The sequence below is a fragment of the Lampris incognitus genome, chromosome 6, assembly GCF_029633865.1.
Source record: "Lampris incognitus isolate fLamInc1 chromosome 6, fLamInc1.hap2, whole genome shotgun sequence".
NCBI classification, from domain to species: Eukaryota; Metazoa; Chordata; class Actinopteri; order Lampriformes; family Lampridae; genus Lampris; species Lampris incognitus.
The window spans coordinates 19396536-19540714 of NC_079216.1; the positions used below are offsets into that span (position 1 = coordinate 19396536).

Consider the following 144179-nt stretch of genomic DNA (forward strand, 5'->3'; position numbering starts at 1 on the left):
TTGCTGTGTGTGGGCGAAGCGATGGTCTTCCTGTGTGAGTTTGGTAGCTTCCAGTGTTATAGAACAGTAACCCCCGAACAGTGTCGGGCAGACAGTATATGAGCAATCAACAGGTTTGCATCAGGGTGTTGTGAGTTAAATCCCTCAGCGCTGTCGGGGCGGGGGGGGGGAGTTGCAAACACCAACCTGATTATTCTGGGGGGGGGGGGGGGGGCGCACGACTCAAAAAGGTTGAGAACCACTGCCCTAGGTCATACCAACCCTAATGCTAAACTGTGCGTCAGTGTTGCCTCTAAGTGGAGTCCGTGTACGAGGTCTACTGTTTCTACTGTTCTACTGACTAAATAAGCCCCGCTGTAGACCAACAATGACCGCCAGCCAGCTCATGGCTCATCAGTGCATGGTAAAGACTGCATGGTCAATCCTTGCTGTCTGGGTACTTGACCTGCAGGGGCGTGGCTCGCTTTAATGGGAGGAGCTACGGTCGTTGGCCACATCCTGCAGCCTTCGCAGCAGGGCGGAGTGGTTGTCTGGACACACCCTCTTGGGCGAGAGCTCCTCCTCCTCAAGGGGCATGCTGCGCTTCTTGGTGGGCGTCTCCCCGGTGCGGATCATGCTGTTGATCTCCTGGAGACGCTGGGAGGTCAGAGGTCAAGCGTTAGCGGATGATGGGGGAGGCCTGTGTGTGTGTGTGTGTGTGTGTGTGTGTGTGTGCGTGTGCGTGTGTGTGTCTTACATCAGGCGGGCTGCTGCAGATGTAGTAGAAGATTTTGTGGTGCTGAGAGGTGGTGGTTGGGCTCCCAGTCTTGTGCGGGGAGATGTAGATGGAGTGTTTACTGGACAACAGGACCCGGCGGGGAGAGCCCCTCCTTAGGCTGGGGTACGGACACAAAGGAGGAGACTCCATCTGCAACACACACACACACAGCTAAATATAGGTAGACAAAGAAAGGAACGCACAAATTTGCACATTTATGCAGTATAACACGTAGACACAAAATCACACACACATGCAAACACAAACAATTGTTGCACGTTATTATTTTTTTACTTTTTTTTTTTAACCCCCTTTTCTCCACAATTACCGTATCTGGCCAATTACCCCACTCTCCAGCTCCATCCTGGTCACTGCTCCACCTCCTCTGCTGATCCGGGGAGGGCTGCAGACTACCACATGCCTCCTCCGATACATGTGGCGTCTCCAGCCGCTTCTTTTCACCTGACAGTGAGGAGTTTCACCAGGGGGACATAGCGCATGGGAGGATCACGCTATTCCCCCCAGTTCCCCCTCCCCCCCGATCAGGCGCCCCGACCGACCACAGGAGGCGACCAGGACACATACCCACATCCGGCTTCCCACCCGTAAACACAGCCAATTATGTCTATAGGGACGCCCAACCAAGCTGGAGGCAACACAGGGATTTGAACCGGCGATCCCCGTGTTGGTAGGCAACGGAATAGACCGCTATGCTACCTGGATGCCCCGTTATACAATATTTTTAAGCTCTCATCCGAAGTTTGTTTTAAGTGCCGCATGCTTTTGTGTGTGGTATGAGCGGCCTCGGTGGAAGCAGAAGCCTGACCTGGGGAGAGCCCGTGCCGTGTCTCCCCACCAACTGACTGGACAAATGACAACGGCAACATGAATCCAAATGCAACAAATGGATTAATGGAGATCAAAACCAGTGCTCACGCCAGCGGAGGGCGAACTCGGTGAGTAGCGCAGAGCGAACGGCCGCATCTGCTTAATGTAGACCTGGTTGTAGAAATGGATGAGGTCTCCCCGCTCCTGCTCGCTGTCGCCGGGTAAGGAGGAGGAAGGGGTTTTGGTAGGCGTGGAGGGTGTGCTGCTGGGCTGAGGGGCCGGCAGGGTGCTGCTGGAGCGCATGGCCACAGGGCTGTGGTCTCCACCCGCTGGGGGGTAGAAGAAGAAGATGGGGGGGGGTTAAAGTGAGATGGTTGGAGGCCAGTAAAGATATGTTTGGAGAGTGGTGGCTTATATAGGTACGAGGGAGGTGCTTCGATGGTAAAGTGATGACACTTGAACTCTTTCAGTCCCATTACAAGTCACCTGAACACCAGGAAGGTTCTGTTTCTGACCCCTAGGGGAGCAGGGTCAGAAACAGAACCCCCCGCTGTTAACCCTCGTTCACACAAACAGTCAACTGATGTTCTTCATAGCTTTTTCCTACCCTGCTCTTGGCTGGTGGTGGTGGGAGAGCTCTGTCTGTTGGCCTCACTGCCGCCTGACTGATGCCTTCTTCTTGTGGAGATAAGTACACTCCTGTAAACCTGAGGGACACACAGACACATGGTGCACTGTATCACTGTGGTAACACACATGCACACAACCGAATCACTTTCGAGACCCATCACGTGTCCCTGCTGACACATTCGCTGTGGTAACACAGACGCACAACATAGTGTGTAACTAATTTAACATACATGTACAGCATCAGCTACACAGTTAGGCGTCAACCTCAGTGGTACATGGTAATAATGGTCTAGCCACCAGAACAGTGGCTATTGCTAACTATGCTAAGGCTAACAGATATGAATTAGGAAGGTCTTGGTGTGTACTTGTCAGGTACTTACAGTGCTGCTGGCCTGAGGCTGGGTACGGTAACATTTCATAATGTTCTGGAAGGACTTGTCCTCTTTGGTCACCTGTAGCACACAATAAACAAACACTTATCCTCATCAGAGTTATTCACAAGCAGCAGGGATGCTCAAACACATGAAGACACACCTGCAGACAAACAGGACGACAGACAGATTCACAGACAGGTAAACAAAAATACAGACAGGTAAAGAGACAGAGAGGGGTGGGTAGACAGACAGACAGTTAGGCAAGACAGGTATTGAGACAGATGGCCAGTCAGAGTGACAGACAGACAGTAAGGCAGGTAGAAAGACAGATAGAGGAAGGAACAGACAGACAGGTGGATAGACAGAGAGCGAGAGAGAGAGAGACATAAAGACAGCTAGCGAAAAGGACAGACATAAACGGTCTGGCTGGCTGACAGATGAGACATACAGATAGATAGACAGACAGGCAGAAAGCTCAGGAGAGATGAACAAACTGACAAGCAGAAAGACAGAGAAGACATAGAGACAGACCGACTGGCTGAATGGCAGACAGACAGACAGAGAGAGAGAGAGGGAGACACATAAACAACAATCTTTCAACACACACACACCTTGGTCATGACGTAGACGGCGCACATGAGCAGCTGGTCGAGGTGACGGTCCCTCATCAGGTCGGTGCAGTGAACCAGGGAGTACTCGAAACACGTCCAGATCTTCCTCCGCAGCTCCGACGAGATGTCCAGCTTGGCACACAGGTCCCTCAGACGCACGCTGGCCACGTGGTACACCTGCCCAGGACGAGACCGGGTGAGATATCCTTCACTGATTCAACAGGTTCGGATGTGTTCAGATGCCGACAGGTTGGAGTCTCACCTTTCTGAAGAACAGAGAGAGGGAGCCTTTTCTCAGTGGACTATTAAGCTGCTTGCTGACTGGCTTGGTGATGGCTGACTGGGCTGTGAGGGTGCCAGTCAGAGTCTGAGCTGAGATGGGCTGCAGCGTGGCTCCGCCTTGTCCGGTCACGCTCACTTGGACTGGGATAAAAGTGATACCTCCACTTTCATTGGCTATTCCTGCAAGCATGACAGGGCATGAGGCAGATCATACCCGAGAATAGAGGACTGTCAAGGGAAAGCCTGAAATGTGCTCCTCATCACCAGTGGCGATGGGGAGCACATCACTGTTATGGAGAAGGGAAAATGACAGAGACAATGATATAACTTCCTCCTCCATTTACATCATAATTTGTAACACCTGCCACAGCATTCTTTGTCAGCAGGAAGTCAATTACACTACGATCAAACCCTTCTGGCCCATATGGAGGCCTGTCCCTCATAACCAAAACTAGTCCACAGCCAAATCAGTTTAGAGCAGATGAAACCAGGCACACACATAATCTCACCTTGCACAGGTATGGTGACCGTCTGGCCATTGTTGGCGGTAACAGTGGCAGTTGCCATGGTGACCACCGTCTGTCCGGCTGGGATGGAGGCGACCAAGTTGGCCTGGCCACTCCGGGCCAGGGTGGGGACTATAGGGCTGACAGAGTTGCTGGTGGGGGTGACACAATGGTCAGGGCTGCTGGTGTTGTCCACTGGGTCGACGAAGAGGCGCCGCCGAGCTGGACCAGTAGGCGGAGAACTGTAGCGATCCAAAAGGGTAGTGGGAGAGGGGGACACGCCTTGGGGAAGAGAGGATGATGTGTAGAAAAGATTGGCCAACTCATCTGTCATTTGGATAGTACTGAGTTGCTGATGTTTGGGGATTTAAGTAATTCTGATTTTTGGAAGGATTAGATAAAAAAGAAATAATATACATTCCATATAAAATGCTAAATATCCATTCTAAGAAATATTATTACCGCTTCTCTCAGGATTGTATGAAAAATGACTGGCTGTTGTTAATTTGTGATATTGTAGATATTCCAGAATACAATTCCAAATCATTCAGAACATTGAGACTTATTGGTTGATCTCTTCCGCTTCTCATGTGGGAAGATGGCGGCGCAAACTTATGTTTGCGGCAGCCTCGCCCAGTGCCATCCATACAGTGTCTTTAGCCGCATTTGTGTCTTCCTTTGACAGCTGGGAGAGCTGGCGCTGGATTGGCGGGCGGTCTGACAGGACGCGGAAGCGGGGCAGGCTAAACTAGACCATGCAAACCGGTAGTTCCGATAACACCGAGGGTGGTCTGGCGGTGGCCTCGCCTAGTGCTGACTGTGTTTTTGGTGTCGTCGTGTGGAGTGCGGGGAGGTGTGTTGAAGGTGTCAGGCTGGGAGAGCTGGCGGGACCGGTTGGGGGAGCCTGGTCTGCTGCGTCCGGTGGGCCCAGGGACCACGGCCCTGCTTGGAGTTGTGCCCGAGGTGGAAACACCGAGGGCAGTCTGACAGGACGCGGAAGCTGGGCAGGCTAAGCTAACTGCTAGCCCATGCAGACCGGCAGTTACGACAGTCATCCTGGCGTTCGCTGTCTTGGACAGTAAACATTTTTTTTTTGGATATGTTGGATATATGTGTTTTTGTACTTTTTTTGCAGTTTGGATACGTGTTTTTGTCTTTGTGTTGCACTGCTTTGGGCTGGGGTAAACGATATTCCATTTCATTTCACGTGCGCAGGTGTATGGAATGAAATGACAAATAAAAAATGTTCCTGACTCATGATTAAAGACAGCTCATCATCTTGGAGCAAAAAGCAAACCTACTGACCAACAATTGGAAGAAACTCACACACACACACACAAACACAAACACAAACACACAGACACGCGCCTACCTTTGTCTGCACTGTTGGTGATGAGGTCAGGCCCGTGGCTGACGGGTGTGTTGGGGGCGCTGCCTGTACCATCATTCTCCTCCAGATACTGGGGAGGCATCACCTGTAACACACATGTCCACATGACAACACAGTCCCCACCATCCTGACGGAGACAGGCCTCTCTTGACATTGCTGTGGCTTGAAACAAGCCTTCAAAATAAGACAGCAGAATCTTGGGGATCCGAACCCCTTCTCCATTCCAGGTGTGGTTCGGAAGTGGGAGGAAATGTTCAGGGCCCTGAGGTGAACATGTTCTCTGGTGCAGTGTACGATCTCTTCTATATGTCTTACAACACATGTGGCAAGATCTCAAAACCACTAGTTTTTTTTGTTTTTTTAGATTCCCCCCCACCCTTTTCTCCCCAGTTGTATCTGACCAATTACTCCACTCTTCCGAGCCATCCCAGTCGCTGCTCCACCCCCTCTGCAAATCAGGGGAGGGCTGCGGACCACCACATGCCTCCTCCAATACTCCACAAATAATCATAGTCACACAATACAGTATTGTGTGACTATGACTAGTGTATTTGAGAGACTATTGTATTTATGTGATTTGTGATTATTTATGAGATTATTGTGATTTTAACAACTATATTGTGGTTCTTTTTTTATGGTTGTTTGTTTTAATTTGTCGAGTCTGGTGTAGAGGATTTGTATCCTGTGCCATAAAATTTTTCACTGGAAGCTCAACTCATCATGTCAGCGTTACGTGAAACACTCAAGCCAAATAAGCCCCACAGGGCATGACCACTAACTCTGCCTTGCCCTTCCCACTGAACTGTACAAGATCAGTGGGCTGTGTGGTGGTATAGGAGGAGGCTGCTGGGGAGACGCACCTCCTGGCAGGTGGGGACATGGTCCTTGGTCCCACAGAGACTTTCCCAGAGAGGGGAGTTGCTGGTCCAGGCCAGGCTCTCCAGCACCTGCTCCTCCACCTGGTTCAGGTGTTTCACTACCTCCCGGAACAGACCCTGCTCTGCCCGTACCAGGACCTCAATCACCTGCACATACACACACACACACACACACACACACACACACACACACACACACACACACACACACACACACACACACACACATTGTAAATAATGAAGTTTTATTTAGTATTATATACCGTGTGGAGTTAATTAGATATACTTGCACTGATTATATGTAACTGCACTGATTTTGACTGTACCATGGAGGAGTAAAATGGTTTAAATGTGCTGATACGTGTACTGAGTAATTAAATAAAGTTTTCTGTAACATGTAGAAATAATAAATTCTTTAGTAATATAATATTAATAAGTCGTAATAATGTATTAATGTCTTCTGTACCTTGTAGAAGTGGTAGGCGGGGAGCTGGAAGATCTGGATCACAGTGGGGAAGTCTCCTGGAGGCCGGTAGGAGAAGATGACGATCTCCAGACAACACACCAGCAGGGACCGGTGAAACATGTCCTGCTCTAGAATACCCTAACACACACACACACACACACACACACACACACACACACACACACACACACACACACACACACACACACACATTCGGATATACTATGTAATTGACTCTAACTTTGATAGAAGTCCAATACAATTATAATATGATAACAATACTACACATATATATTGAATTAATATATAAATTATGATACATAATTTAATCATTTCTGTCATGCCAAAGCATGGACCACAGTGGGCCCTGTGTATGCAGGTTTTCAATCCGATTTGAAGATGGGCTCACAAATGTAATCAGTTGGAGTTTAATTAGAATGAAAACAAGCATACACGTGACTCTTAATAATACATAATTTAGTCTCCTTAATGATTATATCCACTCCAAAATATCCTATATGTCATACTGCATAGAAATTTATAAATGGAGAGAATTGTGTTTGGCTCACTGAAAGGTCGGAATTGCCCAGTATCTTCTTCTCTCGTTCAATAATGGCCTCAAGAATCTTGTAGTACAGCGCCTCCGCCAGGCGAAAATACTTCGCCACCATGTCTACCAAAGCAGCGAAGAGGGGGAAAAGTTACGTATGTTTGAAGGGAAGCGTACGCCAACATTAGATTTTCTGTTTACACCACAAAGAAATTTGAATCCTAACACTTTGTCTCTTCTGCTCATCTTTCACTGCAGCCCTGTGCACTGTTTTGTGTGTGTGCAAATGTGTATGTACCTCTTCCTATCCCCCTGTTCTCCTCTCCGTGGTCCTCGTAGTGCTGACTGAACTGGTGGAACATTTCTGTGAGTCTACAGGAGATGGCCTCGCTGGGGTCTCTGGCACATGCACTGGAAGCAGAAGTCACACAGACACAGTCCCTGTCATCTAACCTCACCAAATTTAACACTTTAGACTCTAAATTATGCACCGTTACTACTCCAGGCAGTTGTGTCTTGATACATAATAATCCAGGTAAGAAAATCCAAGAAGGTTGAATCATGAGTGATAAAATGTATCTGTCAATAAACATTTTATCCAGAGGAACTGATTCAACCTTCTTTGAGATCAAAGTAGTTGTGTTCCAAGTCATTTTATATGTCAAGGGCCTTTCAGGCATGCATGTAATTTCCAGGATACATGGCAACGACTAATTTGTCAAAATGATGCTGGTTGCTATAGAAATGCTCAAGGTGACATGGAGGTTATTTAGCAGTCATGCTTTCTCAAGTGTTTCATTTTAAATCGTACCGATGAGCATGTCTATGAAACAACATTCAGCCAGCATGTTACTTGGTAACCCTATGGCTATGTTACATTTTCTTATGAGTGATGGAAGGTCCAGTTCACACTGGCATGTGCTGCCATGGCTACATGGTGTAAAGCTCACCCTCCCTTGGTTTTGGAGTGTACGAAAGAGGGAAGAGTACCTCAGTGCTACCATGGCCACACTCCCAGCAGGGGCCCAACCGCCTGCAGACCCCTCCTTGGGGACCCAGGCCCCACCAGGCCTTCACCCAAGACAACACAGCCATGCCGGACCAGCCCAGTGCACCCAGCAACCAAGACCAGCCGCCTGGACACGCCCCCAGCCAACAGGACCTGCCCCCCCCCCCCCCCCAGCTGGCTAGACCTGCTCGCCAACCCCGGCCAACTGGACCTGCCCACCGTCTCCAGCCAACTGGACCTGCTCACTGACTCCAGCCAACTGGACTCCAGCCAACTGGACCAGCTGGTTGGCCCCAGCCAGCCAGCGCACACAGAGCCGTCCAGCTGCCCCAGGAGCCCAGTCTACAGGGCCCCAGCTATGCAGACACCCCCAGAAGACCACAGAACTTCATGGGTACCGGTATGGGTGAAATCAAAGAACTACTGCAGTACATCTGTACCAAACTCATATAATATCAATACAAACAAACAGGTGCGTACCTATGGTGGGCTTGGATGGGCCGGGGCCCGCCCATTTGACACATAGGCCCGACCAATCAGCAAGCTTCATTTTTTGTTAAATCTAAAATTAAATTGCCTGACTTTAACCTTCAACACTAACTCAATAAAATAACAATAATATAATTTAGCTAAAATGTTGGAAAAACAAACAAACAAACACAGAAACAAAAAAACATGTTTACTGTTACTGGGAAACCGGACATGACATCACTTTACGTGGCCGCTCTGAACAGTATGCATGCTGTTCAGAGCGGCCACGTACAGGAAATTCCACAGCATGTATGGAATGAAGCAGAGATCAAGCTGCAGACTAAAGATGGTAGCACCACCGCAGTGTACCATCGGATGGATGTGGTATGGGCTTTTCTATCGCAAATAAAGGTGCCAGGATCTGCTATTAATCGATTTGGTTGCCTATCGCAACTAGCACGCTTGTTGCTTGTGATTCCTCACAGCGATGCGGATGAAGAGAGCCTTTTCAGTCTAGTCCGTAAAAACAAAACTGACTGCAGAGCCAGCCTTGACATGGACAGAACACTCATCTCAGTGATTACGCTCAAGGTCAACAACAGGGACCCCCTGTTTTAAATTCACACCCGATCGAGAACTTCTAAAAAAGGCTAAGAAGGTGACCTGGGAATCTAATAACGCAATAAGCGCGACCACAGCGACAGCATCCACTTCAGCATCCACGCAGCCCCCCTTATTATAGATAATGTGAGTAACTCAGCTTTATTACTCTGCTGCTATAGCTTATTTACTCGGCCATTGTACGTTGTGCAGCACGAAGGACACCTTGCGGTCATATGCTGGTACTGCGTGTTGTGGTTGTACTGTGTGCGTGCTGTGTCTATGATGCAGTTTTCTCTGAATGTACGGACTGTTTTTATTGTCTAAATGTTTGTGTAGAATATGTTAATAAAATAAATAAATAAATAAATAAATACATAATAATAATTGTATTCTTCATTTTTTGTTAATAAAATAAACAAATAAAGAGGTCCAAAGCACAGCCAAGATTAGCGTAAATGATACCTATGAAATTATGTTGTAAATTTAAGTTAGTGAAAAAAGTAAACACAACTCAAGCTAGGGACATCTGGGTAGCATGACGGTCTATCCCGTTGCCTACCACACGGGGATCGGCGGTTCGAATCCCCATGTTACCTCTGGCTTGGTTGGGCGTCCCTACAGACACAATTGGCCATGTTTGCGGGTGGGAAGCTGGATGTGGGTGTGTGTCCTGGTCGCTGCACTAGTGTCTCCTCTGGTCGGTCGGGGCGCCTGTTCGGGGGGGAGGAGGAACTGGGGGGAATGGCGTGATCCTCCCATGCACTACGTCCCCTGGCAAAACTCCTCACTGTCAGGTGAAAAGAAGCGGCTGGCGACTCCACATGTATCGGGAGGAGGCATGTGGTAGTCTGCAGCCCTCCCCGGAGCAGTAACCGGAACAGCTCGGAAGAATGGGGTAATTGGCCAAGTACAATTGGGAGAAAAAGGGGGGAAAAATCCAGAAAAAAAAACCCAAACCACAACTCAAGCTAGTCCTGACATGGCATTAGGAGTCCACACTCCGGATGTGCAGGCTGGTACCTGAGTATTTCAGCGAGACTGGTGCTGGGTCCGTGTTTGACCCCCATCAGCAGACTGTGGAGGCGCCCGACACTCTGCATGGCGGTGGAGACCGGAGATGCCAGGCTGTTGTCCTGCACATACTTCCTGCCCGTCAGAGGAGTGGACACCTTCAGGGCCGAGGCCTGCCATAGAGGAGGGGGATGGGGGTGAGTTGGGCTAGGGTTAGTCTATGTGTCATTTATTTGGTGCCTAAACCAGTTGGGTTTGTTGCTTCCAACTCAAAACAAAATGAGGTTGTGTTTAACAGCAAGGATACTCTAACAACATTCAATTTAAAATTGAGACAATACATCTGCTTCTCTAGCCTTCATTGGTGGGGTTTTTTTGGGCCCCGCCCCCAATTGTATCTGGCCTATTACCCCACTCTTCCAAGCCATCCTGGTAGCTGCTCCACCCCCTCTGCCAATCCGGCAAGGGCTGCAGACTACCACATGCCTCCTCCGATACATGTGAAGTCGCCAGCCGCTTCTTTTCACCTGACAGTCAGGAGTTTCACCAGGGCGATATAGCATGTGGGAGGATCACACTATTCCCCCCAGTTCCTCCTCCCCCCTGAACAGGCGTCCCGACCGACCAGAGGAGGTGCTAGTACAGCGACCAGGACACATACCCACATCCGGCTTCCAACCCGCAGACACTGCCAGTTGTGTCTGAAGGGACGCCCGACCAAGCCAGAGGTAACACGGGGATTCGAACTGGCGATCCCTGTGTTGGTAGGCAATGGAATAGGCAGCCATGCCACCTGGATGCCCTATATAGGTTCAGATTTAACTGAAAACTCATATCCACTGTGATGTACAGTGTCCTGGACCTGCTTCACTGTCTGTTTCTGCAATTTTCCTTCATGCATATGTATATCGTTTCCTGTCCATTTGCTGACAAATATTTGTAAATGTTGGCGTGTTCCATGATGAGTGCAGTGGTCTGTTTATAGATAGACATCAGTGGGTGTTTTAAAATTCTCTTACAGTGAGGTTACTGTGCAGCCTGTAGGCTGACGTGTCCTGGTTCTCTGACCCCTCACACAGGCAGGGCCCTAGGGTACCGATGTCCTCGTTGGCCCCCTCCCCAGTGAAGATCCTCTCATCCAGGCTGCCAGTCGCCAGGATGTGCTCCTCATACGCACGGCTCAGAGAGGCACTGGAGAGACAGTAGAGCAGAGTACATGGAGCTGAGTGCTGTGGAGCAGCGCAGATGAGCAGGGCACGGCGGTACACTACTAGAGAAACCCATGTTGCAGACAAGAAAGCGTAGCAATAGACAGCCACTCACAAAAGAAAAGAGTTGAGAGAAGGAAGGTGGATATAGCAGCATGGACACTTACAAACTGTCTCCAAAGTTCATAGGATCCAGGAAGCCAGTCAGACTGTCCTCTTTTCCTTTGAAAATCTGTAAGAGATGAAACACTGAGATGTTAGCTTCTTACTTCTGTACTTTTGATTTTTTGATACTAGATACTTTCAGAAGTTATTATAGATAGATACTTTGGTAATCTTAGCTACATAAGTGGATAAGTGGTCTCACACACACACACACACACACACACACACACACACACACACACACACACACACACACACACACACACACACACACACACACATACGTATATATATGTATGTATAGCGGAGTATCAATATATATTGATATTCCACTCCTCATTAGTTGAGCACTTCTATCAATGTATATAAGAGCGGAATATCAATATATATATGTGTGTGTGTGTGTGTGTGTGTGTGTGTGTGTGTGTGTGTGTGTGTGTGTGTGTGTGTATATATATGTGTGTGTATGTATATATATGTATGTATGTGTGTGTATATATATATATATGTGTGTGTGTATATATATATTTCTTATATATAAGATATTGATATTCTTATATATAATATATATAAGAGCAGACTATCAATATATATTATTCTTATATATTCTTATATATAAGATATTTATATTCTTATATATAATATATATAAGCGCAGAATATCAATATATATTATTCTTATAAACTTAGCAAAAAAAGTAAGGAAATGTGTGTTTGGTAGATTATGTCTTTGTTGTAACAATGCTTCTTGGCAATAAATCTTGTATCAAGCACCTGATTGTCAGCACCTGGGGTACCAGAAGCTCAAAACAAGGGTCAATAGCAACAGCAAAATAAGTTGTTTGGCATTGGCAGAGAAGATTTGGCAAATTTTTCATGGGCACAACCCACATACTCAGCTCTGCTGCTCATCCCACAAATGCATGTTCCTTACAAATGTGGCACCATTTAAAAGGGAAATAAACAGGCTTTCCGAAGGTATACGATTTATTGCCAAGAAGCATCGTTACAACAAAGAAATAATCTACCAAACACACATTTCCTTACTTTTTGTGCAAAGTATATATATTGATATTCTTATATATATAATATTATTATATATAAGAACATCAATATATATAAGAGCGGAATATCAATATATATATTGATATTCCTCATTAGTTGAGCACTTCTATCAACACCATTGACGGTTTCAGAAAAAAAAGTTATATATATATATATATATATATATATATATATATATATACATAGAAAAAACAAAGTGTGTGTGTGTGTATACATATATATATATATAGTTTAAATATACACACACACAATTTGTTTTTTTATTTTAAACATTATGCCCTTGTGTCATTCAACATTCCACAGAGACAGATTCCTAATATGTGCAATGTTAAAACTTAACACATAAAAACTGAAAAACACACACAAACCACAAACCACCATGTCTCCAAAACACACCAGAGAGTATCTTGCACATTGTCACAGTAGTGTACCCAGAGTTAAAATAATTCATGGTGTGTGTGTGTGTGTGTGTGTGTGTGTGTGTGTGTGTGTGTGTGTGTGTGTGTGTGTGTGTGTGTGTGTGTGTGTGTGTGTGAGGGGTTGGGAGAGAGAAAGTGTGTGATCGTGTGTGTTTCTGTGGGTTTATGGGCGGTAGTGAAAAAGAGATGTAGTGTGGTTACAGATGTGTGTATGCGTGTAGGTCTTTATATGTACATGCTTTATGTGTTACTTTAACTGTCCCCATGTGGTTTAAAAGATCTCCCATGAATTTGATTAAATTATGTTTATGGCTGTGTGTCGACCTGTGTCTGTGTGCTTTTGTGTATCTGATCTGTGTATTTGAGAGTGTGCTGTAAATGAGTGGTTGGGTTTGTGTTAGGTGTTATTGCACACACACAGACACACTTATATGCAACGGTGTGTGGTGAGTATACATGAGTGTATATGTGCACATGTTTTGTGTGTGTGTGTATTGTATGAAAGACAGTGTAGTGTGTAGAATATAACACAACATAACGTTATATTAGCAGAATCGAATAAAGTTGAACTTTATTGTCTGACCAAGGCTTGAATTCTTTTCTTTGTGTCTTTGTGTCTTTGTGTATTTGTGTGTATGTGTGCACCCTCTTATGGAAGAGTCGCTTGATAAAAGGCTTCCAAAAGTGCTCCTTGACTCCCTTTGCCTCCAGGACCAGACCGTCATGGAGTTCACACAGCTGCTCAATGAAGCAGTAGGGGCCTGGGGCCAGCTTGAAGTCCTTACTACTGAAGTCTTCTGGCAGGCCTGGGGAAGGGGAGAAAGATACGACTCTAAATGGAGGGAACACAACCAGAACTTTCCACCCATTAAGCCATCATATTATATTTATTTCCCTACATGCACCACCCAAGTTTTGTTTTTGTTTTTGTTTTGTTTTTTATCATGGAACACATTGAGAGGTCTACAGGGTAGATGATATCTGGAGAACTTCAACCTTCAGCCAGCAGGGGTACAAAGCAGGATAGATGGACGACCACATGATGAGTGGGCACAGTGCTTTCCTTCCTCATCAGGTTATACAATGGGATGTTTACTCAAGGAGGTGAAGGAGGGGGCACTGGGCCTGTGGTCCACCCATGCACAGGAAACAGGAGGTGTTAACAGGAACACAGTGTGTAGCACTGGTCTGTCATGAGACCAAGGTGTACTGAGTTTGGTGCAAAAACAAAATATACAGATCGGTTTTACTTGTCTGATCACAGAAAGGACTGGCTGGGTTTCTTACACATGTTTTATGAGTATTCAAAGATGCATTTGCACAAGTAATTTATGCAAATGCAATGAAGGATAGAGTTGCATATCTTGCTGAATAGTGGATATCTCAGGTCAGGTCAAGTCAATTTTATTTGTATAGCCCAATATCACAAATTACAAATTTGCCTCAGGGGGCTTTACAGCAACACAACCAACTGTCCTTAGACCCTCGCATCGGATAAGGAACAACTCCCTAAAAAACCCTTTAACAGGGAGAAAAAAACAGGAAGAAACCTCAGGGACAGCAACAGAAAAGGGATCTCTCTCCCAAGATGGACAATGTGCAATGTGTTTACACAATTTACAGAATCCAACACTGAAAGAGGTCCAGTTTTGGCTGATTATAGATGCATTTAGATGATAATAATAATAATAATAATAATATAAACTTTACTTGTGTAGCACTTTTTTTTAACAAGGCTTTAAAGTGCTTCACAATTATGATAGTTCAACATCAAGATAAAACAAAACGAAACAAAACAAAGGTAAAACAAAAGAAGAATTAGTTAAAAGCATCAGACAATTTAAAATAAAAGCATCAGACAATTAAAAAAGTATACAAAATGTTAACAAAATCTCATCTCATCTCATCATCAGCTGCTTCTCCGGGGTCGGGTCGCGTCGGCAGCAAGCTAAGTAGGGCACTCCAGATGTCCCTTTCCTCAGCAACACCCTCCAGCTCCTCCTGGAGGATCCCAAGGCGTTCCCAGGCCAGATTGGGCATGTAGTCCCTCCAGTGAGTTCTGGGTCTACCCCAGGGTCTCCTCCCAGTTGGATGTGCCTGGAAAACCTCCAAAGGAAGGCGCCTAGGAGGCATCCTAATCAGATGCCCGAACCACCTCAACTGGCTCCTTTCGATGCGAAGGAGCAGTTGCTGTACTCCAAGGTCCCTTTGGATGTCCGAGCTCCTCACCCTATCTCTAAGGCTGAGCCCAGACACCCTACGGAGGAAACTCATTTCAGCCACTTGTATCTGCGATCTCACCCTTTTGGTCATTACCCAAAGCTCATGACCATAGGTGAGGTTTGGAACAAAGACTGACTGGTAAATTGAGAGCTTTGCCTTCCAGCTCAGCTCTCCCCTCACCACAACGGTTCGGTACAACATCCTCATTACTGCTGATACTGCACCAATCCGCCTGTCAATCTCCCACTCCATCCTACCCTCACTTGTGAACAAGACTCCGAGATACTTGAACTCCTTCACTTGAGGCAACAACTCATCCCCAACCTGGAGGGAGCAATTCACCATTTTCCGGTAGAGAATCATGGCCTCAGACTTGGAAGTGCTGACTCTCATCTAGGCCATTTCACACTCAGCTGCAAACTGCCCCAGTGTGCGCCGGAGGTCGCATTCTGATGAAGCCAACAAAACCACATCATCTACGAAAAGCAGAGACGCAATTCTGAGGTTCCCAAAATGGATGTACTCCTCACCTTGGCTGCGCCTTGAGATCCTGTCCATAAATATCACAAACATCGGAGTCAAGGGACAACTTTGGCGGAGTCCGACACCCACTGAAAACGTGTTTGACTTGGTGCCAAGAATGCGGACACAGCTCTCACTTTGGTTATACAAGGACCGGATGGCTTGTAGCAACTGCCCTGGTACCCCATACTCCTGCAGTACCCCCCACAGAGTACCCTGGGGTACACGGTCGTAAGTCTTCTCCAAGTCCACAAAAGACATGTAGACTGGCTGGTCAAACTCCCATGCTTCCCTCAGCACTTCCGCAAGGGTAAAGAGTTGGTCTGTTGTTCCACAGCCAGGATGGAATCCGCATTGTTCCTCCTGGATCCGAGGCTCAACAACCGGTTGAAGCCTCCTTTCCAGCACCCAAGAGTAGACTTTCCCAGGGAGGCTGAGCAATGTGATGCCCCGATAATTGGAGCACACCCTCCGGTCCCCTTTTTTAAATATGGGAACCACTATCCCAGTCTACTACTCCACAGGAACTGTCCCTGACCTCCATGCGACACTGAAGAGGCGTGTCAGCCAAGACAGCCCAACAATGTCCACAGCCATCAGCATCTCATGGCGAATCTCATCTACACCCGGCACCTTGCCACTGAGGAGCTTCTTAACTACCTCAGAGACCTTTGCCAGGGATATGGGTGGGGCTTCCTCCGAGTCTTCAGACTCTACCTTCTCCACTGAGGACATGTTAGCCAAGTTAAGGGGTTCCTCAAAGTGTTCTTTCCACTGCTCGACAACATCCCCAGTCCAGGTCAACAATTTCCTTCCCTGGCTGAACACAGCCTGAGTCAAGCCCTGCTTCCCCTACCTGAGTTGCTGGATGGTTTGCCAGAACTTCCTTGAGGCCAACCAAAAAGTCCTCCTCCCACACCAGAGTTTTTGCTTCCACAACTGCCAAAGCTACAGCCCTTCTGGCCGCCTGGTATCTGTCTGCTGCTTCAGGGGACCCCTGGGCCAACCAAGCTTGAAAGGCCTCCTTCTTCAGCCTGATGGCTTCCCTCACCGCCGTTGTCCACCAGTGGGTTCTTAGGTTGCCACCTCGACAGGCACCGATGTCCTTATGATCACAGCTCCTACCTGCTGTATCTGCAATAGAGGCTTTGAACATGGTCCACTCAGACTCCATGTCCCCAGCCTCCCTCAGGATACACAAGAACTTCTTCCGGAGGTGGGAATTGAAGACCTCACAGACAGGGGCCTCCGCCAGACATTCCCAGTTCACCCTCACTACACGTTTGTGTTTGCCAGGTCTATCTGGCAGCCTTCCCTGCCATCTGATCCAACTCACCACCAAGTAGTGATCAGTTGACAGCTCTGCTCCTCTCTTCACCTGAGTGTCCAAAACATACGGCCACATAACTGATGATATGACCACAAAGTCTACCATCGATCTTCGGCCTAAGGTGTTCTGGTACCAAGTACACTTATGAACTACCTTATGTTCGAACATGAGGTTTATTATGGCCAATCCATGACTCAATGCACCACTCGGGTTCCGATCAGGGAAGCAGTTCCTCTCAATCACGCCCCTCCAGGTTTCTCCATCGTTGCCCACGTGAGTGTTGAAGTCCCCCAGCAGAACTATAGAGTCCCCAGGCAGAACCCTATCCAGACACCAACCAGAGACTCCAAGAAGGCCGGATATGCCAAACTGCTATTCGGTGCATAAGCACACAAAACAGTCAGAGCCTTCCCCCCAGCGACTCGCAGTTGTATAGAGACGACCCTCTCATTCCCCGAGGAGAACTCCAACATGGCAGTGCTCAACTGGGGGCTTGTGAGTATCCCCACACCCGCCCAGTGCGTGTCATCTTGGCCAACTCTGGAAAAGTAAAGAGTCCAGTCCCTCTCCAGGAATTTGGTACCAGAGCCCCATGGTATGTGTGGAGGTGAGCCCAACTATATCTAGTCGGTACTGCTCCACCTCCCGCACCAGCTCAGGCTCCTTCCTGCTAGAGAGGTGACATTCCACATCACAAGGACCAATCTGCAAAGCCAGAAGTCGGCACGCCCAGGTCCCCACCTTTGCCTGCTGCCCGGCCTGGACTGCATCCTACCCCAATGCTCATCCCTGCGTGTGGTGGGTCCACAGAGTGTGTTAACAAAATGTCCATACTAAAATCTAGACATTAAAGGTCCTTCTTGTAAAAAGTTGAATTTTTTTTTTTTAATTTCAAAAAATGTTTTATTCGCCCCCTTTGCTTGCATAGAATGGAAGTGAATGGGAGGTGAATATTCATCGATGTTAATTTCGTGCATGTGTGACCATAGCCTAACATAGAACCCCCCCTCCACAGAAAATAGTAAAATAAGTTGATAAAAAAAATGCTCTTCCAAGATACAGAATTTTTTTTGTACTTACATTGAAGTGCACCAAAAATTTAAGGGATGTCAGCAATATGAATCAATGAAAGAATAAAAACAAAAGAAAAAGGGAAATATACATATGTCTATGAACACATTAGGCTGTTCTTGATAAATAAGACAGAAATGGTTGCCAGATCTGAGAGGAACACTGTATCTTATCCTCTACATGTGTAATATGCTGGTCATTTCTCCTTGCCAGGCTTTAAAAAAGAGCATATCTACTTCTTTCTAGAGGGCTAAAATATTATTTTTTGCAACAACCATACCATATTGTGTTGTCTTTTGTTGATGCTGAGTTAGAGGTGATAAATGTTGGGTCCCGCCCAGAATGGCACAATATGGGTCTGGCATTATGACATAGGCCATGTAATATTTTACATGGCTCAAATCTTTATCATTACATTCCATGTTTTTCCTTGACTGTGAGAAGATGGATGGAGCCCAGGGTCAACTCAGTCAGGAAAAAAAAAAAACTCTCTCAGAGGTGAATCAACACTAAAATGAATTGTTCAAAACAAGTAGGTTGTAAATTTCAAACCACTTGTCCTGGGGTTTATGTTGCCAACTTCTCCAAAGTGCCCATGCAATCATAAATTGAAAAAAAAAAGTGGGTGCACACCTCCTCCTAAATCGTATAATTTATTAACACGCTAGAGAAATCCAGCAAAATCCACACAAATAACTGCACTGCCCTGTCCCACTTATAATGCCAAGTTTGACACATCTTCCCATTTCTTTATATATATATACATATATATATATATATATATATACACACACACACATATATACATATATATTAAAAAAATATATTTTTTGTATTTTTCCCCCCCAGTTGCATCCGGCCAATTACCCCACTATCCCGAGCCATCCTGGTCACTGCTTCACCCCCTCTGCCGATCCGGGGAGGGCTGCAGACTACCACATGCCTCCTCCGATACATGTGGAGTCCCCAACCCCTTCTTTTCACCTGACAGTGAGGAGTTTCACCAGGGGGACGTAGCCTGTGGGAGGATCACACTATTCCCCCCAGTTCCCACTCCCCCCTGAACAGGTGCCCCAACCAACCAGAGGAGGCACTAGTGCAGCGACCAGGACACATACCCACATCCGGCCTCCCACCTGCAGACACGGCCAATTGTGTCTGTAGGGATGCCCGACCAAGCCGGAGCTAACAGGGAGATTCGAACTGGCGAGCCCTGTGTTGGTAAGCAGCGGAATAGACCGCTACACTACTCGGACACCCACATCTTCCCATTTCTACTTCTGTCTAGGATGAATTCCTTTCATTAAGATTTATGCTGATAAACTACTATCATCGTTGAGCCGTGTATTAAGTTGGTTACCTTTGAAGGTTGGGTTCAGCAGGTCCTTCCTGGCGTTGCACAAGAGAGCATTGGTGAAGACTAGGTCAAGGGCACAGAGCAGCAGATGGTATGAGTTGACCAGGTCATCGCTGATCATAGGGAAGTTACCTATGTGGGTGAGGGTAAGGTGAGAGGGTGGAGAAAGGGAACCAGTGCAAAGGGGAGATGAGGAAAAAGAAAGAAAGAAATATTTATACTTATCACCTACACTCACCACGTGATGGAGATCTTGATCTTAAGTTGGTGCAGCACGAGAACATATAAACCCTACCGCTCAGTGCGGGCAGGCACCGACTTGTCTCATTACAGTGGCCTGCCAACACATCAGGTTCACACTACAAGGTGTGTGTGTGTGTGTGTTTTTATATGGTATGTGTGTATACTTATATTAGTAATGAAAGGGTTTAAAGGAGTAGCCCAAGGGTTAGAAAAGCAGGCTCAAGCCACAAAGGCTTAAATCCCATGACTGGCTGAGAGAATATGGGAGTTTTCAAATCAGTGAGTAACTTTCTCCTCTCTGTCTATGACTGCTGCTGATGTGCTTTTGAGCAAGGAACTTACCCTCCAGCTGCCCCAGTGAGTAAGTGTACATTATTATGAGCAAGAAACAGAGTGTTGCTTAAACAGAGCACGCATACTCAGTGAGAACCTTCTAGAGTATTGAATACTTAAATAGAAAAAAAAATGATGCCAGGCTAATGCTAACAAGCCTCTGCATGCCCTTTTGTTAGGCCTATTATAAGTCTCTCTCTCCCTCTCGCTCTGTCTCTGTCTCTCCCTCTCTGTCTCTCTCTCTCATCCCTGTTGGCACCTTACTGTCTGCCAGAAGTGCCAGCCTGTCAGCTCAGTTTAGCAAGCAACCTTTAAAACCCTCCGCATAAGAAATAGATGTGACTGAGTGATAGAGGTTGTTTGTTTGTTTCGGTCTGATCTGTACATTCTCACTGCCCGTTTATTCTTTCTGCCACGTCTGAGGCATTTTCGATAATACCAGCATCGACCTTGTAGTCAGACTCAGCACCACCATTCAAAAGTAATGTAAAACTAGAAACAAGCATGTACTCAGCTTGAGCTTATAATGTAAAATACCTGCAACAAGCCTACGGTACGCCCTACCAGTCAGAAGTACCGTAATACTAGCATAAAGCTTGTAGTCAGCTTCACCACTCAAAGTTAATACTAGCTTAAAAACTTGTGGGTAAACCATTCTGCACTAATATGACACTAACATCAAACCAACAGTAGGGTGAACCAGTAAGAGGTAATAAACCACTGGTGTCCAGCTCCATGATTCAGAAGTGTTATATATCAACATTAGAGTCAATACCATTGCAGCTGTTTCACAGTGGTTGAAGGGTGTACTCCAAAGTGTTCCTTCTCTTCCCTCTCACACTACTACTCCTCTCTTACCAGGAAATAAACTGATGAGCCAAAACATTATGACCGCCTGTCTAATATGCTGTTGGTCCTCCTTGTACCAAAACAGCGCCGACCCGCTGAGGCATGTAGTCTACAAGACCCCTGAAGGTGTCCTGTGGTATCTGGCACCTAAACATTAACAGCAGATACTTCCAAGTCGTGTAAGTTGCGAGGTTCACAGTGGATTGGACCTGTTGGTGCAGCACGTATCACAGATGCTCAATGGTATTGAAATCTGGAGAATTAGGAGGCCAGGGCAACAACACTTCATCATGTTCCTCAAACTATTCCTGAACAATGTGTGCAGTGTGGCAGGGTGCATTATCCTGCTGAAAGAGGCCACTGCCATCAGGAAATACCACTGCCTTGTCTGCAAAGATGTTTACGTACACTACCGTTCAAAAGTTTGGGATCACCCAAACAATTTTGTGTTTTCCATGAAAAGTCACACTTATTCACCACCATATGTTGTGAAATGAACAGAAAATAGAGTCAAGACATTGACAAGGTTAGAAATAATGATTTGTATTTGAAATAAGATTTTTTTTACATCAAACTTTGCTTTCGTCAAAGAATCCTCCATTTGCAGCAATTACAGCATTGCAGACCTTTGACATTCTAGCTGTTAATTTGTTGAGGTAATCTGGAGAAATTGCACCCCACGCTTCCAGAAGCAGCTCCCACAAGTTGGATTGGTTGGATGGGCACTTCTTTGAGCAGATTGAGTTTCTGGAGCATCACATTTGTGGGGTCAATTAAACGCTCAAAATGGCCAGAAAAAGAGAACTTTCATCTGAAACTCGACAGTCTATTCTTGTTCTTAGAAATGAAGGCTATTCCATGCGAGAAATTGCTAAGAAATTGAAGATTTCCTACACCGGTGTGTACTACTCCCTTCAGAGGACAGCACAAACAGGCTCTAACCAGAGTAGAAAAAGAAGTGGGAGGCCGCGTTGCACAACTGAGCAAGAAGATAAGTACATTAGAGTCTCTAGTTTGAGAAACAGACGCCTCACAGGTCCCCAACTGGCATCTTCATTAAATAGTACCTGTTAGAGCCTGTTTGTGCTGTCCTCTGAAGGGAGTAGTACACACCGGTGTAGGAAATCTTCAATTTCTTAGCAATTTCTCTCATGGAATAGCCTTCATTTCTAAGAACAAGAATAGACTGTCGAGTTTCAGATGAAAGTTCTCTTTTTCTGGCCATTTTGAGCGTTTAATTGACCCCACAAATGTGATGCTCCAGAAACTCAATCTGCTCAAAGAAGTGCCCATCCAACCAATCCAACTTGTGGGAGCTGCTTCTGGAAGCGTGGGGTGCAATTTCTCCAGATTACCTCAACAAATTAACAGCTAGAATGCCAAAGGTCTGCAATGCTGTAATTGCTGCAAATGGAGGATTCTTTGACGAAAGCAAAGTTTGATGTAAAAAAAATCTTATTTCAAATACAAATCATTATTTCTAACCTTGTCGATGTCTTGACTCTATTTTCTATTCATTTCACAACATATGGTGGTGAATAAGTGTGACTTTTCATGGAAAACACAAAATTGTTTGGGTGATCCCAAACTTTTGAACGGTAGTGTAGTTACGTATATTGTGGCATGTGTAAATTTGACACAACATATGTGTCAAATTGGCCACATGAATGGCCAGACTCATGGTTTCCAGGCAGAACATTGCCTAGGGCATCACACTCCCTCCACCAGCTTTTCATCTCCCCACAGTGCATCCTGGTGCCATCACTTCCCCAGATAAATGGCACACACATACACGGCTGAAGTATAATTCAATACCGTTTAACATATTTCTGTTCTTCATACTGAGGTAACTTCTGCAATATCTCTCTTGCTTACAGACAGTGCATACTGCATATGTCATCACCTGCTGACACATATTGTACCACAGACATACTGAAGTTATGGATTTGTGTGATAACAAAAACAATGCAGAAAATTTGCTGGTCACAGATTATCCTCCACACTGTCCACATCTATTGGCCAGGTATTTCAGCTAGTGATCCTTTGGTGACAAGCCTCCATTCTAAAATGTTGTGCCACTGATGAAGGCTTCCTGTTATGTCTCGTTCTGGTGTGACACAGAACAAACCCTGGGCGGTTGGTTACCTTTAGCATGGACGAAGAGAATCCAGCAGAAGTTGAAGACCTCAGACACAGTGCATGGATGTCTTCTACAAAGTTAAAATGAATGGGAAGAAAAGTCGGCCTCAGTCATGGACTTCCAAACACTTACAGCTACAAGTCTGAAGACCGTCATTTAACTTATTGACACCTATGGAGTCTTTATGGCCTGTTATTGATGGCAGAGTAATAGGGAACTGTTAAGCAACATTTCCATAGTAAGCCACAGTATATTGGAAATTTTCATCAGCTATCAGCCAATCAGATAGATCACAACAATCAATGACATAATTCACCTACACACAGACAAATATACTACAAAACTGAAAGATATACAACCGTTTCATGCATTGTAAGTAATACTGGATAGTAGTGACAGCTAAACGCCGCCAATACAACGTGTTAGTTGAGGTGTGAAGTTGAGCACATTGTGGTGAGGTCCAAGTTGAACGCGTGCTGTATGTAAACCGACTCATACCTCTGTTTGCGGCTGCGGTGAACCCGGGGTGGCTCCTCTGAGGGGGCCTTGAAGATGGCTTTGAAGATGGGCACGTACTTCTTGAAGATGACGGCCGACACGGTGAAATTCCTCTCCAGCTTCTCAGTGCTTTGGCGGAAGTCCTGGGGCAGGTTGGCCATGTCCTGCCACTTTTTCATCTTACTGAAAAACTCAATCAGGCTGAAGGGAAACAAGAGTGTAGAGAACTGACAACAGCCGCAAGCCACCTGTAAACTAAAACACCAGTGAGGTTGTATGTGTTGTGGGCACGTCACATACACACATCCAAAATACTGATCAAGTGCTTTATCTGAAATGAATGAGCCAGACAGCTAAAAGTGGAGAGGAGCCAGCCAAAAACTGGATTGTTCCATTCTTGGCTGGTTTATTCAGCTATATTTTGACTTCAGCTGGTCACCATCAGGCATGTACCGGTGTCAATATCTTGATATGCTTGATATATTGGAGGTGAAGTTGAATTTTTGCATAATAAACCTCTCATGGTGCACGAAACTTGTGCATTGGTAATGGTATATTTGATATTTATGGTAACACCGTGAGAGACACTTTGACATACACTAACAACTGCTAAGGGTGCTTTTTTTTTTTGGATTGAATTTTCCCTCCTTTTTCTCCCCAGTTGTACCCGGCCAATTACCCCACTCTTCCGAGCCATCCCAGTTGCTGCTCCACCCCCTTTGCCGATCCGAGGAGTGCTGCAGACTACCACGTGCCTCCTCTGATACATGTGGAGTCTCCAGCCCCTTCTTTTCACCTGACAGTGAGGAGTTTCACAAGGGGGATGTAGCGCATGGGAGGATCACGCTATTCCACCCAGTTCCCCATCCCCCCCGAACAGGCGCCCTGACCGACCAGAGAAGGCGCTAGTGCAGCAACCAGGACACATACCAACATCCGGCTTCTCACCCGCAGACACAGCCAATTGTGTCTGTTGGGATTCCCGACCAAGCCGGAGGCAACACGTGGATTTGAACCAGCGATCCCTGTGTTGGCAGGCAACGGAATGGACCGCTATACCATCCGGATGGCAGAAGAGGTGTTTTTCTTACCTAAATCTATATGTGGGCGGTAAAATTGTGTGTTTGTGTCAGAATCAAGCGAAACCTGTGTTTAGTCGATTTCAAAGTTGAATCTTGTCTCAAAGGACAAGTGTCACATGTCACCAGAATTGGTCAAAATAGTGACTTTATCCCTGAAAACAGGGCGTCCTCCTTTATTTCATAGACTTCAAGCGTGAGGAAGAGTTTGTCTTCAGTGAACCAATAAGCCAACACTTAAAACACCACATGGATGCCAACAACTTCATTTTGAACCTACATCAGAACAATAACTACAATAAAGAGGTTGTATGGTCAAGAAGACACTTGGTGTTGTGTGTCCAGATGCACCGTGGGTCTACCTCTGCTCTGAGCAGCGTAGGATTCTGGTCAATGACACGTAGTTCCCCTCCGCTGTGCCCTTGCCAACAGTTGGCACTGAAGACCTACAGGCCACATAGAGAGCACATGCCAGCCAGTGCAGCTCACTACCCTGTGAGAGAGAGAGAGAGAGAGAGAGAGAGAGAGAGAGAGAGAGAGAGAGAGAGAGAGAGAGAGAGAGAGAGAGAGAGAGAGAGAGAGAGAGAGAGAGAGAGAGAGCGAGAGCGAGAGCGAGAGAGAGAGAGAGAGAGAGAGAGAGAGAGAGAGAGAGTGCTGTTAACATTTATATGGACTGTGCTCTGGTGATACAAATGTGTTGTGTTGATTTGTTTGTTTTCAACTCATGAATTGAGTTGCAGAGACAAAGAGAGAAAGTGAGGAATTAAAATGATTGGGTGAAAAACAAAGATCCCACATAAACACAACATCCTCACATGGACACAAAGACAACGGTATGCAAACACACACAGTACAAATAGATACCTGAGTTTAGTATGCAATGTTATATTCTGCTGATCCGGGGAGGGCTGCAGACTACCACATGCCTCCTCCGATACATGTGGAGTCGCCAGCCGCTTCTTTTCACCTGCCAGTGAGAAGTTTCACCAGGGGGACGTAGCGCATGGGAGGATCACACTATTCCCCCCAGCCCCCCACCCCCACCCCAAACAGGCACCCTGGCCAACCAGAGGAGGCGATAGTGCAGTGACCAGAACACAGACCCACATCCGGCTTCCCACCCGGAAACACGGCCAATTGTGTCCATAGGGATGCCCAACCAAGCTGGAGGTAACATGGGGATTCGAACTGGCGATCCTCATGTTGGTAGGCAATGGAATAGACGCTACACTACCCGGACGCCCTATGTGGTGTATTTTAACGTGTACTGCATGTGCTTGTTTGCAGTCAAGTCGCTAGCTTATAAATAAGTATTTGTATTCTGAACTGAGAAAGAATTCCATGGATTGCCATTTTTATTGCAATCACTACTGCCATAGTAGGCTACATCTATGATTGTATTGCTGAATACAATATTGAATTGCTGAGTGGGATAAGCGGTTTGGATAATGGCTTGATGGCTGGATGCTTTGGCAGTATTTACAAAAAGAAAAATTTCTCGCCAATAAAGCAACTTTGACAGAAAGATCAGGGAGTGAGCTGGGCAGGCGGGTAATGCAGTTTAAAGAAGACTAAGGCACCCCTAACGGATGGCTACTGTGTACCCTGCACGGCCATATGTCCGGCTTTTAGTGTGGTTTCTTTATTTACACATGTAAAAAAAAAAGATACAATATGTAATTTGAAAAAGAATGTGCAGGAGAACTGCCTAAAAACCCTCAAGGTCTTGAAAAGTGACATTCTCCAGGCCGCATACTACAAGAAACAACCATAGCAATGCGGGATGCACAATTTGTATGTATAAATCAGTAATCCCACACAACAAGAGACGGAGACATGGTTCAGCACAGCAGCCGACAACAACGTTGACACCCATGTTACAGCATTACAATGAATCAGTCAGTCACAAGACACACACACACACACACACACACACACACACACACACACACACACACACACACACACACACACACACACACACACACACACACACACATCCATGATACATACAAGTATACACAAACAGTATCATTAACAGACTAAGATCATACACTCATATGATATGGCTTAGAGTTTTCATAAGACAAGAAAGATAAAGGAGAAAATAAACACAAATAATATATTTTAAAAAAAAGAAAAACAAGCGATATTCATAATAGGCCTTTTCAGCTCTCTCTCCGGCATCCGGCACAACGTCTGGACGGACGCCTATTTGTCCTTTTGGTGGCACTGAATAAAAATCGTGCGGGCTCGTAAATCCACTCTCAGAGTACCAGAGCGCCCTTCGTTACATGGCCTCTTATTGGCTAGCGTGAGGGAAGTCTGCGTTTTGATTGGCTAATAGTGCGGCGCGGACGTTCTGAAAGTGTCCAAAGGAGTTGAATCAAGTGCAACTGGACTTGGTATATATCCGTGAAGACGTTTCGCCTCTCATCCAAGAGGCTTCCTTAGTTCGTGCCTTTCTGACTAGACTTGGTCTAGTCAGAAACGTCTTCACGGATATATACCAAGTCCAGTTGCGCTTGACTCAACTCCTTTGGATAACCATGACCTGGATGAATGAGAAGATTCACAGACATGTTCTGAAAGTGTAATCGCAGTTATTTTCAACGTCAACGTGATTATTTGGCAGTTTATTGGCTGATGTCAAATCAATGATCGATTATCTCCGCGGGTTAATGTGTAAACGTTCACATTAATTTGTAAACGCTGACCGTAAAAGTCAGTCAAAATGCAGAAACGAAAGTCTGTATACAATCATGACGAACAGCGCCGAAGATGAATTCCGTGCGTTTTGCAAAGCTTTGCCGAGCTGACGTTGATGTGAGACGCAAAGGGAAGGGAGCTATTGAACGGCATGCAACAGCGCGTGAAAACAAGTATGATAGCTGGTCAAATATCAGCCTTCCCCATCCTCACCCGCCGCCTAGGGAGAATCCGAATCCGAATACTTTATTCATCCCCGAGGCCACCAAATTGGGTCGGAGTGAGTGAGAGATGGGGTGTAAGAGAAAATGAGAGAGCGCTACAGTGACAGAGAGGGGAAATGGTGTGAGAGGCGGGGGGGGGGGAGAGACTTTTTATAGACAGGTAAAACTACCATCTGACAGTTTATCATCACTCGGAGCAAGTGGTGTCTGCGCCATGTTGGAAATCCTTCCCTCTAGTGGTCTGTGATTATACCAACACAATTATTTGCAATAATATCCGTGTCAAAACATTCGCTGTGGTACGTATTTACACGTTTGTTTATATATATATATATATATATATATATATATATATATATATAAGCATATATTTGACAACTCTTAAGATGCGTCAAAAAGATTTATGCGTATTGACCCAAATTCTTTTTGTGCGTAACTATAAGCGGTCAGTTTACATGACTATAACACCAACCTAACAGTAATTCCAGCTCGTAAGTGAGAAAGCGTTTGGGAGGCAAGGAAGAAACGAAAAGCGTAGATCCACGCTAACTACATATTAGTGCACGCCAGAGCCGGTTGAAGCAGCGGATGCACAACACAGTGAAAACACGGACACTTATCTACCTCCAGTGTGAAATTTCGGCTTATGTTTTCGTAGCTCTTCCATGCCTCGCTGCTCGCGTCCTCGTCCATATTCAGGGCTCGGCAGAGATCTTCAAATGCCGTTCTTGCTTTCTGCAGAAAGTCGTCCTCATCGCTCATTTTGACTGTTCAAAAACAAGCAAGACAGCCGCGGTTTACGAACGAAATGACGACGCCCACAAAGAAAAGAGACTAACTTTGCGCGGCTGGTTTCAAACCATTCACGTAAAAATGTTATTATCGTGTTATTAGGTATACGGTCCTGTACGGTGTAGCCATTTAAATGTCCTTTGAGTGACAGCTACGACGTGGCGCAGCACATCTCCGCTGAAGACGTCGGCTCGGTAGTTCCAACGTACCTTTCGCTGCGTGTTTTCTTTGAGAATTCCGAAACGTACGTACCAGTTGACCACGCCTACCAAATTTGCATTGTAGCGTATGAATGGGTGGGCCGAGAGCCTTTCAAACACAAACGTCACTTCCGGTAGTTTGTTTGTTTTTATGCCCTCGTCCCGCAGCCCGCAAGATTCCTCCCGCTTAGGGCGATAAAACCGATAAAACATGTTAAATCCGTCAAAGAAGCCGATTTACGAAGCGTGACGCGTCAAGTCGACACAGCATAGCGTCACATTTAAACTTAGGGAGATTGTCACGCCATGGTAGAGAAAATAAATGTTTTGATTAAAGTTTTGAGTCAACATGCCAAATCATGAGATATTGCTTGATGAGACCCCCCCCATTTTTACTCTATTTACAAACTAGAGCAGTTTCTCCGTCCATCGCCATAACTAAGATCAAGACTGTCAAAATGGCGGACTACATATTATAGCCTACCACATATTTTTTTGAGTTTCCTGTGTAGACTTTGTCTCAGAACAGAAACATAAAAATGCATTCCACCTAAAATGTATAAATGTTTTCACATCTTGCACATAGATTCAAGTTATCTCTCCGCTGCAGAAATGACATGGGAAGAACATTTGTGTCACACTCCATCCACTGTAGCTATTATGAGAATTCAGGGAATAGCATGAACACATCAAAGATGTGATCCACAATTCATTGGTGCTTCAACTGCATTTGATGGTGTGTTATCCCACTGACGACTGTTTTCCAAAAACAATTCATTCACCCAATGGCTTATTTACCCAGAGTAGGTAAGGCCCTGGGCAGACAGCCCCCATGTCAGCCTTCTCAATTCACCAGAGGCACTTTCACTTTCAACCAGTCAAGTACAAAGAGGCTCTTTACATTTGGCTTAAACCAAACCTAAAGTAGCTTTACACCTGCCTTAAATGACCTGCGACTGTTAAAACTGGCCGGTGTTTGACAGGTGGCTTATCTGTCAACCTCAGGTACAGTGGATCTTACAAAAATGGTTTAATATTTTCACCGTTCCCTTGTAAATGGAAGAGGCTGACAGAAGAAATAAAAAATCCACATCACTGTATTTTTAAAATTACACCAACAATGTTTTTACATAAAATCTGTCTAATGGTAAAAATATATCACACACAGTAGTGGTAATGTACAAAATGCAGGACAGGACAGCTTTGAATATTGTCAAAGTTATTAATTGATCAAATACATTCTCAGCATGACAGTGTATTTTAACACTGCACTACCTTGACAAATGACAGCATATTAAGGCTCATGTATTCGCCACAGCAATGACACATTTTCACTTGTTTTGCCTTCTGGATGGTGTTAACTTCCCACCGTATTCATCGATAGAGGAGGTTCTCAAGTATCAAGTCTTTAAATTGTGCATCCTTCCACAGTGCTCACAGTTTCTGCATGTTGAATGTGTATGTACAGTGACACTGACGGTCAAGCACCAAGAGCGTGCCGGTTTTTTTTTTTCAGTTAATCTCGATACCAGCTGATTTCTAGTCACTCCCTTCTCCGGTTGAGGTTTGCTAATTAAGTATATAGTGACTGGATAGAATGATGCAAAGCATAGACATGGCCAACTATACAGCACAGCTGAAATCCACCTGTCTACTGTCAAATGTTTTGACTGTGCTGTTTTGCTCTGTCTCCTTGGACTTGCCATTCCACTGATTACTTAAGCACCATGAGTTTTTCCATCCATCCATTATCCAAACTGCTTATCCTGATCTCAGGGTCGCAGGGATGCTGGAGCCTACCCCAACAGTCATTGGGCGGCAGGCGGGGAGACTCCCTGGACAGGCCGCCAGCCCGTCACAGACCATGAATTTTCATACTCAATATTTAACATTAATATATTAAATATAATTTATTTCATATTTAATATTTTCATATTCAAACATTCAATAGAATATTGACCCACTTTACCTTCCACAACATCTGATTGGCTTCAAACCAGATGTTTCATTTGAAAGAAACTGAACTACTGAATCTGGTTCATCTTAAAAAAATGACTGAAAGTATCCATCAGATATACATGTGTTCCATGTTTTTATATGATAAAACATCAGGCAACATTCCAAGTGAAGTCCTTAAGTGAAGTTTTATATGATTGTGAACCTATGTATTACCACATCCAACACATTTATTGCTTATTTACTGTACTGTGCAGCGCAATGTGCTGTATTAAAACAACTGTGATTCTGTGCTGCCTTTACGTTGCTGGTTGGAGTGAAGAGATGGAGGTGTGGTCATGGGTGTGGTCCTCTATGATGGACCGCAGAGCCTCCAGTCCTTCCACAGACACGATCAGACTGCCCACTACTACGCTGCTGTCCTCTACATCCACCACTACACAAGTCGAGAGAGAGAGGGAGAGAGAGAGAGGGAGAGAGAGAGAGAGAGAGAGAGAGAGAGAGAGAGAGAGAGAGAGAGAGAGAGAGAGAGAGAGAGAGAGAGAGAGAGAGAGAGAGAGAGAGAGAGAGAAAGAGAGAGTGAGAGAAGGCTTCTACAAAGAACAAGCTTATAGGCCTAAAGATAAATGTTTGTGTGCTTTTGTGTGTATTTGCTAACCATTTAGGCTGGTCTCAATCAAGTCCTGCTGTTTCTCTATGATTTCAGAGATCCTGAGATAGGCCATGCCCACATCCTCACATTCTCTCTCTTGCTCTTCTTCCTCTGGTGGCTCGCTCACCAAAGTGAACCGGATACTGTCCAATCACAACAGGTTAGTTAGTGTTAAAGAGTTCCTGTTAAATAAACAAGCGCTTTAAACAAATAGGTTTGTCAAAAAGTGCACTACATAGAGCCAGAAACACAAAATGTTACGATTCTTAAAGATATGGGGACAGACCTTGTATGTATATAATCCAGGTAAGAAAATCACAGAAAGGGTAATCAGTTCAGCTGGACACAACATTTATTGAGAGAAACATTTCATCACTCATCTAAGTGACCTCTTCAGCCTCAACTGACTGCAGGTATCCCCACCCTTATAAACAACACAGTGGCATAACGACCGAAAACAACGATCGGTTTCATATGCAAATTGCCATGACCATTAACTAGCGTTTCAATGACAACGTGTACCATTCACCGAGGATTGGGGAATAGTTGCAACAGCAGCATTGTAAAATGGAGACAGTGTATTCTTAACCCCCCTCGATTCAGGGATGGTCATTCCCTCTTCACAGATGGCTTATTTGACTCCCCGGTCAAACCAGCATTCTTCCCTATCAAGGATGTGCACATCCTCATCTCTGAAGGAGTGGCCATTGGCCTGTAGATTCCCTAATCCACTGTGAATAGTACACATGGCCATTGTAACTTTAGTTAATGGTTACTGCAATCTGCATATGAATCAGGAATCAGGAATACTTTGTTGTTTCATTTCATGAAACAACATATCGTTTCCCCCAGCCCACAGCAGTGCAACACAAAGACAAAAACACATATCCAAAACCTACAAGAACTCCAAGAACACATACTAACACATATATCTAAACTAACACATATATCCAAACTAAAAAAAAAAGAACAAAAAAACTAACAAAAAAAAAATCAATGTCCAAGGGAACGAACGCCAGGATGACTGTCAGAACTGCCAGTCTGCATGGGCAGTTAGCTTAGCCTGCCCCACTTCTGCATCCTGTCAGACCGCCCTCGGTGCTTCCTCCTCGGGTGCAGTTCCAGGAAGGGCTGTGGTCCTTCGGCCCACCGGACACAGCAGAACAGGCTCACCCAGCCGATCCAACACCAACTCTAACAGCTAGACACCCTCGACATACCTCCCCGCACTCCACACGACGACATCAAAAACACCACAGTCAACATCAGGCGAGGCCGCCGCCAGACCGCCCTCAGTGTTATCAGAACTGCTGGTCTGCCTGGGCTAGCAGTTAGCTTAGCCTGCCCCGCTTCCACGTCCTGTCAGACCACCCTCGGTGTTACCTCCTTGGTTGCAGCTCCAGGCAGGGCTGTGGTCCCTGGGCCAACAAGATGCAGCAGACCAACCTCTCCCTGCCACTCCAGCACCAGCTCTCCCAGCCATCAAACGAAGACAAAACTGAAATGCAGACGTGGACAAAGACACTGCATAGACGGTACTGGGTGAGGCTGCCGCCAACGTGAATTCACGCCGCCATCTTCTCACACCGGTACTGGGTGAGGCCACTGCAAACATGAATTTGCGCTGCCATCTTCCCACACCGGTACTGGGTGAGGCCACTGCAAACATGAATTTGCGCTGCCATCTTCCCACAGCGGAAGCGGAAATGCTTAGGAAACCAATCGTTTTTGGTTGTTATGCCACTGTATTATTTATCATACAAAAACCAACAAAGACCTCAATGGTGGAACTGGTGGAAGATGTCTCCAGGTCACAACAGCAGTGAAGGCAGATGAAGGCTGCAACAGAGGGTGGTCCCCAATCGTCTTGGTTCTTGGTGCCACTGTACTCTGGCCACTCCCTGCCAAGGACCGTGTGGTGGCTTCAGGTGCATCAGCCTCTCCATGTAAAAAGCTGTCCACACAAGCATCCTCCCCGAGTCGGCCTCTACACTCACCTGAGGACCCAGAGGGACCCAGAGGGAGGACAGTCGCCTTGACCCCGAGTGACCCCGAGTGCCAATGATGATGATTATTTATAAGGGTGTGGACACCTGAAATTAGTTGAGACTGAAGAGGTCACTTAAGATGAGTTACAAAATGTTTCTCTCAATAAACGTGTCCAGATGAACCGATTCAACTTTCTGTGACAGAATGTAGATACTTCCTCAGCTGAAGTTCTTCAAGTCATTACTGCCTACTTACTGAGGTAACATGTGGCTTTATCTTGTTTATACCACAACAGCATCTTATTATCATAGAGGGTCTTCCTCTTTCACTGTGGGTATGTTTGTGTGTATGTGTGTGTGTGTGCACCTGTGAGTGCTTGCACACTTGTGATTGGATATAGGAACACAACAACTCAACAGCAGGGCTGCAGGAACAGGAATTACCTGGGTTAATGGTAAAAATAACTAGGCATCCATGAAACACACACACACACACGCATTTTAAAGCTGATGAAATCAAAATAAGAACACATTATGGGCAGTCAGGTCCATCGTCTGCCAAAACTGGCTTGTCTTCACAGATTTCACGGTACCTTTCAATCTGAGGATTGTGTCCCTCCAGGACTCCCTTCAACAACTCCCGCCTCGCTCTGTTGTTTTCCACATCTACATGAATTACTGGGAAGATAGGACAAGTCAGATCTCATAGTCAGCACACATACTTGCAAGTTCATACGAGGCCACACAGGGCAATTTGTCCTTAACACATTATTTAGGAAGTACTTTAAAAGTTCTTTCAATAATGTTAACTTTAATGTTTGTATCTTTGGGCTTTTTTCCCTCTCTTTTATTGTACCGAGAAACCCAAGAAGTCACAAGATGGTCTCTCTCTAATCACAGGTCCTCCTAGGTGATCATAACCAGGAAGTGCGTCTCTGTACCCTTACCGTTGCTGTAGTTGTAGTGGATGCTCTGTCCCGGCAGGGGCTTAGGCAGGGACAGGGGCGTCTCCTCTGAGGGCAGGTCCAGGAGTGAATACTCCACAAAAAGACGCACAATGCTGTGGTCCTGGGCCACATGTGACTCAGGCCTCAGGCTCAAGGACACGATCTCCACACGAATCCGCTCTGACACCTGAAGAGATAGTTGGATCTTTATTTAGTCAGATGCATGGATTGTGCTATTTATTTAATTCCATTTGATCTCATTCATTAACATTTGAACAAGAGCAGAGAAGAGGAAGAAAGGTCATCATCTGCATGCTCTGTGATATTTGTATAGTGGTTAATATCCCCTTTTCAAGGACCACACCAAAGCCTGCCTGGTCCTGGGACCAGAACTTTCTCTCCTGTGTCTTCCCATGCTTCTCAGCTTTCTTACTGTCTCAGGAGAAAAGCGCTATGAGAAGATGTCTACCTGCCCACCTTGTTTTTCAAGAAAACTGTGACTAACTTTGTAGGTGAGATGCAGTAGAAAACATCAAGCAGAACTTGCAGAAAGACATCATTGAAAAAAACAAAAACAAAAAAACAAGCAAATAAGTAAATAAATAAATAAGTTGATTGGGGCAACTCCGGCAACAAATGTCAATAAGGAGTTCTATTCAAAACTTATCTCACATGTCCCACAAGTGGACTGGTCAAAGATTTTAGTATGTAATCATGACAACACAAGGCTACGGAGGCTCTGAAGGACAGGGGGGAGGGGGATTGAGAAGGAGGATCTTTTTTTTTGAGGGGTTATCTCATTTGATTGACTCAGTCTCTCATTTGAACAAGTTAGTATCTCATTTGATTGACTTAGTATCTCGTTTGATTGACTTAGTATCTCGTTTGAATGACTTAGTATCTCATTTGAATTAATTAGTATCTCATTTGATTGACTTAGTATCTCGTTTGAACAACTTAATATCTCATTTGAATGACTTGAAAATTACTAAAAAAAAACTTACTCACGGTTACATATGCATATGAAACCAGCATATGGTTGACTGCAGGTATCCCCAACCTTATCAACAACACAGCTGTATAACAACCCTGCAGTCAGCTGAGACCGATGAAGTCACTATGATGAGTGATAAAATATTTATCCCACTAAACTTTGGGTCCAGATGAACTGATTCAAATTTCTGGGATCACATCCTGATGTGTAATGACAGTGATTGGTTTATGAAACCAGCGATTAGTTTCATATGTAAATGAAACCAGCATATAATGCATATGCATATGAAACCAGAGATCGCCCATCACATATGAAACTAGCGACAGATCGCCAGTTTTAGTTGATGACTACTGCCATCCAAAGAAGCTGGCTGATGCTCCTCTGCCTGTTGCCCCTCTCGCTCTCCTCATCCTCTCTTCAATCTTTAAGAGCTCTTCATCTATATAATCTGGCTCAAATAAATACGGGTGGTCATTGAATTCAAATGCCTCATCCACATTGCTGAAATCAGCTAAATATTCAGCCATGACTTTGGAAATAAATTATTGCTAGCAGTTTCTCCATGTCTCGGGCTGCTACCTCAAATTAATGGTCAGCTCTAATAAGATTCGGCGTGACCTCTTTTGTAAACATCCGAAACCATTCCCCGCACAAATACTAGCAGTAGTAAAAGGGCTGTTAGAACAGAGACCGTAAGAAGTGAAATGTAAAGAAAAAGGTCCATCTCTGTAGGGATCTTTTCCATAATGTTGTCAGACACTTATAATAACAATCTAAGTGAGTTTTTTGGTAATTTTCAAGTAAGTAATTCAAACGAGATATTTAGTCATTTAAACGAGACACTAAGTCATTCAAATGAGATAAGTTGTTCAAATGAGAAACACCCCCCCCCAAAAAAATCCACCTCAATCTACCCCCCCCCCATGTCCTTCAGAGTCTCCGTAACTCACAGCCACACCCTTATTTCATTTTTTCCCTATTGCTTTCCACATATGAGTTTTGTTATATTTTCAAACGTTCTCATCCTTGGTTGAGTTTTGATGTCACCTATGTATCTATGTATCACCATAATGTTAGTTTTTTCTAGTGGTGTTTTGCACCTCCTCTGCCATCTGAAGACAGATTTGGAGCTCCCAGGCACAAGCCTGCTGTCTGGCTGGCTGTGGTGGCAATTGGTGATTGCATAATAATACGGTAATTACTAAGTTGTAACTGATTTAATGCCATCATCTGCACAAAGACACCGAAATAGTATGTGTGATCCATTTAACACTGACCTTGCTCAGAAACACTTGGTGCTAATTTAGGAGCCCTGGCACAGCTTGAATCAACACTCATTAGGGTAGGCACTCAAGAACAGCATCATGCTTGTGCACAGTGCCAGAATTGATCTGATCGCCAACAAAAACAATAACAACTTGCAAAAACGCCACCACAGAAAAAAACAAAATTCAACTTTATTTTCCAGGGCCGTAGATGAACTCCCAGACGCTCCCTGGCTCGTCTTCATGCATTTACTGCAGCAAAACCACAATCCCAGCAACCTTGATACATTCTCTTTATTCTTCCCTTGTGCAACAACTACACCTGTCTCCAAGCTTCTCCCCAAAGATGGGAGGTAAGAAGGGGGCTGCTGATTTTCCGCACTCTCAGTTCACCAACCTTCCTCCCTGCGGAGGGCTGAACAGGAACAATGCAGTCGTCGCTGTCGGACTGAGTCAAATCACTCTGATCGGCCTCCCCCACTGGGAACTCCTTGACATCTGGAATGAGACGAGCGAGACAGGAGAGGGACAGGAGATAAGTGTTAGAATTTGAGCTGAAAACTTATTAAAAGCAGAAAGCAATGAAGACGGGAAGACTTTTTGTGTAGACAGAACAGAGTGATAGAACTGCAATTGGCAAAGGGCTCTGCTTTAAAGCGGATTTGTACAAAAAGTGTACTTTTTCAGTGGGAAAATTACAGTAAATAATAAAAAGATTATTTTTATTATTTACTGTTGTGTGAAGCTCTAGAAATATAAAGCTTCACACAACTGATGAAAATGATGTAAGGCTTCCCTCAGCAAGGTCATCATTAACATTTATGAAGTCGGCCAGCCTGGTGTTAAAATTATTGGCAGCAGTATTCAATATTTATGGCTGTTCTGGTGGAAAAACATTGTGAAGGGGAAAACAAAAACAAATAACAAAAAAAAAACATTATTCATTTGCGCTTTAAGAAAGTGAAACAAGTGTAAAAACAGGTTTTGTTTGCCTGCCAACCCAACAGAGATTTCTGTGGATGCTGGTCAGTTTGACGTGTGATCATGAAAGTGAATTGGTCCGGCACCAGCTTGCTTGCCACACTACAAGCCCAGACACAGGAAGAGTACAACAAGTGGTTTGTAAACAGGGAGTGGGGGAAAAAACACTACAGAGAAAACTGACAGGAACACTTCAACCTAGATAAATGAATACTGCCTGTAAATATACTGGACGTCCAGGCAACAACCTACTGGAAATCAATTTTCCCACAATGTTTCTCAAGAAAACTGAAAAGTTCCAATCAATGGATTGTATTTTCTGACCTTCTTGAATAATTTCCTCAGAAATTTCAGAATCGTCAGAGTAGGACTGCGAGCTCTCTGGTATCAACTGTCCCTCAGAGAAGTGAGACTCCTCTTCCTCATCCTCTTCCTTTGTCACTAATGGAGGTGCTGGGGTTTTTTGTGAAGCCACCTGTCAAAAAGAGATATCTACTATGTTGAACAAAATGCTCATTGTGACAAAATTATTGCTGGCTGGAAAATTAAAATCCTTCGCAGTACAAATAATATTGCATATTTTTAAAATTTATTTATTTTATTTAATCTTTAATTAACCAAGAGAGTCTCATTGAGATTAAGAATCTCCTTTTCAAGGGAGACCTGGCCAAAACAGGCAGCAGCATAAAACACCAGTAACAAACAGAAAATGCAAAAGGAGAGGGAAAAAAAAACATCATAGAGAACTCACATTTTAAAAGAGAAATTTCTAGGAGTCAGCTGCATAACCAGATAAATTAAAAACATTGAATCTGCCTCTAATTCTTCCATTTTGGATTTAAAAGCATTTAAGGAGATTAATTCGTTGAGTTACAAGTCATTCTGAAACATATTCCATACAGTGCAGAATACACAAATGCCCTTTTTCCAATTTTCGTACAGGCATTTGGGACAGAGAATATAAAGAAGTCCTGAGAATGCAAAGAGCACTGTCTAGCACTTTTTTGCGTGATAAAGACACATAGGTAGTGTAGAAGGAAAGACGTCGTTTTTTTTACATTACAAGAAAAACTTATTTGAAAATAAAAACCCAGTTTTAGCCTCAGCCTTTTTCCCCAGGTACTGCAAATGTGGCTTAAAAGTGAGAGAGTAATCAATCAAAATAACCAGGTATTTATAAGAGTTAACCTCCTCTGTCTCACTTCCCTAAAGAGTGACCACTGAAGGGATATTTTGTAGCCAATTCCTACAGTTGGTAAACAACATAGTAAGCTTGGTCTTCTAAATGGAACTGCATTGAGAACTGGTTTCAGCTGAAGAAGGGTATTTTAAACAACAATAAAAGCACTTTGCAAGTATTCAATGGCCTGTACAAGAGTTCTCTTACAGCAGTATAAAACAGCGTCATCAGCATGAAAATGAAAATTAGCATCTGACGCATTTTGACCTAGATTATTTATATAAATAGTGAATAAAAATGGACTTAATACAGGGCCCTGAGGTACACCCTTGTAGACGGACACAATATCAGAACATAGACCATCATATCTAATGCACTGAGACCTATTAGTAAGGTGGTTTGAGAACCAAGACTGCTTGCTCCGAGAGTCCAGAGTTTAAAACATGATCAACTGTGTCGAAAACTTTGGACAGATCAATAGAATGATGCACAATGTTTCTTCTTGTCAAGTGCAACAGAAATGTAATTTACCACCTTCAGTGCAGCTGTGTTAGTGGTTTGGACATGTTGCAGAGGAGAGATGCTGGGTATATTGGAAGGATACTGAATATGGAGCTGCCAGGGAAGAGGAAAAGAGGAAGGCCAAAGAGGAGGTTTATGGAAGTGGTGATGGAGGACAGCAGGTGGCTGGCGTGACAGAAGATGCAGAAAACAGGAAGAGATGGAAACAGATGATCTGCTGTGGCGACCCCTAACAGAAGCGGCCGAAAGTAGTAGTAGTAGTAGTACAGTAGTGCTATCTTATTTCTAAAGCCTGACTGATATCTTGATATAATGGCATTGGTGTATAAAAACTCCTTTAGTTGATCACTCACAAGAGCTTCAAGAATTTTAGCCAGTACGGATAATTTAGATATTGGCCTATAGTTATTTAAAGTAGTTGGGTCTCCCTTTAAATAAAGGGAGAACAAAAACATATTTCCATATCCTTGATATTTTCTGATTTTCCACTGTAAGGTTAAAAAGATAAACAAGAGGCTCTGCTCCAAAATCAGCTGTCAAATTCAAAAAGTAAGGATCAGGCAAATCAGTTCCTGAGGGTTTTCTAGGATCTAAAGCTTTTAGGGCTTTATTAACTTCCAGCACAGAGAAAGGTATGAAATTAAAAGACTGACCAGTATACACTGGAATACACAGTTTCACACAGGCAGAACAAGCAGAGTCAAACAGAGAGCCATAAGATATAAAACGCTCATTAAAACAATACGTCTCCATTTTGTCATGAACAGCAACAGAATCCTTCATAACAAATGTAGGTACAGTTTGAGAGTTATTGCTCACAGAGAGGGCTTTTATGGTCTTCCAAAATCTCCTAGGGTCATTTAGATTTTTAGTGGTGACAGAGAAATAATATTCTGATTTGGCTTTCTTGATTATAGAGGAGCATTTGTTTCTTAGTTGTCTAAAAACAAGCAAAACAGTGGTAGAACCTGCCTTAGCCCAAGCCAAGTTATGCTCATGAATAGTATCTGCTAATTCAGAGGAAAACCAAGGGTTATCACGTCCCTTTACTCTGTATCTCCTGAATGGGGCATCTGTATTTATGATTTGCGTAAAAACCATCATTAAAGAATGTCCAGGCTGTCTCCACATCAGAGATCAGCTCTATTTTTCTACTCCAACTAAAATGAAACAAATCATGATAAAACCCTTGTTCATTAAAATGTATAACATTAAAAGTACTAACATTTGACGAAATATACTCATTTGCTTTTTTTGTAATATTAAAAGAAAGACACTAAGAAAAGGACACATTATGGTTTGGAATGAAACTTTTCATTAATGATTAGTGTGAACGTCTGAGTTTACCTTTATTAAAGATGGCAGCTTAGAGCAGTCTTTCCTCTCTGGAGGCACAATGGGGCTTGGCAAATTTCTATGCTGAGCCTATAAGAGGAAGACACAGTCATTAAGCCTGATTTGTTGGTTGTTGTTGTTTTGTTTAATCACTGATTCAATTCACCAATCATGATTTCTGAATTCTTGGCTGGAATCAAGAAACTGCTCAGGTGCTGCACTTTTCATTAAAAACAAAAATTTCAACATGCACACATTACTTTGTGTGATTACTTTTTTGGATTTCTTGTATTTAGATTTATTTGGCACAGGACATATACCTTAAAGCTGCAATCTGCGACATCTCTTTTCTTTTCTTTTTTTGCCCCCCCCCCTTTTCTCCCCAATTGTACTTGGCCAATTACCCTATTTCCCGAGCTGTCGCTGCTCCACCCCCTTGGCCGATCCAGGGAGGGCTGCAGACTACCACATGCCGCCTCTGATACATGTGGAGTGGCCGCCAGCCACTTCCTTTCACCTGACAGTGAGGAGTTTTGCCAGGAGGACGTAGCGCGTGGGAGAATCACGCTATTCCTCCCAGTTCCCCCTCCGCCCAAACAGGCACCCCGAGCGACCAGGGCACATACCCACACCCGGCTTCCCACCCATAGACACAGCCAATTGTGTCTGTAGGGACGCCCAACCAAGCCGGAGATTCAAGCCAGAGACCAACACGGGGATTCGACCCGGCAATCCCCATGTTGGTAGGCAACGGAATAGACTGTTACACTACCCAGACCCCCAATCTGTGACATTTCTCCATTTGAAATGTGATGATGATGATGTGGTGATTATCTTGGACAGACAATATCACATCAGAACAATGTTCCTATATAAGTGGATGTAGGAGGAACAGAGAAATAGACCTGTTGCAACTGATTAATGCACTACATACAAAGTGTTGCAGCCAGTATCACTTGTGTGCCGTTGGCTCATCAGTAAAAACTTCCACCTTTGTAAAAATTGCATCCTCAGACCAAAGCTAACTGTATTGCAAAATTCATTGAAATATATTGTAAGTTAACGCTGTTCTACAGTAATACTGATTTTTTTTGTCCAACAGAAGTGTCACCACATTGGCATCGCATTTCAAACTTTTTTCCCCTGCTGGAGTTGTTTTTCTAACATGTACGTGTTTGCAGCCATACCAGTGTTTGTCTTACCTGGCCAAAAATGTTCAAAAGATGAATATGGAAACTAGAGAGTGTCTCCAACTATGGTAAAGATGCCAATTAGTATTATGTAACCTGACTCCATAGTCTAGATCAGTGGTTCTCAACCTTTTTGGGGTCCTGGACCCCCTGCGTATTTTTGATCTACCCTGAGGACCCCTCCACCTGATCTTGGGGGAGGGGGGTTGCAATTTGATAGAAACAGTAGAAACTGCATTTTAAATTGCATTATAGCATTTATTCACTCTTTGGGGCAAAAATAAGAGCTTTCAGTTGTAACTTAGATATAGTTAACAAAACAGAATTCTTATGCAGTAACTTTCAGATATATGTAACAAAACAGAATGTGTATTCAGTAACTTTCAGATATATGTAACAACAGAATTTTTATGCAGTAACTTTTAACAATGCAAACGGGAGCGAGATCTCTTATTAAAATACAATAAATTACACTTGTGAAACAGATGTAATTAGAGAAAAAAGTCCTGTTACCCTTTATAGTTTAGGTAGATAAAGGTCTCAGTCACATTTGAGTAAAATAATCCTATTTCTATAAATGTCATAGGATATTTTTTTAAAGATATTTTATTTTCACGGACCCCTTGCAATTACACCACGGACCACTAGGGGTCCGCGGACCCCGGTTGAGAAACACTGGTCTAGATGGATAAAATAATAGAGAAAAGTTGTGGCTTTAAATGGCTGAGCCACCAGCAAATCCCCTAACCTCTCACTGGCCAGTTTTCTTGGAATACTCACCTGTTCATCTGGAGTGGTGATATCCAGGAATGTAACTTTTTTAGGAATTGGTCTCTCCTTTATCTGGCTCCTCTGCCTGGGCTTTGGCAGTGGTGCCTGATGGAAGCAATATGGTCAGACAAGTGATTGTGGAGAATATGTTTTCTTCTTAATGTGTCGTGGGAATAACATTATCCAAACAGGAGAATATGATTACGAAGAAAAGGTGCACTTTACCTTGGAGGCAGCATCAACAGGGGAGGAGGTGGACTCATGAGAAAGTTCCTCAGGTTTCTTCTCTTCTTTTGAGCTCTCCTTAACTCTATCTTCTCTATCTTTCTCCCTCTGTTTTTCCACGGTGTGCTGTTTCTCCTCATGTGTGGGAGCTAACCTGACTGGCTTCTCTTTGGGGATGAACTTTGCCTGTTCTACAGTCATGGTGGAGTCTGGCGGAGGTAGGTACATATACCTCCACTTGAGTGTGACTTCAATATGGCCAGCAGGATGTCCAGTGGGGTCTGCCAGCTCAAACACACCTTAAGAACAAATGAGAGGGCAGATTCACTATGGTCAAGACAAAGAAAAAAAACCTGTTTTGGGAATAAGTAGTTTTTAAAGTTTATGTCATTTAATTTGTGGGCTATGCAGAATTATATCAGCGTGATTGATTGCATTATGCATGACCTAAATGATTCCATTCCATTTAAAGTATTTTGTACCCTGTAGTAGCTGGAGAAAATATGGCAAGGGTATTGAGCTTTTATTATAATTTTCTGAAAATAAATGTTTTTTTTTTACAAACTTTGTTTATCTATTTTCAAATCACAAATTGAGAGGAGTGTTCAGGTACTTGTGAATGACAGTGTCCCGTTAGAGTATTACAGTAGAAGAAATGACAAGATACAACACATAGAAACTACAAAGACAACACTAACACAAGCATTCAGCTTGGTACTATTTCAGATATTCCAATAGCATTATAACCTCACTCTTCAGGGCAGGAAAAAAAAAGAAGTAAAATAAAATGAAATGATCTCAATCAGGGACAACTGGGAAGCTGAGTTTCTCAGCATAAGCCAAGAATGGACCCCACATCTTTTTGAAGTTCTTAGAAGAGCATCTCTATGTACACCGGATTTTTTCAAGTTGTAAATTATTGAAAATATCTTTTACCCACAGAGAATGAGAAGGTGGTGCTGATGACTTCCATCTCATTAGTATCAGACGTCTAGCCAATAATGTTACAAAAGCAATCATATCTGCTTGAAGCTTAGGTAAAGGCAAGGATACCGAACAAAGCAGTAACGGCATTAGGCTCGATAGGTGTCCCAGTTATCTCCGAAAGAGAATTGAAAATTGCAGTCCAGTAGGCATGCAGAGATGTATACGACCAAAACATATGTGCATGGTTTGCAGGTGTTTGATAACATTTATCACAAGAGGGGTCAATAGTGTTATAAATCTTGGACAGTCTAACTTTGGTCCAATGAGTGCGGTGAACCACTTTACATTGGATCAATCCATGTCTAGCGCAGACAGACGAGGTATGCACACATTTAAGAATACTCCCCCAAAGCTCCTCCGAGATCTCCTCCCCCAAAGAGCCTTCACAAAGTTCAGAGAGGTTGAAGATAAGGCTTGGATTGCACTGTTAAGATATTAATTCATACCTCTCATCACAGGGACCTGAGTGAGAAAAGCATCTAGGGGGGTGTCATCAGGCAAATTAGGGAACTGGGCGTATTTATTACAAACTAAACTACGAATTTGCAGGTATCTGAAAAAATGTTTAAGAAGAGAGAACAGTTCTACCAACTGTTGAAAAGATGAAAATATATTATCAACATATACAGTAAGTCCTTGTGTTGCTTAATTCCAAGGTTGGACCATATGGAAAATGCACCATCTGAAATAGAGGGAGGAAAAGCATGATTTGCAACTAGGGGAGCAGAGGTAGAAAAAGTTTGTAAACCAAAGTGACGTTTAAACTGGTTCCAAATCCGTAAGGTAGTTTTGACAATTATATTCTTAGCGTAAGGGGAGAAGGGGCAGTTGATGGGGGAGTGTACAAGAGCGGTCAGTGACACAGGTTTAGAGGAAAAAGACTCCATAGCCAACCAGGCAGGAGGGGGGTGGAATGTATCAGATCTGAGCCAATACTGTAGAATTCTAAGGTTAGTAGCCCAGTAATAGAAGCTAAAGTTTGGCAAGGCCATTCCTCCAACAGGCTTTGGTCTCTGTAAAAAGTCTTTATGTATTCTCGGGGCTTTTTGTTCCAAATGAGCTCTAAAATTAGGCTATAAATTTTCCGAAAAAAACTTTGCGGGAGGAAAATAGGTATACATTGAAATAGGTAAGAGAACTTTGGGAGAGTATTCATCTTTACAGAGTTGATCCTTGCAGCTAAATTTAGTGGGAGCAGTGACCAGCGTTCAAAATCTTGTTGCATACACCCTAAACAAGGTGTAAAATTGGTCTTAAAAAGATTTTCAAACTTGCTTGTAACTTGAATTCCAAGATATGCGAAACTATACCGTGATATTTTAAATGGGAAATTATGTAATGGGTAGCTACGAGCGGTTGCGTTCAGAGGAAACAGTTCACTTGAAAGTAAATGTTGAGGGAGTCATAAATTTAATGACTTCGGACTTGGGACAAAAAAAGACCGACTTGAACAGCTGTGACTCTGGACTTATTTGAGTCTTGTGATAAAATTACTGGTCCTCATCCCAGTTTTGACCAATGGAAGGAAATAAGTGTAAAAAGTATGGGTTTGGTGTGGTTAAGTTTAAGGCTACGATCCGTGAGGGTGGTTGTCCCTTCTGGTGGGTGGAGTTGAATGTGTGAGGAGTCGGAGGTTTTCATGAGTCTGCCCCAAGACCCCTCTCCCACCAAGTGTCACTCCAAACCAAGGGACAATCGCAGCTGTGGATAACACTTCCTGTAAAGGGGTAGTGTTTCAAAATAATCACAAAAAGTTGAATCAGTTCATATCTTTATGCATGCTCAATAATCCAGGTAAGGAAATCAGAGTAGAAAAACAATTAGTAACTATGGGAAACCTTTGCTACGACGTGCACTTGAAGCAGGAAGTGAATGTTGTGAACGCCTCACTCAGCTGCATTGGTGCTCCGTCCTTTGGTGTTTAAGCTCCTACAATATACAGTATAAGAAAGTGCCTGCAAGCCATATTAATCTTTTAAATTGCAACTGTGTTTTTGTACACTGTAGAAAATTCCAGTTTCAATGTGATAACTGTACTCTTTTGGGTTGCGGCATGTCCTATAAATTATAATGGAGGGTGAAAGTGTCCTGTTAGCCTCACTCAAGCATAATAACCACTCAATATGAACAACTGAAGGCTTTATTTTGATTTCATACCCCCCCTTTTTCTCCCCAATTGTATCTGGCCAATTACCCCACTCTTCCGAAACATCCCGGTCGCTGCTCCACCCCCTCTGTCGATCCAGGGAGGGCTGCAGACTACCACATGCTTCCTCTGACACATGTGGAGTCGTCAGCCGCTTCTTTTCACCTGACAGTGAGTAGTTTCAGCAGGGGGATGTAGCGTGTGGGAGGATCACGCTATCCCCCCCAGTTCCCCCCCTGAACATGCGCCCCAACCGACCAGAGGAGGCGCTAGTGCAGCGACCAGGACACATACCCACATCCGGCTTCCCACCAGTAGACATGGCCAGTTGTGTCTGTAGGGACGCCCGACCAAGCCGGAGGTAACACAGGGATTTGAACCAGTGATCCTCATGTTGGTAGGCAACAGAATACACCACTACACTACCTGGATGCCATTTCATACCCGGTTTTGACAGCTGATATAGTTTCCAAAGTTTTGTAGGGCAAAGTTGACTACATGTGATGGTATTGGCACACTTTCCATAGACAGGATTTACAAAGGGTTGCATAATAAAATGATTAATCAGCCCTCCGTGATTTGGGATGAGCTTCAGTACTGCAGAAGCTTTACATGAATGTGCAAATGGAGGCAGAGTGGCAAGGGATAGGGTGTAAGGGGTGGTTTGGGATTAAACCATTTGCTCAGTAAGAGTAACAACCATGTTGCCAAAAACCATAAATCATGATTCCATAGTTGTAGAGGGATTTCAGTATTTATTTGAATTTGTAAATCATTTTACAAAATAAAAAACAATCATGAATATTTTCACTCTTCCAGGAAAAAGAAAACTCTGTTGGCTCAGGAAATTGAAATGAAATGAAATTTGATCAAAACACACTGTTTAGGACTTGAAAATTAAGGTTAAGGACTTTTGACTTGACTTGACCTGATCAGTGTATCTTGTACCTTGACGCGAGACTTAACCATCTTTACTTGGGACTTGACTTGGACTTTTGAGTCAAGAGTCGAAACGTGTTACTTGCAAATCAATGACCTGGTCCCCCTTGTTGATTTCATGCAACCAAGTTGATCATCAACTGCTCACTCCATGAAGAGATAATTATAAGGGAGGAGGAAAGAAACAATGGAAGGAAGGAAGGATGGAAAAGAGGACGGATAAACATACAGATAGATTGCCTTCAATAAAATCAACAATCCAAAACAGAAACAGAACAAGGCAGGAGGAACAAGTGGGGAAAATGCTTGATTATAAGTATAAAATTAAGGATCACAGAATTTTGGAGCTGTGAACCAAACTCATGTGCCACAGTTATGCTGCAGAGCAACACAAGAAACAATTATGCTCACCGGTGATCCCCTTGTCGTGGGCCAGCGAGAGTAGAGGCACCCTGGCCTTGCCCAGGTAAGTGTCCATCCGTTCCTCCTTGAAGTCAAACACATAAAGCTGCAGGGCCTCGGACTTAAGGTATCGATCCAGGTCGGCGTCAATAGTAACCGCATAAGGCACATGATCGTGGAAAGTGGGGTCGCAGCAATCATGAACGATGCAGGTATCGTGGTCGGGGAAGTCAAAGAATTTGTATACTACATAGGGACTGGGCTGCTGGGAGGCCTGAGATGGCAGTCTGCTGCAGCACTGGATGGTGATGCTGAGTATGTTGGAGCTGCTGTCGGGTGACGTCAGCTGAGGTGTCACATCAGATAAAAACAGAAGGGTTTAATGTTTGAGTCATTTAATGTGAGAAATAATTGATTATAATTGTTTTAAAATAGCCACATCATGTTTAGCATGTTTTTGACAATGAGAAAAAATTGCTTGCCTTTCTTATATCTTTGACTAGCGCTTCATGGTCACACAGTCGATAGACACTTTACGATCACAGTAAAATTGTTGCATCTATTGTCAGGGCACTGTAGCTCTGATGCTGACCTGGGTAGCTTCACTGTCTGAGAATTTTACCTTATTTATTCAAGCTTCGTGCACTGTTAAGACACTGGAAAAGCACATGGGCTGCATACCTTACAAAGAAAAATGTAATGGAAAATGATGTAATATGGCTTTTCCCTCTACTGTGCACATACCTGCTCCTCCTCCACCAGCACAGAACTGATGTAGCGCAAGGCCTTCACCCTCTCTTTGAACAGACCGATAGTCTGTTGCATTGGTACCCTCAGTCTCATCCAGTAGTCCACAGAACCAAAGGACTGCATCTCACCAGATACACCTGAGAAGGAAGCGCAAACTGTAGATTTATTCCTGGACAGCCTTACAAAGGTGCGAGGAAAAGCTGTTTCTTTAAAATCAAAAGAGAAAAATACACATTAAAGTTGCTAGAGAAGGTTGTAAGTGTAACCTTGTATTTTATTTGCCAAAAATGTTTAACTGCAAAAAAGAGTATTCCATGGCTTTCTTACATGTTAGTAAGCTACGTGGTCCTCCCATTTAGACTGGTTGGCAATAGTGTGAACAAAGACCAAAGCACAGTTACAGACAAAATCCTCTAGTGAGAATAATATAGCTGCCAAATTCAGAAGATGAGAACTTGCAGCGGCTACAGTTTACAAAGGATGAGGCAGGCCTTTTAAGGTTAGCAACAACTTAAATGGGTTGGCTGAAAGAAAGAAAAAAAAAGAGATGGAACATGGACGAGCTGATTACTTTTGAAATATATGAAGACAAAAGGTAAAAAAGATGCTGTTGAGATACATCTTTTTGCTCTGTTTTTGCATGGAAAAAGACCCCCTCCTTAACAGATGGATAGAATATCTGCAGAAATTGTAGACAGTGTTATTTCAATAAGTTGAATAAACTGCCACTGGAAACAGTTCCTAATCAACCTTGTTAAGTATTCTAATATCGGTTTAATAACTTTATGCAGCCTATTTATATTTAGCCGAAGATTAAAATGAAATCTTAAATTCAGGTTTAACGTTTGTTTAGAAGTAATCCAGCCTTAAAACGTGACGCAATTAACAGATAAACCTTCATTTAAAGTGGTAAAAGTTTTAATCCTTATATACCGACTGGCTGCAGATGTCCCCACCCTTATCAACAATAGATATAAACAACAACAATAGAATATAAACAACAATTATAAACAACAATGGTGGTGCAGTGGTTAGCACTGTCGCCTCACAGCAAGAAGGTCCTGGGTTTGAACCCCGGGGTTATCCAACCTTGGGGGTCATCCCAGGTCGTCCTGTGTGTGGAGTTTGCATGTTCTCCCCGTGTCTGTGATGGGTTTTCTCCGGGTGCTCTGGTTTCCCCCAAAAAAATCTAGCTGCAAACAATAAAACCTTAAACTTGAATCAAAACAATTCTACTCACCAATCAGCTGCACTGTCCCATGGACCTTGCTGTCTTGCTCCAGGAGCTGCTGCAGTTGAAGCTGCCCAGCTGCCAGTGTACGGAAGTCCAACCCCATTGCCAGATGCATCTCCAATGTGACCGAACATGTATGGAGGTATTCCAGGAAGAAGTCATCCATACGAATCACATACTGAGACGTAAAACTATAGTCTGGCCTCTCGCCCATGATCACTGGAGTGGAGTGCAGCTCAAAGTCATAGAAGCCGTAGGTGCAGAATGTGGAGGGCTCACGGTCACCGAGAGCCTCCAGGGCGGACGGAAAGAAGGTGGCACTGCCAATATGGATTTCGAGAAGGTTTTCCCCACGTTCAAGGTGAACCGTTTCATCAAACTCATCAGCCATGTCCTCATCTGTGATGTCAGGTTTGAAGACATAGGCTTTGGTGCCGTAAGCAATATCTTTGAGTTGAGCTAGAGAGGAGCAACATGGAAAGAGGACCTTACATTTAAAAGGAAATCAAAGACTATGAAAATGAAGACTGCACTTCACACCCAAAAAGTTATAGCATTATAGCACCTAGAACATTTTCAAATTGTTGGTTTCCCAAAGTTTGAAGGGCAGTGAAGGAAACCCTGAGAATCACTGAAGTACAACTACACAGTATTTGTAAAGTTTAGACAGGGTAAGCCTTGTGGAAAGTTTGGACAGTGACCTTCGAGTTTCTTGATTTTTGCTGCCCTGGTGTCAAGTAGCTTTGCCATGCGATCCAACTTCAGCTGGTACTCAGCTTTATCGCCATCCATCTTCCGTGTCACAGCTTCAAGCTCCGCCTAATGACCAAGAGTAGAAAACAGATTAATTTTAAGTATTCCACACCCGCATTTACATTTTGGGCATGTAGGTGACAGTCTTATCCAAATCAACTTGCAAAGAATATCACCAGGCTCAGTCAGTGTCTTTCTTGCTGAAAGACACTTTGACAGGACAAAAGCATGTTGATAGTCAAATTGGTTGTTGCCGACATCATTTGGTTTCAGTGTGGTCTGTCTAACCACTCCATGTGGACAACCAGCCAGTCATAGACAAAGCTGAATGATTAATTAATCATGTAATAGTTAGTTCTGTAATGACCTAAAAGATCCAAATCTTATTTTTTTGAAGTCCAACTGAAATTTGAAATCTCCTCACTTTCAATGCAAAAAAAGATATAAATCAAAGTGCTGTTGTAGTTATTGTCTCATCTCATCATCAGCCACTTCTTTGGGGTCGGGTCACGGTGGCAGCAAGCTAAGTAGGGCACTCCAGACGTTCCTTCTCCCCAGCAACACCCTCCAGCTCCTCCTGGGGGATCCCAAGGCGTTCCCAGGCCAGATTGGACATGTAGTCCCTCCAGTGAGTTCTGGGTTTACTCCGGGGTCTCCTCCCAGTTGGACATGCCTGGAAAACCTCCAAAGGAAGGCCCCCAGGAGACATCCTAATCAGATGCCCGAACCACCTCAACTGGCTCTACTCTGAGCTCCCTCCGGATGTCTGAGCTTCTCACCCTATCTCTAAGGCTGAGCCCAGACACCCTACAGAGGAAACTCATTTCAGCCGCTTGTATCTGCGATCTCACCCTTTCAGTCACTACCCAAAGCTCATGACCATAGGTGAGGACTGGAATGAAGATTGACTGGTAAATTGAGAGCTTTGCCTTCCAGCTCAGCTCCATCTTCGCCACAACAGTCCAGTACAACATCCGCATTACTGCTGAAGCTGCACCAATCCGCCTGTCAATCTCCCACTCCATCCTACCCTCACTCATGAACAAGACCCTGAGATACTTGAACTCCTTCACTGGAGGCAACAGCTCATTCCCAACCTGAAGGGAGCAATCCACCATTTTCCAGTACAGAACCATGGCCTCAGACTTGGAGGTGCTGACTCTCATCCCGGCCATTTCACACTCAGCTGCAAACCGCCCCAGTGCACAATGAAGGTCGCATTCTGATGAAGCCGACAAAGCCACATCATCTGTGAAGAGCAGAGATGCAATTCTGAGGTTCCCAAAACAGACACACTCCTCACCTTGGCTGCGCCTTGAGATCCTGTCCATGAATATCACAAACAGAATCGGAAACAAGGGACAACCTTGGCGGAGTCTGACATCTACCAAAAACATGTTTGACTTTGTGCCAAGAATGGGGACACAGCTCTCACTTTGGTGATACAAGGACCGGATGGCTTGTAGCAACTGCTCTGGTACTCCATTCTGCCGCAGTACCCCCCACAGAGTGCCCCGGGTTACACAGTCGTAAGCCTTCTCCAAGTCCACAAAACATACGTGGACTGGCTGGTCAAACTCCCATGCCTCCCTCAGCACTTCCGCAAGAGTAAAGAGTTGGTCCGTTGTTCCACGGCCAGGACGGAATCCGCATTGTTCCTCCTGGATCCAAGGTTCGACAATTGGTCATAGCCTCGTTTCCAGCACCCTAGAGTAGACTTTCCCAGGGAGGCTGAGCAATGTGATGCCCCGATAATTGGAGCACACCCTCTAGTTAGTTATTGTGACTATTTTTATTTTCAGAAAGAAGGAAAAGCATATTTTTGGAGATGTATGCTCCAATGGCATCTAGCCCTCATGCTGCTGAGTGGGCTTTACTATGATGTCATTTGAGTGGCAGCTGAAAGCTTGTTTTGCTGGGAGACACTGTCAGCTTCCCTGGTCATACAGCTACAAATGATGTTACAAGGCAATAGATAGCACTTTTTATAATCCAACACTTATCTGGCTCTTAACATGGAAAACTGAACTGTCTGTCTGGCTAAATGTCTGTCTGTCAAATTACACCTTTCAACATCTTCTTGGACGAATTATGAGATATGTTAGTATATTTGTATACCGCTCAGACAGCGATGGCACCCAAAACGTTTTCAACTTTAGTCCTCACTACTACACCCAGCTACACAACAGCTAAAGTTGGACACTGTGGCTAGCTGAAGTTGGTGCAGTACACACATAAGGTTGTGCTGTGTTGTTGATGGCTTATCCTGTCTAAGGGGCTGACCCTGGAAAAAAATGTCTTTGAAATAAAATGTGGTTACTGGCTAGTCTTCATCTATGCAGATGGATAACCAAATCCCCAGCTACCAGTAGAAGCTGAGATAGGTGGCTCCCTCATGAGAACAAAACATTTAAATGCAAATTTTTTCCTCCAAGATCATGATTTTTTTCCCCCAAGAGGACACAACAGACCACATAGAGCAGATATTTTTGTTGTAAAAAAAGGAAAGAAAAAAAAGCGTTTTAATTTCGGTTGGACTTTGAATTACATATTTGTGTATGTATGACCAGGGTGGGAAAAGCACAAGCCAAATAATGGGATATTTTCATTATGACCAGCCATTCTGCATACTAACCACTATGACAGAGTTGGTTTTCTGCACTAAAAATCCGTTTGCTGATTTTTAAGCGTTTTGGACGAAGTTTGGAAAAAAACAAGCTTCCCGTTCTGCAGGTGGTATCCTCTACCTTGTAATCTTTGCTGATCTTGTGCTCGATGATGAGCATGTTTCTGGTCTTCTCCAGCTCCTGGATGGTCTCAGCATGTGCGGCTCGAAGCTCCCTGACAGAACGTTCTGTATTGCCCTGTGCTTCATCCTCCAACTCTTCCAGGAAGCCCAACTCACCGCTCCTCTGGGATTTACGTACCTGAGAGAGAGAGGAGAAGATCTGGATGTTGATAAGAGAAATGTTAATGCCATTTGTGTTTTTATACGATACCCTTTAGAGGACAGCGTCAAGAAATTTTGGGGGCAGAGAGCGAGAGAAATGGACAGTGTACAAGAAAAGTCAAAAGTTAGCCTTGAAAATAAGAACCCAGAGGATTTTCTAACCTATCTTACTAATGCCTAGTGACACTCTTCAGTCATGGTGCACAACCTAAAGTAGCTTATTGCATCTGTAAATACAGTGGCACCATGTCATTGTAATAAGATGTTTACTTCATGTTTATTTCTAATCAACAGTTAAAAAAAATCAAATAATATTTTCACTATTTGTCAAGTACTTAAGATTAAGTATTGGAATGAGTAATGATCTATAACTGGGCAGGTTTACTGGTGATTTAAATAGCTTCAAATGTGACTTGTCTTTGCTCTCTCTCTCTCTCCTTCTCTCTCTCTCTCTCTCTCTCTCTCTCTCTCTCTCTCTCTCTCTCTCTCTCTTTCTCTCTCTCTCTCTCTCTCTCACACACACACACACACACACACACACACAGACTGGGCAAAGTAATATTACTAATGTGTCCAGTAACTCACAAAGCAACTAAATGCCGAACCTCCACCCACATTTACCTTGATAAGCATCAGTGCCTCAGAGAGTTCTGACATGTCTAGCTCAGTCTCCTAGATGAACACAATACGAAAGCAAAGAATCAGTGTGTGAGCAACAGGAATATGTGTTGGATAGGGAAATGTCAAATAAAATACCCAAGAGAAGCTATTATCAGCGTTTGGCCTAACTTGGGTGGAATGTGAAACCCTGCCAGCAGCTGCTGTGACTGGTACGTGTTCTTCCACTAAGCCTTGGCTGTTACCAAAGCAGGTTGGTCTATGTCCTAAAAAGCATTTTTGCAGGTGAAATAGTAAAATTAGCTCTTTAATTTGAAAAAACAAAACAAAACAACAAAAAAAAAAAACAAAAAAAAAAACAAAAAACAAAAAAACAACTACCACTGCAGCCAGTAGATAACAGAGTTAGATTCATGCCCTGGGCCTGACCTTAGTGAAGAACTTCATACGGTCATTTAGCTCATCTAGCTGCTGTTTCTGCTCCAGGAACTGGATGTGCAGCTGTTTCTTCTCTTGCGTCAAATTCTCATTTATATCTGAAAAAAAAAATCAACAACAACCAGCCAGCCAAACAAATGACTGACACATAGGGTTTCTCCATTCCAAAATTCATCAATTTTGGGTTTGAAGATTACTGAACATTATTTAATATAAGGTGCCGTTTGCTCTATGTCTCAAGATTATTCTTCTCAAATTTCACAATAAAACAACTGTCAGTGGGTCTACAATACTAACATAGTAGTTTATATTATTTCCCTGTTTCTGACATTTTCTTTGATTCAAACTTTTCAAGAGCTGTAACTAATCAAATTCATGTTTCAGACGCCTTTAGTCTTCATGGACTTGTATAGGAAAATTGTGAAAACAATCCTGCATTTTAAAACAAAAGGCACATACGCAGTACCAGCAGACCCAGTGGTACCTCTCTCAGCCTTAATTTTGTCCAGGATTTCATTCTTGTCGGTGAGGTCAGCCTTCAGAGCCATCTCTAGCTGGGCAATCTGTAGCTTCAGCTGCTGCTCCTGCACACGCCATTTTTGTTCCCGAGAGACATCAAACGCACTGCAAACAAATGGGGCGAAAAAAGGTCAACATTCACAGTTGCTTCAGAAAGTTCGCTTAAAAACATCCATTTTGTTTCTCGTTTGATGATCCAAATTGGAACCAAGTTTAAAACAGATGCCTTAAGGTGGACTATGAGTCCGTCCACCTTAAGGCATCTGTTTTAAACAACAACTCATATAATGAACGCCCATCTGACGCCACCACTGCAGTTCTACATTACAGTCTGCGAAATACTCAATCTAATTTACAAATACACAACTCCTGATAAAAAGAAAACACAAAAAGCAAACTCAACTATACCAACTAGGGATGTCCCGATTCGATCTCAAGGATCGGGATCGGTACAGAGCCAGGCATTTTAAGAGATCGTATTGACTCGGATTGAGCAGAAAATAAATCCGATCTTTTGTTTCGTATCGTAGTAACTTTTGGACGACAGGCTGACGCTACTCAAAGCGACGTTGTTGTTTTTTGTTCCACAAAAGGACAAGTGATTGTTCGGTATTATGTCACTGGTTGATCGCGATAATCGCAGTTTGTTAATAAGCACACACAAAACATGTGGGGGTCACAAATTAATAACACTTTAATCAGAGAGGACACCAGAATGCCTTTAGCCTATTCTTTATTAGAGGTCGGGTAGCAGTGGCGTTAAAGTTACTACGATACTGATATAATATTATGCAGCAACAATTCCTGAAAGGGAGTAATTTTTTCTGTATTAAGTAGTTGGCTGATGGCGATCACCACTACTTGTTAATAAGGGCACACAAAACGTGTGGAAAAGTGTATTCAATCACAAAAAAACAAACACGGTTAGCGTCGGAGGCGGTCAAAGATCTCAAATCCTCAATTCATTTTAATAGCGAGTAGGCTCGTGGGCGTGCCTAGCGCAAGCATGGACGCCTGGCCAATCCTAGCGCAAGCATGGACGCCTGGCCAATCCGAGCGCTTGAATGCTACACAGGGCGTGTCTTGCCCAGAAAAGCAGTGAGTTTCATAATAACGCGGCATGACCAGGACGCAGCTAAAATGTCTGAAGTGTGGCGTTATTTTACAACAGAAACCCAAAATAGCCCAACAGCCACTTGCAATGCAAGCATTTCGCGGGGCGGTTTTTATAGAGCTGCGTATAATACCACTAACTTGATTAGGCACCTAAAAAAACACGAAACGGAATTTAACGAGTTGACTCAGCTAACCAAGGCGAAGGCTGCACTGAAGCAACTCACACTGGAGGGTACTTTTAAAAAGAGGAATTTCCTCCCGGCAGAGACAAGGCCAAAAATATAACTGAAAAAGTAGCTGAATTCATCGCTTTGGATGACCAGCCCATCGCTGTGGTAGGGGACACTGGTTTTCTCCGTCTTTTGCAGCTGTTGGTCCACGTTATGTCCTACCTGCCCTCCCGACACTACGTGTCATGCACTCATTTTGAGTGTTCTAGTTTCAGTACAATGCTGCACTAAGGAATTGATTGTTGTGATTGAATGTCAAACTTAAGCTACCATTTTGAAGTGGAATTGTGACTATTTGCACTAAGTGGAATAAGCTATATATTTTAGTTTGTTTACAATTACTTGGTTATTTTGTTAAAGAACAAATTAAACCAATGCTGCACTACAAGTGGACTTGTGATAAGAGGCATATTTATACGGTTTATTTGAAAATAAATAAAAACCCATTAAGGAACAGCTTGGATGCAGGCATTTTCTTTCTTAATGCATTGCAGAGCTATTCAATTGTCAAGCATATACATTGGATTGGTTATTCTAGGAAAATGTATCGGATTGGATCGGTATCGGCAGATAGCAATATTAAATGATCAGAATCGGATCGTGGCCCAAAAAACTTGATCGGGACATCCCTAATACCAACTAAATATTAAGGACGATGTATCAGAATCCAGACTGCTCACCTGTTGACCAGTTTATCACAACTCTCCTTCAGAAGGTCCCTCTCCTTCATCAGATCATTAATTTGCTCTTGCATCTGTGCAACAGAGGAGATGTAGAACAAAACAGCTACTTTTCAATCAGAAGGACTATTAAAAGCCAAATGTACTATTGGTGGAGGGCATTTGAAATTCTCTAGAGAAAATGTCAAAATTCAATGCCCCTGTCAGCCAGAGGCCAAGATCAATGATTGTGGACACTTTGTCCCTCAGAAATGTATTGTCTGAATACAATATATAAAAAGTGACAGTGGAAGACAGCTAAATATGAGTTCTTTTTTTGGGGGAGATTCCCTCCCCCCTTTTCTCCCCACTTGTATCCGGCCAATTACACCACTCTTCCGATCTGTCCTGGTTGCTGCTCCACCCCCTCTGCCGATCTGGGGAGGGCTGCGGACTACCACATGCCTCCTTCGAAACATGTGGAGTCACCAGCTGCTTCTTTTCACCTGACAGTGAGGAGTTTCACCAGGGGGGGATGTAGCACGTGGGAGGATCACGCTATTCCCCCCAGTTCCCCCTCGAACAGGCACCCGACTGACCAGAGGAGGCAGCGACCAGAACACATACTCACATCTGGCTTCCCACTCGCAGCCAGTTGGTGTCTGTGGGGATGCCTGACCAAGCCGGAGGTAACATGGGGATTCAAACTAGCCATCCCCTTGTTGGTAGGCAATGGAATAGACCGCTACTCTACTTGGACACCCAGCTAAATATTAGTTTGCATGTATTTCAACACTGTGAAAACGTCATTTACACATGTCAACAGCAAAGAAGTATTTGCATTATAAATTATAATGGACTTGAAGAGCTCCACAAATCTCATTTTCCATGCATGTCTATCTCCAAGAATATACTTAGAATATAATTCAAACTCAGAAAAAAAGTCATCGCTGAGTTAAAAAGATCTCACAAAAGGAGGTATCAGTTGTGACTTGAGAAATTAAAGCAGCAGTAGATAACCTTTTTGCTCTAACTTGTGTAATAGCTATAGAATAATGACACCATCGACATTTAGATTGGTTCCCTATAAGCCTCGCTTTCATTATGCAATTCTGTCTGCCACCAGGTATGATCTCACAGGAAAATGAAGGCTCGATTTACGGCACAAAGGAAGTGCACCAACCATTGCGCAACCAAAATAGGGAGAGGATAGCACTTTTGTTTTCCCTGGTAGCTATTGGTAGCTACCCCCAGTAGTGGAAATGACGAGCAGTGGAACAACCGAAGTGACAGTGGAAACTACCCGGCAAGATGGAGGAGGCAAAGAAGGTGAAAAGGGAGAGAGATGGAAACAGAGGTAAAAACAAAAGTGAACCTCAAACGATCATTCACTCGATGGAGCAAGCTCCAGTGTTGTATCAAACTCTGTTTCCCTGTAGAGATGTTTCCCCCTCACCAGACGAAAGCGTTCGCTTGGAAACAGGTTAGCTATAGGCTACGGTTAGGTTAAAGTAAGCATTAAGTCAAGCTTAGGGTTAGGTTGAAATCAGGTTAAGGTTAGGTTTAGGTTGAGGTTAGGTCCCAGTGCTGTATCGAACTCTGGCTCGGGGGAAACAGAGTTTGATACAACACCCGAGACTTGAGAAGGTTCCAAACCGACTTTCAGTCGGCATTCTTTCTACTGGATCAGTAAGTAACACAACCAGCCTATTTATTAATACTACAGGATATTTTACTCTGCCTTTATCATAGCACTGAGATCGGGGTTGTGAGTTCAAATTGGGATTCATACAGTTGTTTCTTGCTTTGGACACTAGCCAGGCTGCTAATAAACGGAAAGCAATGATCTGGTTGTCTTTGCGAGAGTGGTGCACACAATAGAAATACTTGGAAATGCTGGGGAGGGGGGTTGAAAAGTTGTCTACAGCTGCTTTAATGTGGTGTGCTGTAAGATCTGTGAGTGGTTTTTTTTTTTTTGGTTAAATACAAACTGCAGTTCCTGTGGACAAAGCTACGTCTGTACTATACAATGAATAATCTCTACCTAATAATGCTGCATGTTTGTGTGTGTGTGTGTGTGTGTGTGTGTGTGTGTGTGGTGGTAGAGGGGGCTTTTATGGGAACAATGAAAGCTTTCCTCTGATATGCAACGTGATTTTGAAGGTCCAGGGCTTTAGCACAACAGGATATGTTGTATAGTGTGATTGAAATTTGAACTAAAAATTACAACCCCAATTCCAAAAAAAAAGTTGGGAAAGTATGGAAAATGCTAATAAAGACAAAAAGGTGTGACTTGTAAATTTACTTCGACTTGTATTCAGGTAAAAACAGTATAAAGACAAGGAATTTCATGTTTTACCTTATCAACTGCATTGTTTTTTGAAAATATGCATTTATTTTATTCTGAAATTGATGCCTGCAACACATTCCAAAAAAGTAAGGACAGGGACAAATAACGATGCGATAAGTTGAAATAAGAAGGTGATGTGAACTTGATGATGTGAACAGGTGAGACGATCATGTTATATTATATAAGGAGCCTCCAAAAAAAGGCCTAGTCCTTCAAGGGTAAGGAGGCTTGCCAATTTGCCAACAGATGCGTCAGCAAATAATCCGGCACTTTGAGATCAATGTTCCCCAAAGACAAATCAGTAGGATTTTGGACATTTCACGCTCTAAAGTGAAAAATATAATTAACAGATTCAAGGAATCCAGTCAAACCTCTATGTATAAAGGGCAAGGCCGAAAGCCACTTCTGGATGTGTGTGATCCCCGACCGCTCAGACGTCACTGTCTTAAAAACCGTCATGTGTCTGTAATGGATATCATGACATGGGCCTGGGAACACTTCGTTAAACCTTTGTCAGTCAACACCATTCGCCGCTGCATCCACAGATGCAAGTTAAGTCTTTACTATGCAAAGCAGAAGCTATACATCACCAATGTCCAGAAGCACCGCCGACTTCTCTGCGCTCTGTCTCACCTGACATGGGAAGTAGCACAGTGGAAATGTGTTTTGTGGTTTGACGAGTCAACATTTCAGACAGTTTATGGAAAGAACAGCCGTCATGTTCTCCGGATAAAGAGGAAAAAAAACATCCAAGCTGTTATCAGTGTCAGGTCCAAAAGCCAGCATCTGTCATGGTATGGGGTGTGTCAGTGCCCATGGCATGGGTAACTTGCCGTCTTTTCCAGGGACATCCCTACTTTTTTATAGCAGGACAATGCCACACTACATACTAACCAGATTACAAGTGCATGCATGGCTGTGTAAGCAGAGTGTGGGTGCTAGACTGGCCTGCCTACAGTCCTCACCTGTCTCCAATTGAGAATATGTGGTGCGTTATGAAGTGCAAAATAAGGCAACAAAGGCACCATACAATTGCACAGCTGAAGACCTACATAATGGATGAATAGGGACAAATTCTGCTTACTAAACTTAACTAACTGGTGACTTCCGTGCTGAAACACTTAAGTTACTAAAAGAAATGCTGATGTTACTTGGTGGTAAATGCTCAACTGTCCCAACTTTTTTGGAGTGTGCTGCAGTCATCAGATTTGAAATGAGTGTATATCCATCCATCCATTATCCAAGCCGCTTATCCTGCTCAGGTCCACGGGGATACTGGCGCCTATCCCAGCAATCATTGGGTGGCAGGCAGGGAGACCCCCTGGACAGGCCGCCAGGCCATCACAGGGCCGACACACACACACATTCACACCTAGGGACAATTTAGTACAGCCGATTCACCTGTCCTACATGTCTTTGGACTGTGGGAGGAAACCGGAGCACCCGGAGAAAACCCACAGACACGGGGAGAACATGCAAACTCCACAAAGAGGATGACCCGGGACGACCCCCAAGGTTGGACTACCCTGGGGTTCCGGGACTTTCTTGTTGTGAGGCGACTGTGCTAACCACTGTGCCACCATACCACCATGAGTGTTTAAATATATTAAAAAAAAAAAAATTTAAATTCACAAGGTAAAACATCAAATGTGTTGTAGTGTTTTCAATATTGTACAGGTTGCAAAGAATTTACAAATCACTCCTTTTTGTTTTCATTAGCATTTTCCACACTTTCCCAACTTTTTTGGAATTGGGGGTTTTATATTTTTTTTAAATCTGTGATGTTGATATTCTTTTCAATTAGTCACTCGACCCTTCAAAAAGTGACAGTCGATTCACCTCCTCTATCCTGATCTTAGAGAAGGACATGTTCTGAATCTGGCTCTCCAGACCCAGGCTCTTTAGTCTCTCGTCTTTGAGCTGGCCTGTGAGCTCATCCACTTTGGCCATCAATGCGTCATGGCTGGCCTTCATTGTCTTCTGACTCTGAAACAACAAAACAGATGTTCCAAATGCTTGTCATTTATGGACAATGTGAAATGATGAGTGATGAAATGTTTCTCTCAATAAATGTTGTGTCCAGATGAACTGATTCAACCTTCTGTGATTTCCTTACTTGCATTACTGAGCATGCACAAAGATACTTGGAAAGGACTCTGCATTTGCTAAATAAATAAGTTGTTCCTGTGGTTTCCAAATTTTAATAGATGCTTCATTTCTAATTTTGGCTCCCTCACTGCCCCACTTTCTGCATTGACCAAGGGCTCATCCTCCCAGCTCATTTGATCTTCTGAAGCAGAGCACGCCTTCCAAGAGCTCAAGCAGCACTTCAATTCAGCCCCTATCCTGGTACACCCTGACCCTAGACTACCCTTCGTCAAAGAAGATTTTAGTAGCCTTCTATGGAGGCCGACACCCACACCTTTGTCTGTGGAACCTGAAGAACGAAACATCCCAACAACCTCTACCTGGCCTCTTGCACCCTCTGCTCATACCCAGTTCTCACTGGTCCCACATCAGCTAAAGATTTTTTTTACTGGTCTAACTCCATCTTATTGATTCAGTACCATCCTAGCCACTGTTGATCAATAATGACTGGGGTGGTAGTTGAGCTTCCCTCAGCTTGTGAGACATCCTAGCATGTAGTCCTGCATGCCTTCCAACTCCGTGGTCTGCTCCTGGATGTTGCGTCTCACCATGGACCCCAATTCTCCTCCCAGTTCTGGGTGGCTTTTTATTCTTTTCTAGGTGCCTCCACCAGCCTTTCCTCTGGACCTGCAGTCCAATGTTCAGACAGAGAGGACCAGTCAAGATCTGGAGAGGGTGCTAAGGTGCTTTGTGTCCTCCAAACCATCCACCTGGAGCAAGCAACTAGCTTGGGCTAAGTACATACACAACACCCTTCAGAACTCTTCCAATGAGTGTCAATATGGCTACCAACTGCCGCTCTTCCCAGAGGAGGAGAGGGACATAGAAGTTCCCTTTACCCAGAGGTTCATTAAATGCTGCTCTCAAACTTGGAGGAAAGTCTGGTTTGCTTTGCAGCACGTATCGTCTCAGCAGAAACACCAAGCTAAACATAACTGTCATCCTGGTGCTTGGTTCTGGCCAGGGCAGAAGTTCTGATTACCAACACCTATCAACGTTGAGCTATTTGCCTCCTGTCTCGTCTCTGAGCTGGGTTCCCATTCTTTGTGTCCTCAGTGTTACAATAAGTAGCACTATATTAAAAGACAACAAAAGGAAAGGGAACTTGTGATTGATGCTACAGATTTAGGTTTCTGGAAGACCACACTTTCGATTTAATAAAGGAACCATTAACATGCACACTTATATCTGCTGAAAGGTAAGCTAGCTAAGTAAAAAAATACAGTAGTCTATTTACCGTGAAGATGAGAACTTGAGGTTTAAACCAATCCATCATAGTAGTGAAGCTCATCTTGAAAGTTTGTCAGGCATAGCAACAGTAACTAAGGGAGGCAAGACTTGAAGGAAATCTGCAAATGACTAGTTGTGTCTCTTAACTCTAAATCAGTTGGAGTTTTATTTTTGCTTAATATTCAGCTGTTTGATGGTCTCAGGTGTAAGCTTGACAGTGTGTTGAATTGTAATGAGTGTTATTTGTATAAAAGTGATGTGATGAAAAAAATTTTGGTATGTTTTTCCATGTTAGTTTATTTTTTTTATTGTAATCACTAACATTTTTATACTTTGTCTTAGTTAAGGTAGATATATTCTAGGTCTGTGCATTGGCTTTACTGATCACCTCACAATGTCCCTTTTGTGTACGTTTTATATATGCTGTTTGTTTATTTGAATTTGGCGTTTCAATGTCATACATTAAAATTTCAATAAAAAAAGAATTCTCCGAAGTAAAAGCGACATGTGTCATTTTTCAAGGGGTATTAATGAGCAGAAAACTTTCTTTTAAATCACAGCCTCTCGCTAGGTAAAAGCTTCCTCTACCACCTGGAGACCATTGCCTCATCAGGCTGTATTGAGGCAGATAGCACAGATATCATTAAAAGGTCATTTTCTATTCACCAAATCAGAAAATGCGTTTGCAACTTTGTAGTAGGACCTTGGTATTCACAACACTAAGTCAATATTACTGTAGGAGCGAGAGGGAAGATGTAAAAACAAACTTTTGGAACTCACCTCCTGCAGCTGGAGGAACCTGCCCTCAAGCACCGTTAAGGCATTAGCCCTCTCAGCCAGTTGCTTCTGAAGTCTGATCATAGTCACATTGCTGCTGACGGTGGACCTGGAAGAGACCACAATACAATAGACTGTATACTGAGAGACTCCACTATTTCTGTGTGCCCTTGTGATGTTTGTTTACAGAAATAAAGAAAGCAACTTTATTTTTGTTATTGTAGAGTTGTTTGGTTACAATGAAATTTGTCTTCTGCATTTAACCCTTTTGTTATATTTTATTGCTGCTACTTTGCTTACCCTTGGTTTTAAATTTTGACAGAAAAAAAGGATTTGCAATTTTTATCTTTTCTACCAGCAGGAGCTTCACTAAGTATTTTTGAATGAAGCATTCATTTTTATTGTCTTTATTGTTAGTTAGCACATGCTTAAAACAACCTCAAGCTAATTTTAAAAGCTGATGGCTACATAAGAGCCATTGAGCAATTGTGATTCATAATCTGAATAGTCGATTATTAATTTCAATAATTATTTGACTATCAAAATAGTCATTAGTTGCAGTCCTAATGTCCAATATTATCAATGCTGCCCCATCGCATTGCTGAGGTACTTTCTGCCTTATCTTGCAGGGATGACCATGCTTCTTACTGCAGGTCGTAGTAACCATAGCTAAAACTATGCAGCCAGCACAACTGAGAAATCATAGCTAATAGGAAATTATGTATACTGTCAAACTGAGGCACTAGGGTTTTGTTGTTGTTGCTGTTGTTGAAAGGACAGTTTTAAGAATCATATTCTGATGTTGTAAAGCTTTGTGCAGTGTAGTCCCATGTCCAAAACCTCCAAAATGAAGCTGGTGAGTAAAATGATATCATAGCAGATGAGCTCAATGGCAAAAATCATGAAAATAAGACCCAGAGTGCAAAAAAATAAATAAATAAAAATAATAATGATCCCTTAAATTCTCCTTTAGACAAGAGAGGTGAAGAGAGAGTGCAGGCAGGGTGGAGTGGGTGGAGAAGAGTGTCAGGAGTGATTTGCGACAAGGGTACAAGCAAGAGTTAAAGGGACGGTTTACAAGATAGTTGTGAGACCAGCTATGTTATATGGTTTGGAGACAGTGGCACTGATGAAAAGACAGGAGGCGGAGCTGGAGGTGGCAGAGTTGAAGATGCTGAGATTTTCATTGGGAGTGACAAAGAAGGAAAGGATTAGGAACGAGTATATTAGAGGGACAGCTCCGGTTGGACGGTTTGGAGACAAAGCAAGAGAGACAAGATTGAGATGGCTTGGACATGTGTGGAGGAGAGATGCTGGGACATCTGTGGAGAAGAGATGCTGCGATGGACAGGCCATGTCATCTGCATGTGCAACACACGTCTCCCCAAACAGATCCTGTACTGCCAGATGAAGAAAGGTCAGCGAGCTCCCGGCAGGCAATATAAATATTTCAAGGACAATATCAAGACCAGTCTGAAGAAATTCAACATCACATTGAGCAACTGGGAACACATTGCACTGGATAGGTGCTCCTGGAAGAAAAAGGCTTAACCACCACCACCATCACTTTCCCCTGTCCACACTGCACCAAAGTATGTGGATAGCGGATCGGCCCCTACAGCCATCTGAAGACCCATAAGTAGACAACACAACAGAGAGGACAGTCATACTCGCTTCGAGTGACCACCGGTGATGATGATGATGATGATGAGTTGTGCAGGTAGGTGTGTTGTTTAGAGTGACAGTGCAGTTAATTGTGCAAAAGGAAGAAGGTCAAAAAGTCATTGTGTTGAAGGTCCTGAGTGTTCAGACTGCTGAGGAAACTCACAGCCTGAGGAATGAAACTGTTGTATAGTCTGGTGGAGGCAGCAAGGATGCTGCGGTACCTCCTGCCAGAGGGTAGAAGTGGATGTGATAAGGGTGGGTGGGGTCCTTCACGATGCTGAAGGCTTTCTGGGTGCATCATGCATCGTAGATGGCCTGGATGGATGACAGAGCAGTTCCTATGATCTTTTCAGCTGTCTTCACTGTCTGCTGTAGGGACTTGCGTTCAGAGGCCTTGCAGTTCCCATGCCAGACAGTGATACAGCTGGTCAGAATGTACTCTTATGTTGCCTCTGTAGAATGTGGTGAGACTGGGAGGGAGATTCGCCTTCTTTAAACACTGCAGGAGGTGAAGACGCTGTTGGGCTTTCTTGGAGAGCGCAGTGACATGGGAGGACCACGAGAGGTCCTCTGTGATGTGCACTTCCAGGAACTTAAGTGCAGCTGACTCTCTCCACATCCGTACCATCCGTGTTCTTCTCTACACAACAATGTCTGATTCTCTTGTTCTAAAAGCTTGTTCCAAAAGGGAGCCAACATTATATATAGAGGAGAGCTCTAATTGCCTTCCTCTACTGTAAATGTGTTGAATGACAAGATCTGCAACCTGTCAATAGAAGTATGGCTGAGCTTGTAGAGAGGAAAAAAATCAGTGACATACTGGGGCTGTGGGTGTTTTTTGATGAAAAAGTTCTCCCTCAACTGCATTTTTTTGCTGATATGAAAGGGAAGGCTGCATTACCACTCGTTGCAGTAATGTCTACTGTTGGTTTACATTACCGCAACACTCAACTAGTGACACAGGTACAACTTTCAATCTCTTACCAGAAACTCCTGAAACACAGCCAACCTGCTCCTGTTCTGGCTCTACAATCCAAGGTTCTTCGAAATTTTCCAGTAACTTATTTACTGGTACCTAATCCACATTCATTTTGGTCGTTTTTGTTATGAAACCCGGCTGTGATATGTCAGCTCACAAAAAGAAATACAGGTGATATATACCCTGTGCATTCTTGGAAAAGATACCCTTTTCAGCTTTAAGTGCTCCGCTAGGGTAAAATGGAGACCAGGCTTTGCTTTCACTTCCAACTGCCTTTCCTATTAGAAAACAGTGACAGACAGATAAAAATGGCCTGGCGACAGTGCGGTATTTCACCTCTGTCCAGCTGTCTGCTGCTGACGGAGCTGCAGGAGGGTTTCCTCATATTCTGTCTCCTTTCTCCTCAGTTGATCCCGCAGGAGCTCGGAGGCTTGCTCCATCTCTTCCATTTGGCCTTGTTGGGTCTCAATTACATTTTCTCTGTTGTATAGTACAGGGGGAGAAAAAGAGAGGCAAAGAGTGGATGAGACAGAGAGAGGACACCGACCGCAGTTCTTATAATAGGACAGTATGCATGGCAGTTTCCAGTAAAAAACAAAAACAAAAACTATGTTACAGTGACTACTTTTGTAGACAGAGTAAGAGCAATGTTGACAATGAATAATAATAGTTACAATAATATTAATAGAGTATTTCGTCACACAAAACATAGAACACAATGTGCTGTCAAATAAAAGTAATAAAACAACCATATAATCTTAAAGGCCATTATAAAATAAATATGTGAGAAAGTAATAATTGTGGTGAAACCGTGTGATGCTTACAGGTTGCGAATCTCTGCCCTGGCATCCTCCAACAGGCTGTGTCCGTATCGGGGAAGCCCTGCTGGAGGTCTGCTGCTGCCCTCCACACTCCTCATACCTAAGTGGGACAAATTTAGTCATTTTTCCCCGAGAGCGGCCTCATCGTCTCAGTATGGCTTCATGGTAGCAAGGACCCCACTGGTTATGTACTATAATGTTCATTTATGTTATGTACTTGGTTCTGTGTGTTGCATTCCTATCAGAGGGTTTTACTGATATGCAGGAATCTCACACTGTGGGGTCAATTAAGTAATATTACTTCTTTAATAATACTACAAATGTTGCAAAAATATCTGTTGCAGAGGTGACTATTAGAGATGGTTCTACACAAATTGCTATATTGGGAGCTGAAAAATACGTTCACTCAGAGGAGAAGCGCAACAGTTACATACTATCAAAACCATTCAAACTTGTTCAAATTTGTTCGCCACAGGCATTACATATGATAATGCAATGTAGGCCTACTTGCGTTGGTAAAATGGACTCAATGGGCTACTCTACTTCGTATCATTTAACAACTCTACAGTATGTCTCGCTGAATACAAAATGTAACGCACTTCTCGGATGCAGTGGAGATGGACTGGGCGTGTCCTCCTGCAGTCTCTTCAGCCCTGTATCAATGCGTGACTGGACGTGGCCGTAAGGGGTGGGCCTCCTGCTCTGCACCTGAAGCTGCTGCTTGGCCACAAGGAGGCGCTGCTTCAGCCCCTCATTCTCAGACTGCAGCTTCCGAACCTTGTCATGGAGCTCCTCCATCATCTCCTCCATCTCCACGTCCCGCACCTTGTGGACAGGATGGGCCCCGGCCCCGCCAAGGGCCAACTGCTCCAGGCGGCGCCTGTCCTTCACCAGCTTCAGCAGTTTAGTGGCCAGCCTGGAGGAGTCAACAGGAAGAAGATGGGTTTGTTAGAGTGTAAGGACTGACGAAAATGATCAAGCTATACCCTCTCATGGCTCTGTCCAACATTCGGTGAAAAAAAGGTTTGCTGTACAATTACATTAAAATTATTGACTTCAGAAATTCCCAAATGCCAAAATGATCATTTTACAATTTTTTCTTCTGAATGAAAGATATTTCCAACAGCTTTTTAAAATGTGTTACAATACTTCCAGGCTTTCAAGTTATATTGCATTCCAGGAAAAATCTTTTTGTTTTATTCGAACTTAGTAAATTGATATTAGCCTCTTATCTGGGCCCCTGCCGGCATTTCTTTTCCCAAAAAATTTCTGAAATGAAATTTATGTAAACAAAGCAGCATTATAAAAGCTCATCTCGGTATCACAAGGCAATTTGTGGCTGGATTCATACAGATCCTCTTTAGTGTTGTGTAACTGACCTCTTGATCTTGTCTTCGTGACCGTGGATTTGCTGTTTAAGCAGCAAATTCTCATCATGGAGGCGCAGGAATCTGTCCTCCATCTCTTCTCTGGGCACCCGTGATATGTCCTGCCGTGCTCGAGCATTGTAACCCACTGATGACTCTGTCGACAGAGGCCTCCAGTAAACACAGGTACTCGTTTTCATTTCACATTTACACTTCTGGCATTAAGCTGGCAGAGTGAGTGATAATAGGTAATAAACATAACAACAACAACAACAACAACAACAATAATAATAATAATAGGTGAATCATTAAGCCTGAGCTTCCCCTTTTTTTTATACAAGCGACTAATAATGCAAGGGTTGGCAACAAAGTGTCTTACAAATCCATCAAGCTGCCTTTATTTCAAAGTTAATCATTTGAAGCTGGCTTGCACCTAACTTCAGCCTCAAATTACAGTGTTTTGTGATGAAGAAAATAGAATAAACGACCTCCAGAAATCTGCGCTTTTTGGAAGAAAGGAGTGGACCCTAATGACTTCCAATATATTTCTCTGTCACGTTCAGAGAGTTATGCATATTCACAGGAAATCAAAGATACTACAAAATTTTGCTTGAAATTTAAGATAAAGTCTTCTTCTTGAGGGAAACATGAAAGAAGCAACAAGAATGCTTTGCCCATACCCTTCTAGACAGTGGTTTCTACATTCTTCATAGGGATATTTGGCAAAATCTTGTTTTGATTTATCAACCCACAGTTTCTGGTTAGGAAAACACCAAGATTAACTATTAGATGTTTTCCTAACCAGACACCATGGATTGAGAAATCCATCAGACCTTGAACGCACGGACCGCTGCCTACAATGCAGGACTTGTGTCGGGGCAGACGGTCAAGTACAAAGCAGCTTCATATCAGCTAAGAGGAGCTGTGAGAGATGCGAAGCGGTGGCACAGGGACAAAGTGGAGTCTCAGTTCCAGCTATCTGACACCAGACACATGTGGCAGGTATTATGGACTATTACAGGCAGACCTACCACCACGGTGAACGCTTCTCTGGCAAGGGAATTGAACTCTTTCTTTGTGTGCTTCAAGGCTTACGGCGCAAGCATTAGCCCACAGGCTAACCCAGTAGAGGAAGTGTGTTCCAGTGCTGGAGAGGAGCGTCCACTGACCATCTCAGAGCATGATGTGGGGGGCTCTGTGGCGGGTGAACGTCAGAAAGGCAGCAGATCCGGATGGCATCCAAAGTCCTGTGCTGATCTGCTAGCACCTGTATTCACCAAGGTTTCAATTGCTCGCTGGTCCAGTCTGTAGTACCCACATGTTTCAAGAGGTCCACTATTGTTCCAGTACCAAAGACAACCAACCCAATTGACCTCAACGACTACTGTCCTGTAGTTGTCACTTCTGTGGTCATAAAGTGCTTTGAGATGATTACTAATGACTACACCTGTTCCTCTCTCCCAATCGCTCTGGACACCCTACAGTTTGCTTAACACCACAACCATGCTGTTCATTGACTTTAGTCCAGCCTTAATTACCATAGCACCCCCCAGACTGGTCACCAAGCTCAGGGAACTTGGCCTGAACACCTTCCTGTGCAACTTGGTCCTCGACTTTCTGACACACTTTGATTACAAACAACAAAACGCACAAAAACAAAGAAAAACAAGCAAACAAACAAGCATATTTGACATACCACAGGCACCTGTTGCCACCATGCAGCGTCAGGTAGCGCCTCCTGTTATGTATGGTTAATTGTAATTTAAACTTGATGCAATTTTTCTTTAATGCGGCTGAAATTATGACAGCAGTTTTCCCCATCTTCTCTCATGATTGGCCTATCTGCCTCTGAGCCTGTGCATGTATCCTCGCCCTCATCCATCCTCTTTGCTCTTTAAAAGTGACAGCTTGTATATAACTTTGTTGCAATTTATTGAAACTTTGTTGCAGTGTAGTTTCAGTTTCATTCGAATGTGAGTGCATTGTTGTGATCTCTCGAATATTATGTAATGTGTGTTCTGATTATTTGTGCATGATTAAACTTGATGCCTTTAATGCAGCTATAAATAGGCTATGTTGTGTTTTTTTTTTTTTAAGTTGTGGTGGATTGGGGTGCATCAACCTGGTCCGAATGTAGAAGGGGGGTGTATTGCCGATAAGGTTTGGGAACCACTGCTCTAAACATATCGATATACCAGTATAGCCACAATGTTAACACTGCTAAAAGAATGCTACATATGTATTTATGCTAAAAATGGTGGTTTTCCTCATCCTGTTTTAAGTCTCATTATGAAGGTGTGTGTGTGTGTAGTCCCTGTAATGGGGGGGGGGGGGTCACAAACCTTGTGGTCCAGCTGCGGTTTGGAAGATGCTGAGGTTGATGTCTCTGACCGGCTCATCCGCTGCTGTCTCGTCAGCGAACAAGGACATGTTGCATCCCGACAGGTTATGTTAGTTCAGAGCTCCTCCATTTATCCAACACAGCCCCCAAGAGTTTGGAGTATATGCTTCCTATGAAAAGTTTAAAGAATTGAAATTGGATAATATCAGCATTAGTAAATGTTTAACCTAACTCTTTTACAAGAGATTCAAAATCAGATCCTGTATATTATTGAATGTTCTATCTAGCCCATTAAATTTTTCTGTCTTGGTTTCTTGAATTGGGTTTGAGTGTAGCCCCCTAAATATTAGAACAAGGGATTTAGCATCAAAACCTGTGTAATATTGAATGTTCTATTTGGCCTTGGCTAGTTACTGTTGTGAATATGGCAGCTGACTACAAGGGAAAGACCTTGTGACAGCTTGGAAAGACAGCTGGCAGGGGGGAATAGACCCCAATGGGGCTGTCATGGGCAGGCAACTCATAGTGGCAGTGTCCATGATTAACATAGCCAGGTGGATGCACCCAAGCAAGTTACAGAATAACATGTTGAGGTACCCTGAGAGTCTGCAAAAATGAGTGGAAGATGACTCATGGGTTAACAACATGGTTATAGACGTTGGAACAGTTTTGACAATGAGAACAGGGAGAAACATGTTGGCAATCAGGTCAGAAAGGGAGAAAAAGAAGCTGAAGCTGCAGGTCTACATATGGATGGAGGAAGGCAACATCAGTGAAGGGACCAAGGAAGGAGAAGGCGGGCAATGGAAGCAGAGGGTACTGATCAGTACTCATTAAGAAGAAGGTCAGGACAGCTGGATGAAGTCCAGTGGCAGGTTTCACACCAACGTCTGCAGGATATCAGTACTCCGTTGCAGAGGAGGCATGTTCAAGCACAGCAGTACAGGATGGTGGAGAGCAAGGGGGAACTAACCGGCCTGGCCGGGAAAAGGTTAGTGGACAGAAACCAAAAGTTAGATGGTCTGAAGCTGCTGAGGTCAAGCAGCAGACTGGTATCAATAGTGATTTGATATAGTTGTGGTGCTTGGAATTTGGACTGTTATCACATATAATGTGGCCACTGACAGTAAGCCTATATGAGATTGCTGTCACTGAGGTGGAGGAATTAAAAGACAATGATAAGCATGTCAGTTAGGAAATGGTTAAGAGTGCCATGGTGTGTACTGTAGCTTAATACGATAAAGGCATTTTGGAGCTGCAACTGACCGATTTGACACAGTAATTCAAGTGTGCTAAGGTGAGGCTGGAGATGAGTGATGTCTTACTCTAGATATTTGCGAGTTAAGGCTACTGCACCACAGGTGAAAGGAAGGAGGACATGGAATCTGAGGGAGACAGTCCAGCACACTCGGGGGGGCACTTGAATACAGTGAAACCATAGAGCAAGTTCAAAGGGGAAAGGCAGGGTTTGGGTTAGGTGATACATGGAAATCTTGGATTAAGGTTGTGTTGGAGAGAAAGTAAAAAGTTATTGCTCAGATTCGGTGGCAGGCCAAACAAGATCACAAGCCAAACAAGGTCAGTGGATAAACTAGGATGATGTAGAGAGGAGAGGGATAGGCTGGTAAGACCTGTAGACAATAGAGGCAAGTTGCATTATATTCATTATTGTAGCAATTTACCCGACACTTCAAAACCTTAGTCAATGGGTAGGTGAAGATGCAAGTCATTGGGCATGGCTATTCTGAAGCATAGCTAGATCAACGATGTCGTTTCTTTTAGAGTTTGGTATTCCAGATTGTTCTCTGAGATCAGCCCTGAAGAAGTTGCCCATGTGGACATGGAGTTGGATGATTCTGGGATGCCAGAACTCACTTTTGAGCGTTCTGGAGGTGTCAGGGGCTGAATTCAACTAAACATTTGGGATGCAAGGTGCCCACTTGATTAACCCAGTGAAATACTCACGTTTGCCGTTTCAAGCCAACAGTTTCAGCCATCCCATCAGCTGGCAGTTATTAATTTAATATCGAGAGTGAGGATACACATATTCATGTTGGTATCCTCAGTAGTTTCTTAGTTTGGTAGCCAACTAAACCATTTGGAACCAGGTTTATGGAGATTTATGACAGCACTGCCCGATGTTCTCTCTTTGAATGCTGACAAGTTATTTCAGGTTTTTCTGTCGTGGTTTGTTGAATTAGGTTTTTGTGTTTAGCCCCCTAAATATCAGCACAGGGGATTTACATCAGACCCTGTGTATAACGCTAAATGAATGAACTATACATCAAACCTCTCCATCGAAATCTGCTGGGGTGAATTTCAATCCTCGGTTAATAATTCAGCCAAGCGCTGTGTAATTTGTGTATAAAAGACGAGATTCTGCTAATCTAACGTTATCTGATGTTGCTGTGTTTACCAAGCTCCCTCCTCCAGCATCTTTTCAAATCCAAACGAGCCGACATCGCCGTTCGGTTAGCGCTAGCTCACTTTACTCTAGATACGACGCTCTAAATCACCTGCCATACTACATTTCCACAGAGAATTGTCTGAACAGCTAACAAAGAGAGTTTGCGGCGTTTCATATATATTTGTTTCTACAAGTTCTTACCACTTTTGCCCAGCTTCACAGTCCGCAGCGACGGTTGCTATCAAACAACATACTTCCTGTCATCATTACGGGCGACGCAAGCGTCGCAGATGGAATTGTGGGATATGTAGTTCTCGGAGCCTAAAATTCAAGCGTACTCTACTGACTGGTTAGACGTTTGCTTGTTTTATTTGCAAATATATTCCGGATTATTTTACAAAACGTATTTTCAGCGCCAGTACATTTTTTACTGCTACTCGTGCCAAATTTGCATACGTACATTGCGTCAAGGCAGAGAAAACGGGCCTGCTTTATTTATTCTGCATCCTGTCTTTCTGGAGAGGCCTGAACTGCACACCCATTTACTGTATGTCCGTATGGGCCTCTTGATTTTTAATGTATATTTCTATGGGGCACATGTTTCTGTATAGTACTCCCTCTTTATGCCCGCCTATATTTTTCTAAGGGACACTTGGTCAATTTCAGGGTTTTGCCCAACCTAACTTTAAATTTAGGCCTATCTATGAGGAGAGAGAGATGGTAAAAAAAAGAAAAAAAAAGAGGTTCTCTGTTTTACATCCAGGGGAATTTGACAGGCATGCTGTCAGATGTCTGCCTTTCATGAATTGGCAATGGGTCTAATTTAGGAGCCTGAGATGAGTGGTCCCACTGGACAGAATGAGTTCACTCTACATGTCAGGCTGTTGGCCTGCTGCACAGCGATCACTGGGCCGTGACAGCCTCCTCTCATGGCTGCTTCTTTAAGCCCTAACCCTTGACCCCACCCCTCTCCCATACATAGACAAAAACACAGAGACACACTCGGGCACTCTTTAGAAGGCAGCCGTGCTGAGGCAGGTCAGGGCGAATCAGGGTCGGTTCGCAATGGAGCGAAATGCATGTCTGTCAGCAGCGTACTGTCAGAGAGCCGGCCTGTTGTTGAGTTCTATGATGCCTGCCGACCTTTTGTTCATCAGGCCGTGCCTACCTCCGTGCACAACTGTCAGGCACATGATCAGACTAGCATGGAGAGAGTCTTTTTTAACGTTTGTCTCCTTCCCCAATTGTAATATAGGGAGATTTCCCTCCTCAAACATCTCCTGTCTTGGACTTTATTCAATTTATTCCGATGAGTGTCACTGGGGGCAGCGGGTCAAATCCTGTTTGCCAGGCAAAATTCAGAATGGTTTGCTCGTGTCAGAGAGCTGGGGGAAAAACACGCCAGTTGAGGTGTCTACCATCAGAATACCTTTTAGACAACCACCTTTTTGAATATCAGAGCCACACCGAGCCTTCTACAACAGCAAATCATCTGCCAAAGTAAAAAAAAAAAAAAATTCACATTAATTGCATAGCAGCGGTCCAGTGGTTAGCATTGTTGCCTCAAAGCAAGAAGGTCCGGGTTCGAACCCCCGGTTGTCCCAGGTCCTTTCTGTGTGGAGTTTGCATGTACTCTCCGTGTCTGTGTGGGTTTCGTCCAGGTGCTCCGGTTTCCTCCCACCATCAAAAAGACATGCATGTTAGGGTTAATACTACTGTCTGTGCCCCTGAGCAAGGCAATAGGAAGAAGTTGGAGTTGGCCCCCAGGTGCTGCACGGCGGCTGTCCACTTCTCCTAGTTACACAACTAGGATGGGTTAAATGTAGAGTGAATTTCATTGTATGTATGTACAAATGACAAATAAAGTGTATTCTATTCTATTCCATTTGTCCCTACAAAGACAGATCTTTTTCTTTATTTATTTCAAGTCTTCCCATCATTCCCATTAATTCCCATAATTCCCAAGATTCCCATTAATTTTTTGTGAAATCAGCTCAAAGTTAACAAAAACCTGCTGTACAATTGACACAAATCTCCATATGTATTGCCGTGTCATGAAGACGAATAACAATTGCATGGGTAAATGGGCAGAGTATTCTACTAGGCTGCTATCCAGGCTAATCCCAGAAGCCTCACAGATAGGACACTAGGTGGCAGCTGGGTAACACCACCCAAGAAGCTGCACTAAGTGCCCTTCTCCTCCATGAGTCTCCTGCTGGACTGGTTGTGTGAACGCCTCGTCAGAACTTTGTGGAGCAATGACGGCACGATGCTGTCTCAGATGCCTCTGCCTCCAGCGCGTTCCCCGTCATGCCACTCCTGAGACGCAGATGATGAAAACATGCAGCAGGCACGATGACTTGCTTGGCAAATGTGACCGCACAGCTTGATGTCGGTTTGGCACAATGTCTTTCCTTAAATATTTTGCCTTGGTCTCAACAAGACTTGAGTGTATGAACAGAGAAATGTGACCTAAATAAAGCGTTGACAGCTCAGGAGCACCGCAGGTCGTTGCCTTTCCTTTGCCATGACATTATTGTGTGTTCAATACACTCAGTAAGTAGCTACCAAACTGTACTCTTTCGTCTCAAAGTTTGGATTGTTAAGAATATTGGACATTATACGTATATGGGTAATATTTATAGGGGAGGACCTTTACTTTTGTACAGTAAGGGGGTAGTGTAAGGGTAATTTTTGTGTATTCTTCTTTCAGCTTGTTCCCTGTTTTTCAAGGGTTGCCACAGCGGATCGTACAGTTTTCATCGGTACAGTGTGAGGGCACAGTACTAATGGCGGCCGTTGTTAACCCGGGCCTCAGCCAATCCCGTGTGGAGCCTCGGTTGATCCAATATGGTCTTGTCAATCCGCATAATGATTTGGCAAAATTTTACACCGGATGCCTACCTGACACAACCACTAACCCCATGGATGGATGGGGGGGTCGTGTAATTTTGTGGTAATTTTTGTGTAATTTTGTGGTAATATTTGTGTAATATTACCTATTAAATCATCTCTACATGTTTGTTACATCAAATTTGACTGTTAAAATTTTTCAAAACAAACTATTGTTTGAAGAGTTGGCATGTTACATAGCTCACAAGCTAGATAACATTTCCCCTGACATAAATTCAAGGTAATGCCCTGTCTACACAGCACCTTTTTCTCTTCTTTTTTGGAAATCTTGTGTAACTGAAATGAAGAATCCAAATCTTCTCAATTATTCATGAATCATCTAGGGGGGGGCATTAACAAAAACCTATTTTGTTTTAAAGTAACTTTAGGTGGTAGGATTTTCCTTATTCTCTCTTTTTTTCCTCTTCCAGGCTTGTCTTGCTGGTACGGGGAACGGCTTAGATCTAGGCCACGCCGTACAGAATGATGGAGAGATCTATCTTCATCGGAGTCATACCACCTAAGCCAACACTGCTGTTTAGGGCAATGAATAACACTTCCCTCCAGACTGCAAGAACAATTAGAGGACTCCTCCGTTAGGCACTGCTTTCAGACAGCAGACGGTTTTGGCCGGCACGGCCATTTTTTACCCCTCTTTTACAGTATAAACGCCAGAGTGATTGAGCAGCTCCTTTCCCTGTGTGGGAGTGTGTTTGCCAAACTCCCTGGTGTGTGTGTGTGTGTGTGTGTGTGTATGTGTGTATGTGTGTGTGTATGTGTGTGGGTGGACTGCCAAAGGGAGTTGTATGATTTATGGCGGACGGAGTTGTTACAATGCAAAACTAAAGTGTGGACCACACAGCCAGGAATAGTAACTAGGTCTGAAAACGTCTGCGAGGAGCTAGCGATCTGTCAACAACCACACAGAAATAAAGGGCTAACTTTTTAACCCATATCCCACCCTTCAACCAGTCCTCATGATGCTGCCAGGGTTCCCACATAATTCTTAATGAACAAGATTTGCAGACCCTTCTCAAGCATGTGGTGCGATTTCCACAACTGGCATCTTTGTTTATATGTTGCACGTTCATTCAACGGAGGATTTTAATTTATAGCCAATCTGGTGTCAAGACACAGCGAAACAAAAACATCTGGATGTTGAGCTTGTGAGTCCGACAAAGGTAACAACATCTATCAGCAATCAAAGGTTGAATCAGTTCATCTGGATACAATGTTTATTGATGGATACATTTCATCACTCATCTAAGTGACCTCTTCAGATGAACTGAGTCAACCTTCTTTGATCTTCTTACCTGCATTGTTGAGCATGTATCAAGACTTCTATCAGCAATGATACCTGCAAATAAAGGATATTAAATTATTAAATGTCAATCTCTATTTCCCGCTCTATGCCAAAATGAAACACCCTGTATTTTACATATGTGTATGTGTGTGTGTGTGTGTTTCCTCCAGAAACCATCAATGGTGTAGATAAAATTGCTCAACAAATGAGGGGCAGAATATTAAGATAGATGTAGGAAAAATAAACTTTAATGCATTTCAGTACAAGCTTGTTTTGTGCGTCACACACAAAACAAGCTTGTACTGAAATGCATTAAAGTTTTTTTTCCTGCATCTATCTTAATATATATATATATATATATATATATATATATATATATATATATATATATATATATATATATATATATATATATATACGTATATATCACAAAATTAAAACAAACTCAATTTTTTTTTATCAGAATGTCCACTTTTTGCTGACTGAAACCCTTAGTGCTATATCAAAACTCTTTTTTTCCCAGATTTTCTGGGGCATTGAACCCAGCAAACTGTGTGACACTGTGCATCCACAGCTTATGCAAAGACGCAAGCTATGCAAAGATGCAGGTGCAATTAGTTTCATGGTTGATGGTTTATCAGGCGTGTCACACTGCGTCTATTGATGTGTTTCAAACAGTGTTTGCATACATGCATATATGTTTACATATAAGTACTGCACACACACACACACACACACACACACACACACACACACACACACACACACACACACACAACCAGAGACAGTCATCCTCTCAGCTCTCACCCTGCCTGTCAGCTGGCAGTGACAGTAAACCACATCATCCCTTCTGGAAAACTAAGCACATATCCATGGCTTGAGCTGATGCTTGCATGTCCAATAATGTTCGTGGTGGGGTTTCGGCGTCTTGGTGACTCCCCAGACACTTGACCGCAATGGGCAGTTGGGGGCAAACCCTTCGCTAATTACTGATGGTTACTGAGCCTCCTCTTCACGTGCGGGGCAGTACATTAAGGGCTGTGTCAACGTGCACGTTAATTCTGCCTGCACTTCTCCATCCAACACCGCGGAGGGGTCAACTCCACATTGTCATGAGTTTTGACATGGAATTAGGTGGAATTAATGACTGAGACAAAAAAAAAGAAAAGAAAAGAAAAGAAAAACAGTCAGGGTTACTTGTGCACCAGAGGTTCTGATCGGGAAAAATATTTTCTGTCAAAAGCCACGAGCACACGCTGTTGTCTGGTGCACAAAACTCCCAAGCTTCAGCACCTCACACGCTGTTAGGTAGCATGTCTGCCTAATGAGACAAGCAGCAGCATATACTACACAATCACATGTTATAATTGTGAGTCACTGATGATAATTACTGTGACGGTCAGTTGAAAGCACGTAAGCCCTTAAAAACAACGTCTTTTTTTTGTAGGACTGAAGAGGAGAGTGCTTATTTTTTTCAGGATGGCTTCCTTGCTTTGGAAATTCTCTAATTTTCCTACTCAGAAAAAAAAAATCATCTGATCCTACCATACCAAATCTTATCCTAAAATGATGCAACAGAGGTTTTTCCAACAGGTTCAGAGGGCCTACGAATGGCGGAAGTCGCCCGGTACCTGAACGACCACGTCGGCTTTCTATTACCTCAATTTCCTCTTTTATGGAAATTGAGATAATAGAAAACACTATTACTGAGCTAGGAAAAAAAAGAAACAGTGACTTTAGGCTCTATAGCAGCCAGAGGGTGTAGTGTAAACGCCGGTATGAACCCCTCTTCTCCGTTGTTTTGTCCCGCCTCACCCCATAGCGTGTGCATTGTCTGTTCGAGGCTCTCTCAAGCCGGTCATAAATTATGTTGAAGGTGAACTATGACTTGGGGAAAGGCGGTTATGAAAATTTCATCAATCTGGTGGGGCGGGTGGGTGGGGGGCCCAGCTGCTCCTGTCAGAGGCCACTTCTGGTGGACGAGCAGGGGGTCAGACCTGGAGGGCTGCTCGGGTAGGGGGACGCCACCGTAGGTGCGGCAATATCTGTTACACGCACAACAGAACAGTCAGAGTTAGATTTTGTTTTTGTTTTTTTCCCTCGATTCTTCGAGAGATGGGCACGAATTCAAATTGGTCGGCCACACAGATGCACTAAAATGACAAGGAGCGAGCACAGAGGGACAAATAAAATAGCTGCTTTGATGGAGCATCTCCAGGAAGTCACAACTGTGGGCCTCTTTCGTGGAATAGTTTATGTTTAACACTGGAAATAATATATTTTGTTTCGGAAATCTCTTGGTTACACTCGATTCAATGATATCAACACAATGGAATCGTGGAGAATTTATAATACCCCCCCCCCCCAGACTCTCTTCCTTATCCTCTAATCCGGCTTGCTCTCCAGAATGGCCTCCTGCGGAGCAAGTGACTTCCAAAGCAGGGTGACATATGACCTTTCGTGTCCGAGGTCACGCACTTCCCCGATGTTGCCCCCCCACTACCACCACCACCTCTTCCTTCCGCAGAAGGGTGTGCGCTGGCACCTCTGACAGACGTGTAAACAGATGCAGCCGTTGTTTGCTGTGACAGGTGATTATAGTTGGCACGGGTGCCAAGGCAATTAAGCCTGGGGGGCTGACAGCGCCATTTGGTGGGCTGTTATTTCGATGGCGGAATAATTGTAGCAGCATGTTTTCACCTGCTAGGCCAAGGCCTCGCAACATCATTAATCCGAGGCAGGAACACGGCCGGCTGGAGGAGAGAGCGCTGCCTGAGACGTGGCCGTGGCCCTCGGTGGTTTGACGTACAGTCACGAGATGGCGAGTAAGGATGCGTGGCAGAGATTCACTTATGATAATTAGTCTCGACGAAAGCGGGCCCAAGTCAGCTCCCACTGCCACTTCTTCACCTTTATATTTATCCGGGGAAGGTTGTCGGAGTAGCGTCCTCTCTTTCGGCCCCGCCCTGCTCCTTATCAATACGGTTCAATGCGCTCTCACCCGGAATACTGCACATTATAAACACAGTCCTCTAATTTGGAGAATTTTTTTACATTTTTGATTTTGATATACTTTATTAATCCCCGTGGGGCAATTCTTTCTCTCCATTTAACCCATCCTAGCTGTGTAGCGCCCGGGGGGGGGACCAACTCCAGTTCGTCTTGCCATGCCTCGGTCAGGGGCACAGACAGGAGTATTAACTCAAACATGCATGTCTTTCTGATGGTGGGGGAAACTGGAGCACCCGGAGAAAACCCACCACAGACACGGGGAGAACATGCAAACTCCACACAGAGGACGACCTGGGATGACCCCCAAGGTTGGACCACCCTGGGGTTCGAACTCAGGACCTTCTCACTGTGAGACGACAGCGCCAACCACTGTGCCACACATTGGTATTTATTAGATATTTCTTGAGATTAGTCACGATTATCTGGGTTGAGGGTCTTCATCTTTTTCTTTACTTCCATTCATCCACGAGAGTCTCCCTGAGCACCATCCTTTTTAAACCCCCCCAGCTTCACATTTAGCTCCACACATGCAAACCTACAGTAAGCAGTAAGCCTTGTCCAGAGAGCAACTGTAAGGGGGGAATGTGTATGTGTGTGTGTGGGGGGGGGGGCTGCCTTGCTCAGGGGTATCTTGACGGATCGTTGTTGAGGGACCAGATGGTTACTTCTTACCTCATTCATTTTTCGGTAAGATTTGAGCTGGCAACTTTACAGTCACCAGCTCGCGCCCGCTCAGCCCCCCTGTCGTCACCTAAAAGCTCTTTTTAGACGCTTCACTCCACCAAGTAAACGTGCAAAAGAAGCTTGACTTTGACTGGCTTAAGAGACGTAAGACATACAGAAGTATGCAGCTCTCATCCTACATTATCCTAAATGTCCTGGGCACTGTAAAGGTTTGAAATAACAACTCAAATACCACGAAGCTGCATTTTGGAATCTGTACAGAAACATTTGCATAACGACAACGGTGCTAGCGCATCCGCTAGCCATGGCATACTAACGCGCCTCTGTCACTCCGCTACTTCCGGGCTCAACGTGAGCCAAGAACGTCTCACGTATACGACACTTTAACGTAGAGCGCCCCCTTGTGACCAGAATAAACACTAAAACTAACACCAGAAACGTTACTAAAACATGTTAAAAGCGTGGACATTACAGGCACTACCACCAAGAGGCGGCCCCAGTCCACAAGCAACGTTTGTGAGGTTTCCAATTTTATGTTTTCAGCTGCAAACAAATGACCTGACAAGTAGCTAGTTGTCGGGAGCACATGCATTTTTACAGTTTCACTACATTTTTTTCTCTTCCTGCAAAAGACATGGGATGGCCTGTGTACAGCTGTTAATGCAGGACTGGTGCAAGACATGCGGGGGATTGCACAGTAGGTAGCGCTGTTTGGTACGTAGGACGCTGTTTTCCACAGTAACAGTGTGCTCTGAAAACATTTAAACGCATTAATCCCCCCGACGGCTGTAGGATTGTTGTGCTGCGTCTCCGTGCTGCTTGTTTACATGTGGGGTCAGATACCGACGGCCCGAGGACGAAAAAAGCCACAGAGGACAGCTGTTACACCCGCTAATCCTTCACTGGCGATTAGGAGACAAACATCAATTATTTCACAAATTAATATCAGAACCATTTTGACTGCATTTTCTTTTTTACAGATCAATATAAGAATAGTTTAAATCATGATGTAGCTAAACTGAAGGTGCTGGCATTTGTCCCGGTGACACTAACGCAGTGCCTCACAGGATGTTGTGTTGCCATAAAGCCCCCCCGGGGCAAATTTGTAATTTGTGATATTGGGCTACACAAATAAAAGTGACTTGACTTGATTTGACCTTCAGACCAAGTTTCAGAGTTCATGGAGCACGCTGACAACCAGAGCTAAAATAGAACGGGGTTTGTGCTTGCAAATGAAAATTTTATTCTTAATTGGCTTAATTGATGACATTAGATTAAATTGATTAATTCAATTTGGTTAAAATTGAATTAAGCTTAAGAAGATCTATCTCTCTATCTCTCTATCTTATACTATAAATGTTCTATGGTTGTGGGCCGTGTGTATAGCTGTAAATAAATTCTTCCTCGTCTGATACCGACAGATCCAGATTGTAAATCCGTTGAGACCCTGCAGAACATGACAGGAGTGAGTCAGTGTTCACAAATGGCCTGGCCTGAGTCTAACGTGAAAGAAGCCCGGGCATTATGAGGCAGTTAACTACGGATTCCCAGACTTAAACCAGTAAATCCTTACCACTTAACTGTCAGTCACTACCAGGTGGTCTGGAGGGGCACATGACACTGCTTGCCGGCGCGGAATGAAGCATGCTGTTTTTCTTTAATTATGTGTCCGGGGCTCAGTTGGCCTCTGCTAACAACATTTAATCAGCAGAGAGCCAACTCGCGGCGAGACTTTGATGAGTTGAGCTCAAGACTGTCACGACTTCCCCAAAGAAAGCGCTGGCCAAGCGTGTGACCGACCTCTTATTCTTTTTTTTTTTACTCTCTTCAAGTGCAACCTCATGGAGTATTTCCTCTTTATTTAGACTAGCTGGGGAGACGGGGCATCATAGAGAATCATATAAGGACAGTGTCAAAACCTGGAGTCGTGTCTCATGGACTACACAAGGGGGATTCACTGGCTTCAAAGGCTGTAGTTGCAGTCAGCCCGTGAGCTGCGAATGGGTTCTGAAATGAGATATTCAATATTTGAAAAAAAAATCAAATTGCACCAAATTATCGCCACTGTCAAAGCAAAGCTTACTGTGAGCTGGGGTAGGTAGTTTTGTTTTTCTTTGCATCACTGGGCAAAAACTACATAATAACCTTTAAGCATACTGTAATTCAAGTGGTCTAAGAGAAAACTAGTAGTTACCCTGGATGTAACTCCAGTTCGACGACAGGCTTCACTATTGATTTACCCTTCGAGACGCTGCCTTGGCACCTGAGACAGATCTTTTCCCTCACCACCCAATCAAGGAGCCACACAGTGCCCCACCCCAGCAACAAAGACTGGGACCGGCTGGGCTAGAGGTTAGACGGCTACGCACATACTCATAGAACTGGAGTTACATCCAGGGTAACTTCTATTTTCATATCATACGTGCTCTCTAACGGGCATCACTTTTGGTTCACACCTAAGGCGAAGGCTGTTGGGGGTGGATGTATTCCCAGCTGGGCCTGACTGACACTGGCCAGACACCAGCCAACATAACACCCTACACAGCAGCAGTCCACCGTCGAGTACTGCCCACTCTGAGGGTCTCGCACCGTATTGCACAAAAAACAGCAGTCCAACAGTTGAGAACTGCCCCACCTGAGGGTCTCATACTGTACTGCAACAACCCGCTGAGGGCTTGGCACAACCGACTTGTCAGTCAACTGAAGACAAGGCCCCCCTTGATCATGCACTGAGCACCGCATGGGGTACCAAGTCAGCAGTCATATCTCAGAGACATGACTGCACAAATGTCAAAGTGTAGGACCAGGAAGCTGCCAAGCAGATGTCTTCCACTGACACTCCCATGAAAAGTTCCATTAAGGATGCAATCCCCCTAGTAGAGTGTGCGTGAAAGATGGTGAAAGATGAGGCCCACAGGGGCGAGGTAGCCCATAGCATTGTAACTCTTGGAGACTGCATCACAAATCCAGTGGGCGAGCCATTGCACCAACAGAGGAGATCCCTGAGCCTAACAGCCATGGCAGAAAAGCAGTTGGCTGGATTTTCTGACCATCACCAAGTGCTCCACATAAAGTGCCCTCCCTGGGCACAGGGTGTGGAGGCGCTCCTCCTCCTCGTCTGCATGAGGAGGAGGTAAGAACACTCTCAGATGAATGACCCTTGACCTGAATGAGGAGGTGATGACCTTCGCCCAGAAGGACAGGTTAGGGCACAATTCCACAGACCCCTTGTAGCCTCTGACAGAAATGCAGAAGAGCCAAGAGAATAGCCATCTTGATAGATAATAACTCCCAAGTCCACCTGGCCAGGCAGCTCAAATGGTGGACCAGCCAACCCGTCCAGAACCATCTGCAGGTCCCACTTAGGAACAAGGCGTCGAGTAGGGGGCCTCAGCCTATGGATCTCTATCAGGAAACGCTTGACCAAGTGGTGGCTACTGATTGTGAAGCGACCAAACCCATCATGGCATACTGTCATCGCTGCTGCAAAGACCCCAGAGATGGAGGCAGCACGGCCACCATCAAAAAGGTCCTGTAAGAACCGCAGAACATCCTGCAAAGGGCAGGAACATAGATCAATGTTCCTGGCCTTGCGCCAGACCGCAAAAACCCGACAACGCATAGAATAAGCCCTGAAGGTGGAAGGGGCATGCTCATTCTGAATAGTTGTGACCACCACCTCAGGGAGGCCCATGTCTCTCTATCTTATCTGCTCAATTCAAAATCCTGAGGCGCTGTCCCAGATATGGACGTGAGAGGATCTCAACCTCTGCCTATGCTGGGCAATGGGCAGGTCCGGGACGGGCCACGGACAGCTGAATCAGGTCCCGAAACCACCTGGTGCCCCGGCTCTCCAGCGCCACAACTACCACCAATAGATGTTTCGCATTCACTGCAGGGTCGGAAACGCATACAGCAGTCTGGGAGGCCATGCTTGGTGAGGTAACGCGTCTATCCCCACCGCATTGTACCTCTCATCGCGGGAGGAAGTGTGCAGGGGGGAGGTACGGGGCGGGCCGTTCTAACTCTCCCTGTTGGGGCGGGTGGGCCTTTCTAACTCTCCCTGCCAAACCGATTGCACTACCACTCACGGCTCACCACTTGATGTGGGTGAAGCAGTGCGTCTCCCCCCCCCCGTTAGACAGAACTCTGAGGAAGGGCAATGCACTATAGTTCTGCCATCAACTTTCTCCTTTCTTTTTTTGTGGATTTTTCCCCTTTCTCTCCCCAGTTGTATCTGGGCAATTACCCCACTCTTCTGAGCTGTCCCAGTCGCTGCTCTACCCCCTATGCCGACCCAAGGAGGGCTGCAGACTACCACAAGCCTCCTCAGATCCATGTGGAGTCACCAGCCGTTTCTTCGCACCTGACAGTGAGGAGTTTCGCCAGGGGGACGTAGCGCATGGGAGGATCACGCTATTCCCCCCAGTCCCCCCACCCCGAACAGGTGTCCTGACCGACCAGAGGAGGCGCTAGCGCAGCGACCAGGACACATACCCACATCCCACCCACAGACACGGCCAATTGTGTCTGTAGGGACGCCCGACAAAGCCAGAGGTAACACGGGGTTTCGAACGGGCAGTCCCTGTGTTGGTAGCTAACGGAATAGACCACCATGCTACATGGACGCCCCAACCTCCTCCTTTCAGCGGCATTATTCAGACCTCCCTCTCCACTCCTGCGGCCATGGAGAAGGAAATAACCGCAAGGGAGCTATAATGACTGGTCCCCAGCCGGAGGTGTGGAAAGGTTTCTTTTCTCCTTATTTGCTGGTCCCCATCCTGCCGCATCAAAGGAAACGCCTGCATTTCGTGGTGGGAGGACAGATCTATCGATACACCCGTCTCCCGTTCGGTTACTCCCTGGCTCCATGCACGTTCTCCAAATGTGTGGAGACGGTGCTGGAGCCGCTCAGGGCGGAAAAAAAAAGCCGGGGCCAGGCCAGAGAGAACGCCAATATCACTGTGCCCCGACGTAAAAAGAGGAAAAACTCACCTTGAGAAGCAACGGGCTAGCTCAACTGGAAAGCTGCTCTATAATGTTCTGGTCACCATCTATGGATCGGTCGCCATTTTTGGTCTGAACCGCAAAGGAAGCTGGTCATAGTCTGCGTGTGGCCCTCACGAACGACGTCTCAAGGCAAAAAAGAAGTGGAGCAGTAATGGTGGTAGCCATTATTCATTATACTTATTATTCATCCATCCATCAATTATCCAAACCGTTTATCTTGCTCTCAGGGATGCTGGAGCCTCTCCCAACAGTCATTGGGCGGCAAGCGGGGAGACAGCCTGCATAGGCCGCCAGTCCATCACAGGGCCGACACACACACACCCCTAGGGACAATTTAATATGGCCGATTCACCTGACCTACATGTCTCTGAAATTCATAATGTAATTGAAATTCATAATTCTACAGCTGTGGTGACGCGATGGCGCAGTGGTTAGCGCGGTCGCCTCTAAGCAAGAAGGTCCTGGGTCGTCCTGGGTCGTCCTTTGTGTGGCGTTTGCATGTTCTCCCCATGTCTGCGTGGGTTTCCTCCGGGTGCTGCGGTTTCCTCCTACAGTCCAAAGACGTGTAGGTCAGGTGAATCGGAGAGGCAGTGACAATTTAACCAAAGTGACATGAAAATCCGTCACAATATACTACATTAGCTCTACCAGATGCTAATGGGCCAGCCGGCCATGGTTAGCTATATTAACCTTGCTAGTGTAACCGGTTATTTTTTTGCCCGGTGCGGGATTCGATACGAGTGTACTGCACCACAAGGCGACATCGCGAACCGCTCGGCTAAAGGGTCAGACCCGTTAGCTAGGGACTAACGTGTATTATTAGTAGTTTACACTAGCTAAAGAGGAGGCTAGCAGTCAGCCACATTTGGTGCCTCTGATAGCTAATGGCACCGACAGGCCGCGGTTAGACACATTAGCACCTCCGATGGCTAATGGTGCCAACAGGCTGCAGTTAGCCACACTAACACCTCTGAGAGCTAATTGCACCATCAGGCCGCAGCAAGCCACATTAGCGCCTCCAATGGCTAATGCCGCCGACAGGCCATATTCAGCCACAATAGTGCCTCCGATAGCGAACGGCACTGACAGATCGCAGTTAGCCACATTATCATCAAGAGAAAGGGAAGTAGAGGCCGGGAAAGAGAAGGCAACATATGCCGCCTGCCCCTCATTCGCCTTACCTGGGGAGGAAGGGGAGCCATCCACCCTGGTCCAGGAGGGCGCCTCTCAAGGCTGACAGCGCTGGCATTTTGGACAATGCGTGCATGGTTAGCCATGTTAGCGTTGATAGCTGTAATATAAAAATGACTAATATAGCGAATGGTTGCAACTGGCTGGAATAAACCACCTTACCTTCTGGAGAATGGGGAGGAGAGGAAGAATTGGCGAAGAGCACGGCCTGTCTCTCAATAGCCTCAACTGGGGAAGGAGGGGGGACATTCCTTCCGGTCTGGGTGGGATGCCTCAGAAAGCTATTAGCGCTAACACTTGAAACTACCTGAGTGATAGTGTAATTAGTGCAGGGAACAGCTCTTTTTAGGATGGTGTAAGCGTTGGGGCAACGCCCTTTATTGAAATCGTGAAAAACATTATGCCTTTGGCCTGAAAAGGCCAAGTGAATTGGACTGGTGCCCCTGCCATGAGGCAGGGCGTGATGGGGGGGCCGGAGAGGCTTGAGGTAGCCTATTACAGGTTCTATGTAATTATTTTCCAACTAATAGGAATTCTTTTCTAATGTTTATTGAGGCACCCAAATTAGGTTACTGTTTTTCTTGTGGGGAACTCGTATCAAGTGTAATCTTCACACTGCCATCCTCACAGTGAGTTGGTCTTAACGGATACGTTTCCATTTGTCTCACGGATCCCTGCTAATCAGGCAAAATGGAGCCTCCCAATCCATCCATAGGTGTGTGTGGAGGGGCTGGGGTGGCTGTCTGGCCTAGCAAATGGAAGTTAAGTGATATTATAACACTTTCACTACTGAAACTGTCTCAGATCGAGCAGCTTGACATAAATGGGTTGTGGCAGTCAGCGTCATGGAGGGAAAAAAAAAACCTTGGATCATGGCAGAAAAATGAGGAGGGATCATGCCACGGGTGCACATTTTCATTCACCCCCCCCCCCTCAAAAAGGGACAGACATTTTGTCATTTCGATAAGCTATCAGGAAAGCTATTTTGTGTTTCAAGTTTAGAGATGAAGTCACTGGGTTAGTTTTCTTTCCTTTGCTTTCTCACTTCTAAACTATTATCTTCTTTTGAGCACACAGTCAAACTCCTCAAAGAAATACAGCAGCTAAAAGTGTTTAATCTCTCGCCTCCTGGGGACCACTGAGCGGTGTTTTAAGTAGACGGAGGTGTCAATTAAGAGGGAAAACATCAAAATGGAGGCGATTAAACTTTGAAATCTTTAAAATACTCCCCATTGAATTGTCGTTGCCGTGGAAAAGGTTGGCAAAGTGCACAGCTTATTCCGAATTGTGCGGTGCGGAGAGACAAATGGTGTTTATTTACCATGCTTTTACTGTCAACATCCCCTTTGTTTGTCTGTATCTATCAGCCCTCTCCTCACATCCTGTCAGCGTCTCCTGCTCAAGACTCATAAAATGTCAGATAGGCTTTCCACTGAAGAAACTATTTGTATGTGAACTCTAAGAAGAGAGAGTGAAAGACATAAAACGACACACTCACACACACACACACACACACACACACACACACACACACACACACACACACACACACACACACACACACACACACACACACACACACACACACACACACACACACACACGTAGAGCTCCAGCAGGGTTACTATCTTGTAGCTGCTACTTATTGTTCAGCCGAGCAACTCCTCTACACTGGATGTTAATGGGCCGATTTCTAATTGATGTTTCATTTACAGGCGACTTAATGACTGCATTGACTGTGTTTGGAGCTGGGAAGCAGATCCCAGATATCAACAGCAAAAGCTTTTTACTCGAGCCATTTAAAATGTCTGTTGTATAGGGAGAGATAAAGGCCCCGTGGTAGAGCCCTGAGGGCCTCCACAGTGCACACATACTGGTGTGATTGTGCAGCAGGTTGGGAGACGTGGTCGTATTAGCTAAGCTGTTTGCCCAGCACCCGTGACAATGTGGGCAATGAACAGCAGGTGATTCCGTGTGATACTAAAAACACATTTCTATAACTCTGTTCCCGGCATGCTAATATAATAATGCTAATGTTTAAGAGGACATCTGTTCTTGCCAAACCATTTCTGGATGAAATGAAACTATGAAATATAAGGAACAGCAACATTTGAGAGGATTTGAACATCTATTCTATGGCTATGGCTAAATGTATGATATTTTATCATTTTGAATAAATTCTGAGTGAAGATTTTAAGTTTGCTGTTAGTTGGTCACATGAAAACTGCAAATTCTGGCCCAAGAAATTGTGTAATATGCACAAAAGCATGCATTCAGAATAGAGATTTCAAGTGACAGATTGTTGAATAATTCGGCATTCTAGCATGGGATGGATGAAGATGCTTCATATGCAATATTTGCACAATATTTGCATAGAATAATGCACAATATTTGCATTTCAACCGTTCCTTCACACACGTGGCTCCCTGATTTCACTGAACACTGATATACAAATGCAAAAAAAGATTCACCTCAATGGCAACTAAAATGAACAACTTCATTAAAAAATAAAACTCAGTAAACTCAGCTGTTTTGCGTCCAGAAACAAATATAGTTACTGAGCAATGAAAAGACAGATGGCCGCTGATAGGGGGTAAAAATCTCTTTACAAACTCATTTCTAAAAATTTTTTTAGAGCAAACCTCAACCTTTGATTGACAGCTGGAAATGCTTGAAATGATGCGGTTCATTTTGAATGCATCTCTGGACTCCGGGGTCTCTAACACTGTTCAACACACAAAGGCCAACACGCCTTCTGATTCTGGGGTGGCGGGGTGAATTAGTGGTTTAAAAAAAAACCCAATTCTGTGCTAATTGGTCAAGGGTTTGATAGAGCCAATGTGTCCATCAACAGCCACATGTCTCATGGAAGAGTGTTTGGGGAATGGCCACTTATTTCTAATTAATCGGATTAAGAGTGCCACCTAAATCACTTCAGAACGGATGTGGTAACAAGGCATCCCAACACAACTCCTGTATAATTTTATTTTCCTACACAATCCCACCAGTCTCTTTGCACTTGCCTCATTGATTTGAAATTCAAAGGGGGGGGGGGGTGTCACTCACCTCATTAGAGAGTAAATGTGTCAGTTGCAAGGCAGCCATCTTTGCTTCCCTCCTCAGTGTGAAATGACTGTCTTCCCTTTCTTCTCCATCCCTTTGTCCCTGCGCTGCCATTGTCTTTCATTGTCTGGGCCCCTTTGTCATCTCGTCGCTTTTGTTCCAGCGTTTTCACAGCACTTCATCTGCACATTTATAAGAAGGCGTGCAGCATTGCATTTAGATAAACATCTTTCATTTATTCAAGGCAGTTTGCCGAGTTGCCATTGGCGGCGGTACCTCTGCGCCCGCGGGTTTATTCGTCTGTAGCTAATTATTTAGATCGTTATCACGCGCTTATGATGTACTCAGTATCATTCAGAGACATCGAGAACATTCCCAAATGTGTAAATATGGGAAACTCTGACTGTTCATATGTCATATTCCTATACGGTATGTTGTGTTGTTTTGTGCTATACATGTTAATTGGTTCACTCATTCATTCATTCTGTCAGTCATCCAGCCATCCATCCATCCATCCATCCATCCATCCATCCATCCACCCAGCCATTCATTTAGTAACCCCTATGTTCTGTTTCGGGCCTAAATAAGCCTACCGGTAATAACAATCAGCGTGTATGCATGGAGACTGTAATTGCCCCGGTGCATCTCGGCCCAAAACTTTCACACCCTTTCAACTTTAGCTGTCCTCCAAATTGCTGTTGACACCGTGGAGAAGCGTCTCATATCAATCTGTAATGGCTTCTGATGACAAACTACATGGTTGGAAGACCATGTAATCTCCCCTCAATTAATTGGAGCACACGGGGCTTTCCAGCCCATCTACCACTGGCCACAGCGAACCAGATGCCACTAAATGGCTCCGCTCGCCCCGCTGTCAAGTGGAAAAGATTGAGCTCCTACGTGCTAAAGAAGGTGCTCAGCTTTGGCAGGCAGATGCTCTGGCGGCGCGCGCGCGCGCGTGTGTGTGTGTGTGTGTGTATGAGTGCGTGTTTGTGTTTGTCTGTGTGTGCTTGTGTGTGGCAACACCATGAGTCCTAAGAAAACATCTGCACATTCAGTGAGTTAATTACCTGCACCAGTTCCCCAGTCCATCAACATAAAATGACAACACACACACACACTCACACACTCATTATTATTATTAGTTATTACATTATAATATATATATTATAGTATATCATTATTACTCCTTATTACTGGTGTTTCAGAGGATTATATAATTTGATCAAAAAAAATAAAATTCCTAAATCCTCTGAGACAATAACCAGAGAAAAGAGTAACTGAGTCGGAAACACAGAAGTGTTGCATACAGACTGTCAATATTTCATTTGTTCCAAAATGTTGTGGATTCTTTTTGCAAGTGTTGCTCTCTAATATTAATACTTTTATATATATATATATATATATATATATATATATATATATATATATATATATATATATATAAAACCCAACAACACATAACTGAGGGTTGTGCAGAACAGGAACCCGGTCCAGCTGTCCCATCACAGCTGGGATCTATATCATCGTCTGAGTAAAACAGAGGACGGTGGAGTTTTTTCCAGTTGTAAAAATCTCTTTCCCAGAGGAAACAAGTCAAAACATCTTTCTACTCTTCTTCTCTGCTGCGTCTCACACTCCTAAACTCCTCAACTGTTTAAGACAAACATCTTCATTTTTTTTCCCTACCCAGCCCAAATCCCAAGCCTGGCTTTCTACTCGTAATTAAATGAGAAAAGACTGCAGCTTTACTGCAGCTTTGATAAGAGCTATCGGTTTGGAGTTACTTTAGCTATTGATTTGATTAAGAGGCTTATACATTGTTTAATGAGTTTTCCATTCCACCGCACTCCCTCTAATCAGGCACGCTGCCAGACCCCCCACCCCCCTCTCTCCCTCTCCCCCCCTCTCCTCCATCTCTCTCGCTCTTCCCCCCCCCCCCTTCCTCTCTCTCTCTGAGACTCAAATGTGCCAAACAAAATGCTCGGCTATTGAGGTGGCTGGAGAAATCAATACAGTGATTTAGTTTCAGTGTGAAATTTAAAGTTTTATGTTGTTTTTCTGTGATGCTTTGATCGTATTTTTACAAACTCGGATTTGATCATTGTCAATGGATTCATAATGTGTATTTTTCATTTATTACTTATCATATTATTATCATTATTATTATTTATTATGTATTTTGTACTTATTTCTTTTGTATTATTCATGGTAATTTTTTGTTTCGTTTTGTTTTGTTTTTGTTTTTTGAATAAAGAAACAGCCTAATCTCTAACAGTCGGTGAGTACCAGTACGTAGGCGAGGCAGGGTGGGTTAGAGGTTAGAAAGACCACCATGAAACTAAAAAGTCTCTGTTTCAACTGCTGCAACAGTTAGGAGTCAATGCACACTTGTGCTTCATAGGTGTCAATGAGCAAGGCAGCAACCCCTGCACCTACAAATCTATTTCTAAATCGTTCTGGATAAGAGAGCATCCTCCATTAATGTAAACGTGATCCTAAATAAGGTGTGGAGGTTGTTTATCTTCCTGTAGGCTGGCATATTTCAAATTCAGAAATTCTCCACTTCACGCGCATCCTCAAAGACCGAAGTCGACATTTTGTGCCCGGAACACTTAACCCCCCGAGAGGGAATGATGGGTGTCTGTGGGATTTAAACAAACAACATATTCTCAACACCGCTGAATAATAAGACGAGACCCAAAGATTGTCCTGGGTCCAGCCAAACACTAAGGAGATCACTCCTAATTTATATTATGTATATATATGTGTGTGTGTGTGTGTGTGTGTGTGTGTGTGTGTGTGTGTGTAGATATCATTCTCATTTAAGAGGCCTTCCCCTTGCCCTCTGTGATAACTCCAAGCACCTCCGTTATGAAAACGGCCCTCTCGGAGCGCTAAATCACAGCCATGATTGACAATTATAGCTGCATAATTCTCTCCAGTCATTCCCCTCATCTCCTCCGTCACTCTGGCTGGGCCGGGTGACAGCGCCTCAGATATAGCAGTCAGATAAATATGTCATAAATCACACTGACGGGGCTCCTAAGGCTCTCTGGGGAGTAATCTCCCCCTGCCTCGCCAGGCCACTATTCATCATTAGATGGAGAGTCACTCATTGCCTCTTTACCGCCGGTGACAGCGGGAGCCAGAGGAGGAGGGACCCAAAGCCAATGCAAACAGCGGGAACAAAGCCCCACTCGCTGGTGCCAATAACTGAGCATTAAAAGATGAGATTGCCTGTTTTCTCTCTCCCTTCCACTGTCTTTCCTGGCTCCCCCCCCCCTCCTCTTTTCCTGCAGAGAGATAACTCGATTTGATGTCGACAGCGTCCCTTTTTTCTTCCCTGCTTCCGAGCGAGGCCCGGTGTCAGCCATTGTTAGCCTCTTGAGTTATTAGCAGCCTTCAGCGCCGCCTTTCTGGCTGTCACTTTCGTTAGCCGCGGCTAGCTTGACAGTTGCAAAGTTAATTAGCCCTGCTAATGGGGAGCCGGTGTTTGGCCGGATGTGACATTTGAGGTGCGTCGGGAGAGAAAACAAACAAATCAAGCATTTCATTAGTGGACTGTGACAGCTTCCCTCTCTGCCTTTGCTGGGGTTTATGGGCTCGCGCTGTTTGTTTTCGGGCTTTAATGAACTTCGCACACAAACTCAATCCCTTCTCGAGCTCCCGGCACGGAATCCTCCCTCTTATTAATGCCAATGCCGATACAATCGTGCTCGCTGCCGAATTCAACAGCGCGCATTAATAATTTATCGGTGTAATGGCTCAGTGCAAGCCACCTTTCAGCAGAAAGAAAGTGCCTCGGCTGATTTGAAGGTGGATAATGATCAATGGGACATGAAGGTACAGCAGGGAGTGGTGATTCTGCAGACATTTACACTGGCTTCAGCACCGCAGTCACTTCCTGTCACCGGGGGAATAATGAGCGTGGTCTGCTCTGGGTGGGCCTTCGATTATTAACCGCTCATCTGAGAAAAGGCTGCAGGAGTGATTAGAAAGCGGTAGCGGTGACAGGAACTGAGTGACGTGACCATGTCATGTTAACAATTCTGACTTTGACAGACTTGGTGCGCTTGTGTTTCTGTAGCCTTCTTGGATGTGACTACTACAGTTAACTGACGAACATCGGTGTCAGTACCTCACAAACTAATACTGTGGATGTTGCATCATTAGATCCTCATACCGCACTTCCCACCAAGCTCTTTTGGCTTAGTCGTCCTGTACCAAAATATATCCTTTGGTTTTATTTTCAGTTTTGTCCCACCGACTCCTGCTTAACATCTCACACTGAGTCACTTTGGGTTTTAAAAAAAAGGAAAAAGACCTTTAGTCTGCAACAGACGCTTTGACAAACATCCCAAATTTCAAGCCCAATCCCGGTCACACCATTACCAAGATTCTTTTTGGCTTTCCCTCCCCTTGTTTGTCTCCCAACAAATAACCCCTCGTACCCACTTCCATCTGTAAAGCATTGACCGCGGTGCTCCTCTTTGTCAGGCAATAGACACATCGCCTCTGCCTTGCAGTGATAACGGCTCCCATCTTTCGCTGAGGCATGGAGATTTATAGTGCCGCGATAAGCAACAAGCTGGCCATCATTCTCAGCCGAGTAGACCAGCACTCACGTTCATATGCTTATGCTTATTGTATTTGGGTGGGTGGGTGTTTTACCCTGGAGGCCTTCACATTCTGCCAAAGAGGCCAAGACTGCGTCTTTATTTTCGATTAGATTAAGAAATAAATGGGCCATGATGGGATTCAGCTTTGACGGAGAAGGAAGAAAGGGGGTGACGGGCTTATCATTGAAGAGTTCTTTTCCTTTCCTTACTCTTCGCTCTTCAAGGAGAGATGCTGTTTATCATACGGTTGGCGTGCTATCTGTGTTGTCTGTGACCTTTGGGACTGGGCCTCCTCCGCCATTCACAGCCTGCTTTTCAGCCTCGCTCTCACACTGCGTGTTGCTTATTTCTTCTGCTTAATTGGCGGTCAAACAAATTTATTGGCTGATTGGGCCTTTGACAGGCAGCCAATCACACACATTGGTCACAGTCCCCACTTGTCTGTATTTCCAGCGCACCGTGTGCCAGGGTATCACGTATGATTACTGCGCCTTCAGAGCATTTTGGCTGCTGCCACATATGGCATGGTTATTGTTGGTGGCCCGACACATCCGTCAGACCTATCAACTCGGTTCTCGGGAAGCGTATTTAATGCTTACTGTGTTAATAGCCATTTGTTATCAGTGCACACAGATGTCTGTTGACATCTAAATGGCTCCACGGTGAGCCCTTACCAGGGCTGTGCTGAGGGAGCAGCAGCTAATGTTGCATGAAGGGAGCGTATGGCCCGACAGAGACCAGGGCTGTTATTTACATTTGAAAGATATATGATATGACGGGGAGTCCAAACCCTCGTTTCCACTTATTATCATGTCATCCAAATAGACCCGCCCCTTCTCATCACTCTCTCTCTCTCTCTCGGTCTCTCTTTTTCTGTCTCTCAAGGTAAATTAGCCGCTGTAAGATTTATACCCTTATCCGAGTGATAATGTCACACGAGCCAGCAACTTCATGGGCAATGAGGCAGAGTCACTTTGGAGTGGTTAAGTAGTAAATCCGAGCTTTATGTTCCACCTACGCTACAAACTGGGGAAAGTGATTAGAAGAATCATGCTAATTATCATGGAAATATGCACCAGTGGTGGAGCTGGTTGCCTCATGTCTTACTCTAATGCGTTTGTCTGTGACAAAGTATACCATTATGCTGGGCTCAACTAGGGTCAAAGGAGGAAGCTTGAGGCTACTGTACATATCTTAACTAGCTGCATGTTCCTGATAATATGCAAATATACTGTAAGTCCCAGTAGCAAATCATCCCAATTATTTGCAATCTTCTTTCCTCCAGCGCAACCTGATTCATTTTCAGTAGACATTGAATTGTTATCAACACAACAGGGATCTTTAAACGTGTAATTTTCATGCTTTCAGAGGGAACAAGATTGAGAGAAATACTATGCCCCCCCCCCTTTTTTTCTGTTGTGTACCAGGGTCAGTCTAAAGGTGTTTTCACACCCAGGTTCTTTGGACTTTTATTGCAAACCCTGGAGTGGTTCCCTCCCTAAGTTCGATTTGTTTGGCCATGTGAACAAAACAAGTGGACCGAGTGTGGACCAAAACAATCACACCGAGTCCGCTCAGAGAACATGGTCTTGGTAGTCGGTATGCTTATAAAATAACACTATAGCAATTCCTTTGCAGTGAATTGGTGGGCTAACTCACGGTAGGCATTCATTAGCTCTTACAGAAGACTCTGAAGACAGCATGTCGCTGTCTGAAACGCCACCACGTGATGTTTTTGAGACGCTGCCTTGATTCACATTGAAATTCCTTGAATATAAGCCTCTGGTTTGTAAAGCCGGGGTCCCAACAAATGTAATGATCTGTTGATACATGCCCATGCTAATGCTCCATTTATGCCTTCAGTATCAAATGGAAAAATTGCTGCAAGCTAATGCTGACAGACTACTTATATTTATTCCAGTAGACAGGAAAATTCTTGCCCAAAAAAAAAAATCTGACCATTAGGGAGTTGTTTGCTCTTATAATAGCTGCTCACTTAGAAATATTGCCGTGAAATGAACCCAACCTCAGGCAACTGCAACAACATAACAAATTAGCTCCTGATTTGGAACTAATTACAAGTTTGAAAACACCTTAAGTAGTTCATTAGAGGGACGAACCATTCACCGGTTTACACCGGTTAGCCAAAACATTAAAACCACCGACAGGTAAATGAATAACGTTGATTTTCTTGATACAATGGCACCTGTCGAGGGGTGGGATACATTAGGCTGCAAGTGAACAGCCAGTTCTTGAAATTGATGTGTTTGTTGGAAGCAGGAAAAATGGGCAAGCATAAGGATCAAGGGCCAAATTGTGCTGGCTAGATGGCAGGTCTTGTGGAGTGTTCCCAGTATGTAGTGGTCAGTACCTACCAAAAATGGTCCAAGGAAGGACAACCGATGAACCAGTGACAGGGTCATGGGCACTCAAGGCTTATTGATGCGCATGGGGAGTGAAGGCTAGCCCATCTGGGCTGATCCCACAGAAAAGCTGCTGTAGCTCAAATTGCTGAAAAAGTTAATGCTGGCTATGATAGACAGGTGTCCGAACACACAATGCATTGCAGCTTGCTGCGTAGCTGCAGACCAGTCAGAGTACCCATGATGACCCCCTGTCCACTGCCGAAAGTGCCTACAATGGGCACGTGGGTGTCAGAACTGGATCCTGGAGCAATAGAAGAAGGTGGCCTGGTCTGTTGAATCTTATCTTCTTAGTGGACAATGTGCACAATGTTTACCTGGGGAAGAGATGGCACCAGGATGCACTATGGAGAGAAGGCAAGTCGGTGGAGGCAGGGTGATGTTCTGGGCAATGTTCTGCTGGGAAACTGTGGGTCCTGGCATTCATGTGGATGTTGTACCTAAACATTGTTGCAGACCAAGAACAACCCTTCATGGTAACGGTATTCTCTGATGGCAGTGGCCTCTTTCAGCAGGATAATGTGCCCGGCTACACTGCAAAAATTGTTCAGAAATGGTTTGGCGAAGATGACAAAGAGTTAGAGGTGTTGCCTTTGCCTCCAAATTCCCCAGATCTCAATTCTATCGAGCATCTGCGGGATGTGCTGGAAAAACAAGTCCGATCCAGAGAGGCTCCACCCCACAACTTCCAGGATTTAAAGGATCTGCTGCTAACGTCTTGGTGCCAGATACCAGAGGGCACCTTCAGAGGTCTTGTGGAGTTCACGCCTCGACAGGTCAGAGCTGTTTTGGCAGCACGAGGGGGACCTACACAACATTAGGCAGGTGGTTTTAACATGTTGGCTGATTGGTGTATTTCTGACAACAGCAGGGGTGTTCATTCAACAGCTACCAATGTCAGCTGCAAAAGTTTCTTTGAGCAGGAAACTGGATGTAAGTAGTCGCTGCATGAAATCACAAGTTTCCCTAAACTAGTGGTGGGCAACTGTATGCCATAGAGGATAAATAGTGTTTAAGGTTAGGGTTTTTTTTTTTTTTGCTTTACAGCTGGGGGTTTTTGTGTGTTTTTTTTAGTACAACCTCAGCCTGAAAGGGGGAACTGATAAGTGAAATTGGGTACTATAGTAAAATCCTGCATACCCTCTACCCACCACTGGCCTAAAATGTTAATGTGCAATAGAAGACCGGAGCTTTGCAAGTTGCAATAAAGAAAACGACAGTGTAATGGTGTTTGGGGAATTGAAGAGACCTCGCCAGTCTCTTGCCCTCAAAAGTTCAGAGGCAGTCTCTGCTGTATTGTGTTCTGTTGCCAATTTCCAGTAAGTTCCCCAGTTTCCCTTGCATTAAGCCAAGTTTTTGTCAGAGGTGCCAAAGGTGTTTAAAGCTTAAACTGAAGTGCGTTCTTTCTTGTTTTCCTCGACCGTCCCATCTTAATGGATAATAAGGCTGTAAATAACACTGCGGTTCAGAATTCTCTGTCTCCATCTCGTGATGCTATAATAACAAAGAGAAGCCTCAACATACGCGCCTCAAAGGAACATAAACATTTGTTTTCCCTCTGACAACAATTATTCATCAGATGCTAATTTCATTCGACAAGTTCCTCAAAGGGAATAGAAATGAAGGGAACACGTGTCAGGTTTTTGATTCCCTTGGTAAGCATAGCCGTCTGTCAGCAGAATCTGAAGACCGCAGAGCCGCGAGTGATCACCAGGAAATTGGTCTGTTTTCTTGTCTTACACCGGCCGGCACGTCTTCCCCAGGTGATGAGACTGGGAGGTCAGTCTGTTTCTGGAAAGGCAGCCTGACAAACCAACTGCCTGTTTTCTGTTAAACAAAGAGGCAATACATTCTAGATAAAGACTTTCAAAGATGCCTGGTACACACATTTTTAATTTCTCAAAAATACCGTGAATGACGTGACAGCCAGCTCTGGCATAATGCTCACAGCAGAGGGCGAGTTAGTGTGAGGAAATGCAGATACCCTCCCTCTACCCCAATGGAATCCATGGATCCTGGCAAGAAACTCACCAGGTAGCCTTTTGACCGTAGTCCCACGGTGGCCATTCTGCTGTCACGAGACACTCAAGGTAGGAAACCTGAAATGACATACTCTGTCTTACTGCTGTGTTTGTAACTCATAAATCTTTTTTTTCTCCCCTTTTTCTCCCAGATTGTACCCGGCCAATTACCCCACTCTTCCGAGCTCTGCTGATCCAGGGAGGGCTGCAGACTACCACATGTCTCCTCCGATACATGTGGAGTCACCAACTGCTTCTTTTCACCTGACAGTGAGGAGTTTCACCAGGGGGACGTAGCGCTTGGGAGGATCACGCTATTCCCCCCGGTCCCCCCCCCCGAACAGGCGCCCCGACCGACCAGAGGAGGCGCTAGTGCAGCGACCAGGACACATACCCACATCCGGTTTCCCACCCGCAGACATGGCCGGATTAACCCACCAGGGGGCCCCGGGGCACGCATGTCCATTGCCCCCCCCCCCCCAACAATATTAAACATTGTTAAATGTAAAACTAATGCAAATACCCAACATGGTAGTCGACGTTATGCCAATCTGCATGGGATTCAGATGGCGGCTACAAAGTAAAGCACAATTTTGAATCACAAAACAAACAGAGATGAGAATAGCAGCTCACAGCATCAATAGAGACTTTGTAGCTTGGGGCCCTGCATCAGTAGAGACTGTAGCTTGGGGCCCAACATCAATAGAGACTTTGTAGCTTGGGGCCCCCAAATCAATAGAGACTTTGTAGCTTGGGGCCCCCAAATCAATAGAGACTAGCTTGGCCCCTGCATCAGTAGAAACTGTAGCTTGGGGCCCCACATCAATAGAGACTTTGTAGCATGGGGCCCTGCATCAATAGAGACTTTGTAGCTTGGGGCCCCCACATCAATAGAGTCTAGCTTGGGCCCTGCATCGCAATGCAGGGTTGGAACAAACATCCCTTGAAGGGTATGACTGGGGATCCCTACTATATGCGAACACAATACCCCTGACCTTTTGGGGCCCCTCATGGTCCGGGGCCCTGGGGCACTCACCCAGCATGCCCGGTCCATAATCCAGCCTTGCCCGCAGACACAGCTAATGTGTCTGTAGGAACACCCGAACAAGCCGGAGGCAACATGGGGATTCGAACCGGCGATCCCCGTGTTGGTAGGCAAGGAACAGACCGCTACGCTACCCAGATGCCCCAACTCATAAATCTTTTTTCATTTTACTTGTTCCCAATCAGCAAAATCCAGCAAAAAGAGCACACTAAAATCTAGAGAGATGTCCAGATGGTCATGTTTCAAGGCAAAACAATCTTTGTTGAGCCATTAAGCAACTGTTAATGACGCTGGTGGAGAATACCTAAAAGAAAACATGTGTTGTCATCTGCCAAAGTCCTTTGAGCACACTTTTATGATAAATGTAATCAATAGTAAAGGTATATTTCAGTTTTCCCCTTTTTACTATGTATCCTTATATAGAGTCTGACAAATTCGAGGAAACCTTTTTTAGGCTGTGTTTGTGCAGTTTGATGGTACATTGAATGGTGAGTTTAGCCTAGCTTAGCTCAATTGCTGGATGACAACCAGAAACATTAGCAGCTCCTCTCAGAAGAAGGTAAAAGAATGCAAATATATTCCCTGAAAGCGGCCATTAATAGTTTTTACTTGTTAGCCTAGCCTTAACAAGTTTTCTCAGTCATTTTCACAAGTGCATGCAAAATCCTAAAAATGAGATGATGGTGTTGAATTATTTGTCTGCAATAAGCACAAATCTGTCCGTTGACTTCCGCTGTAGTAAATGTATTACTACAGAAAAATAGATCGAAGTATAATCTAATTTTTAGGATTTTGCGTACTTTTTAAAACGTTGGTGAAGAAATTAACTCCAGGCTAATGAGTAAAAAGTAAGTAAGGTAGTAAGTAAGTAAGTTGCAGACCGGGCATGTAAAAGTGGTGCTGGAGGGGTAGGGGTAGCTTTGCGAGCATGCCTCTTTGCATGCTTAGCTACATGATGTTGTGTGCGCTGGTTTTCCATATACTTCACTCCCTCTGAGACGTGAGAGCGCCAGGTGGTGTGGCAGGAAGCAAGTTCCTCCAAATAAGAGGGGTTGATCTGGCATCTTTTCAGTGTGGTCTTCATTTAGTCTTTGAACCGCTTCTTCTGCCCACCAGCAGTGCGTTGACCAAGGTTTAGTTGGCCGTAGAGGACTTTAGGTGGGAGTCGTTCGCTGGGCATGCGAATAACATGCCCAAGCCACCTGAGTTGATGGTGGTTTAGGGTAGACTCCATGCTGCAGCTGCCTGCCCGCTCCAACACCTCTGTGTGTGACACTTTGTCCTCTCAAGTAATGCCGAGGATGCTCTGGGGGCATTTCACATGGAAGGCCCCCAGGCTTCTGAGATGGTGGCTGTAGATGGTCCATGCCTCACATCCATAGAGTAGTGTGGAGATGCACACTACTCTGTAAACAAGCACTTTGGTGTGGAGACTGAGGAGAATGGGACTGATTATCAACACCCAAAAGACAGAGGTAATCTGTCAGTTGACTGCCGGCCTCCCAAGCCACCCAACAACCTTCACAGCAGAAGGGCAACAACTGGCCACTGTTCCTGCCTTCAAATATCTGGGAAGTATGCTGTCTGACACCTGCATAATGGATGATGAGATTCAGCACCGCCTCAACATCTTTTGGTCATCTAAGGAGAAAGGTTTTCCAGAACACCCCCCCCACACCACACCACACCACACACACATTCATACCTAGGGATAATTTAGTATGGCCGATTCACCTGACCTACATGTTTTTGGGAACTGGAGCCCCTGGAGGAAACCCACACAGACACAGGGAGAACATGCAGACTCCACACAGAGGACGACCCAGGATGACCCACCAAGGCTGGACTACCCCGGGGCTCGAACCCAGGACCTTCTTGCAGTGAGGTGACCGTGCTAACCACTGCACCACCGTGCCACCTACGCTACATGCACAGACATAAAATAGTAACCTCAAGTTTGTCTGAGTCTATGTAAGTAGGACACATAGTAAAACCCCCAGAACCGAACTATTCCTTTATCATTATACAGACACGAGTCACTGAAAACATTATATGCTAGCATTACATTGTAAACTTCTTAACCAGCCGTGTTAACAGTAGCTAAATTGTTAAACCAAGATTATTTCATCTTGAAACAGGGGTTGTAAGTCATCCCTTTTATTGGATTTTGTGGGTCGGGAACTTGTGAAATAAAAGATTTTTGTCTGATTCTTTGGGTTTCTATACGTATGAGCTACAAGCTGGCACACAGCAGTAGAAGTTCACAGTAGATTTCCCACCTTCAGTGTTAGGTGACAGCATAATGGCGCTTGTGTGAATATGGTCAGTGGGCACAGCAAACTCACATTGCCAGTTGGCGCTTTGCAAGATTATCTCCGCAGCTTCTTCAGGGAGGCTAACAGCGTCAGCATTTGTGGGTGATTGGATTCAGTTGTTAGCTTCTCAAATATTTCCCCGTGTCTTGCACCCTGGGTCCTGCACCTCGGGGCTAACCAGCCTGCTATCAGAGTTAGGCATCTTTCCATACGAGCTTGTTCCAGTTAATCCAGATCCTCTGCAGAAATGGATCTTCCCAGATCTCCTTGGCAATTGTTTTCCTTTGTCTTTGTAATGCGCCTATAAAATCTATCTCTGGCACTGATAGAATGACAAATGGTCGAGCTGAGTTGTTTTCTAGTAAAAGCCAAGCAAAACTGGTTGTGTCATGTTGATTCTCTTCAATATTTCAACCAGTTGTAAAATAATTTTTTTTTATGATTATGCATAAGTTACTTGCTATCCTTTTAGAAAATAATTGCATTCAAATTTACGGCTTATTTGTTATGGAGGATGTGGTGTTCACATGTTCAAATGAAAGCCATCAATTATACTTGGATACCACAAAGTCCATATTTTGCTTATACATCCTGCCTTGTATTTGTCATTTTAAACGCATGAAGCTCTTGTCATGGCTGGATTAACCCACCAGGGGGCCCCGGGGCACGCACGTCCATTGCCCCCCCCCCCGCCCCATCAGATAGGCAATGCAAACAATACTAAACATTGTTAAATGTAAAACTAATGCAAATACCCTCTAAAGCATCAATAGAGACTTTGTAGCTTGGGGCCCTGCATCAATAGAGACTTTGTAGTTTGGACCCCACATCAATAGAAACTGTAGCTGGGGGCCCCTGCCTCAATAGAGACTTTGTAGTTTGGGGCCCTGCATCAGTAGAGACTGTAGCTTGGGGCCCCGCATCAGTAGAGACTTTAGCTTGGGGCCCTGCATCAGTAGAGACTATAGCTTGGGGCCCTGCATCAATAGAGACTAGTTTGGGCCCTGCATTGCGACACAGGGTTGGAACAGATGTCCCTTGTAGGTATTGGGGCCCCTCGTGGTCCGGGGCCCCAGGGCACTCACCCGGCATGCCCGGTCCATAATCCAGCCTTGGCTCTTGTTTGCAGAAATAACCTGTTGACCAGGTTCAGAGCACCACTAAGAGAGAAACCACGACCTGCATTCATGGTTAGAGGCACTGAATGAGAACACCTTCCAAACAGCAGACCCTCAAATACATGATCATCAGTGTTCACTTCAACATTCAGCTCTGCCTTCTGTCATGTCTGTTGTCTAACCAGATTCACTTCATTCCACGTATTTTCTGTGTCCGACCAAAGCTTGACTTTTATCCTGTATTTTTCTTTTGGACTTCCTGGAAGAGAGAAGCCCTTTTCTGTTTTTTCCCCCGCTCCTGCTGTTCCCCTGCTTCCCTCTTGCTCTGTCCTGGGAGTCTTTATTGTCTGGGTGAATATTTCATCAGTTTCAAGACACTCGGCTCTCATCCACCTGCCAACACTTTCATATTGTTGGCCCACAAACCCCATGAATAAATGAAGAAAGACAACAGGAGAGGCCAGCTGTCTTGGAGCATGTTTTCCTCACCAAGCGGATCCATATTATACCCTGCTACGGCCTTCGGCATAGCGGTTTGGGGTGAAAGTGTTTACTTGACAGGTTCCATGATGATTATAGCCTTTTTATTCAGCCCTTTATTCCGGAGGGAACTGCTGGAGGGAGGAAGGACAAAGTGCAGTCAAACACCCCGTGCATTTCATGACTACCTGCCCGGACTCACAGGATGTCCTGAATTGTTCACCTTAAGATTAAACTGTTCTTTCTTAAATTGTTTGTCATCTGTACTAAATGTAAAATTGTGTGTTGTGCTGCGATGCGTACCATACGTTATGTTAGCTCCTGGTGACCTCGTGTTGTGTGCACCAGTTTATATCCAGGTGCTGACATGTCACTGCTCTACTGTCGCCTAGACAAATCCCTAGATATATTTATTTTATTATTATTATTATTATTTTCCTCCTTTTTATCCTCAATTGTATCTGGCCAAATACAAATCCAAGTCCAACATCTCTAGATATGCTTCTTTCTTTCTTTGGACCCCCCCCCCCCCTTTTGCTCCCCAGTTGTATCTGGCCAACGACCCCACTCTTCCGAGCCATCCCGGTCGCTTCTCCACCCCCTCTGCCGATCCGGGGAGGGCTGCAGACTACCACGTGTCTCCTCCGATACATGTGGAGTCGCCAGCCGCTTCTTTTCACCTGACAGTGAGGGGTTTCGCCAGGGGGATGTAGCACGTGGGAGGATCTCGCTATTGCCCCACAGTCCCTCCCCCCCCCTGAACAGGTGCACCGACCGACCAGAGGAGGCGCGAGTGCAGCGACCAGGACACATACCCACATCCGACTTCCCACCCGCAGCCACGGCCAATTGTAGGGACGCCCGACCAAGCCGGAAGCAACACGGGGATTCGAACCGGCGATCCCCATGTTGGCAGGCAACGGGAAAAGACCGGTACGCTACCCGGACGCCCAACAGTAATTGTTTTTGTTGTCATGAATTTAACATGAACGATATCATGAATAGTATTCCAGACAATCACCACTTATCACTGAAACAACTCCACTCTTTTAGGTATTGGTAAAATATTATTTTGGAAGTGTTGTGGGAATATACAACGCTACAGTACAGTACAGGAATTTTTCCAATCGATGAGCGACTGACAAGGGTGTAGCACACTACTAGAACATACAAAAAATTATTAATTACAATTGTTTCCAAATTCGCGCTCCAGGTACATTATGTATCGGGAATGAACACTTCTGCACATAACTTGTGCATATATAACACTTTCCCATATGTATTCATGAAGTGCAGCCAAGAATCTTCATGATTTATTTTGTATCTAAATGACCACAATTCTGCTGTATGTGGTCTGTTACTCCCCTCCCAGTGACGTAGAGGATAGCTTAGCTCCACGTGCAGCGATGTAATGCCGGTCCAGGAGAATCCATTTTAATAAAGGTGGAAAAGGAAACATATTGTAACGTGCATGGATAAGTAGACACGTTGGTCCTCGACTAGCGGGTCGGACCCTTTAGTCGACTGGTTAACGTTGTCACTTGCAGAGTGGGAGACACGGGTTCGCGCCCCGGCTGTGGCGACGGTTCCCGGGCTGCTCCCCGAATTCGCTACAATATACAGCTGCTATTGTGATCCACTGAGACGCAGAAACAGACCGTAACAGTATAATAACCTTCACTTCCGGGATCGCCGACATGACGAGTAACCAGCAGTGAGGAGTGTGAAGAGGCTGTGGTGTGTTGTGGTAGCGGGTGTCAGAACCACAGAGGATCTATAACAGCTCCCTCTTGGTGGTTGACAAAACAATTCATCACAATGAGCGTGCTTAATATTGCATAAAACAGCTAAATGAAAAATGACAGAGGGATGTTTTGCCCTAAGATAACTTGTCCCCCACTATAAATACGTGGCAGAGTCCCGAGAGAGGCTCCGCAGATGCTGATAACAGGCAACACAAAATGTCCTTAATTAAGCAGTTAATCATCATTCAGACGTTAATTTAGCAGAGCTGACCCCGCGTTTGTGATGTGCTGTCTGACGGTTGTCACGCGTCTGAAGAGACAATCTCATGAATCTTAAGTTTTGCACGAGTATTTAAAAAGAAACACCGCCATATTTCGATTAAAGATTCAAGAGCGGAGGACTTCATGGGGACGTCTTTAATTTCAGCAATTAGTGCTCAAATTAACCTTGTATTTACCCGTATAACACCATTAAATGTGCAATTTTTCCCTGGCCGGGTGTCTGTCTCTTGTCTTCTTCTCATCCTGATGAGATGCTCAGAATCTGCTGAAATTACCATTCACCTTCTAATGATGACTTCTTACATAATTACTGCGTATCAGCATATAAATGTGGACATGCAAACCTCCTACTCTGCCAGATAAAAGAGCTACACGCGCGCGCGCGCACGCACACGCCAACATACACACATGCAAACACATACACACACGCATGCACAAACGCGCGCGCGCACACAAACACAGACTTATGCACGACGTCAGAAAAAGTAGCTGCACAAACGCACACACGCACGCACATATGCACACACACAAACACACATGTATACACAAACACACACACACGCACACAAACACACACGCACACACAGAAACATACACAGAAACACACACACATACACACACAAACACACACAGAAACATACACACAAACACACACATACTCACACAAACACAATAACACACACAAACACACACAAACACACACACAAACACACACACACACACACAAGCACACACACGCACACGCACACACAAACACACACAAACACAAATACACAGACACACGCACACACAAACACACACACACAGACACACACACACACACACACACAGACACACACACACACACAAAACCAATGTAAAAACACAAGTACATGTTTTTACATGGAGTACATGACAGTGGGTGTCCAGAGTACACTTTACTGGAGGTGCTAGTCTGGGATTATGTATCAGCGGCTCAGGTCCTCCTGGCACTTCCTCCCTGACAACATGTGTAGGAGGAGAACATGAAGAGCCAGGCTTGTTTAAATGTGACGTATTGTATGACACACACGTGTGAGGTGTGAGGTGTGTGTGTGTGTGTGCTGGTTGTAGTAAAGCTGAGGGATAATACACAAACGACTGCTCCGTTGTCCACTTGTATTCCTCATTACTTCTCTTCACACAGCACTTTAGAGACTAAACTGTGGAGTGGGAGGAGGACCGATCGCCCGATGACAGTTTTATCTGAGCAACAATAAAATGTGTATTTTTTTTGTTTTGTTTTGTTTTGTTTTGTTTTGGAGAGGACTGACAAACGCTTTCTTCCTCGCTCTCTGGAGATGCCCCCTGTCTCTGGAACGGATGCCATGGCTGCTGAAAAGTCCGTTTTAAAAGACGCTTTGAATGCAGCACCAGAGCCAGAACATATTGTGCCCTGTGTTGAGGAATAAATATATTCTTTGCCATTTCAGCGACTCTATGAGCAGCCGCTGAAAGCTGTGAGGTGGGCAGAAGGCCCAACAACCCTGCTGAAGGGATCAGTACATAGCCTCACAGGTAAAGAAGGTACCGGAACAAGGTATACCACACATAAACTAAGCAATACATAAAGAATACCCGGTAACACTTTCTATGAAGCTTGCATCTATAACGCCCTATAAGCATCTATAACACCCTATACGTGTAGCTATGTCATTGTAAGATTAATTATAACCATGTATACGCCCTCACAACACCTCATAACCACCATTATGAATCATTTTAAAACTGATTTATGCATTATAAATATGTCATCATTAGCCTGTTTATCTGTCAAATGTCATAATGCATCATAGCCAACTTGTTTTGCTGAAGCTTTGTAGAGATGCATAATGAGACTTCAGTGCTATTCCACAGTCTTCAGCCATAGCCGTTAGTCATTGTAATACACATTATAGGAAAGTATGGTACCAGCGATTCCGACAAAATATGTGCTGACATGAAGTTAAGTTTCAGCTAGAAATGGTTGAAATCCTTGCACGAGTCTTTCACTTACAAAATGGAAATGTTTCACAATCAAGTCTTTAGATGCTAAGTCTTCAAGGTAATCAATCAGGTACATTTTCTGCTTCCGGTGTGGGAAGATGGTGACGTGAATTCACGTTTGCTGCGGCCTCACCCAGTACCGTCCATGCCATGTGTTTGTCCACGTCTGCATCTAAGTTTGTGTCTTTGTTGGCTGGGAGAGCTTGGTCTGTTGCGTCCTGTGGGCCCAGGGACCACGGCCCTGCCCGGAGCTGCACCCGAAGCGGCAACACCGAGGGCAGCCTGACAGGACGCGGAAGTGGGGCAGGCTAAGCTAACTGCTAGCCCATGCAGACCGGCAGTTCTGACAGTCATCCTGGCTGGCGTTCATTTTGTTGGACAGTGATTTGATTTTTTTTTTCAGTTTAGATATATGTGTTCTTGTAGTTCTTGTAGTTTTTGGATATGTGTTTTTGTCTTTGTGTTGCGCTGCTGTGGGCTGGGGGAAACGACAATGAAATGACAAATAATAATAATTCCTCATTCCTAAATACCAATTTTCCCAAAAGGCATGTAGCAATTTATGTTTTGGAATGGCTTCCAATGAATGATTGTGAGTCCATGAGCAACATAATCATTGGAACATTAATGTGCATTAATGTGCCAGGTATTAAGTTCCTTCATTGTGTTTTTTATTTCCTTTGTAGCAAAAGATAATGAATCTTAGGTGTGCTATCGGTTACAGGAAGACATTGATTTAGCGGTAACGGTACTTTACATGGAGGGTGACTCTGTTAGCCAAACCGTTGTCGTACGACACACCAACAGGCCTCAGTACAAGATGGACATTGATCCAGCGCCGTGCCTGATCAATATGGAAATGAGGAAGCCGGCTCTTGAGGCAAATTGGAACGTCAGTCGTCAGCATCTTTTGTCCCGATGAGGGACAACAGTGTCTGAAGTGAACTGTTTTGAGCTGAAATGTCTTTTCTCCGGGTCTGAAGGACATCCAGGGAACCTGCGCCCAGCTCTGATGTTGTAAGACGTGTTAAACACTTGTGAAAAACTGGCCCCTGCTTCTGTGGCTACTTGTCCAATCGAGATAAAGCCGGTCGGGTGAAGGATTTTGAAATTTGTATTCAAGGCGAGCGCGTGATGGCTTTAAGAATTTAGATTCGTATCTGGTTTGTATTGATCTGCTTAGTGAGACTGATCCTGACTAGAACAACTCCATTACCCAGGAGCATCGGCTCTGAATGGCTAAGCCCAGCAGAGGAAGCCGCTTTGACCTGCACCGTCTCAACTGAACAGGTTAGACGCTATCTCTCTTTATTGTATGTCCAATAAATTCATCAAATTGCAAACACTCTTAGAGGAATTCTCGTCAGAAGACGACCCTGTTTGCACCTCACAAGCAACACTGACGGTGGTTTGTCTGCATTCTTTTCACCACATTTTAAGAATTTAGTGTGGTTTTCTCATCTAGTGTGACACATAATGACTTATTTCAATCAAATGGGCGGCACAGTGATGCTGTCCCCCGTGCCCACAATCAAATGGGCGCAGGGATGCTGGAACCCTGTGATGGCCTGGCGGCCTGTTCAGGGTGTCTCCCCGCCTGCCACCCAATGACTGCTGGGATAGGCTCCAGCATCCCCACAACCCTGAGAGCAGGATAAGTGGTTAAGACAATGGATGGATGGATGGATGGATGGATGGATGGCTGGCTGGCTGGCGAGTGGCACGGTAGCGCAGTGGTTAGCACTGTCGCCTCACAGCAAGAAGGTCCTGGGTTCGAACCATGGGGTTGTCCAATCTTGGGGGTCATCCCAGGTCATCCTCTGCGTGGAGTTTGCATGTTCTCCTTGTGTCTGTGGTGGGTTTTCTGCGGGTGCTCCGGTTTCCCCCGCCAACAGAAAGATATGCATATTACGGTTAATACTCCTGTCTGTGACCTTGACCGAGGCATGGCAAGATGAACTGGAGCTGGTCCCCGGGTGCTGCTCCTAGCTACACAGCTAGGATGGGTTAAATGCAGAGCCCAATTTCCCCACAGGGATCAATAAAGTATCTCAAAATCAAAATCAAATTTAAAAAAATTAAAAAGAAATTTGAAAAAAATAAAATAAAACAGCTCGATACTTTATTTGATTTTTGTCCTATAAAAGAATAAAAAAAACAACAAACAAACAAACAAACAAAAACAACTATGATTAAAAACAGGAAGTGCTGAACTAAAGCGGCCCCACCTTGTTGAGTCAGCTTTGGCGCCTCACCAGAGAAGCTGAAAGAGAGGCCATGTCCACACCAAGACGCCCGATAGAAGCCTGTTGAAGCCAATCTGAAAACACTCGTGTAGATACAAACCCATCGACCCGGTTTCGACATGAAAATTGTGTTACCATTTCTGCTGGTTAGTTTGAACATGACCTGTGTCCACACCAACTGTTTCTGAAAAGTTTGCCACCCACATTTTAAGTGCCAGAACGGTAAAAAAAAAAATACAAATAACTCTTCTATTGGGCATGCACTGTTCAGTGGATGCGAATGCCTTGTTCACATGACAATTGTACATCAGCATTTTTGAATAGCTCCATCTTCCCCATCCACGCTACAATGTGGATCAAAATTCTACACTTTAGAGAGCGTTTTGGTGGTTAAAAACCTCATCTTAGTGTGGATAGAAGGTAAAAATGGAGAAAAAATGCACATTTTCAAATATGAACACAGCCTTAGTCAAAGCTTACAGTTCTGACCTGGCCTGCAACGTATCAAGGGCAAAGGTCACCGAGAGCATTGCACCATGACCACGGCTGTAACAGGCATTCCCACAGCATCAGAATGCAAGTTAAACAAGTGCTCGGTGAAGAAATAACAGCCAAGGCGGGGCAAGTTATAAAAGGTCTAAAATCTTGAGACTGATCAATTAAGCTTGACGGCCTGCTTTGTTTTCAAGCGAAGTTTAACTAAGTGGCCTGCTCAACGATGCATGTCATTACAGAGCACCCACAACCAGCCTTGGCCCCGACCCTGTTGATAAATCTCCCCATCCAATTACAAGATGTAATAATTTTGCACTCAAGTTGGTAATGAGGTCTAATGCTGGCCCCGTATGATAATTCCCCCGCCGGATGCTGGCTTGATCAGATGTTGAGGTTTGTAATTAGACTGGCAGAAAATCATTATTTGGTGTTCAAATAGAAAATGAGGTTGGTGGGGAGTCAATTTGGCCCGGCTCTGTGAAGCATAGACAAGAATTTAATGATTAAATTATAGTTGTAAGTTTCTCGGATGAGACTCCAATTGAGTCGAGACTTTTGCCGGGCTGGTGTGTGAAGGGGAAAGAGATGGACATGCCGGCCAAGCCTTGATACTGGTTTGGTTTGGGAAAGACGTGGAGGTCTTACTTTGGGAGAAATCCGTCGGCGGATGAATTGCGCTCCTTCGTTGCTCAGGGTGCATCTATAAATGTTTTTTCAATTTGAAATTAGACAACTGCTTTAGCCAAGGTGACTCACACTGAGAGAGCGGTCAGGGGGAGTACACTGCCTTGCTCAAAGACACTTCGGCAAGACTTGTGACTCTTGCTGTTACCACAAAGTAATATCTGTTGGTGTTGACTCTGAAAGAGTAAAATTTAACATTCTCACGGTGTTTATATGAGACCCAAAGAAACCACTAAAATGCGTCATTAATTCTCATTTCTCAGAGTAATTGTAACGTTACTGAGGAGTGAAGAGATACCCAAAAACTTGCTTCGAATGTTATTAGTCGATTGAATGGCCGTTACCAGTTGTCATCAGACCATGAGATAGGATGGGCCTACTCCACCTCCTCATTGGCTCGGCAGGCCATTATCAGACCATGAGATGGGATGGGCCTACTCCACCTCCTCGTTGGCTCAGTAGGCCGTTATCAGACCATGAGATGGGATGGGCCTAATCCACCTCCTCATTGGCTCAGTAGGCCATTATCAGACCATGAGATAGGATGGGTCCACTCCGCCTCCTTGTTGGCTCAGTAGGCCATTATCAGACCATGAGATAGGATGGGTCTACTCTACCTTCTCGTTGGCTCAGTAGGCCATTATCAGACCATGAGATAGGATGGGTCCACTCCGCCTCCTTGTTGGCTCAGTAGGCTGTTATCAGACCATGAGATAGGATGGGCCTACTCCACCTTCTCATTGGCTCTGAAAGAGGCCGTTATCAGACCATGAGATAAGATGGGCCTACTCCGTCTCCTTGTTGGGTCAGTAGGCCGTTATCATCGATTCGTTCGTTTGATCACGGCCAAGGCTCTGATCACAGCGCGTGCGTCCGCGTCGCTGTTTCTTTGCAGTGAAAACAAACTAACGTTAAATGGCTGACATATCTTTTATTCTCAGTTGAAAATGTAATGTTTTAAGATGGTTTCTGTATTAAAATGCGTTTGAGAAATGTGCATTTTATTTTCATAATCTTTGTTGAGTGAATGTATATGATGTTTAGTTTGTTAATTATTACGCTAATTATAACTAGCCCATTTAACGTGAATCATTTAACGTTGGTTTGTTTTTGTTGCAAACAAACAGTCACGTGACGTGGACGCAGACGCGAGCCGTGCCATGACCAAACGAACGAATCGATGATGACGGCCTACTGAGCCAATGAGGAGGTAGACCAGACCCACGCTATCTCATATCTACGGTCTGACGACGACTGATAGCAGCCATCTGGAAAGGTGGAAAGGTGTTGATGGGTAACTTGTAAAACAGAATCATGTCGACTGCAAAGCAACTGTAACGACCACGGAAGCTGTGGACTCGCTAGCCCGTTGGCACTAACGGGTCGGGCTCTTTAGTCGGCTGGTCAGCGTACTCGCCCGTGGTGCGGGAGACCCGGGTTCGCGTCGCGGCAGCGGTTCTCGGCTGCGCCCTGAATCTGTTACGAAACTCGTTCATTAAACACGTTCCCAAACACACGTCCGACCTTCACAGGCGACTGCTGCGTATTTAGGTTCGCCGAGAACCACCCTTTTAACTCAACAAATTAACCACCAACGGCCACAATAAACAAATGCTGAAAAGCAGGTCAACTTAGGCTATTGACCGTGTTGATGGGACGCTGAGGTTTTAAAAGGAACGGAGCTCATTTGAAAGTCTGTCGGACGCTGGACGGCTAGCAGGGGAGGCGGGAAACAGGGGAGGCGGGAAGCAGGGGAGGCGGGAAACAGCGAGGAGTGTGTTTTCAGAACCAGCGGAGAGCGGCTCTGCATATCTAAGAGTCTGACCCATGATGAAGACTTATTATGTGCCCCAATTAATTAACAGTAATTTGTTTTGTTTATCCCCATTTTTCTCCCCAATTGTACCCCTGCCCATTACTCGACTCTTCCGAGCCGTCCCGGTCGCTGCTCCACCCCCTCTGCCGATCCGGGGAGGGCTGCAGACTATCACATGCCTCCTCTGATACATGTGGAGTCGCCTCACCTGACAGTGGGGACTTTCACCAGGGGGACGTAGCGCGTGGGAGGATCACGCTATTTCCCCCTCCCCTCCGAACAGACACCCTACCGATCAGAGGAGGCGCTAGTGCAGCGACCAGGACACATACCCACATCCGGCTTCCCACCCGCAGCCACAGCTAATTGTCTGTAGGGACGCCCGACAAAGCCGGAGGTAACACGAGGATTCGAACCGGTGATCCCCACGTTGGTAGGCAACGGAATAGACCGCTACGCCACCCGGACGCCCGACAGTAAGTGTTTATGTTATCATGAATAAAGCATGAATGACATCATGAATAGTATTCCAGACAGTCACCACTTACCAGTGACAGCTATTAACTATGGGATCCTAAACATCCACCTGTGGGCTGGAGCCTTTGAATAACCCTAAAACCCCAAGATGACTCTTACATGTGTCGTCATAACGACTGGTTGTATTCAGATACTCCCGTCCTCCGTTGTGCTGGATATGGATGAGATGACAGGGCTCCATGGTTGGGATGGTTTACCATATGTAGGCCGCTTGGCTGGTCTGGTTTCAGCATTACTCCTCATCTGTTTATTCAGACGAGTGTTTCCCAGTGCAACAAAATGGAGAATACACAACAGCCAAGGAAGTACAGCACAACACACAAAATGAGATGGAGTGTTTACGGTTCAATGATGAAAATCAAACCGAAGTTATGACCCTTATCATGAGCCGTACAACTCCTCCGTCACTCTTTCACCGCCAGCAAGCTCAAAAGAATAGCAAAACAGACCATCACCTGCATATAGTTGCACACTATCATATTTATTCTGCAACTTGGCTTACAGAAGTGTAAACTCACGGAGCATTTACATACAGATGGCAGACCCCCCCCCTTCCTCTTTTTTCTTGCATTAATCATTCCAACAACAGAAACCAAGAGGCCGTATCCAGCACTTGAAATAAATCAGGTGGCATTTCAGCGAGCATTAGCCAGATAGGGCGAGCTGAGCATAATGGAGCCATGATTGCCTTCCTATTGAGGGCATAAGCACTTTCATTTTCTCCTGTCATCTTTCATAAACATTTACTGCACTTTGGGGGGTTTCTGTGTTGGTCCTGGGCTGTGGGAGTCTTGGCATATTAAGTAACCATTAGTAGCCAAGCTTGGATGCAAATGATAGCCCGGTTATGGCAGCCAACTGTTTTGGGTGAGCACAATGTGGAAATTCTACCTGCTTGTGCCATTTTTCTTTCTTTTTCTTTCTTTTCTTTTTTTTTTCAAGTCACCTTTTGGAGGGACAGTTTGCAGTTTGCATGAGTACCAAGTTCAAGTCCAAGTTAAAATTCAACTTTATTATCGTGTGTATTGGGATAAGAGGAAATTCTTGTACACAGAATCCATACATTATATACACAATACAGAAAAGTACACGATACAGCCAGTGCTCGTCTGTACCGACATCTCTGCAGAGTCTTCTCCTCGACTTCCCACAGCGCCTCCATCTCCGGCTGTGGCCTCCCCATCACCTCCTCCCATATGGCAGCAGCTGGGAGTGTCATCGCGTGTGCTAATGGTGTCCGGGCCTGGTCGTCTCTTTAATCAGCGCTGTCTGTCAGGCCCACTGCCCGTGGCTCATTAAGAGCCGCACCCCCGGCTCTCTGCAGGCCTGCTGGGCACACCTTTACACGGGGAAACAGATCGCTCCATGGCGGCAGCGGGGCTCGAACAGCGGTCGTCACTGACTGACGGGGAATCTGTCAGTCAGTGACGACCGCTGCGGAGGATGTGGGAGTTTCAGCTCGCTGGTGCTGCCGGAGAGCGATGATAGACTGTGGAGATCAGACACTGGATAACAGTATTTCCAAAGCACTGTATGATAGGGGTGTCAGGCATGACATGAAACTGACAGATGAGATCATACTTACTGTACAGCACTTTTAGGCAAGGCAAGGCAACTTCAGTTATATAGCACATTTTATACACAAGGCAGACTCACTGTGCTTCACATAAAAAAAATTAAAACATTATACAATAAAAAAGGATTTACCAACTAATTCATAAAGAAATTTCAATTACAGAATAAAAGAATAAAATCAAAATGTAATGCAAGGTTTACAACTTTGCAAGGGTCAAAGTGCAAGGTTTGCAGTTTAGCAGAAACCAGGAATCAGGAACACTTTATTTGTCATTTCATTTCATGCAGCGCAATGCAACACAAAGACAAAAACACATATATCAAACTACAAAAATTCCTCTGTCCGGAGAATGAACACCAGCCAGGATGACTGTCGGAACTGCCGGTCTGTATGGGCTAGCAGTTAGCTTAGCCTACCCCGCATCTGTGTCCTGTCAGACCACTCTCGGTGTATCCTCATCGGGCGCAGCTCCGGTCAGGGCCATGGTCACTGGGCCCACAAGACGCAGCAGACCAAGCTCCCCCAGCCGATCCAGCACCAGCTCTCCCAGCCAGACACCCTCAAGTGTCAAGTCCCTCACCAATGGTGGACATAGACGTTTTTAATATGGATTTAAAAGTCGCCAGTGTTGGAGCAAGTCTCAAATCTTCTGGAGGTTTATTCCAGCTATTTGTTGCGTAGTAGCTAAGAAGACACCAAAAGACATGCATGTTAGGGCCAACACTCCAGTCTGGGCCCCTGACCAAGGCAAGGCGGGGCAAGGCATGGCGTGCTGATACAATGATGGTTTGGCTACTGGGATGAAACCTTTGAGTGATGTGATACACAGATTGCATACTTTCTGTGACACTGAGGTGTTTTGTGTCCACGTCTTGCTGTGAGACGTTTGCGAGACTCTGTACAACTCAAGAGATCAACTGAAAATGTCAACATAACGCGGTGAGATGGCAAATGTTCAGTAGTGGTCGAATGCTTCAGGTTTTTGGCTGACTGTTTCATTTATAAAACCAACCAGGAGGACATCGCATTCCTATGGCCTTTCCTTATCAGTGCTGCATATGAACCGAAGTATGTAGCATACTGTAACATGTGTGATGAACAGTTCTTGCATCTTTAGTTTGGTCATTTTGCCGATGCATTGTTGACAGTGATCTGGAACCTTCTGAACATTAAACTCCCATTCTGACACCATTACTGTTGTAAGAAAGCAGTATTGAGGAAGTGGCTGGACTCATATGATCCAGCAGATGTAATTAACACTTCCTTGTCCCTGGAATGATAACTTAATATAGAGAAACACTGGATTAAGAAATAAAAGCCAGAGAAAATGTCTTTTTGTGTTTCCTCATACGACATACCTGATGACAGGTGCTATGAGAAAAGACCGGCAGGGGTGCGATAGTCGTCAGGTACAAAATGAAACTAAAATCATTTGTTGCCTTGAAACACTCATCAAAATTCGAAGGCCATAGTTTTCTGGATAGAGTATCTCACTGCCCTAAACATTGAGGCCTTAGGCGGCCTCTCCTCGATGTTATTCAAACCCAGTCCAGGTCTGTAGCTGGGACTGACTGCATTAGACAGTGTCTGGTGTCTCACTGTGTCCCAGCAGGAGGGCGGTGCAAAACTGCTGTGTCAACCTGTCTGATATTCTAGTCTGGATAACACTTCACCACTGGCCTGTGTGAGAAGTCAAATGATGTTGATCCAATGCAAAGCCATCATGACGGTGGTGTCCGTGCTCCATGAGATGGCGCTGCATGTGCTGATTTTATGTTAATTCAAACCAATATATTTGATCTGTTCACTTCCCACCTTTTACTCTGTAATCACTAGTGCAACCAATCAATTACTACTTAAACATAACACTTAACAATGGAGTTATTTGGCGACAGGCATGGGTTCGAGTCCATGAACACCAGGATGGCGTCCAGCGCTTCACCCGTGCCCCCGTCCACAGGGTTAGCGGTTGTGTCAGGAAGGGCATCCGACGTAACATTTTACCAAATCATGATGCGGATCGACGAGACCATACCGGATCACTCGAGGCCCGGGTTAACGACAGCCGCCATTGGTGCTGTGACCTCACAGGGCAACTATAAAATCCACCGAGGCGACCCCTGAGAAACAGCGAACAAGCCGAAAGAAGAAGGAGGAGGAGGAGAGGAGGACTTAACAATGGTGTTATAAGTGCTGCTGTGTTTTTGAGTTGATGTTGGTGTGTGTGTGTCTGTATGTGTGTGTGAGCGAGAGAGAGAGAATGTGTGTGTGTTTTGTGTGTGTGAGAGAGAGAGAGAGAGCGAGAGAGAGAGATTTTGATTTTCAAAAGCACATTTATTCAATCCAATAGCTGATATTCAGAACATATAGATCTTATTATAATCCAATACATCTTATTTTCCGTCCATCCATCCATCCATCCATCCATCCATCCATCCATCCATCCATTATCTGAACCGCTTATCCTGCTCTCAGGGTCGCAGGGATGCTGAAGCCTATTCCAGGAGTCATTGGGCAGCAGGCGGGGAGACACCCTGGACAAGCCACCAGGCCATCACAGGGCCCCCCCCCCCCCCCCCACACACACACACACACACACACATTCATACCTAGGGACAATTTAGTACGGCCAGTTCACCTGGCCTACATGTCTTTGGACTGTAGGAGGAAACCCACGCAGACATGGGGAGAACATGCAAACTCCACACAGAGGACGACCCACCAAGGTTGGACTAGCCCGGGGCTCGAACCCATGACCGTGCTGCCACATCTTATTATAAACCCCCTAAAAAAAAAATACAAAAAAAATAAAAAAACAGTTTCAGAAAAAGTCTCATTAAGTAATTCAAAACAAAAGTGTCCATACCAACAAATGGGTTCAAACTTAAGTCAGCTCCACATGCATGACCCAAAATCACAATTACACATTAAACAAAAAAATAAATGAATAAAATAAAAACATAAGCCAAATATACAGCCAGGGCTCACCCCTGTTACACACATTAGAAACAGAAAATCAGGTCTTCATCACCCTCTGAGCACAATACTGCCCCTATTGACCCCATATAAGTGTAACCAGGTTAAAATTAATGTTTTTATTTTATTTTGTTTGAGTATGAAATATCACCAAATCCTGTCTGTGTGCTGTTATTTGTGTTTACTACATTTTATTTTATGTCATTATTTACTTTTATGTGTTTTACAACGACCGTCATATACGTGTACTGTCGTTTTAAGAGAGAGGTCTTATGGGTACACGGAAGACGGAACGCGGGAGAGGCCATTTTTGTTTTGTGGGAGGAGTCTCAAGCAGCAATCGAGCCGAGCCACACGTGTTTCTTACCGTGGGACAGTTTTGCTGGTTGAGGAGAACGTAACCTTGAGTATCCCTGTAAGAAGATACTGCAAGCTGTGGGATAAAATACTTGTTTATCCTTTCTTACATCGGAGTCCCGTGGACGGTTTCTCCTTCCAACGCACACGAGTGGAGTCCGGGCAGTGGTTGAACTTCGACCCCCACGCCCGTAAGAAACACCGCTCCCGCTGGAGGACTGGACGGTTGTCGAAGGGTTTGAAACCAAAATAAATGGCAAGGTGGGCCAAATAGAGTCCTGTGTGTCCCCGCTCCTTCCTTGATCATGATGATGATGATGATGATGATGATGAGAGACTGAGGGCCCCCCACAACACCTGGGGCCCCACCCAACTAGAACACAACGCAGAGCTAATGATGAGAGTGACGGGCATGCAGCAGGCTGACCAGCATAGAACAGCATAGGACTGCCCCCGTTACATTGGTGCCGTGACCCTCCTGGATTCTGAGAGTGACATCAGTTGCTCGCCGCGGGAGGCTGCTGTTGTCATCAAGCCCCAGACGTCCTCAGGTATTTCTATAGACTGTACACTCATGTTACAGGGGACTGGAGTTGAGCTGTGTGGACACTGGACAGTCATAGCTGTGGTTACCATGGACTGGGCTTGTGAACAGGACATTTGTATATACTGAAGGAAGAAAAACACACGAAAAAAAAGGAAAAAAAGGTTAATGTTGATGTGATTGAAGGACTCGTGTGAATAATCTATTGATCTAAACTACTGGATATGTGCATATGTGATTAATCTATTGGTGAATTTGTTGATTGTGTGTGATTGTTTCAATCTCTTAGTGATTTCTAGATTCAATTATTTAAATGAATTGAGCTTTTCACTTTTTTTATTTTATTTTTTATTTTATCTGAGTGTTAGAGGTAGGAACATGGCAGAGGGTGGTTCGTACGTAGGTGGGGGTAACATTGCTGATCAGGATCTTTTGGATCGCCAGTGTGCTATGGAGAGGGGGTACCAGTTAGATGTGGGTGGGGGTTTACGGCTAGGTGTAGGTAGGAGTTTCGGGCAGCTCTTAGAGGGCGGGGAACCAGACACCAGAGCACCAGGACCTAGAGACCCGACCACATTTGGCACTCCTCAGTTCACCTCCACACGCTACGTAGAACGGGCCAGGCCAGGTATCAGCGAAGGGGCTGTGCTGGGTAACAGCGAGCAGCCAGTGGGTGAGTTAGCCATGCTCATTACTCGGTTAGCAGAGAAGATAGGAGAGTCAATCACTGCTAAGCTGCAGGAAACACAAATGCTTAGAAACACACACACAGACAGTGCTAGGTCTGCTGAACAGCGTTTGGAGACAGCTCCTAGTGTTAGAGTAGTAATGCAGACAGACGCTAGGGAGCCTCCTATTTTCAGGGGCGATAGCTCTGATAAGTTTACAGTTCATGAGTGGGAGAGCCTTATGACTTTGTATTTGAGGAAGCGAGCCATTCCAGTTAGTGAGCAGTCACATGAGATTCTAGCTAAGCTTATGGGGAAAGCAAGGGACGTGGTGAGGATAAAGCTGCGCAACACATCTGTCGACCACATAGCGAACCCCCACATTATTTTTGATGTACTGAAGCAACACTTTAGTGACTTCACATACTCGAGCATGCCCCTGGCGGACTTTTACAGTACGCTGCCCAAGCCAGGTGAGGACGCTATGGAGTATTGGATTAGGCTTAATAAAACAGTGGAGGTGGCTGACGAATGCTTGAAGTGGCAGGGCCGTAGTATTGAAGAGCCAGGCCACGAGGTAAGCATGATGTTTATCAAACACTGTCCAGATCAGTCTCTTGCCAATGTTTTTAAGTTCAAGTCCGCAGGGAAATGGTCTGCTAGCGAGATCCAGGAGAGGCTTGATGAGCACATGCTGGAGAGGAAGTCCCGTGTTGCTGCAGGTGGACAACGTGAAGCAGGCGCGGTAGAGCGTAGGTTCCATTCACAGGTTCATGTCCCTGTAGTCGACATGGTTCCCGACTTGAACACGACCGTGCCGGTGGTGCTATCTCCCGTCCCGGCTCATGCATCATCTCCTATACCATTTTGTGCAAGGTCTCCTACACCGTCTCCTGCACCTGTCTCTGGCGGTGATGATTATATGAGGAGTTTGGTGAGCTTGCTAGACCGTTTGGTCAAAATGCAGACTCAGGTTCCAGTTAGCGCTGCAGTCCGGACACCGACGCAGACTCAACCGCCAGCTAGCGCCGCAGGGCAGGTGTCAGACGCACCGCAGAGGTTGTGCAGGGTTTGTAAGTCTCCGGATCACTCCACATTTTCCCACTGCAGCCGGGAGAACCGATGTATAAACTGTTTGTCTCCTGGTCATTGGAAGAGGGACTGTCCTCACCCTCAGCCGCCCAACCAGCTCCGTTCTCAGCCTGGTGGAAGAGCTGGTCGTCAGTCTCGTCCGTTAAACTACTAAACCCACACCTAGAGAGGGATGGTGTGGGTAATGTAGATGTATCCCTCACTGATGTCTCCGACCTGGCTCACTTGTATGAAGACAAGTGTGCCAAAGCACCTCAGGGTTCACGTATGGTCATTCAGGCGACACAGAGGATTCAGGCTTTCAGTGACTTGTTCTATGCTCCTGTTCTTATCAACCAGAGTGTGCAGCTTAATGGCATGTTGGATACTGGCTCTATGTCATGCAGTATCAGTGAAAATCTAGTAGAGAAGCTCCGCTCTGGGGGTGTTTTACCTGAGAAGCAGCAGCCTGAAGAGAACATTGTCTTGATTGGCTGCGGTGGACTGGAGACTAGGCCTGATGGTTTTTATGACCTCAACATGCAGCTTTATGGTGTTTCCTTTGTCATACCCACTCTGGTCGTGCCCGGTCAGCATGATGATCTGATAGTCGGCACAAACGTCATTAAACATGTGGCCCATGTACTCAAGAGTGGTACTGAGTACTGGGACATCGCGTCCAGACAGGAACATCCGTCTAGTCCTGACGCTGAACAGTTCTTGTCCATGTTCACGAATGTAGAGCGCTGGAGGGGTGGTGCAGTTCCTGAGAAGATAGGTACTGTTAAGCTCACCCAGGCCGTGACACTCTTACCGAGGCACGAGCACTTAGTCTGGGGCAGACTTCCTGCTAAGGTGCCTATGTCAGCTGGAAGCACTGTTGTTGTGGAGCCGACAGACTCCAAGGCCATGCCACGCAGTGTCCTCGTAGGTCGACTTGTCACACCGCTCTGGGGTGATAGGTGGGTACCCATGACTGTTGTCAATCCATCTGACAAAGCCATCACACTGAAAAGGAACTGCAAGTTGGCTGATGTGTTTCCATGCTTGGCGATTGAGGACTTTAATGTTTTCCAGGGACTGCAATCAGTTGCAGGGAGGCATGAGTCCAACGCCACAGATAGTGCCTGTCCCCCTGTCCAGCCGGCTAGGAGTTTGTCAGAGCTCGGACTCAGTGACATTGACCTCAGCTCCTGTCAGGTTAGTGAGGCATGCAAGTCCCAGCTCACTCAGCTGCTCACCGAGTACCATGACATCTTCTCCAGGGACTCTCTGGACTGTGGCGAGGTCACAGGATACACACATCGCATCCATCTGGTGGATGAGCGCCCCTTTCGCTTGCCCTACAGGAGGGTTCCCCCAGCCCACTATCAGAAGTTGAGACAGGTTCTCACTGATATGGAGGAGAAAGGGATTATCCGGAAGTCCTCGAGCGCATACGCTTCACCGCTGGTTATGGTATGGAAGAAGGATGGCGGGCTTCGGATCTGCACTGATTTCAGATGGCTGAATGCTCGGACCTTGAAAGACGCTCATCCCTTGCCACACCAGTCGGACTGTCTTGCCGCGCTGGGTGGTAACTGCCTCTTTAGTACGATGGACCTCACCTCTGGCTTCTTCAACATCCCAATGCATGAAGATGACAAGAAGTACACTGCTTTCACGACTCCCCTTGGGTTGCATGAATACAATCGCATGCCACAGGGCCTTTGTAATAGCCCTGCAGCCTTCATGAGAATGATGATTGGGATCTTTGGGGATCTGAACTTCACGAAGCTTTTGTGCTATCTTGATGATCTTCTTGTCTTCGCGCCGTCAGAGGTTGAGGCTCTGTCGAGGCTCCGCACTGTGTTTCAGAGGTTGAGGGAGAACAACTTGAAACTGGCTCCGAAGAAGTGTCATCTGCTGCAGAAGCGGGTGCGGTTTTTGGGCCACGTGGTTGATGGCGGAGGTGTGTCTGTCGATCCCTCCAAAGTAGAGGTCATCTCCAACATGACAGTGCAGGATCTCATGGAAGGTGATGGGTGCACGCCTTCTGTTCGTAGGATCAAATCTTTCCTTGGTATGGTATTTTACTACCAGCATTTCCTCCCGAACTGCTCCTCCGTGGCTAAGCCCCTGTTCGCCCTTACAGCTGGACAAAAGAGGAGGGGGAGGTCGGCTAAGGATAAGAAGCCCCATGGCAGCTTCCGTAAGCTTACCTCCGCAGACTGGACGGTGGAATGTGGGGAAGCATTTGATCTGTTGAAGACGATGTTACTGGAGTGTGTGGTGCTTGCCCATCCAGACTTTGAGGTGCCTTTCATTTTGTCGGTCGATGCGTCTTTGGACGGACTCGGCGCGGTGCTGTCTCAAGTGCCCCGAGGAGAGTCCAAGGCCAGACCTGTTGGTTTTGCAAGCAAGTCCCTCAGTGCCTCACAGCGGAAGTATCCAGCTCATAGACTGGAGTTCATGGCGCTGAAGTGGAGTGTTTGTGAAAAGTTCAGCCACTGGCTGAAGGGTCAAAGCTTCACCGTTTGGACAGATAATAATCCGCTGACTTATCTCCTAACGAAGCCGAAGCTTGACGCGTGTGAGATCCGCTGGGTGTCTAAGTTGGCGTCTTACACCTTCGATCTCAAACACCTGCCAGGGAAGAAAAACGTGGTGGCGGATGCATTGAGTCGCGACCCTTTTTCCAAGCCCGTCAGTCAGAGGCTACTTAGGGAGCCCTACCCGGCCCTTGTTCAGGAAGCCGACGGGGTTGAGGGGGACTCTGTGCAGGATGTTTTCAGACTCAGTTGCCAGTCCCAAACAGTGAGTAGTGCGCGATCTGGGTTTGCTTGTGATGCAGCTGAGGTCAGGGCTTTTTGTCAAGCCAAATGTGACTGGCCTGATGCATCAGTATTCACAGCACTCAGTTTGGTCCAGCACGTTCAGCATCTGTCGGGTGGTCAGGATACACTGCCAATGTTATCCACCGAGGAGCTCAGGTTGAGTCAGGAGCAGGACCCCTGCATCTCCAAGGTGTTGCCCTTTGTCGCTGTTCGGAAGCGGCCATCGAGGCGTGAGAGGCATGGTGCTGACCAGAAGGTCCTCAGGCTGCTGAAACAGTGGGAGAAGTTGGAAGTCAATGATGGTGTCTTGTACAGGGTGACAAAGGACCCAGTGTCCAAGCAGAGGAGGTCTCAGTATGTTTTACCTCTGAGTCTGAAAGACAAGGCACTGTCTGGCATCCACGATCACGCTGGTCATCAGGGCCAGGACCGTACTCTCTCTCTTGCAAGGCAGCGTTTTTATTGGCCTGACATGGAGAGGGATATCAGAGCATATGTCAGATGCTGTCGGAGATGTGTGTTTGGGAAGACCCCAGAGCCAGCTGCTTGCGCGCCCCTGGAGAGCATTAAAACCTCCGCACCGATGCAGCTTGTGTGTATGGATTTCTGGTCCGCTGAGGACAGTAAGCAGCGGTCGGTCGATGTCCTAGTGGTTACTGACCACTTCACTAAGCTTGCTCACGCATTCCCCTGCGCCAATCAGACAGCGAAGCAGGTCGCCAAGAAACTCTGGGATCATGTATTCTGTGTTTACGGGTTTCCGGAGAGAATACATTCTGACCAGGGCACAAACTTTGAGAGCAACCTGATTGCAGAGCTTCTCAGGTTGGCGGGTGTAGCGAAGTCCCACACGACGGCCTACCATCCTATGGGTAATGGCGGGACAGAGCGGTTTAATCGCACGATGAGGAATATGCTCCGTTCCCTTCCGCTTCAGCAGAAGCAACAGTGGCCTCAGCAGATCCATTCTCTCACGCTCGTGTACAATGCCACTGTTCACGAGACCACGGGTTACGCGCCTTTCTTCCTGATGTATGGGCGTGTCCCAAGACTGCCGGTGGATGTTATGTTCAGGCAGGTTTTGCATGACCCTCACGTTGTTGATTATGACTCTTATGCTCAGTCTCTGCTTTCCTGTCTAAGGAGTGCAATGGAGATCGCTCAGAAGCACTCCACGGCTGAGCAGCAGCATCAGGCGCGACAGTACAACAGACATGCCAAGGGCACTGTCCTGTCTGTCGGGGATCGTGTTTTGGTTGCGAACCAGAGTGAGCGAGGGAAGAGAAAGTTGGCTGACAAATGGGAGAACGGAGTGTACACGGTTGTCGGTGTCAACCCCAATATCCACGTCTACAAGATTCAGGATGCAGAGGGGCACACCAGGGTGGTGCACAGGAACCGTTTGTTGGAGGTCAACTTCTTGCCCCTTCCTGAGTTAGATCAGGGTGAGGAGTCCAGTACAACCAGTCAGTTGCTTGACTGCGCAGGGTCCGATGAGGAGGACAGTGCAGATGGCCTGACGGTCTCAGGGGATGCAGTGGGGCTAGCAGTCTCATCACTTGGAGACTCACCTAGATCTGAGTGGGCAGAAGCGGAAGAGTTCATTCCGTCTAGTCTGGTAGTCAGTCCTGTGGGGGCCACTGCTCAGTCTCCACCCAACACACACGCACCACACAACACACATGCACCACACATAGAGGCATCACACTCACTCGATGTAGGTGTTATATCTCACACTGATTCGCACACAGGGGCACCACCCTCACTCGATACAGATGTTGCAGCTCGCACTGTCTCATGCACACAAGTAGAGAGCGATGGTCGGGTTAGGACACGCACAGGGAGGGTGGTGAGGTCAGTGAACAGGTTAATAGAATCTATGGCTCACTTTGATGGAGGTTGGAGTCATTCAAACTAGTTTAATGTGAGTTATTAGGTGTCTATCAGACAGGGTTGTTTTGGGCCAAATGCATGGTGTGGCGTATCAGGCGTCACATTGATCTAAGGGAATTCTGAGACTTGATCAACCTCATTATTTTCTGGACCTCGTAACCGAGGTAGCTCCTAAGTTGACTGGAGGACTAGGTCCTTCTTTTCACTTGTGCCAGTAGTCAGTGATGGGCTTTTCCTTTCCTCTTTCTCTTTTTATCCTGCTGTCAGGATGTTGGTGAATTTCAGGAGGGGTGAATGTAACCAGGTTAAAATTAATGTTTTTATTTTATTTTGTTTGAGTATGAAATATCACCAAATCCTGTCTGTGTGCTGTTATTTGTGTTTACTACATTTTATTTTATGTCATTATTTACTTTTATGTGTTTTACAACGACCGTCATATACGTGTACTGTCGTTTTAAGAGAGAGGTCTTATGGGTACACGGAAGACGGAACGCGGGAGAGGCCATTTTTGTTTTGTGGGAGGAGTCTCAAGCAGCAATCGAGCCGAGCCACACGTGTTTCTTACCGTGGGACAGTTTTGCTGGTTGAGGAGAACGTAACCTTGAGTATCCCTGTAAGAAGATACTGCAAGCTGTGGGATAAAATACTTGTTTATCCTTTCTTACATCGGAGTCCCGTGGACGGTTTCTCCTTCCAACGCACACGAGTGGAGTCCGGGCAGTGGTTGAACTTCGACCCCCACGCCCGTAAGAAACACCGCTCCCGCTGGAGGACTGGACGGTTGTCGAAGGGTTTGAAACCAAAATAAATGGCAAGGTGGGCCAAATAGAGTCCTGTGTGTCCCCGCTCCTTCCTTGATCATGATGATGATGATGATGATGATGAGAGACTGAGGGCCCCCCACAACACCTGGGGCCCCACCCAACTAGAACACAACGCAGAGCTAATGATGAGAGTGACGGGCATGCAGCAGGCTGACCAGCATAGAACAGCATAGGACTGCCCCCGTTACATAAGGCTGACAGCCTCTACCATGTTGTAGTAGGAATACTCCACCCTGAGCCGAGCCTTCAGTAGACCTTTAAGAACCCACACAGGGTCCACACAGCACCGCCCGGGCCTGGTTCTTATGGCTCGGCCAGATGGTTAATGTAGCGGTGGCTGATATGAAATGTATAATTGTTTGTGTACTTTTCTTCTCAGCTAGGTATTTGGGACCATACACAAACAACTGAAAGTAACCCCCCAGCCCCCCAAGCCCAAAAACGAGCCCCTTAGCAAATCAAACACACCCGCCAACCCAGGACACTGGACAAATAAAAGACACGCCTCCCTGTGGTCAGGATCCAGGTGTGCTCTGTGTCTGGGCGTAGCTGTCGCTCCGTGCACAACCTCCAGTGGAGGTCAGCTGACCGTTTTTCAACTGGCAGCTCGTACGGGGACCGCCAGCAGCCTTTTGGGGAAGAGTCCGGACCAAAAAACTCAGACCACCTCGATGCTTTCATGGCCTGCAGAAACCAAAAATGCCTCACCTTCACACACAGGATGTGAGCTGCCTTTTTCCCAGGTCCTCAAACATGTCCAGCCGTGGGTTTGAGAAAGAGAGAGGGAGGGAGAGAGACAGAGAGAGAGAGAGGAGAGAAAGAGAGACAGAGAGAGAGAGCAAGAGAGAGAGAGAGAAGAGAAAGAGAGAAGAGAGGAAGAGAGAGACAGAGAGGGAGAGAAAGAGAGAAGAGAGGAAGAGAGAGACAGAGAGAGAGAAGAGAAAGAGAGAGAGAGGAGAGACTTTCAACAATACTTTAATAAAAATCACAAGAAAATGACAACACAAAGACCAACATGGTCAGCAACATCAGATTCACAGAATCTAAATCATGTCAGTACACTCCCCAAGATCAGCTCATCACCCACAACACAGCAAAGCACATTTTTACAATGCCACACACTGCGAAAACTTCCCAGATCTTCCACCATTTTGAAGTAGCAAAAATCTACTTTTAAACGAGCTCTTAACATTTTTATAAACACAAAAACAGCATCAGCATCATCCCCAGCGTCCTCCATTCTGTTTCTTCTGCTCAGGTACACGGCCATCTTTGCACGCCCCAGAATGAAATTAAAAAGCTGGCTTTTGGCCTTGTTTTTCTGAGAGTACCTGTAGCCCAGAATGAACATGGGTTTGGAAAAGACCTCTCCAAACAACCCAAACACATTTTCTAGTAATGTAAACAGTGGCAGCAGTCGACAACATTCCATGAAGCAATGGAAGACAGTTTCACGATTAGAGCAAAATGGGCAATCATGGCTAACATCAGAATTAATGACAGAGACAAAAGCATTAACAGCCACGATGCCATGTTAAACCCTCCACTGCAGGTCTGCAGCTCTTTTGACCAATGGTGGTTTGTACAGCGCTCTCCACTCAGGACCAAAACTGTCATTCAGACCTAAGTGAGCCCTCCATAGGGTGTCAGGTTTACCATGTAATTTGTCCCTGTGCAGAACTTTAACAAACATTTTGTACACTGACCTTCCATTTGGATCCTAAAAGGAAAACACAGAGGGATTCTCACTTTTTAAAAGAGGTCCTGTACAGTCCTTAAAATCTGGGGAAATATCATTGAAGGGAAACCATCATTCTGATCAGGTGTAACAGAGCCATTATAATACTGGACCAGCAGTGTCCGCTCACCACTTGTGAGCACTTCCCTCCATTTGTTAAGCAGCAGCACGAGGACACGAGTTGATCTCAGTCCCAAGCGGGAGGCAAGAGGAGCTGCATTAGAGACAGAGAGTTGTATGACATGCAACAGAGGTCACTGGTTGAAAAATGTGAAAGTGAAAAATGTCCTCACTGTCAAAGGACATGACCTACAAAAACATGGCTAACTAGCGGGAAACTTTGGTCCTTTAGAGTATTAAAACATCTGCACTCATAAACACACACACACACACACACACACACACACACACACACACACACACGCTTGTTGTGTGCACCCACACAACATCGAGGTTCTTCTTGCTGCAGGGGTCAACAAGGGCTCCTGGTGTCAGGGGGGAGACCGGGGCCCCTTTCTTACCTACTAACCTGTCATTTTTGAGGGATCAGCCCGTGTCTTTTCTGTCAGTCCTCTCTGGTGTAAGATACAAACATTTATGTTGTCTCCATTGGGACTATTCACATTAGCAAAAAAAAGATGAGTCAAAAATGTTTAGCTGGGCAACTTGTAACAGCAAACTGATTGAGGTGATTTACAAGAGATTTTTCAAATATCTGTTACAGTAAAAGTAAAATTAACTGTTCAAAATGTGAGCTCTTTCCTGTGATGTCCATCCAAGTAATGCTTAATTCAATCTGAGCTCACTGACGCTTTAATGGAAGTTTAATTATCCCATGGGGGCAAATGGGTCATCAGGTTTCTCAGAAGTAATATGTAGATAAGCAAAGAACCCAGCCACTGAGGATGAACAAGCCAGTGCATTCTTAGTGCCGGTCCCGAGCCCGGATAAATGGGGAGGGTTGCGTCAGGGAGGGCATCTGGCGTAAAATCTTTGCCACATCAAATATGAAGCTCATAAATGAGGATTTTCCTACCGGGTCGGTCGAGGTCCGGGTTACCAACAACCGGTACTGTTGGCCAGCAGGGTGCTGGTGGAAACTATGCTACTGTTGGGCGAAGGAGAAGGAGAGGGGGAAGACATGTCCAGAGGCAGTGGGAGAGGAGGAAGGGTAGGCATGTGGAGGTGAGAGTCGGAACTTTGAATGTTGGCACTATGACTGGTAAAGGGAGAGAGCTGGCTGATGTGATGGAGAGAAGGAAGGTAGGCATACTGTGTGTGCAAGAAACCAGGTGGAAGGGGAGTAAGACCAGGAGCATCGGAGGAGATTTCAAACTCTTCTACCATGGTGCAAATGGGAGGAGAAATGGGGTAGGGGTAATCCTGAAGGAAGAGTATGTCAAAAGTGTGCTGGAGGTGAAGAGAGTGTTGGACAGAGTGCTGAGTATGAACCTGGAAATCGAAGGTGTATTGCTTTATGTTATCAGCGCATATGCCCCGCAAGTTGGGTGTGTGATGGAAGAGAAAGAAGAATTGTGGAGTGAGTTGGATGATGTGGTGGAGAGGGTACTTAAGGAGGAGAGAGTGGTGATTGGAGAAGACTTCAATGGGCATGTTGGTGAAGGGAACAGAGGTGATGGGTAGGTATGGTGTCACGGAGAGAAATGTGGATGGACAGATGGTGGTGGATTTTGTGAAAAGGATGGAAATGGCTGTGGTGAATAAATATTTCAAGAAGAGGGAGGAACACAGGGTGACGTACAAAAGTGGAGAAAAGTGCACACAGGTGGACTATATCTTATGCAGGAGGCGCCATCTAAAAGGGATTGGAGACTGCAAGGTGGTGACAGGGGAGAACGTAGCTAGGCAGCATCAGATGGTGGTCTGTAGGATGACTTTGGAGACCAAGAAGAGGAAGAGAGTGAAGGCAGAGCCGAAGATCAAATGGTGGAAGTTGAAGAAGGAAGATTATTGTGTGGAGTTCAGGGAGGACTTAAGACAGGCACTGGGTGGTAGTGAAGAGTTGCCAGGTGGCTGGGCAACCACTGCAGATATAAGTGAGGGAGACAGCTAGGAAGGTACTTGGTGTGTGTTACATCCCTTGGTCTGGAGAGGGTGCAACAATTAGTGTACTGGGTAACAGTGAGGTGAGGGTGCAACACAGAGACAATAAATGTATAAATATAAATATTTATTAACAATGACAGGACAAGGGAACCGAACGGTTGCCAAAACAACAAACTACTGACAAAAGCAACCCACCCTTGACGGTGCTGAAAAGCACCAAACCTAAAGACAGAAGGTGACAACCACTCCTAACCTAGTGTGTCTAACAGAGGTAAGCTACGTGATGGGGTGTTTGCCCATAGGCATCTTACCTTGATCCCCTGCCCAAAAGAACTAAACAAAATAAAGGCTAAACATATCCAAAATACTCAAGTTTGAAAATGCAAAACTTAACCGAAAACAGGCCAGACATTACAAACACAAAGTAGCTACAGAGACGAAAACATCAACTCAAAGTAGCTACACCACACAAACTAAACTAGCTGGCAGGGGAACTGAAGACATGTGAGGGTTTAAATGGGAGACTGCAGAGCTGACGGAAATTGGATGACTTGTTGACCGGCTGATTAGGTGATGAGGAGCACCTGGCGGATACCTGAATGTAGAGTCAGAGTGAGGGTTAAATACAGAAGGGAACAAAACAACTATACGGACACACCCGTGGCCGTAACAGTGTGTCATCAGGACAGAGGAAAGAAGACAAGGAGACTTGGTGGTGGAATGAGGAAGTACAGCAAATTATACAGATGAAGAGGTTGGCAAAGAAGAAGTGGGATAGTCAGAGAGATGAAGAAAGTAGACAGGAGTACAAGGAGATGTAGCGTAAAGAGAAGAGAGAGGTGGCAAAGGCAAAGGAAAATGTGTATGGTGAGTTGTATGAGAGGTTGGACACTAAGGAAGGAGAAAAGGACTTGTACCGATAGGCTAGACAGAGGGACTGAGCTGCAAAGGATGTTCAGCAAGTTAGGGCGATCAAGGATAGAGATGGAAATGTGCTGACAAGCGAAGAGAGTGTGTTGAGAAGGTGGAAGGAAAACTTTGAGGGGTTGATGAATGAAGAAAATGAGAGAGAGAGAAGGTTGGATGATGTTGGGATAGTGAATCAGGAAGTGCGGTGGATTAGCAAGGAGGAAGTGAGGGCAGCTATGAAGAGGATGAAGAGTGGAAAGGCAGTTGGTCCAGATGACATACTTGTGGAGGCATGGAGATGTTTAGGAGAGATGGCAGTGAAGTTTTTAACTCGATTGTTTAACACAATCTTGGAAAGTGAGACGATGCCTGAGGAGTGGAGAAGAAGCATACTGGTACCGATTTTCAAGAATAAGGGCGATGTGCAGAACTGTAACAACTACAGAGGTATAAAGTTGATCAGCCACAGCATGAAGATTTGGGAAAGAGTAATAGAAGCTAGATTAAGAGGAGAGGTGATGATTAACGAGCAGCAGTATGGTTTCATGCTATGAAAGAGCACCACAGATGCCATGTTTGCTCTGAGAATGTTGATTGAGAAGTATAGAGAAGGCCAGAAAGAGTTGCACTGTGTCTTTGTGGATTTAGAGAAAGCATATGACAGGGTGCCAAGAGAGGAGGTGTGGTATTGTATGAGGAAGTCAGGAGTTGCAGAGAAGTATGTAGGAGTGGTGCAGGATATGTATGAGGGCAATGTAACAGTGGTGAGGTGTGTGGTTGGAATGACAGATGGGTTTAAGGTGGAGGTGGGATTACATCAAGGATCGGCTCTGAGCCCTTTCTTGTTTGCAATGGCGATGGACAGGTTGACGGACAAGATCAGGCAGGAGTCTCCATGGACGATGATGTTTGCGGATGACATTGTGATCTGTAGTGAGAGTAGGGTGCAGGTTGAGGAGAGCCTGGAGAGGTGGAGGTATGCACTGGAGAGAAGAGGAATGAAAGTCAGTAGGAGCAAGATGGAATACACATGCGTGAATGAGAGGGAGGACAGTGGAATGGTCAGGATGCAAGGAGTAGAGGTGACGAAGGTGGATGAGTTTAAACATTTGGGGTCAACTGTTCAAAGTAATGGGGAGTGCGGGAGAGAGGTGAAGAAGAGAGTGCAGGCAGGGTGGACTGGGTGGAGAAGAGTGTCAGGAGTGATTTGCGACAGAAGGGTGCCAGCAAGAGTTAAAGGGAAGGTTTACAAGATGGTTGTGAGACCAGCTACGTTCTATGGTTTGGAGACGGTGGCACTGATGAAAAGACAGGAGGTGGAGCTGGAGGTGGTAGAGTTGAAGATGCTAAGATTTTCATTGGGAGTGACAAAGAAGGACAGGATTAGGAACGAGTACATTAGAAGGACAGCTCAGGTTGGACGGCTTGGAGACAAAGCAAGAGAGGCAGGATTGAGATGGCTTGGACATGTGTGGAGGAGAGATGCTGGGTATATTGGGAGAAGGATGCTGAATATGGAGCTGCCAGGGAAGAGGAAAAGAGGAAGGCCAAAGAGGAGGTTTATGGATGTGGTGAGGGAGGACACGGCGTGACAGAGGAAGATGCAGAAGACAGGAAGAGATGGAAACTGATGATCCACTGTGTCGACCCCTAACGGGAGCACTAGGAAGTAGTAGTAATAGTAGAATATATACCCAAGCAAATACAATTAGAGAGTGCTCTAGTTGATAATACAACCAAATAACTAAAACAGTGATAAACACACAAGAGATACGCTTTGATAGGAGGGGCATGGTTTGTGCATTGGCTCGGAGGCAGGGGAAAAAAATTATATATTTACACACACACACACACACACACACACACACACACACACACACACACACACACACACACACTGTCATCACCACTACCTCTGAACAATAGGGGCATTCTCTGCTTGTTGCATTGAGTAACACATCAGAGGGCTGTTGGGATTGGCTCCATTGTGGGAGCCTTTGATGTGGCTTTTCAGCTCATTAGGCCCTATTTCCCATTGACTGGGAGCCACAGTGACAGCCATTTTGGGGCAAACAATGGCTCCGAGATGAGTTAACGGTTGTGTTTTCATTCTCAGGGTTTAAAATGCCCAGCCGTCAATGGACAGGGGACGCGTCCTCATTGGTTGGCCTGTTAATGGCCATTGTGAGAGGTGACAGCTGCGGGAAAACATTGGGGTCGGAGGTCGGCGAGGCTGCGGAGAAGTTCAGAGGTCGCAGCATTGTTGTCCCACTATGGCGGAGTGCATTGAAGGGCCCATAAACACCACTCATCTCATTGGTTTCTACAGATGCCCCCCCCGCCCCTTTTCTCTACCCGAGCCAGCCTCTTTGTATCACAACATGAAGACTCACAGCGCCCACTTGGCTTCTGAATGGGGTCAATTTTGATCTGTTTTGTTGCTAAGTAGCTCTTGATTTGCTGAGGTCGCAAAATTAATGGTCACAGAGGGCTGTAAAATGGTGTTTGCTGTGGGGTAATGGGCTTGTAAATGCAGATTGATGCTTGCAGGGCTATTCACCAGGCGTCTGGTAATGAATCTCGGCAAGGAGGTCATGACCGCCGCGGTGACTCCAGTCTGCTATGTACATGACAGCTATTGTATAATTAGTCAATATTACCTAGCGCACATACTAAACAGACTAAGATATCCGCAGGGCAGTTTCTGCACAGCATTAATGTAATGCCCTTGTCCAAGCACTTAACAGCGTGCACATTCTTAGTGGCACCGGTGAGAATGGCAGCCCAACACTAGGTATGGTCAGTATCAGTCTACCCACAGAGCGCCACAGGGAATGGAACCCCTAACCTCAAGTCACCCAGTGAATGGGACGGGCTACCCCTGTGATGTCACTCTGAATGCTCATAAATGGAGTGATGCATATTTGGATTTGGAAGTAAGCGATGCGTTGCAAAGCGAGGAAATGATAAGGTGGATGATATCGCCACGATAATGTTCCACCGAGTGGATGACCCATCGGCCGCCCGCCACACAACCAGACGAAGCCCGCTTGACAAATGTGACCATTTTTAAACAAACGACATACCCAGATCAGCTCTCCCATCGCTTTGACAGTGACCGCAGACACACACTTCTGCTTGACCTGTACCTTTCCCTCTCCTCCATACTCTCTCTCTCTCCCTCGCTCTGCTCCCCCCCCCCCTTCCCTTAATCTTAAATGAATCAGGCTGATGGAGGGCCTTGATACCAGGAGAAAGGTCTAATCTCTTCAGGCTGCAGGCGGTTGAAAGAGAGTGAAGCAGCCTTCAGACTCTCCTCTGCCCGTCTGCTGCTCCGGGCTTCTCCCATTACTCACTGTCTGTCTCTGATAGCGTTGTGGTGGAGAGTCAGATATACCTGCGAAAACACCCAGCACCACCCGGCTCACATCACACGGACATGGCCCCACACACTTTCTTCACTTTGTTTGATGTAAATGGGCAAGAAAGGTGGTTGAATTCTTTGCAAATATCAAATATGATACTGGATATAAGATATTACGTAGAAATATAGATAAATATAGATTCTTCCACTCCATGTCAGTTAGAATCAGAATCATGTTTATGTCAGTACTGAACCACAGGCTTGGACTCAAAACGCAGACTCAGTCTCATTTCACAAAAATCAGTCCTTTAATAAAAATGAGGTCGGTACACAGGTGATCAGATAACAAGGCAACAGTGTCCAAATCGGCAGGCAAAAGGCGAGGTCAAAAAGGCAAAAACAGGTCAGGAAACTATAGGGCTCAAGAAACTCACACAAGGGGAGAAATGCTGGAACGCTGTCACAAGGAACAAGACGAACTGGCACAGAAGGAAGGGAACACTAAGACTATATACTCTGGAGGAGGGGAGACAATGAGACACGGGTGCAACACATTAGGGCAGGGCAGGTAATCACACAGGAGGGAGACACACGAGGGCAGGAAGTAAAGGACCTGAAACGAGACAAGAGGTGAGTATCTAAATAAAACAGGAAGTACAAGACAAAGAACACTGGGAGAAACAAAAGATAACTTAACCATCCAGACGGGGCGTGACAGTTTATTGGCCATGTAGGTTTGCACCTACATGGAATTTGACTCCAGTTTTGTGGCTCTCTCAGTGTACTTAGAATAACAACACTGCAACACAACAACCTTCAGATATATACACAAGTATTGACTTGTTGAGGTGAAATAAGAGATGATAAAGTGCAATGGTGCAGAGAATATATCAGAGATGCACATAAATACTAAATACTAATGATTTGTTTTGGTTTTTTGTTTGTTTGTTTTTGGTTTTTTTTGGAGACTTTGATATATTTATTGACCCCCGTGGGGCAATTATGCTCATTTAACCCATCCTAGCCGTGTAGCTAGGAGCAGTGGGCAGCTGCCGACCAACTCCAGTTGGTCTTGCTGTGCCTCGGTCAGGGGCACAGACAGGAGTATAAACCTAACATGCATGTCTTTTTGATGGTGGGGGAAACCAGAGCACCTGGAGAAAACCCACCGCAGACACGGGAAAACATGCAAACTCCACACAGAGGATGACCTGGAATGACCCCCAAGATTGGACTAGACTGGGGTTCGAACCCAGGACCTTCTTGCTGTGAAGCAACAGCACTAACCAGCGTGTCACCGTGCTGCCAGAATGAATATAATATAATATAATAAAATATAATATAATATAATATAACATAACATAATATAATATAATGAATAAATACTCTGTGGTATGGTTGTCATTCATCATGAATGATGTCCTGGTGTAGTCTTTCTCTGCCCTCTTCTGTGTTTGGACCAGTCAATGTGCAACATCTCATAACTGCTGTTGTCTCTCCAGCTGGACCTCAGTGTTGGTTCAGTACTGGTCCAGCTGAACCGCAACACACACTGCCTAAAGCGTGAATACACTCCATCATCTGACTGAGTCCTGGCTGTATTACTATTATTAATTTATTGGTTACTTTTTTTACTTTTGTTCTTTCATTGCTTGTGTGTTTTATTTGTGAAGCTCTGCTTCTGAGTACAAAAGTTTTGCAAAAAAAAAACAAAAACCTTTTGAATGTGATCTATTTGAGGTAGTTAAACATGCCGCTCATATCTGTCCATCATTAATCACAGGCTTCCTTATCAGGCGGACGTACCTGCACCGCTGCAGCCAAGCCCTCCACGTGTTATCAGGGAAAACCAAATACCAACCACAAACAACAAATCAGCTTTTGGGAATTTTGCAAATAATGACCTCTGTTTATTTATCAAATCATGCAGAGAAAAGATTTCAAAAGCCTTCATGGTCTCTACAGACATAAAAATGTTCAACGTACAAACGATTATGTCATGATCCATTATATGTGTATAAAATGTAGGCTAATATCATCATCATATGATATGTAATAATATGTCGATTATTGTTGGCTTTGTAAAAAGACTTTGCGTCATTCATACACAGTTAATCTGACTTGATTGATTATTGATCAGTTCTTTTCTCAGAAGGATGCAGTGCTAATATTTTTACAATAACATGGACGCTCTATCGCTTCCAACATGAATCTTGTGAACGCTGATGATGGGCCATGAGTTGCAGTTAACGGAGGGATAATGACAAGTAAACCTCATCGTCACAGCCCCGTAAAACGATGTAAAGAGCAGCAAACACCATGTCATTGCAGCTATTACATCATCGGTCCACTTTTAATTTGGAGTTTTGTAGCGCAAACACACTACTGATAAAGGCAGCTAAAAGACCTTCGTCATGGATTTAGCATACCTTGTAGTCTGCAAAATAAATAAATAAATAAAATGTGGCACAGGGTTCAAATTTGCCAGTGTGTGTTAGTTCTGCCGGGAGGCTGTGGATCATTCTCTATTAATTTTGTATTCAGGCATCCACGTTACATTGTGGATGTTCTCATTAACTCCCAACGTTGTGTATCCTCAATGGGATTTAGTCACACACGGGCTAAATCCAACTCTTCGAGCTGCCTTGCTGCTTTGCTAATTTCCACATTATCTCCAGCGAGCGTTTATTATCAGCACAGAGTGTGTCCTCCCACTGATCGTCCCATTCCCTGCTTATCATTTACACAAATGGTCCTGGTCTGGCTTATTAAGCCACATGATGAGCTCTATGCAGCCATCCAGCCAATGGCGAGGAAGTTAATGAAGACATTTATGAGCTTGTGAAAGAGAGCGAGAGGGTGAAACGTGTTTCGCTGTGTCAAACATTTACCACTAATTCCTGACAGAGGCGACCAGGAGACACTGTGGCCAAGGACTCAAGAAAAGAAAAAACCTTTCTTAATATGCTCCAAGCCTTTTCTCCACAGAGCAGAAAGTCTAGGGTCAGGATAAGCTAACTACATTTACCTGTAATAGAAAAAAATCTATAATTCTGGTTCAAACAAAATTTTCAATTACCAGCGTTTGTGTTAATCTGCTTAGAGTACCAGATGGGTGGAGGCCACCCCTTCAAGACAGTAGAGCCCACATCAAGACAACCGAGAAGCACACAACACTATAGTCCACTAGAAATGGATGATTGCATCCATTTATTATTATTATTATTATTATTATTATTATTATCCTTGCTTAGGCTGCATGTTGTCCCGGGTTCATGTCCCGGACAAGCTTGTGTGATAGATTTCTATTACACCGCCGTTCTAGTTCCTCAGGGCCTGACTGCATACAGGATAGCTAGATACTGTATATCCTACCAGAGGAGGGTGTAGCTTCTTATAACCCCATGGGAGAGTGTGAGCTAGGTGGGCTGCCCATGAGCAGCCCTGTTGTCAGTTGGTGGGGTTGCACCGGAGCTAGTCTCAACTCTGCCTTGGGAGTGCAGAAGGACAAGAAGGACAAGAGCTATAGGCTATGTGGAATACTTGTGATATTTTTGACCTGGGTCAACTATTGCAATTTTATGTATTTGGGTACGGCTGAATCACATTAATGCCACCCTGACAACCAACGCTACTGATTTTCCTGTGGTGTTTCAAACATAATGAATGGTATGAGATAAACTCCACCCATCTTGTACATCAACAGCAAACACTTGATGGTAAATGCTATTTGGTTAGAGCCTCCTTTTAACATATCAAATGACAAACAAAAGGCCAAAAACATCATGCACTTTTAATTAACACCCTTTATTTTCATATTAAGATTTTGTAAAGGCAACAAACAACCACAATTCTGCTGTATTAGAGATACATCTCATTATCATCAATAACAACAATAAACACTACATTTAGCGCTACAAATTAGAAGTCCATCTAGGTAGACTAGCTTTCCCTGAAGTATCATTGTCATTAAATTGCTATATTAAACACATTTGGATACAACCACTCGAGCAGCTTAGCCAAACACCCTGCAGTACAGTTTGCCCTCTTAAAGGCTGGGTAGGACAGATGAAGAACATCCCTTCTCTTGTTTTTTTTCCCTCCCACAGCACAACAATTTGAAAATAATTAAAATGGAGAGTTAACATTTCACATATAAGCAAACCACAAATAACATCCTTAATGTCCTCCAACAGAAATCATACTGGTTGTGTCTCCTCACCGTGTGTGGGGTGTTTGCCTCCTCCTGCATATCAGCTGTTGTTCTATTTTTGCATTCAAGAAGTTAACAGCTGTCAACAGAAAACATATTCCCATACAGAATCAGGTAATGGAGGCTAGCACCAATACATGGGCAATCTTTTTGTTAAAGGCAGACAAACAATAAACTACAACTCTGGAGTCTCACGTTATTTCTGTTTAATTTGTATGGCATTAAAGAAATGCCTAAGTACATTTATAATTAAGCATAAGGGTGCCTGTATACCTTATCCATCCTTCCATTATCCGAACCGCTTATCCTGCTCTCAGGGTTGCGGGGATGCTGGAGCCTATCCCAGCAGTCATTGGACGGCAGGCAGGGAGACACCCTGGACAGGCTGCCAGGCTATCACAGGGCCGACATACACACACACACACACACACACACACACACACACACACATTTATACCTAGGGACAATTTAGTGTGGCCGATTCACCTGACCGACATGTCTTTGGACTGTGGAAGGAAACCGGAGCCCCCGGAGGAAACCCTTGCAGACACGAGGAGAACATGCAAACTCCACACAGAGGACGACCCGGGACGACCCCCAAAGGTTGGACAACCCCGGGGCTCAAACCCAGGACCTTCTTGCTGTGAGGCGACTGCACTAACCACTGTGCCACCGTGCCGCCCTGTATACCTTATGTACTTGTGATTTAAACTGCAGTACCAGTGTCCGCCACCATGTTGAATTAGCTTCCTAGCCCCGCCTTTTCGTGTGTTAAACCTGGTTACTTAAGCGGTTCAGAGCTTTTAACATACATCTCTTTGGAGTTGGAGAAGCGGTGTCCAGTAGGAGCTTAAAAAAATCATATTTGGAGGTTAAACACATCATGATGAGGAGAGTGTGACATTGTCCCAAAATCCAGGTTGAGTTGGCCTTGGCTTCGGGAACGAGAGAGCAATAATGATGGCAGGGTATAACGTTGTGTCAGTCTTCCTCGAGACAGCCTCTCACCTGTCAAAAATGGTATCATTAACACTCAGTTGAAGGGTTTCTAGGCCAAGAAGCTTTTTACCCATTTTGAAGAAGAAAAAAAATTCCCTGAACTTCTCCAGTTGATATGCACAAAATATGACTTTATTGTAAATAACGGAAATACTTTGAGAGCAAAGGTCTTAAAATGGCTTTGTGCTTAGATAACAACTAGAGTTTTACTTTCATAGTAGCAATTATTTTCCAAATGTGAGCCTCACAATTTTCTTAAGCTACCAATATTTCAACTTGAAAAGATTTCCTTGATTTTCAGTGTGCTGACGGTCACATACTGAACTCTTACTTCTCTTAAAAACAATGTGAATTAGCTTCACCCAAGGAGATAATCTGATTCCATCAGAGAGAAACCTGTTAGAGGCCTGGACATGGTTTGTGACTATACCCTGAAGGAGACTGTCCATACAAACAACTAGAAGGGTCCCTGGGTCATAGCTGCCACTTGTAGCGAAATCAGGAACGTAAGGAGAGTTCAAGACCTTGATCTACCAACAAAGTAACCTCCCAAGAATCCTCTGGCCTATGCTAGTTTACAAGGCTACACTGTAAATCACCAAGGACCTCAGAAGGAAGCTCATCCAACCCCTCTGGAGGTGGCTGGGACTTCTCCGAAGCCTGTGCAGCATCACTTAGCATGAGCAGAAAAACAATCTGCAGGTTCCTATCAGCAGCCTTAACCAAAGAGGTCAACCATACAAGAGAGGTGTTGGTGTACAGGATGTCCATTGACCCCAAAGTCTTTCTGGCCAGCAATGAAGTGACAATGGGGGGGGGGGGTGTTTATCTGGCAGTTTAGCTCCTTGAGTCACCACTGTAGCATATTGCGCTGGTTGGACAAGTGACATCTTAACAACTGAAGCATGGCAGATTGACAAGGCCAAAGGCAAAGTTCGGCACTGACTTGTCAAGGAGGAGGTGGCACAAGCAGGAAGGTGAGGATGAAATAACAAGGTGATTAGCTAAAGTGGGAACCGGGCAATATTTCCACAAGAAATGTCTTGGTCCAACCTGTGGTGGTCCAAGCAATACTGCATCAGGTGCATGATACAGTCTATGATGTATTCCCCAGCATGTCCAACCTTTTTTGCTGAGGGAAGGCAGAAACACCTTCATGCCCTCTATGCTTCCAATGAAGTACACTTAAGCACATCCTCAGAAGCTGTTTCAAACCCTTGAAAAGGGTACATAGCCGATGCCTTAGTCCAGCAAAGACCACTGCATTCATCACACCAGAGGAGAAATCACAGTTTGAGTCAAGTGTCAGGTCTGCTGTTAAGAACAAAATCAACTGGTTAACTTGGACAAACAGCCCAAGTTCTGCCAACATCACTGCAACTTTGCTCAGGCCATACATCTTGCTGCTAACTAAAACATCAAGGCTCAAGCTGATGGTTCCCTGGGAGGAAGAAAAGGGCCAAATATGAGGGCTTAAGGAATGAGTGGCTTAGACCTACTGCATGCTGCGAACAATGTGACGGTCTGAATGTCGTCTAACAACAGAAAGGAGCTCTCTGACAGTCAAATTGAGTCAGAGTTTAGAGCCTGGCATTGTAGTAGTTCTTAACAGAACTACTTCCGTCACTTTGTTGACTGCTCATTGATCAACATGTACAACAATGAGGAAAAAGAGTGTATGTCTATATCCACATTAAGATAGACAAAGAAAATAAACATCTACTATACCCTCTCACTGGCATTCATTGGAAACACATAAGCAAGGTATAACCAAAGGCTTGGCTAAATCATCAGTGATAAATGTAAAGAAGCCAACTTCCTGTCACCACTGACCGGGATAAGCAGCTCTGCAGGGGCCACAATGCTGAATTGCCATTAGCCACTTAGCATAGTCCTTTTGCTCTGCTGTTTCAGCTTCCCGGCTTTATAACTCTCCGACATTTTGATATCACAGCACATTGTGTTTATTTTGGAAGTTCGTATTACAATGACGATAAAAATAGGGTACACTGTGGTGCCAAACAGGCCAGTACACAATAGACTAGATGGCATCATATAGTACCTGGCTGCAGCTGTGTTTGTGTAAAAGTAAACAGAACCTCTCTTCTTTTGGCAAACAAACCTACATTTTAGAAATGCTAGACATGCAACCTCAGACACTTGAAAATCTCCCACTCAAACATCACAGCCACAAAAGACACACACACAAAAAAAAAGCTCAACAACTGAACTTGGCCACAGAATCCCTTACCTGACTGAGAGCCACACTTGTTGAATACATCCATACTTCCATTCCAGTAGTGGACGGCCGTTTTCCCATGGTAATCTCTGATGTTGGTTTTAGCATCTGATAACAACAACAAGGACATATTAAATGGCAGACCTGCAAAAAGATGCCCGAAGCTGAAACTCAGCCTCCTAATCCCGAGCTCCGCCTTTGTTTTTGTCTGAGCTGTTCTTCATTTGTCATAGACTACGTTGAGTTAGACTCTGAGTATTGTGCAGATTTTGCGGCTCTCACATGCTTGGTTCAATATTTGTAATTTGAGATGATAAACCACAATTTGAGTAAGAACGGGTTATGAGCATTTCCATCATTTGGTTTTTCCACTTCATTTTCACTTTCAGATTCTTTCTAGTCTCACTGTGTGCTATTTAGGACATGCCCGACATTGTGCAAACATGCATGCATATCAAACACAGCATACTTGAGTCACACACAACCCCCCCCCCCAGCGCACACACACACACACAAATAATCCAGTGAGGCCGAGTATTAGCACATTGCTGATGCCATCACCCATATAAGGTTAAAACATGTCAGCTGAGTGAATGCTTGTGGCAGCACGGCAGCAGTCAAGGCCAGACAAGTGACCACTTCTACCATTGACTGAATGAGGGGAAAAAAAAGAAAACCTGTTCCTTACCTAAGGGGGGTCATTAAAAATAATATCCTCGCACTGTGATGGTCTACACTAAGTGCCATGAAGACCAGCTGCAGCTAGGCCTTTCTCCCTCATGGTCGCCACAGATGCTGGATTTTACGCTAGTGGACCACCACTCCATTAACTGGGGGTCTTCACCGGTACCGGAGTGGCTAATTAGCAAAGTTTGGAAGGGACGGGGCTTAATTTCCTCTCTCCAATCCGCTCTTACCCCTCCATTCCCCCCCTCCACAAACAAGAGGCTCAGTACGAGGCTGAGGAGGCCCCAGGAGGCTCCTGGAGAGAGGCGGCGGGTAATTATTTGAGATAACATGGGGTGGAAAAGGAGGGGGGAGGGAATTGTGCTTTTGAGAGGGGAGTGTGAAGAAGGATGGAGCGAGAGCAAGCAAGCGAGTGAGAGAGAGAGCGAGAGAGAGACTTGGAAAGGTCAACAGCTCCTACTCTTGCTGAGGGGAGGCAGCAGCCTGTACTGCCTCTCCAGAATGAATGACACTGCATCCAGTGTTTGCTGAAAACATGTCATTTGGTATTCAGGCTCTCAGCAGACGGTTCACATCTGCCAGTCTGCCAGTCCAATCTGAATGAAAAGGAGCGTGCCTTGTCTGGTTTGATTGCCATTTTCGCCTGCTTGATGACAAATCAGGGTTAACCCCTTCAGGCCACTGACAAAGAAGAAACCAAAAACCTTTAACTGTGAAGTGTAGACACGTTACCCCCTTTTCTGGCTTGTTATTTTTAGGCTGAGCAAGGACATGGGTATCTCGAGTGAATTTGAGTTTGAACAAATCAGTGCATCGAAAATATACTTTAGAGCCTCAAATAGCTTTTCTCATTAAAGGCCGTTCTCCTACCACCGGCAGATTACTTTGCAAAGCTGTGGTAAATTCAAGCAGAATTACCCAAACGCACCATCTGAGGGGAATGGGGTTTAAACCAACTCATCACACTGCAGTAAAAAGCAAGGACAGTCCTCAGAGAGAACTACTTTCTTCACTCCAACATAATGTGGCTAATGGTTACAGCGTCCAGCCAGCTCCGGTGATTATTGTCAGTTTACTGCCCACTGACACCGTGTTAAAAGTTGTTAAAAAAAAAAAACCTCCCACTGAGGACACCAAAGATATCCCCACTGCGGCGGTGCAGAAGGGCTCCCATCAGTGAAACAAACTGTGGTGTAACAGTATTCTCACTCGGGGTCAGATTCAGAGGAAGGAGAACCACGTTACTGACCAATTTACTCATGGTAGTCATACACACGCTAAGTATTGTTGTCTGTTCCACAAATCTCCAACTGGTTTATCTTGCAAAGCCTATGAAAAAAAAAAAAAACACAAAAAGCCATGCACATACATTATTCCAAAGAGGTGAGAATGAAGAGTTGCCTGAAATACAGCACTCCTGGAGCAGTTTTGGTGTCTGTTGCCTAACTCAACGGCACTCCAACTGGAAGGGCTAAGACTCCCACTGGAGAGTTTTGGTTCAGTTTTATTTATTGGCACTGATGGTGTACCCCGTAGTTGAACACAGCATCATACAGATCGCAGGCACAGTAGTAATGAAAGGTTGCACTGAGAAGCAGTTTTCTTAGCACCGTTTACTCCGAC

The 144179-nt window shown here is 45.0% G+C and overlaps 3 protein-coding genes across 3 annotated transcripts in view; all 3 read right to left on the bottom strand.

The window, feature by feature from the left end:
• Window positions 1–465: 465 nt before the first annotated feature.
• On the bottom strand, window positions 466–28711 carry rbl2 (retinoblastoma-like 2 (p130)). The gene is made up of 22 exons (XM_056281872.1): window positions 28425–28711; window positions 25230–25360; window positions 23789–23989; window positions 23296–23360; window positions 19729–19857; window positions 13868–14028; window positions 11742–11806; window positions 11386–11557; window positions 10376–10539; window positions 7571–7683; window positions 7292–7395; window positions 6723–6860; window positions 6239–6403; window positions 5361–5463; window positions 3992–4270; window positions 3463–3662; window positions 3201–3377; window positions 2596–2667; window positions 2193–2292; window positions 1694–1914; window positions 737–907; window positions 466–636 (listed from the first exon to the last, which is right to left on the bottom strand). Exons 1-22 carry the CDS (start codon window positions 28560–28562, stop codon window positions 466–468), a joined length of 3240 nt encoding a protein of 1079 aa, XP_056137847.1. The 5' UTR covers window positions 28563–28711.
• A 1174-nt stretch (window positions 28712–29885) lies between these two features.
• Window positions 29886–72857, bottom strand: rpgrip1l (RPGRIP1 like). Its single transcript, XM_056281863.1, has 26 exons — window positions 72826–72857; window positions 70219–70387; window positions 67889–68033; window positions 67109–67425; window positions 66513–66609; window positions 66025–66168; window positions 63048–63153; window positions 60729–60875; window positions 56561–56634; window positions 54500–54639; window positions 54007–54113; window positions 53581–53631; window positions 52757–52936; window positions 49958–50075; window positions 49263–49715; window positions 48017–48159; window positions 47282–47618; window positions 42799–43097; window positions 42583–42678; window positions 40625–40702; window positions 37900–38050; window positions 36992–37092; window positions 34336–34522; window positions 33982–34066; window positions 31407–31543; window positions 29886–31184 (listed from the first exon to the last, which is right to left on the bottom strand). Exons 2-26 carry the CDS (start codon window positions 70304–70306, stop codon window positions 31048–31050), a joined length of 3918 nt encoding a protein of 1305 aa, XP_056137838.1. The 5' UTR covers window positions 70307–70387; window positions 72826–72857; the 3' UTR covers window positions 29886–31047.
• A 65355-nt stretch (window positions 72858–138212) lies between these two features.
• LOC130114481 (ankyrin repeat domain-containing protein SOWAHC) overlaps window positions 138213–144179 on the bottom strand; it is a 62141-nt gene continuing 56174 nt past the window's right edge. The window contains exons 7-8 of the mRNA XM_056282361.1: window positions 141882–141977; window positions 138213–139639 (exon numbers count right to left, since the gene is read on the bottom strand). Coding sequence (XP_056138336.1) covers window positions 139491–139639; window positions 141882–141977 — 245 coding nt within the window. The 3' untranslated portion in view covers window positions 138213–139490. The remainder of the gene's footprint in view (window positions 139640–141881; window positions 141978–144179) is intronic.

Excerpts from the sequence above, each read along its gene's own strand:
- rpgrip1l (XM_056281863.1), bottom strand. The coding sequence starts at position 70,306 with ATGTCCTTGTTCGCTGACGAGACAGCAGCGGATGAGCCGGTCAGAGAC. Across the intron at positions 66,610-67,108 it reads ATCTCCACTGCATCCGAGAA|GTATGAGGAGTGTGGAGGGC; the intron begins GTGCGTTACATT and ends TGTCCCACTTAG. Across the intron at positions 60,876-63,047 it reads GGTTCCTCCAGCTGCAGGAG|AGTCAGAAGACAATGAAGGC; the intron begins GTGAGTTCCAAA and ends TTGTTGTTTCAG.
- rbl2 (XM_056281872.1), bottom strand. The coding sequence starts at position 28,562 with ATGAGCGATGAGGACGACTTTCTGCAGAAAGCAAGAACGGCATTTGAA. Across the intron at positions 3,378-3,462 it reads TCTCTCTGTTCTTCAGAAAG|GTGTACCACGTGGCCAGCGT; the intron begins GTGAGACTCCAA and ends CGTCCTGGGCAG. Across the intron at positions 908-1,693 it reads CGAGTTCGCCCTCCGCTGGC|ATGGAGTCTCCTCCTTTGTG; the intron begins GTGAGCACTGGT and ends TGTGTGTTGCAG.